This window comes from Artibeus jamaicensis, unplaced genomic scaffold (assembly GCF_021234435.1).
Source record: "Artibeus jamaicensis isolate MK-2021 breed Jamaican fruit bat unplaced genomic scaffold, CSHL_Jam_final contig_519, whole genome shotgun sequence".
Classification (NCBI taxonomy): Eukaryota; Metazoa; Chordata; class Mammalia; order Chiroptera; family Phyllostomidae; genus Artibeus; species Artibeus jamaicensis.
In genome coordinates this window covers 29,558,891-29,703,069 of record NW_026521871.1, presented here as the reverse complement: position 1 = coordinate 29,703,069, position 144,179 = coordinate 29,558,891, and the positions used below count along the sequence as shown (strand labels likewise).

The 144,179-nt window shown below is 39.2% G+C and overlaps 1 protein-coding gene across 1 annotated transcript; it reads left to right on the top strand.

Moving 5' to 3' along the window:
- Positions 1–31,227: 31,227 nt before the first annotated feature.
- On the top strand, positions 31,228–140,077 carry DNAJC13 (DnaJ heat shock protein family (Hsp40) member C13). The gene is made up of 56 exons (XM_037143890.2): positions 31,228–31,462; positions 47,242–47,322; positions 58,411–58,486; positions 59,282–59,431; positions 59,838–59,879; positions 62,606–62,806; positions 65,019–65,225; positions 65,314–65,409; positions 65,791–65,882; positions 67,456–67,622; positions 67,732–67,811; positions 67,894–68,060; positions 68,502–68,601; positions 70,184–70,291; positions 70,953–71,108; positions 72,139–72,195; positions 74,465–74,586; positions 77,030–77,105; positions 77,364–77,459; positions 78,257–78,400; positions 81,975–82,057; positions 82,809–82,962; positions 85,083–85,186; positions 85,597–85,756; positions 86,968–87,030; positions 88,105–88,206; positions 89,633–89,737; positions 91,323–91,525; positions 92,601–92,685; positions 95,233–95,387; positions 97,301–97,346; positions 99,998–100,152; positions 101,453–101,654; positions 103,075–103,190; positions 103,755–103,833; positions 105,462–105,597; positions 107,863–108,047; positions 108,475–108,549; positions 109,589–109,708; positions 110,612–110,791; positions 111,474–111,641; positions 113,668–113,781; positions 115,279–115,395; positions 116,465–116,642; positions 118,868–118,959; positions 120,588–120,687; positions 121,856–121,930; positions 122,142–122,254; positions 126,106–126,275; positions 126,407–126,449; positions 126,854–127,027; positions 128,572–128,751; positions 129,051–129,191; positions 130,701–130,844; positions 133,106–133,205; positions 139,043–140,077. The coding sequence occupies exons 2-56, from the start codon at positions 47,255–47,257 to the stop codon at positions 139,147–139,149; spliced, it is 6,729 nt and encodes a 2,242-aa protein (XP_036999785.2). The 5' UTR covers positions 31,228–31,462; positions 47,242–47,254; the 3' UTR covers positions 139,150–140,077.
- Positions 140,078–144,179: the final 4,102 nt, after the last annotated feature.

Sequence of the window (144,179 nt, the reverse complement as noted above, 5' to 3'; positions counted from 1 at the left end):
GAGATTTGGCTACATTCTCAGCTTGGGAAAGGGAAAAACATCTATAGCAGCGAGAACAAAGGACAAATTTCTGTCTCCATAAAGTAGCTAGCCGTATCAGTAAGGAAGCCACAATAGCTCATGCTAACGAGTGATGAGACCTTAAAACAGAAGTCTGAACAGAAATGTAAGACCTGGGTTTTCTCACTCAATCAATAAACATCTATGAAAGACCTACTATTTGCTCATCATTGGCCTAGATGCAAAATTGTCCAACCCTAATATGATGATTAAGGTATTTGGTGCCAACAAATATACAGAGTTGATAGAATGTAAAAGCAAAAGCTTTCACTATCTTTTCCTCATATTTTTAAGTGACAAATGGTCTACAGGGATAAAGCCGAGAGCACAAATGTAGTGTGACATTCTCAGGAAGTAAGGTAATCATCCAACTGCAATAGGAAAGTATTTCTGCTGATAAAAGTGACTTTTTCACAAGGGTTAGGAAAGACAGGTCCGTTTGATACAAAGATAAATACTGTTTGCAAGAAAAGGCCCTAGGATGGCCTTTTCCAGGGAGTGGTTCAGTGCCCCCGCATTTGAACCACTGTAGAGTGAACCCAATTACAATATTGCAATAATTACTACATCAGTGCAGGGACATGCCCTACCATAAAAAATATCAGCCAGGTATATGGAGGGAAGTTCTAAGGAAGAGTTGTAGGCGGACTATTCCTAGCTAGAATGGCATTGCATAAAGAAAATATTAAGAGAACATGATTACAAAAAGAATAATGAGTACATGCAGTAGAGGAAAATGTTTTGCTGGAGATCATTCAACCAACAGAACTCTTTTATGTAAGAACTGGCATTTCTTCTAATCGCACTCCCCATTCTCCCAACTTCCTGTTTTCTGTCTTGTTCTAATGTTGACATTGATTCTTTCTTCCTAGCCAGGGGCGTTTCTTGGTAAGGGAAAGTCAAAGTGCTAGTTTCTCTTTTGAAACTCTCTTCATAGAAACTCCAAATGAACAATAAGGGGATACATATATAATAAGGGGTATCCAGGTGCTTCAGACCAGGACTGATAAAAATATACTGTAAGCCACATGTGAGAGCCACATATGGGATTTCAAAATTTCTAACAGCTACATTTCAAAAAGTAAAAATAAAGAATAAAATTAATTCTAATAATAGCATTTATTTAACCAGTATACCTCAAATATCACTTCAACATAGAGTCAATATTTTTAAATTATTAATGAGATATTTTACAGGTTTTTATACCAAGCATTTGAAATCTGATGTGGACTTCACCCTCATAGCACATCTCAGTTTGGAACAGGCACATGCCAAGTCTCAACAGCCATGTACTGGCTACCATATTGGACATCGCCACCAGGAACCATTCTGGAGCAATGAGAATGTATGCTTTGTTATAATTTGTAAAATCCACTTTCAGATTATTGTGAAAACATAAAAGTCATATTTTTGTATCTATAGCTTACTATTTTTGCATGTGTGCTGAATCAATAAAGGATTTTTCTGAACTCTTTTATTTTTAAACTTGCCTTAAATAGGAACCTATACTTTTTCTTTAACTACCCTAAACTAAATGAACAAGTTCCTCTTCTTATTAAATGTTTTAAGAAAAAAATTGAACTTCTGGTCAAGATGGAGGTGTAGGTAGATATGCTTTGCTTCCTTGAACAGCCAAAAGAAGGATAACAACCCATTTAAAAGCAAAAAAACAACCAGAACTGCCAGAAAATCAAACTGTATGGAAGTCCAACAACCAAGGAGTTAAAGAGGAAACATTTGTCCAGACTGGTAGGAAGGGTGGAGACAGACAGCTGGGGCAGGAAGGACACATGGCAAGGTGGCAGCTGGGAAGACCAGATGGTCCCACATTCATGTGCAGATAAACCAGGTGGAATAACTGGGGAGTGAGACAAGACTGAGCAACCCAGGGTTCCTGTGCAGGGAAATGAAGTCTCAAAATCTCTGGCTGTCAAAACCTGTGAAGATTGTGGCAATGGAAGAAACTCCCAGTCTCATGGGAGAGTCTGTTGGAGGGACCCACAGGGTCCTAGAATTTACACAAACCCACCCACCTGGGAATCGGCACCAGAAGAGCCAAATTGGCTTGTGGGTATTGGGGGAAGTGACTGAAAGTGGGGCCAGAACTGAGCAAGCAACATTGTTCCCTCTTGGACCCCTCCCCCACAGACAGCACCACAGCTCCAAGAAGTGGGTTGCCCTGACCTGGCAAATACCTGAGGCTCCACCTCTAACAATGTAACAAGGACACCAAGACAAAGAAATATGGCCCAAATTAAAGAACAGATCAAAATGCCAGAAAAAGAACTAAGCGACGAGGAGATAGTCAACTTATCAGATGTAGAGTTGTGGTAATCAGGATGCTCACAGAAATGAATGAGTTCAGACATAAAATAAAGGAAGAGGTGAAGGCTAATTAAGAAATCTTTATCACTAATAAGGAAGGTGAAATAAAGAAAAATATACAGGGAACCAACAGTGAAAGGAAAGAAACTGGGACTCAAATCAATGATTTGGAACAAAAGAAAGAAATAAACATTCAACCAGAACCGAATGAAGAAACAAGAATTAAAAAAAAAAATGAGTTGAGGCATAGGAGACTCTTAGACAACTTTAAACTTTCCAACATCTGAATGCTAGAGGTGCCAGAAGGAGAAGAGGAAGAGCAAGAAATTGAAAACTTATTTGAACAAATAATGTAGGAGAACTTCCTCAACCTGGCAAAGGAAGTAGACTTCTAGGAAGTCCAGGAGGCTCAGAGAGTCCCGAAGAAGTTGGACCCAAGGAAGCACACACGAAGACACATCATAATTACATTACCCAAGATTAAAGATAAGGAGAGAATCTGAAAAGCAGCAAGAGAAAAGGAGACAGTTACCTACAAAGGAGTTCCCATCAGACTGTCAGCTAATTTCTCAGGAGGCAAGAAGGGGCTGGAAAGAAGTATTCAAAGTCATGAATGGCAAGGACCTACATCCAAGATTACTCTATCCAGCAAAGCTCTCATTTAGAATGGAAGGACAAATAAAGTGCTTCTCAGATAAGGTCAAGTTAAAGGAGTTCATCATCAACAAACCATTATTATATGAAATGTTAAAGGGACTTATCTAAGAAAAAGAAATTCAAAACTATGAACAGTAAAATGACAAAAACTCACAACTATCAACAACTGAATCTAAAACAAAAACAAACTAAGCAGAAAACTAGAATAGGAACAGAATCACAGAAATGGAGGTCACATGGAGGGTTATAAGCAGGGAGGGGGAGAATTGAAGGAAAGGTACAGAGAATAAAAAGCATCATTGGAAGGCATAAAACACACAGGGGGTGGTTAAGAACAATATAGGACATGGAGAAGCCAAAGAACTTATATGTACGATCCATGCACATGAACTAAGGTGGGGAATGCTGAAGGGAGGGTGTTCAGGGTGGAAATGGATAAAGAGGAGAAAAAAATGGGACAACCATAGTAGCATAATCAATAAAATATACTTTAAAAGAGAAATAATTTTCTGCCAAGATGGAGGCATACACGGAGAAGCCGTGCTTTCTCTCACAACCAAGTTTAGAGACAACTAAATATTAGCAACAGAAAACATAGTCAGAACACAGGAAATTGAACTTTTCGGAAGTCTGATAACAACAAATTCTTCAGCCTGACCGGTAAGAGGGGCGAAACCAGCAGCTGTCGGAGCAGGGTTGCACAGGAAAACTCAGTCAGACGGACTTGGGCGCGCAGAACCCAGGTGCAGGGTTGGACCTAGTAAGTGACTCAGCGGGCGACCTCGAGGGAAACAGCGAGGGAGCAGGGCTGCGGGTTGACTGTGGTCGCGCATTCCTGTGTGGATAGACAAGCGAGGGAATGGGCGGTGAGAGTACGGGACTGAGCAGGCCCCACAGCGGACGGCAGCAGAGGGCGCTGCCATTTCCCCGCTCTGACCCCGCCTCCACATGCAGCGTCATAACCCAGCAACTTGAGTAGCCCCGCCCTGGTGAACCATCTAAGGCTCTGCTCCTCACTCAGCCGCACCAAACAGCAGAGGGGGTCGCCATTTCCCCGCTCTGACCACGCCCCCACATGTAGCGTCACAACCCAGCGACCTGAGAAACCAAGGCTCTGCTACTCATACTTAATGGGCGAGAACAGACCAAAAATGGCTCAAGAAGATCTCAAAGCCCCAGAGCCTATAAATCTAAGTGATGAAGAAATAGCAAAACTCTCAGACGCACAGTTTAAAACACTGGTGATCAGGATCCTCACAGAACTGGTTGATTATAGCCACAAATTAGACAAACTTATGAAGGTGAAACTAATTGAAATGAATGGAATTGCACAGGAAACCAATAGTAATGGAAAGGAAACTGGGACTCAAATCAATGGAGTGGACCAGAAGAAAGCAAATAATGGCCAAACAGAAAAGAGTGAAGAAGCAAGAATTCAAAAAAATGAGGAGAGTCTTAGGATCCTCCAGGACATCTTTAAATGCTCCAACATCCGAATTATAGGGGTACCAGAAGGGGGAAAGGAACAGCCACCAGTGGAAAACTTATTTGAACAAATAATAAAGGAGAATTTCCCCAATCTGGCAAAGGAAATAGACTTCCAGGAAATCCAGGAAGCTCAGAGAGTCCCAAAGAAGTTGGACCCAAGAAGAAACACACCAAAGCACATCGTAATTACATTAGCCAAGATTCAAATGAAGGAGAGAATCCTAGAAGCAGCAAGAGATAAGGGGACAGTCACCTACAAAGGAGTTCCCATCAGACTGTTAGCAGATTTCTCAAAAGAGACCTTACAGGCAAGAAGAGGCTGGAAAGAGGTATTCCAAGTCATGAAATCCAAAGACCTACATCCAAGATTGCTCTATCCAGCAAAACTTTCATTTAGAATGGAAGGGCAGATAAAGTACTTCTCAGACTAGATCAAATTCAAGGAGTTTGTCATCGCCAAGCCCTTATTATATGAAATGTTAAAGGGACTTACCTAAGAAAAAGAAGTTAAAAAAACATGAACAGTGAAAGGACAGCAAACTCACAGTTATTAACAACCACACCTAAAATAAAAGCAAACTAAAAGGACAGCTAGATCAGGAGTAGAAACATAGAAATAAAGATCTCAAGGAGGGTTAGCAACAGGGAAGTGGGAGGAGGAGATGGGGGGAGAAGGTACAGAAAATAAGTAGCATAGACAGTAGATAGAAAATAGATGGGGGGGGCAAGAATAGTATGGGAAATATAGAATCTAAAGAACTTGAGACACATGGTCATAAACTAAAGGGGGATAATGGTGGGGACGGGGGGTAGGGTGGAGGGGAATGAAGGGGGGAATAGAACAACTGTAATGGCATAATCAATAAAAAATAAATAAGATAAAAAAGAAATAATTGACAACATGCTTAAAAATGAAGTACTGCTAGATTTGGGGGGTGTCTTTTAAAAAGCATATTAATTTTTTATTATAAGTGATTCTATTCAAAATAAAAATAAATGCAGATAATACAGAAGAGTATAAATACAAAGTAAAAAATCTTCCCAGCCACTTCTAGTCACGAGAGGCAATGATTTGTGCCCCTAGTGACCAGAGTGAATTTTATGAACTATACTTATACTTTTATTTTCTGAAATTTCATGTCTTTACAGCTCTTATAACCCATGCTGTCCTCTACCTTTTAAAAATTTTATTGAAGTAATTCTTAAAGGATACATGAGCATTAAGCTTTCTGATTCTCTCATGTCCAAATATGTCTATATTTGGCCCTCTTATCTGTCAACTGTCTAGACATAAAAGTTTTCAGGTTGAAAGTCATTTTCCTCCAGAACTGGAATGCAGTATTCTGCTGTCTTCTAGCATCCAGGACTGCAATGAAAATCTGGTATCAGTCTGATTCTCATTTCAGCGTAAGTGGTCTGGTGGGGTTTGTTTTAATTTATGATGCATACACATGTTACTGAATCTTTTAAGACACTCTTTTTATCCTGGTAGTTCTAAAATGTTACTAGAATATACTTAGGCACGGGTATGTGTTTTCTGTCGAATTGTGGTTCACATATGTTTTCAGCTGAAGAAAACCATTCTGGAACTTGAATTTCCTACTTCTAACCTCCAAGCCTCAGCAGGGTGGGAGGGGGTTCCCCCTATTTTCCATCTTTTTACCTTATTTCTCTATATTCCAAGAAATATCATTTTCTAGAACACCATCTTGGTCTTCAGCAAATTCATTACTTTTTTTTATTTACAGGAATTCTTTCCTGTTTATTGATTGTTCCTTTTCCACAGTAGCCTCTTGTTGTTTTATGAATTCTATCTATCCTTGAATATCTTTGAAGACACTACTTAGAATTTTTTCAAGTTCTCCCATGCTCCCTAAATTATCTCTGTTTTCCCTGGACTCAGTTGTTTGAATTAATTAATCTTGAGCCTTTTCTTTCATGGCCTGGTCTTTTTTTTTTTCAAATTCTTATGAATTATTGACCACAAATGAAAAAATCTCGTGGATTAGCAGGAATGGCCAATGTTGCCCCCCCACCCCCGTCAGCCCTGTGTGTCTGCTTCCCCAAGAAACGTCTTCGTGAATAACTGCCTTAAAATTCTCTTTTGCTAATTGCAACATCTTGGTCATCTTAGGACTGTGTCTTTTCTTCTAAGTAGGGGTTATGTTTTCCTGTTTCCTTGTATATAGAGAAATTTTGGATCGTGTCTTAGACATTGTAAATGAGATATGGTAGAGACTCTGGGTGCTATTTTGTTTCTAGAAATGTTTGGGTTTCGTAAGCAGTTAAATTGACTGAACTCAAACTGCAAACTGTCTCCCCTGCAAAAAACAGCACCTCAGTTCTTTTAGCCTAAATTAGGCTGCTTGGAGCCTTCCCTGCGTGTGGTTAGTTCAAGTTGCAGGGGTCAGCTGCAGAGTTTGTATATAGTTTTCCTCTCTGGCTTTCAATTTTGAGGGATTTTCTTCCCACCTTTAGAGGCCGTGGATGCCTTCAAACTCTGCCCTGATATTTCAAACCGCTAGGATGATGGATTTGGGCCCCCTGCCTTTAGCTGTTCTATTCCCCACCGTCTGCCCCTGCATGGCGCAAACTTGAACCATGAAAAAACAGGCTAAGAGCTATAAAAAAAAAATTATCCCTCCAGTGTCTGCCTGCTTTTGATTGCTTCCAAGTATCTTCACATTGTATTTTGCCAGAGTTTACAGCTGTTACCTGTGGAAGCTAGTCTAACAGGAGGGACAAAACCATTACTGGAAGTAGGTGCTGTCACTGGAATGGGCAGGGCTGATGAGGGTGGGGTTGTGGCATCAGGAACGCAGGAGTGTTTCTGTGCAGGCGGTGGTACGTCAGCTAGGGACATAGCAACAAGGGAAGGGACTTGCCTCTTGGCTGGAGTGTTTCTGGGTATATATTTCCTGAGCGGAATGACCTTAACTTTAAAATATTTCCCCTTCATGTCTGTGCGGTAAATCCCGAATTGCCTCACCATCTGCGCTGCTTCTGCAGGGCACAGCAGCAGCCCTGCCCCCAGAAGAGCATCCTCTTTCCACGGAGAGCACGCCTCCAGATTGTGCCTTGGAACCAGCCGCTCTGTCCACCTGCGGGAAGAAGTGGGATGAGCAGCTGACAGGGAATGTGTTCGTCACTGACCCTGACGAGTGCTCCCTGGTTCGATGCTCTGTGGGACGAGCCAGGCTCCAGCCTTCCCTGTGGCTCCCCCGGGAAGAACCGTGTTCATCTCTCGTGGGTGTGCCTGCAATTTCCCCATTTTGACTCCTTCATTGGTTTCCTCACATCGGCTCATCCGTGAAGAATTTCTCAAAATGTCTGACCTACTGATGTCACTCTCTCTAGCACTGTTATGATTTCATTTTTATTTTTAACATCTTTTCTATTATTTCAATAAAACATGAGGAGGAAGGGAAGTTCGGTGCAATGGGTCTCCCCCTCTCCCCAACCAAACAGGAAACACTGAGTTTGTCTAGCAAAGGGGCCTGTAATTGTCAGCCAAAGTTAAGATAGTCAAGCCATTGAACTGAAGAAAAAACAAATGTAACACTGTGTACACAATGTAACTTAATCTCACGAACATTTGCTAAGTGCCTGCTCTTAGCCTGAAGTCGGGTACTTAGTTTCCATCACATTTTTCAAAGGGAATCTTAGCTGAAGGAAACGTTAAGCCTAGTGGTGCTATTAGCATGGGGAGCTCCGGTACTGAATTAGTTATCAGCCCCACCTCCAAAGGGCTCACAGCTAAATACTTGCTTTAACTGGGCTTTTCGTTTTTCACTAGCTTATGTTTTTCCCTCAAAGTACCTCAAGGGTTTGGCCCTTCCTCTTTAGAGTCACCACAAATCTTGCCCTTCAACACCTCATTTCTGGTTTTAAACCTGCGGTTCCCTCTCTTTCCAGTTAAGTTCACACAATATTCTTATGACTCATTTCCAGCCCTTGTTCAAGAATATACACTGGGCTAAATCAAATCAGGTCCTCTATAAATACCCGTTGGTTGACCCAACCAGTATTTCTAACCGTACTAGCTTTTACTCAGTGTCGAGTTGGAAGGGATTCGTAAAGCCCCACCTCAGATCCCACTGGTTATAGAGACTCTGCCAGAAGCATAACTAAGTCAGCACTTCTCTAACTTCCCTGTGCCTACAAATCTCCTAGAATGTTTGGTAAGGACTCCGATTCCCAGCCCGCACCCCCAGAAACCCTGCACTGGTGAACCTAGGAATCCTCCACTTTAGCAGCTGCAGCGTGTGGTTCTGCAGCGGTGGTTTCTGACCTTGTTTTCGGAGCCCTGCTCTAAACTGTGCTCCGCCAGGGGCGTCCAGCCTTGTGGCGTCTCTGGGCCACAGTGGAAGCGGAAGGGTTGTCTTGGGGCACAGATTGAATACATTGCAACATGTAACCACAAAAAAAAAATCTCATACTGTTTTAAGTACATTTACGATGATGCGTTGGGCCGCACTCACAGCTGTCCTGGGCTGCGGGTCGGACACCCCTGCAGGCCTTAGGGTTTGCAGAATGCTCACCTACTGCTTCAGGTTTCTCTGCTTTGCCGAGATCCTGTGAAGTAACTCAAAGGTCTAAAAATGCCTTAATTAAGTAGGCATTGAAGATTTTTTTTGCCTTGGGGTATATATACTACATTCCCTTATTATTCATAGGTAGACTTTACATTGTTCCTATTATACAAAGCAAAATGTTAATTATAGCCTCTCTACATGCTTCTCATAACATGGTTGATGTCTTCAACTGGTGAATGCTTAGGAAATATAAATTCCTTTTAAACTTAAACCTACATAAAACAATTAAATGAGGTAAATATGGCATCAAGTTATGTTGGGTAAGTAAAGATGACTTTATTATTTTTTTTGAAGAACTGTATTTTATTTTTTAAAAAGTCCTTTGAAGCCCTGGCTGGTGTAGCTCAGTGGATTGAGCACGGGCCTGGGAACCAAGCAACCACGGTTCGATTCCCATGCAGGGCACATGCCTGGTTGCAGGCCAGTTCCCAGCAGGGGACACACAAGAGGCAACCATACATTGATATTTCTCTCCCTCTCTCCTTCCTTTCCCCTCTAAAGATAAATAAATAAAATCTTTAAAAAATAAAAAAATTAAAAAAAAAAAAGTCCTTTGAGCCCTGGCTGGTGTAGCTCAGTGGATCGAGTGCTGGCTTGCAAACTGAGGAGTCACCGGTTCAGTTCTTGGTCAGAGATCTCGCCTGGGTTGTGGGCCAGGTCCCCAGTTGGGGGCATGAGAGAGGCTACCAGTCGATGTATCTCTCACACATCAGTGTTTCTCGCCTTCTCTTTCTCCCTTCCTGTCTCTGTAATAATATTTTTTTTTAAATCTTGAAAAAAAAGAAAACAAACAAAAATTACCATATTTTTGGACTGTAAGATGCACCCCCCCAAATTTGAAAAAAATAATGGTTGTTAAGTTTTTAATGCTGCTGTTGAGTTCTGTTTACAGTTACATTGGTGAAATACTATGTTATTTATGTCATTAAATATTTACCACATTTTTGTTTCAATTTTTTCCCTATTTTCCTCTAAAATCTAGGTGCATCTTATGGTCTGAAAAATACAGTAAAATGAACTTAAAAAAAGTCATTTGACAGAATAATGACTTAAGCCCTGAATACTGATATATGTATATAACCAGATTAAAATTTTATTTTATTTTTGTGGGTATATAAGCACTTTTTAAAAACATTATTATTTTGCATTTATTTCAGGCATATGACACAGTGGTCAGACAGTCACATGCTTTGCAGAGCCTTCCCCCTGACTTCTGCAGTGCCCACCTGGCACCATGCACAGTAGTTACAGTGCTACTGACGATACTTCCCAGGCTGCACCTGCCCCTCCATGACTCGTTTTGGGATTACCAGTCCACTTCTCAATCCCTTCCCCTTTTTCACCTAGTCCCCAGCCTCCCTCCCCTCTAAAGGTATATTCCCCCCCGCAAAAAAAAATCACAGAAGTTGGAATTGAGCTCACATTTTGGAATGTAGTTTTAATGAGTCTCACCTCAAGAATAGAGGAAATTAAAGATTTAGGACCTGTTAAAAATGTTGTTGTAAGAACGAAGTGTGGTGGCTCCTCAGAAAGGTTGTATTTTCCACACTTAAACATGGAACAATCAACTTACAATGTAATAAGATATTTGAAACAGTAACTTCCCCGAAAAAATCTGGGACAAATAGTAGCTTTTAGCGTGGCACAGAGTGTAACATGTAACTCTTCGTTGTTCCATCTCCCAGAACTGCTCATCACCACCGCTGCTTCCTATCTTCCACCCCCTCACAAATGTAGCACAAAGTAAGTCATACTTGACATGAATAAAATGGACGAAGAAAATAAAGTTTGCACGTCCTCCCTGCAGTCTTTAACGCTGTGGTTTTGTTAGTGCTTTCTCACATCTATGTCTGACCTACCTATGACTAGATTATTTTAAAATTTTATAGAAGAGAGGCCAAGTGTTTTAAATCTTTTTTTTTTTTTGCCAAATACTTTTGCGTTAGAAGTTACTATTCTTAGTGAAGTGACTCAAGGGGAATTATCTTCAATACCATTATTCCTATATTTGGGTCATTAATCATGATAAAATATGGGGGGGGGGGAACCAGAGAATAGGGTAGTGGAGCCAGACCGTTCGGGTTCAAATCCCAGCTCTGCCACTTACTACTATATGATCTGGGACAAGTGATTTAAGTTCTCTACACCTCAGTTTCCTTCTCTGTGAAATGTGAATAATGATATTACCAACCTCGGATAACTCTGACAGGAATAACTGGGTTCACAGTTGAAAATTGTCGGGAAAAGTGCCTAGCATATAGTAGTCAATAGACAAGTGTTTATTAAATATTGAAAGAAAAAGGCAGGAATTTATCATTCCCATTATTATTTTAAGTTTGATGAAGTTAAAAGAAACAACCATAAGGTTTCATTTTTCATTAGCTCTCTGTATACTCTTGAAAATCTTTTTTTTAAATCTTCTTAAACCACATCTTGAAATAATCACTATGATTAAAGTGATTGAAGTTCAATTTGGTGGAACAACAAGAAAACTTGAGATCTTATTAAAACCGTTACTTTGATGGAGGATGTCTTCTGAGAGAACACAGTATTCTTAATATCCGCAGAAAATCAGAACGACTAGGCTTTAGCGCCGGGTGCAGCTCCACTCGAGCTACCAGAACTCGGAGAAAACCAGTCACCGGACACGTGAAGACAGGCCAACGAGCGGCCAGCTGCCGCCACAGATACGAAGGTAAACACCGCAGAGAGAATCAAGCCAGGCAAAGGCGTTGACTTTCTGAAGATTTGGTATCTTGTTAATGACAACGTAGAACAATTTAGAGTGGAATAACACTGAATGGAGGTGGTAGGTATCTTTCCAACTTTCTTTAGCATTTTGCTATATCTCAGCCTCTTTCTTAGAATTATAGAAGCAAACCGCCTCCCCAGGTTTTATTGACCTCAATGAATTATGTAGTCATGGGAAATATAGAGTCAATTCCTAAGAAGTTACTCTTCATTAAAATGTGAAAAAGTAGCCATATGGATGGGAAGTTGTAAGCTTGGAATATCCTAATCTCATTAAAGCAATCGACAATAATCACATTCCTGTGATCAACAAAAACATGTTTTATATTTCATGTATGTAATGAACAGCCATGAGGCACTTACTGAGTGATAGTCCTGTGAGGCAGGTGCTAATAGGAGCAGCATGCCCATTTTACAGGTGAGGGGATCGAGGCCAAGCAACCTGCCTCCAGCCACAGACCTGGAAGGAGGCGAGGACGGGTCTGAACCCAAGCTGACTTCTTCCAGGCACTGCACTCTTCAACTGCTAACCCACACTGCTTTCCTTTGGGGAAAAGGACTTTGGTGAGATTTTCAGAAAATCACACCCCATTTTTATCTTATTTGGTTGTTGTTTATTCTATCCAAAATGTTCTCATTAATGGGACATTTATGTCCCTGAAGAAAAATGGCTGCTAAGATGATATGTGAGTACCATCCAAACCAAATATCATTTTATTTTGATCATTTCAAACTTGATGCCTTTTTTTTTTAACAAGCCAGGGGCTGCTTCTTTTTCTTTTTTTTAACAAGCCAAAAGCAGCTTCTTCTTCTCCTCCTTCTTCTTCTTCTTCTTCTTCTTCTTCTCCTTCTTCTTCTTCTTCTTCTTCTTCTTCTTCTTCAACAAGCCAGGGGCTTCTCAGTGGACGTAGCAGGAAGGAAGCATGAAAAATGCACACCCTGGTTGGGCACATCAAAGAGACCTGGAGCCGATTAAAAGAGCTCCCAACAGCCAAAGCTGGGAAACTCGAGCAACAAAATATGTAAGAGTTTGGGTTAGAATCCAATATATCAAATAAATATCCATGAACCCATACTAGTATAAGTAAATAAATAGATAGATAAGAATGCGTCAGTCTCTTACAGAGAAGAATTTCCCACGATTTAAATAAATACCCTGCATTCAGGGGAAGGTGGCGTAAGTTACCCTACTCCCTAAATGTGGCTGCATCTAGTGACTTTGATGCCTCTCAGTGAAAGTATAAAAGTGAGGGTTTTTTTACACTTTACTCAGGAAAATGACATTCTTATTCTGCCACTTCAAAATCACTGAAAGATTTGGGAAGTAGCTTTATACTCACAAGATGTCTAACCCTGGTGGTGAACTCTGCCCTGCCACAGTGACACAGAAACGACCTCAGACTGGTGGCTTCTATGGACATGTAATAGGAGGTGAAGACGAGAGGTGATGCTCTCTCTCATCTGGAGGCCAGTGCATCCAGGGTAGCAACCCAGCAGGTTGATAAAGCTGTCGGATGCTTGTTAACCACTCGAGCCTTCCCCTGAGCCTTGCCCAGCAAAAAAAAACTTAGTGCTAAAGCCTCCAACAGAATTTCTGGGCACAAGATTTATGGCAATGACCACTTATTAAGTCTGTTATGGCAAACCACCAGAGTGTACCCTTGGAGCTAATATAGGAATGTATGTCAACTGCAACTGAAAATTAAAATACGGTTAAAAATACAGTTTTAAAGAAGGTAGGTAAACGTCCTACCTTTCACTAGGGAAATGTCAAGGCCATGTTGTGAAGGGGCTCGTGGGGTGGGAGGTGCTGCCCCCATCTTTGGAACATGCAGTCTGCTTTCACTCTGAGTCTGCGGTTCATGGGAAAGACTCCGTGGATAAAGTTCAGGAGGTCTGTGAACTTGGATAAAAAAAATTGTATCTTTATTTTCCCTAATTTCTTTTTAAAATTTTGTTTGTGTGTTTATTTATTGTTGTTCAAGTACAATTTTCTGCCTTTCTGCCCCAGCCCTCCCCACCACCCCAACCCTCCCCCAGTTTTCCTAATTTCTAACTAAACTTTAGAATCTCTGTCCATTTTGAATGAATGCACAAACTACCATAGTGCTAGCAACACTTGTGATTTTGTTACCAATAGAAATCGCAGAGTTTTTTTTCAGCACATTCAGTTGTTATAAATATCTCAAAATATCATTTATATTCTTAACCACTTTGAAATTATAGTGGCTATAAAATCCTCTACTAGATGTTCATATTTAAAATAGTAATGAAGAAGCAATATATTATTACTCTATTACAATTTTGTTTTTTAGCCTTTCAGTAACTATATTTCAATTAAACCAGTTTCCTTTATAATCTTATACATTTTAAACATTTAAAAACATTATTCTAGAAAAGGGTTTAGAGGCTGCACCAGATTTATAATTAGGTGTTTGTTTTCTTATTGTTGAGTTTTGAGAGTTCTTTTTCTAATCTGGTTAAAAGTTTTCTGTCAATATGTAATTTGCTCATATTTTCTCCCAGTCTGTAGTTCATATTTTCATTCTCCTAACAGCGTCCTTTGTGAAGCAAAAGGTTTTCATTGTGATAAAGCTCTATTTTTCAATTTTATTTTTTTAGGAATCACATTTTTTGATGTCGCATGTAAGAATTCATCATTAAATCCCAAATCGCCTGCTGTTCCCTAAAAATTTAAAAGTTCAATTTACGGTTAGGTCTATGATCTGAACGTTTCTTTTTCTTCCATATCTATGGATGTCCCACTGTCCCAACACCATTTGTTGAAAACACTGTGTGTAATACCTCGAGTCGGTGGTGCAACTTTGTGAAAATTATACGTTGGCCTCACACCAGTGAGTGTATCTCTGGGCTCCCAGCTCCGTGGCCCTGATCGCTGCGTCTCTCCCTCCGACGATGCCGCACGGCCTTGATTTCAGCGGCTCCATAATGAGTCTCTCAATTAGGCCGTGTGGTACGTTACAACATAACTTTCAGAAAAACGTAAAAGTACAACTCCCATACAGATGTAAAAATAAAAGTATGACTCTCATACAAATAGAACTATTTTATTTCACTGGCTAACTAAGCAGACGTTGTAAATCATTCAAAGGAAAGGTGAAAAGAACACACAATTACATGGAGTGAAAGAAGATTGAAATGAATCGCAAATGAAAACAAAGCTAGTTTTTCCACTGAGTGAAGAAAGACATTTGAACTTCTATCAAATGAAACAGAATGCCGGTTTTTGGGGGTTTTTTTAGGGTTGCAAAACAGCTCCCTTAGAATCAAAACCTGATGAAGTATAAAGGTATGTTACAGACAATGTATAGTTTTCTGTTGAAATACAACATTTTTTTCTATAGATTGATCCAAATTTATTCTTCCCTTTTAAAACTTGTTTTAGCTTTTCTATTTTCTTTGCTCTTCTATATTAATATCAGCACTAGCTTGTCTTTGGGTTGGTATTATATTAAATCTACAGTTCAATTTGGGAAGAATTGATATCTTTGCTTTGTTGAATCTCCCGCTTCAAGCATGGTATTAAGTCTTCTTTCTTTTATTAGCATTTTATAGTTTTTAACATAGAAATTCTGTACATGTTTTGTCAGATCTAAAACAAACTTTATTTTTCAGTTATTGTAAACTGTATTTCAAAAATATTTTGCCTTCCGGTTCTACATTATTACTGTATACAAATGTGACCTAATTGGTTGCAACCCTGCTAAACATGGTTGTTAGTTCAAGGAGCTCGCGTGTAGATTGCTTGCAATTTTCTATGTAATAATCATGTTACCTGGGGACAGGCACAGTTGTGTTTCTTCCTTTCAATCCGAATGTCTGTTTTCTCCTTGCCTCGTTGCACCAGCTAAAATTTTCAATAGTGTTAAATACGAGTGGCAAGAGGCCATCCTTGACTTATTTCGGAGTTTAGCAAGAAAGCACTTCACCGTTAGCATAATATTAGCTGTAGATTTCCTTTTGCAGACACTCTGTAGCAAACTGAGAAAACGCCCTTCTACTCCTCGTTTGCTGGATGTCTTTATACAGGATGATTGTTGGATTTAGACAAATGCTTCTCTGTATCAGTTGATATGTTCATGTTTTCTTTCTTTAGATTGTTAATATGGTGGATTACATTGATTGATTTCTGAACAATGAACTAGTTTGATCCTGGGATAAACTCCACTTAGTGTGATATATTACTCTTTTGATATATTGCTCAATTCAATCTGGTAAAATTTTATTGAACTATTATTTTTTTTAAATCCATGTTAGTGAGAAAGGTTGACGTATAGTTTTTTGTTGTTGTTTTAAATAATGCCTTTGTCTGCTTTTGGCATCAGAGCGATGTGGACCTCTTGAAGTGACCTGAGACTCCCAGGAAGGGCTGCTGAAAAGACATGTTCCCACAGACTCAGAACTTCCTCACAGGTCAGGAATGCGTGGGTGAGCATCCACAATGTTGGGGGCTCCTCCAAGACCAAACCAAACAGCATCTACGTGCTAACGGATGGCTGATGCCACAAAAGTACACCATTGATAAAAGTGCATTTTTAAAGGTTTTACTGCCTTTTCCTACTACGCTGCTCCGAGTATCCTTTCTATTTTATTTCACTCTAGGGAGTGCTGAGGACTTCAAAGACCCTCACCCTACCCATCTTCTTTCAAAATTCTTCATTGAGGAAAAGTGTCAGTGTCTGTAAGAACCACATGTGGTAGTGGTGATCCTACAGGACAAAAGCTGGGATGTTTTAATCACTAAAATATTATTTCTAGGGGTCCAGAGCCTCTTCTCTGTCTACCTACGGGGAGGAGGTCATTTCAGTGGTATTGGAATACAGAAACTTCCAGTGTCCGGCATTTGCATGCATCCTTGACCTGTACCCTTCGAATGATTTGTTTAGTCCTTGTGATGCAAGATGCTGGGGCCCATCTCCTTTGTGGGAAGTTTGTGAGGTTGTGGGAGGGACTCAACCACTAGTTTGTAGGTATAGTCTGACACCTACTGTCCACAAATGGTCTTTGCATGCATGCTTTCATAGTTTAAAAACACGATTCGAAAATATAGTCCAAAACCTAAATTATATTTTAGCGTTTCTTATGAATGAGAGCACAAATCTAGATTCTTTTAACCACAATCCAACAACCTATCTCTTTCATTTTAAACATCGCATCTAGCTGAAATTCACCATCACTATTTCCTTAATGTGGGGCCAGGACTTGAGCTTTCATTGATCTGCAGAAAAATATTACTGAGGAAGTGGGTTATATAAATCAAACTTCGAGGCAGTTTACTGCCTATGCACAGTTTGAGATTCAATTAAGATATCCAGCTGCTGCAGAAAAAACGACAACTTTTCTTCATCCAGATTAAAATGCTGTGGTCAGAAATGCAGAAGAGAATATACAAAAAGAAAGGTAGACCAAGCCGTTGCCATTTCATTTCTTTTCCTGGAAATTTCTGTCCATCTGCCACCCCACACCAACCCCAATATCTTCCCCAGTTTCCCTAGTTATCAACATTCAGATCTCAGCTCAAATGTCACCTCCTAGATAGAGCCTTTCCTGACTACCTGGGTAGAGTAGTCACTCTACCCTCCCTACCCTCCTGCTCATTACCTTGTTTTTATTTCTTCATAGCATGTAGCACTACCTGAAACTATTTAGTTCATTTATGTTTCAATGTGTCTAATGTCCTTCTCCACCACGACCCCTTCACCCTACCAGAAGTTAAGGGCCATTTTCATGTTTACTGTTACATTCTCAATACTGATACATATTATTAGTTTAAAAAAATTAACAAATACATTACTGTGATGTCAGCCATCTGCTGAGAAATGCTGTTTGGTTTTGTTGTAGAAAAGTCTGCGTCTCTAAACCAGAGGGCCTGTCCAAGCCCACAGCAGTGAGCTTTACCAGCTGCCTCCATGGGAGGCCTTGAAAATATGAGCACTGATGTTTGTAATTGCTGGAGGAAAACACTTCTATAAATATGTTGGACTAATAGCACATTTGATATTTTCAGATCTGATGGGGACATTAATGTGACCATCAGAAACTTGGAATCTGATTCCAGATTCAGAGAAACTCTGGAAATCATTATTCCCTAAGTTCCAGTTATAAGTAAGATGGGGTAAAAACATTTCACACCTTCTCTCCTACTGAATATCATTACCAAACATGGACAGAATGCATTCAGAGAGTATTTGAATAGTCTGAAAAGTAACAGGGAAGCAACAGGGAAGAACACTGGAATTTGGAATATCACCAATCTAAATCCAAATGTGTCAATACTAACATTAATGTATATTATCCAAATATACTCACTTAAAAACAAGAATTGTCCAAATGGGCTTTAAAAAACATAACCCAACTCTACCATCTACAAGAAACTCAGTTCAAATAGGATGTACATTGATTAAAAGGAAAATGATAGGAATAATAGGGACATTGCTAATAGGAGTACCCCACATCAAACAACACATCGCTCATTTGCACATTCATTCCTCAAATATTTGTTGAAAGTATAACAGGCTTAAGATATTATGCTGCCTACTTCTACATACTAACTCATAATCTTAAGAGTCATATGTGAGAGTGAATTACGTTAGTCAGGAGAACAGGTGATCGTACCTGGATCAGAGTGAGATGGGTAGAAATGGAAAGGCAACAACCACCTACAATCTGATACTTGAGACAGCCCTCAATCCATAAAGGCAAAGTTTCCATCCATTCACCAAGATTTCCAGGCAGAGTAGTTAAGTGGGAATAAAGTGGGAAAAGCAAAGTCAGTTGAATAAGGGATATCATATCCTTCCATATCCAGGCCATCTACCTTCCTTTTAAATAAGCATGATTAAGCAAACCAAAGTAGAATATACACTGATCAGCCCAGTACGGTCACCTAGAAAGTGATATGAGAATTAGGAATGAAGTTAAGACAAGGGGAACAATTCTAATTGATGGGGGATTTCATATGTATTTTCTATTTTATTTTAGGTTGACCAAAATCTTTCCTTTAATGTTGGATTAAAAAAATCATTTCTGTCCCTTCCAAGTTGATCCAGGGAGCCCCATCTTGCTTGCTGACTCATAGAATGCACTTTTAAATGTCTTGCAAGATTATGAGTTAGTACTTTAAAATGTGCAAAAGTACTATAAGGCATAGTACTTTAAGGCATAAAGCCATGCCTTAAACTTAGATTTTCAATAATATTTGATGAATGAATACATAAATGAATATGGCTCTTGTTTGATGTGAGGCACATGTTTCCCACCCTGTTGGGATTGGCGGATTCAAGCAACGTTAAATACAACAGTGCTACAATCCTAGAAGAAGAATAACAGGAAACACTTTCAGAGCACTTACCATATACTGCTCTGAGTGCTTCACAAATATTAACTGGTTTATAATTCCAGTAAACATGAAATGTATTATTTTTAGCCCTGTCTTTCAGATGAGGAAACTGAGGCATAGAGATGGTTAATCATTTGCTATCTTTTAAAAAGACTTAATAAGTGATTAAAAATGGCATTTGCATCTACGTAGTCTGTCTCCAAAGCACGTGCTCTGCAGTGTTACCATGTTGTGGTCCAGTCCAGTGGACCAGACACCAGAACTGCCTGGGAGGCTTGTTACAGCAGATTGTGGGGCCTCGCCGTCAGGGACTTGAAATTCAGTAGGCCCAGGGCAAGACCTTGAATTTGCCTCTCTGACAAGTTTCCAGGTGATGCTGATCTGGTCTGAGGGTCACCCTCTGAAAAACACTGCAAAGTGTGTTACAGAAGGGAATGAATGGCCTATGCAGACACTTCTTTTCTCTAATGCACTGTTTGAAGAGGTTCCTGACCCCGACCAGACATTACTCAAGCTTCTGATGCAAACTATGAGAGCCTGGGAGATTTGGGGATTCCTTCTTCCTGTTATTCGATCCTAAATATTTTCTCCTTCATGGTGATAACAAGGTCAATCCTAGATTCTAGCACTTCCCCCAAATTAAATGATAACAGTGGTTGATGACCATGGGGACTTCCTATTGATTTCTCCCTTATTACCCACCTCCTCCAGTTTTACCTGAGGTATGCAGCAACTAGAAAATGACAATATTCTGCAAAAAGAAAATCTCTTCCTGTTTTACTTTGTCTACACTTGGAAAATCTCTCTAATCTCACTTTCCTCATCTGTAAAATGGGGATGACAGTGTTATCTATTTCACAGACTTCGTCAGAGTTGATGCACACAAAGCACCTAAGTACCTGGTACCTGGGAAATACTCAACAAATAGTGGCTAATATCTATATATTATTAACGATAAGAATTACATAATGTAACTCCTAACTTGTTCTCAATGTCTGAAAGCAATGTGAAAGGTCATCATCGCGTGATGGGCTCAGGGACATGTGACTTTAGGACATTCAAGTCACAGATGCACTGGCTACTGCAGTGGAGAAGGGTCAGTGTTGTAATGAGTTGTGCGAAGTGAGTTCAATGTGCGTGAAGACGTGTGCTTTGTCAAGGACATGATCGTGACATGCAGAATCACAGGTCACTCCCTTCTCTAGAATACTGTTTCTAACGCTGCTTCAATGCCTTACAAAGTCCCAGAATAACAGAGAAGCTACAAAGAGGAAATATATAATAATTTTTAGGTTGTGTATGTATGTCTATGATATGTAAATAATATGTAAACATTGTGTGCAAATAAAAAGTTGATTTAAAAAATAATCTTTGCGCCCTGACCAGGGTGGCTCAGTTGTTGAATGTCATCCTGCAAAATGAAAAGTGACCAGTCACATCCTGGGTCAGGGCACATGCCTGGGTTGCAGCCCAGTTCCTAGTTGAGGTGCATGCGAGAGGCAACCAATCGATGTTTCTCTCAAACATTGGTGTTTTTCTCTCTCTCTTCCCCCTTCCTACCTCTGTCTCCAAAAATAAATAAATTTAAAAAAAATAATCTTCGACACTTTACAATGCAACTGAGGGATTCCATATCTAAGCATGGACCCAAAAGAAATGGAACACGTGCCCAACCACAAGCGTGTACATCAATGATCGTAGCAGATTATTCATGCCCAGCAAATGCAGGAAACAGCCCCAATTCCCACCAACTAGCAGGAGGAGAAACAAAGTGTAGTACGTGTACACCAAGGCACACCGCTGCAGGCAAAGCGAGGACGTGCTGGAACGCGCTGCAGCAAGAGCAAGCCTTTAAAACAGAACGCTACGTGAAAAGAAGCCGACACGAAAGACCGCATGTTACGTGATTATATTTGCACGAAGTTCCAAGCAAATCGGAGGTTGCCCGAGGTTGGAGCAGGAACAGTATTATCAGAGCAGTGCCCAGAAAAACTCGGTACTCAATAAGCGTCAGCTGCTGATATCATTTAGGACCATTGCTGGATGGGTGTGAAACTGATCTAAGCCATTCCCTTCGTGGACGTGATGTCCTCCGTGGAACGTGCTGCTTCTCCGCCCACATCGCGCTCTTTTTTAAGGCAACTGAATACAATCTTTTCTCCTAGGTGTGTTTAAATTTGTGTTTTCAACAGGAATTATTTATATTGAACATCTCAGGATTCTTTTCCTGCTGTTGGAAATCCTTTGGCCTTCAAAATGTTTTGAAGTACTTTCTTGATTTTGGTGGGAGTTAAGGCCATATCTTCTTTTCTTCAGATAAAAACTACAAAACAGAGGGTCTGAGAAACAATCAAGGGACCAATTCCAAGATGGCCTGAAGATCTAGGATCAAACATGACTGGAGTCTATTGCCATTAAAAGGATAAGAAACGGAGGTCACCAGATTGAAACGTAAAAGAGTCAATACCAGAACGAGAGTTAGCCATTCACAGGAAACTGTTAGGGACACTACCCCTGTGTTCATGTACTTTATTTCTGTTACGTGTTTAGCACATATAATGTTATACATATTAAACATCTTACATTTACATATTACAAAATAAAATAACTGTAGAAACTCCAAACAATAAGGAAGGCTACAATTTACTTCAGAATAAGAAAGAACTATAGCAAAACTGAGTAATAAAAGTCAAGAGATATTCTTGCACATTACTTGAAATGACCTGTATCTGAGGACGCTCTTTCTCCACCCGTGTCTGTGTAGAAGCAAAGATTGGAAAGAAGGTAACTGTCTGCTGATAGGAGAACATTGAGCCCTGATTGAAGTTGAGCCCTGACTGGGGTGGCTCAGTTGGTTGGCTGTCATTCCCGCTCAGGGCACGTGCCTGGGCTGCAGTCTGGTCAGGGCACATGTGAGAGGCAACCAGTCCATGTTTCTCTCTCACATCGATGTTTCTCTCCTTTTCTTTCTGCCTCCCTTCCCCCTCTCAAAAAGAAATAAAATCTTTTTTGAAAATAGGAGAAGAGTTGAAGTACGTTTCATCTATATGTCTTCATATGTAGATGAGATTGTTTTCAGCCTTTACAAGGAATGAAGCAAATTATATAAACCAATTTCAAAGCTATATTGTTAATAGAAAGTGTAAGATACTGAACTGTATGGTTTACTACCATTTGTGTAAAAATCATCTATAGATAAACATGTACATATGGGTATATAGATATATATGTATATATGTATATGTGTACATGTGTATACCCACACACACATGCACACATACATGTACCTATTACTGCAGCAGAAATTCGTAAGAGAGGGGACAAGAGAGACAAAGAGGAGTGACTAAAGAAACAGAAAAATGGCAAAGAAAACAGTAATAGCTTTGACTGATAAGCAATAAAAAAAAAATCTATCCAAGCCAAACTGTTTCATAGCCCTCTACTTTTCATAAGGACAGAGCTGGCTCAGAACAGGCATCATTCTGAAAATTTTAAAATGTAATAATGCCAGGATGTCTTCTATGGGAGATGATCAAAACATTTTTCCCAAAGAGAACGAAGGGACAATCTCCTTACTCTCAGGAGTGAAACTCTTGCCTAGAGTACCGAGGGGTTTGCCAGAGTTGGTAGAAAAGATTTCTCTGCCCTTTGATTTTGGGTTCAAACCCCCTCTCCTATAAAACCGGGGCTTGTGAAATATGCAGCATTGATACTTTAGCAAAACATAAGCAAGAAAATGGTAGGCTCCACTGTGAGGGGCATTGGGACTCGCTCACCAAAGGCCTTGCTCGGCCTTGTCAGCTGGGAACTGGGAGCCAGGACAGTGCTTATGGCAGCAGGAAGGTGGCGGAGCAGTAAACATCTCCCCCTCTCAGTGGTCTGGCTCACAGAGAGAACTGTATTGAGCAGATACCAACGTGGGACGCAGCAGGAACAGAAGAGCGTCTGGAGCAGAACGAAGTCAGAAGCGAAGAACTGGGAGAAAGACATTTATTGTTATTTATTGATTTTCATGGATTGTGCCATAAAGCCTTTAAACTCAGAGAGCTGGACTGTGTTCCTTGGCCTGACTCCTTAAAACTTCCTGATGCCAGAGGAGAGTAGAAAAGGGACAAAACACCTTCCTCTACAGAAATAGAAATGTTCGGCAAGGTTTGTTTTCTTTGTTCTTTTGATCGGCAAAGCCGGTGTGCTGCTCTTGTTTGCTGGCCTAACAAAAATGAAATCCAGGCTGGCACCGGACAGCCTTCCACTCTCCTGCCAAATGCTGAATCAACAGTCCCGTTTCTGCAACAGTTGCTTTAATGAGCCCAGACAGTTTCTGTGCGTGTCCCAGCCTGGGTCACAAAGAGGAAAGAGGGATAACAGAAGTCAGAGTGGTACAGAAGGGAAATTAGTGCTCTGAAGGCTATTCGGATCGGTATCAGATCAGTTCCTCAGGGAGGCAGAACTGGAATTATTCGCTTCCTGCTCCATGTTTTGCAGTTATTTCACTTGTTATTATAAAAATTAATGTTATGTAAAATCTTCGCCCTTCTCATTCAAAAGACTGCATTCAACTATTCTCAATAAATCCTTTGGCCATCTTCGTAACCTCTTTGGAAATGTTGATTTATTAATTCTTAAGATTGTGGTGACTCTACGCCACAAGTATAGTCAGGTTTTGATGCAAAATCAGATCAGCAGCCGCCAGTGCAGAGGCTTATTGGGGGTACGGGGGGCGCTACGTGGTTCACTCCAGCCCCTCTAAGAGCAGAGCTGAAGTTCAGCTCTCATAATCTAAGCCACTAGGGGCTTGAATGAGCTCCCAGGGCTATGAGTTAACAGTGATGCTTTGTAGTAAAGATTATGGCATTCTGAGCCCAAGGGGGTCAGACTTCCTTTTGGGACATTCAAGTCACCACCCTCTCCTGTCTGATTTGTGGATTTGGATTCACCATCTTCCTGGGAATCTGCAGTGGAAGAGATGTTTGCTACCATACTCACAAAGGGACTATAGCGAGGAATCGTTGGGTACCTTTTTCAACAAAAACCACTCTACCATTCTGAAACTGGATAATCAACATGCCACTCAAGTCAACTCGGATTCTTGCAAACAACATTAATCAGGGTGATTTTGTGATGAATGTTGGCTGAGTAACGGATGGACTGACTATGTACTGTTGATGGGTGACTGCCTTTTGGTCCTTTTCTAATGTGAAACTCTCCTTGAGTGAAGGTGAGAGAGTGATAAAAAGTGCAAAAAGAAAGAAATTAAAGCTGGACAAGAAGAGAGAGAGAGAGAAAAAAAATTGCACATGTTTGGAGAGAAAACCAGTTATCCTTGCTCATCCTTTGTTTGGATCATCTCCACCGTTAACTGTCCATATTGCAGTATGTCCATCTGCTTGCTTAAGTGTTGGGAGATTGTTCCAAATGTTGAGCTAACTTTCCCCCTTTTTCCAAGGCATCTTTTACCCAATGGAAGAACAGGTGAAGGAGTTACAGAGTGAGACTAAAGGAAACAAAAGGAAGAGTCAATAGCTTCCAGGACCTGATTTTTAAATCTCCTGATACCGTGTGGACTTGGACTCTGGGTACCAGTCAACTGATAATGTAATAAATACAAAGATGCAGCCATTTTACTTTAAAAAAAAAGACAACTTTGAAAATGTCCTCTTTACCAACTTCGACCTTACGCAGTTTAATTTGTTGATTTTGTATTATTTTGCAGTTTCACTTCCCCCTTGTCATTTATTTGATTTCACTAGAAACAGACTATTTACGTTCCATTTCTGTTACTCCTACTTTAGGCCACAAATGGGGCTGGAACTGAGGGAGACTGGAGATGGGGGTAAGTCATATTTTCTGTTATTTGAAATTATAAACACAACATTTCCGAGGAGTTAATTTATCTATATATTATATTTTAATAAAAATGTAATGGAGTATTATAAAATTGATGTTGATAAGAATAAAACACAAGTTGAAGTCCTTCCATGTTATTTTGTGAAAAGGCACTAAAAACAAAGTATGATTTGCACTATTTGTTTTTCCCTCCTTTAAAAATCTGTAATAAAAGCTTTTAGTAGCATTATGACCAGAGGTGACTCCTGAGTGACCAAGGACAGAGGAAATCATGGCTACTAGAGTTTGTGGGTTATAAATGAAGTGTAAGTAGTTTAGACCAGGGACTCTGAAACCCAAAAGACCTGGTTTGGGCGCTTCTGTGGCTTTCTAGTGATAAGACATCGGGAAAGCTAAATACCTTCTCTAAGGCCTTGGGTTTCTCACCTCTGAAACAGGGATGATAACGATGTGATAGGGATGTGATAAAGATTCGATGAGGCAACACATTCGAGTCCATACACAGAGTAACAGCACAAAGTGCTCAGTAAATGACAGACATGAGCCAGGATGATCTATGACATGATATTTCTTTGAAAACTGGTAAAAAATTATTCAGAATTTTAGGTTAACTAGACCATCTTCTCCTTGTCTATTTGGGATAGTATACAAAACCTGAATAACAAATTAATAACTTTTTTTTGTAAAGTGTTAAATAATGATTTACGTTTTGCTTGTTTCAAAACTAAGGCATTTTTGCCCTGGCTGGTGTGGCTCGGTGGATTGAGCCCAGGCCTGTGGATTAAAAGGTTGATAGTTCGATTGTCTGTCAGGGCACAGGCCTGGGTTTCAGGCCAGGTTCCCAGCTGGAGGTGTGAGAGAGGCAACAGATCAATGCTTCTCTCCCTCACTTTCTCTCTCCTTTCCCCTCTCTCTAGAAATAAATAAATAAAGTCTATTTCAAAACTACCCCCAAATATAGGCATTATTATGGTTCACATAAAAAAAAGCAACTAAGGCATGATGTAGCCATAATCTATTTGAATTTCTTACTGCATTATTCACTAGAGACATTTTGCAAAACCTGGCCTTATTCATGTTATAGAACAATTTGCTGACAGACATTTAAATTCAGGAGTGGAAAAACTACCTCATTTTAATATTTGTAGATAAACTGTCTGCTCAGCATATATAAACATAGAAATAAAAATAATGACACATTTTGGGCATGAACTATATTACAATTTTTCATAAGAATATTCAGATATGGTTGTTGAGAATGAACACTTGACCTTCCTCCCTTATGGTAGTAACAGATAGTCTAAAACTCTGTTTACTTTGCCAGGGTTAGTCCAAGGAAACTCAATCACAGGATTACACAAACCAGCTGGAGATCCTGAGAACAACCACAGTGAAAACACAGGTCACTGAGTGCTTAGCAGGCAGGCGCCCCACCTAAATTATTTTCACTTCTCACTACTCTCTCTCTCTCTCTCTCCAGGTAAGTACTCATAGCTTTAGTTTACAGATAAGGGAACAACGGTGCAAAGAGGTTAAGGGAATTGACTCTGATCCTTTTACCACCTTCTATTTCCCTCAAGTGCTGATGATTACGAATGTCTGAATGTAATCATTTCATAGCAGCTTGAAAATCTTCAAAATCCTCTATGGAAAAAAATATGTACAACTCTAAATTTCTCTAAAAGGGTTTGGGTTAACTAGCAAGAATATTTGAACTGGAAAGTCTTCCCCAACGTACCTCCTGCTGACAGAGGAGTATGGGGGCTGATTTCAGTAAGAGCAGAGGACACCGAGGCATTAGCCTTAATCTGTTAATATTTCAGTAATGGTTTTAAATTGTTACATCACAGGGCAGGTATTTCATTTTCCCTCTTGACCTAACTCCGAAAATATGGTGAAACTAGATAATTTCCTGTAATTAAATGAAAGCATTAAAAAAATCTCACCAGATAGGTTAATTGATTTTAGAGAGAGAGAGAGAGCCATCAACTGGCTACCTCTGGTACTCGCCTTGACTGGAGATTGAACTCACAACCCAGGTATGTGCCCTGACTGGGAATCGAACCCACAATCTTTCTGCTGTACAGGACAAAGTTCCAATGAACTGAGCCTCCCTGACAGGGCTCAATGCTTGTTTTTGTTAAGATAAAATATTATAAGTCCAAAGTCCTTTATTTATAAATAGCATTACATTTTTTAAAAAGCCATTTTCATTATTAATAATAATGAAGTCTATTAATGATAAAATTAGAGTTTCTGGGACAGGATTAAGTGGGCAGGGGAAACCAGGCTATTATTTGTTTTTAAAAATGTGGAAACTACAATACATATGAGTAGAAACATATGTATCTGTGTCAAGGGATCCTCATGTCATTTTTTGCTAGATGTTGCCAGTAATTTTAAGTCTATACAATGTATTAGTTGCGTGTAGAGAAACACACACACACAAAAAAAACTCAATATTTGTGGTGAGATAAACATGGAGAAAAACTACTGGAGACAAAAAAATAGACACATAAAAAATTAAAATGAAGTCGAATAGAGGATCCTGCGGGATCTGCAAGCTTCCCAACTCAACTGAAGAACATTTCCTGACCCTGTTGCTGCACGAAACTTGCTGCAGCTGCACCATCAGATAGAGACAGAGGGACCCGCATACAAGGCTCCACGTTTTCTAGTGACTCAGTTTCAAAAAGAAGCAGGTGAAGTGAATTTTAATAATGTGTTTTATTTAACCAAATATATATCCACATGGTATTTCGACATGTAATCTATATTTTAAAAGTTTAAGGCCCCATTTTACACTTTTTTCTACATTAAATCTAGTGTGCATTTTAACTTTATTTCAAGTGTTCAGTCGCCACATAGGATAGTGGCTAATGCATTGGAAACAGTTCAAATCTTGCTGAATTACGTAGCGTTCTTAGGGATTTATCCAGGAGCTGGGCATTGATGTAATTAGGTGAGCAAGGTCACAGCAACAGGGAGTTCGGTAGGCAGATGTTTATCTTGTGGGTTCCCTGAAATCTTAAGCCTTTCCTGTTTGTACAATAACTTATGCCACTGGTAATAGCTACTGCTATCTAAGACGCTGTGAAATATTATATCACATAATTTAGAAGGACATCTTCTGTGTTGTTCTCCTTAAGACTGTAAATTTGATATCTGTGCACTCTGGAAGTATCAGAAAAGCTAAGGCAAACTTGGATTTTGAATAGAAAGATATAACCAGAAAGAGAATTTTGTGGGTCCTGCCTTGTATTTGTTACTCTTTAAATAATGGGGTGGGGGGGGTGCATGGGACTGATTTAACAGAAGACCAGGGAAAGAGGAGACAAGCCCTCATATTCTGCCTGACTCTCGTGTTGAATTTTAGTAGTTTAAGAAGGATACTACAAACCTGGGCAACGTGGGCACTTGTCAGAAGCCTTGAAACCACATCCTGTAAGCAACATTTGAAAGCACCAGGAACGTGACTTTGGAAGATGAGTAGCTGTGGTTGGGGCGGTTAGAAGGACAAGCATAGGAGAGGGAATGAGATATTGTCTGTATTGGCAAACACTTAAAGGGATGTACAAGGGGGAAATAAAAAGAAAAAGACAAAACCAAAAAACGATTCATGAAAGAGAGGGCAAAGTGAATATAAAGAAAATTGTTCCTAAATTTGCAAAATGGAAAAAAAAAAAGGAAAGCAGTGAATCTTTCACTACAGGGAATGGATGGGGAAGGGCAGTTCATGATGCCTCAGGCTTCTTCCAACTCCCATAATCAATTTTCTCCGTCCCAGACACTGAGCAGAGAGGCAGTGTGTAGGTTTAATAGTTCACTGGCCTTGATGTTACAGGTCCTGTGAACTAAATCTCCACTCAACCATTAAAAGCTCCGTCACCTTGGGCAAGTCCCTTGGACTCTCTGGGTCTGCTTCATCTATGAAATAGAAATAATACACCCCACACCTACTTCTGGGATTATTGGAAGGCTTTGTAACCTGGAAGGAAAACACAGGTTTCTGTTTCCATGAGATAAGCCAAGAAAGCCCCTTAACTCAGCCCTCCTGTTTCTTTTTTCTTTTCTTTCTACTCTAGGGTTTTGTCTTCCCGCACCCAGCTATTCCTGGTACCACCCCTCCGTTGCACCTTATCTTTTGGCTGCAGGACAGGAAAGTCTACTGTAAATGCAGCCTTTTTCTACCCCAAGGGAGGGCAAAGGGTCAATAAAGTCCACAAAGCAAAGTCTGTAAGAACTGTTGTCTACACTTTTCATTCTGCAATCACTCTCAAAAAAACCACAAACCACCACGAGCCAACCACTGGAAAGGATTCCAAAGAAATCACAATTTCATGGCTGCTCTGCAGAACATCACACCCCTTATCAGAGACCTTTAATCCTCATAAAATAATGTAGCCATGCAAGCTATCCTATACTGTCATACTCTGAAGTTTGCAGCAGGCTTGAGAAGGGATAGTAAGAAGCTAGGGAAATTCCTTGGCAAGTGGCATAGGGAAACTGAGGCAGCTGAACACAATGTCTGAGTAATTCACAGCTGGGTGCAGATGGTCAACAAGACAAAAGTCCCAAGTGGGCAAAACTAGGGGAAAAAAAAAAGATCTAGCCCCCAGGGTCACCTTTCCTCCCTGGAGTTAACATGTAGGCCTCAATTGTATTTCAGCTCCAGGCCCCAAAAAGGCAGCAAAACTTGGTGCAGGAGGCCAGAACCAACTGCAATTATCAAGGACCCCTGCCCTGGCACTGACCAATCAGCAAAGACCACAACCCTAAAAGGACACACCTGAAAACCCTCCCCTGAGACCTCCCCTAAGATTCCTGCCTGCAAGAAAACTATAAAAGACTCAAGACAAATGACCCAGTGGTGCTCTTCCTCTGGGGAGCAACTCCTGCCATTTTCTTTCCCTTCTCTAAGGCAATGGGCAGCTGACAGCTGGTCCCAGGCTGATCCCCTGTGGCCAAGGCTCCCTTTGCTCTGACCTCCCAGTGCACTAAGGCAGCCCAGTCTAGGCTTGCCTGTTGCTTCCTCTACATGGATAAGCCCTTCCTTGTTTCCCTGTGTCCAGCTTTAATAAATGCTCCTCATAGAAATGTTTCCTACACAAAGTCAAGGAGCCACACACTGCAGCTGGCCCTAGGCAGACTCAGGGCCAGGCCCCTGTCCAGTAACATAATTACTTACTTTTGAGCTATTGTGTTTGGAGTGTAGGTCTGGGAGTGGACACTGAACTTCTTTAATTAAACCTTTACCCACAGGTAATATATAAGGTCCCCTCTTTTCTCTAACCAACTTCCCTCTCCCAGCTCCTAGATGTTCAGGGAGATGGTATCAAGGGCACAAATATGAAGTCAGATTGCTGGGGTTCAAACACCAAACCCACTACTATAGGGAGGAAGGTCATTTTACCTGCAAAACAAAAATGATTACGACTTCACAGATGAAAATTATGCTCTTGACACATGACCAGCAGACAATGAGTGGAGCTGTCATTGTACCTTTCTGGCACTGCCACCAGCAAAAGGCCACAGGCACCTCCCAAGCTTTGGTGTTTGCGACTGCTCGGACCAACCAATATTTAAACCCTTTTTAACTGTTGTTTTGGGAACCTTAAAAGCACGTGAATTTGTCATGAGCCTGCTGGGGGTCAATATGGCCAGACAGAATAGCAGGCTGAAGCTTCAGGCTCGCAGATGCTCTGTGGCACTTTAAATCAAGGGCTAGGCCGGAAAAATGCTCTAATACAGGACGTCAAAGGACTAAAAGTGCAAACGCTGAGCTGCCTCACCAACAGCGCTCGGGAGTCAGAGGCACCTGCCAAGGGGCGTAGCCCTCCGTCTCAGGCCCAGGGGCGTGTCCCTCTTGGCGTGCGCTGAGGGGCGTGTCTTCACAGGCCGTGCGTGGACTCCGGAAACCACGGTGGGCCTCGCCGTTCTGCGCATGTGTAACTGCTGATGGGGCTGGGTGGGCGGAACGGCGCAGCACGAAATTTCTGGGAAAAGGCGAATGGGACAGGGAGGGTGGGGAAATGCACGAGAGGGGGCGGGGCAAAAGGAGGAAGAGTTGAGATCAGCTGACCGGGTCTCGTGACAGCCTAGGCGGGGGCGACGCAGGCGTAGTGGAGCGCGGTCGCTCAAAGCCTGAACGAAGATGGCGGCCTCCAGAGTGAGCCTCTAAGAGGCAGTGGGAGGAGGCGGAGGGGGCGGGGAGGCAGCGTCGCCGCGGCACAAGGAACCCGCGGCAGCGGAGCTTCAGAGCCCCGGCGGGGAAAAGGGGAAGTGAGGGGGAGGAGGCCGGAGATCGCCTCATCCCACTCTGGCTGCAGAGCCGGTGGCGGGAGGAGCTCGGGCTGGAGCCTCTCCAGCCTCCTGCAAGGTAAACCACTCTGAGCACCAGACTCTTGCTTTACCTCCTTCCCATGCCGCGGGGACTCGGGGGGCTAAGGGCAGGGAAAACGAGGAATGGTGTCTTGGCGGCCGCAGTCTCCGGCTGCTAAGGAAAGCAGTTACCCTCCCCCCAAGCTACAGATCTAGTTCCTCCTGTAGGACCCCCTCAACCTCTCCCGGGTCCTACGGATATTGGCCCTGGGCGCTCCCTTGTTCAGACCTATCTCGCTTTTTGTTTTCTACCCACCACGGCTCCTCTCCGCTGCACATCCTTACCCCACACACCCCGTATTCCCCCTGGGCTCCGCCCTCGGGACTCCCAGCCTCCTACCTAGTCTTAGCGCTCTTTCTGATGGATACTGGCAACTCTTGTTTTCTTGGGTCAGCGGCCCTTCTTCTCTCCCCACGTCCCGCATATACTTTGACTTTGTTTAGTTTTGTTAGGAAATGGGGAGCACCCATGTTGTTTCCTCTCCAGTCTCCTCCTTTTCCAAAGTCAAGTTTTCCCCCAAGGCTTTCCCGTTCTGCACAGTAGTCTACGCGCCGTGGCCTTTTCTCTGCCTCTGTGATTTTGTTTCTGAATACGGCCTTTGGGGTGGGTAGGTAACGTAGGATTTAGACGCTGTTAAACGCAGGTTTGGATTTGGTACACTTACGGAGAATGCCTTCCCTTGAGTTGTCTCGTTATTCTGGGGTGTTTGGTTAACCACTCTTGTCTTGAGATTGTTTCCTTTATCCGTTGCCTAGCCGGGGGGTGAGGGAAGATAAATTTTAAAATGACCCCCTGATGTGGACACAGTCTCCTAAAGTAATGATTTGCCTCCTCTGCTTTCCCTTTGACCCCGCCCTGATTCCCCTCAAAAAAGGACCTCCATCTAATACTGTCACCTGTGTTATTTTGAGCCTCCTGGAGTGTAGTGTCTTCGGAAAAAAGTAAAGTTTTATTGTTTCTCCAGGATCTGCCCCAGTGATTTCGTCTTCCTTGCTGTATTTCTTACTTTATGGCTCTGATTTCTAGATTGAAAGTACTGTTTGTAGAGTTTGAGGAAATGATTCACAGCGGTCTTGCTTTGTAGGGTACTACCAGTATTCTGTGAGTTTGTGGGAATGTGAAACAGGACTTGCCTTAAAAAAGAAAGGAAATTTAGAAAACAACTTGTCAAAAATTTGATATTCTAAAAAGACTTGGTTTCACTATTCCTTGGTTTGGGAGTTCTTTATTCTTTGACTTAATTTAACATATAACAGAAAACCTTGTTAGCATTTTAAAGGTACTGTGAAACTGCTTAAGTGGCTAGATCTCAAACTTATATTTTGCTATTAATATCAAAATGGAACATAAAACCTTGCTTAGATATTACAGTATACTCCTAGTTTGGAAAAAGGAAGTGGAACATACCAAGAGAGGAAAAGAGGAGTCAGAACTTATTAAGAGAAATGTGAAGAACCTTTATAGTCCAGTTCTTGGAAAGCACCACCATTTGTGTTCTACTGGAAAGCAATGGATATCCTCTTTTTCTAAAGTGGCGGTAATAAGTAAATGGTCCCCAAAATATGAATGTTATCAGTGAAAAAGGTATGGAATCATGAAAAGTATGAGATTTGTAAGAATTTAACATCCACAAATAAATAGAAGTTGGTTTTCTAGGTAACTAAACAATTTGTAAAAAGGTTGGTAGTTCAGTCTGGTTCTCAATAGATACTAAATTATGGTCGAAACAAAAAGGATCTGTTCTGCCCTGGCGGGGGTGGCTCAGTGGATTGAGTCCCCGCCTGCAAACCAAAGGGGTTGCTGGTTTGATTCCCAGTCAGTGCATATGCCTGGGTTGTGGGCCAGGTCCCCAGTAGGAGGCAGGTGAGACTTGACCACACAGTGATGTTTCTCTCCCTCTTTTCTTCCCTCTAAAAATAAATAAAGTCTTAAAAATAAATAAAGAGGATTTGTTCTAAGTAATTTGGCTCCATTCCTCAACCATCTCTATTTACACAAGTGAATTTAAGGTTCCCATTGCACATAACTTTTCATGTGCATCCCTAATTGAAGTGCTTAAAATTAGTAATATACAGGCATACCTCTTTTTACTACACTTCGCTTAATTGTGCTTTGCAGATGTGGTGTTTTTTTTACAGATAGAAGGCAAGATCCTCCACCAGCAAAAAGATTACTACTCACACACGTTATTGTGATACTTGATTGATTGATTTGGTCTGGAACCAAACCTGCAGTATGCCCAAGTTATGCCTGTAGAAGCAAGGCTATGCATATAAACTGTAGCAAAAATTTGGTTGCTACTAATAGTTTTAGGCCTAAATGTTGACTGTGATGTTTAGAAGTTATTAAAGGCGAGTTGTTTTGAAAGAGATTTCTTTAAGTCAGTGCTTCTCTATTTTATCAGACCCAGTCAAAGCCTCATTTTTATTCCAAGTAATTTGTAACACCTCTTCTACTACCCTGAAAGAGTTTAGAAATAATATAACCACTGGTTTTGGCCCTGGGACAAAAAGAAGCTTTGCTGCCACTGTTAAAACAAAAAGAATTGGACTGAGTTCAAATTCATAACCTTTTTTTCTTTGAAAATTTTTAATGAGTTGAGACCACAGAACAAACCACTGGCCCAAAATTTAAGGAGAGAAAGAGGACATGAATTCACATTCACCTTCATTAGACACAGCTGGACACTGGTAAGATGTCATCTAGAATAGATGACAAAGTGGTGAAGGATCAGTGTACCTCCTTCCAAATCTCTTTATCCACAAACCTCACTGGATATTGGAAAGGGTCACGGGGAGTATCTGTTCTGGTGCTGACATAGAGGAGAGGAATAGCAGCAAAGCTTTCAGGAGGGACAAAAACTCTTTGATACTTCTCTGTCTCTTCTGTGGAACAAAAATCTTAACCTGTTGAGAGAAGGGCTTCTCTGCTGGCCCTTTGGTGAGCTTTCATTGCACTGGGGGGAGTCGAAAGAAGAGGGAAAAATCTTCTGGCCCCAAACTGCAGCCAGGGGAATCAGCTCTGAGATCCAGGTACATAGAGTGAGCCTAAGACTGAATGTTATTTATAGAACAACAGAGACTGTACCCCCAGTTCTCTGCCACCAGGAAGGGTTGAATAACAAGTAACTGCAGAATACTACTAGGAGCAGAACAAGATTGTGCACAGAGGCACAGCACAAAGAATCAAACAGACATTGCTTTAGTAATCCAACCCCCACAGGAGCCACAGCTATTGTCCAGGTATTTGAAGCCTGTGGTACACTGCGGATAACCATAGCAACAGCAAATCATAAACCAGCACTACTAAATAGATTGCACTAAAGACCTAGCAGAGAAAAGGTGTGCCAATTTCCAGTCACAAAAATTGTTTACCTTAGTCTCTCCTGTCCTATGCAACATTTCAACTTTCAACCAAAAGTTACAAGGCATGCAAGAGGCAAAAAAAATTCAGAAAAGAGCAGTTATCAGAACTACCACTTGATTAACATAGATGGTATTTATCTGATAGGGAATATTAAAATGACTATAATTAATATGTTAAGTGGGGGTGTCCAACCTTCTGGTGTCTCTGGGCCACACCTTAAATACATAAACACTAATGAAAACTGATAAGCAAAAAAATGGTTTTAGGTAAATTTACAGTTTTGTGTTGGGTTGCACTCATATCCATCCTGGGCCATGGGTTGGATACTCCTGTAAGGTATGAACAGAAAAGTGGAAAATGTTCAAAATTAGATGGGTGATTTCATCTGAGAGATGGAAGCTAACAACCAGCCAAAAGGAAATGTTAGAAACTTCATTACACTGTAGAGAGGCAGAAAACCTTTGTCTCAGTAGATTTGAACATCCAAGGAAAGAATCAGTGAACACTAGATGTCAGTAGAAAGTACCCAGCTAAAACAAACAAAAACGTTTTAAAGAACAAAATCCAAGAGCTTGGGGGTATTATCAAATATTTATATATATATATATATATATATATATATATATATATATATATATATATATATATATATATGAAATTCCATAGGAATATAGAGAAGAAATATTGAAATATGTGAGGCAGTAATACAGAATTTTCTAAAATTAATGTCAGGCATCAAATCACAGGTCCAAAAAACTTCAAAAACACTAAGCAGGATAAATACTCAGCCCCCCAGAACGCAAACGAAACACACCTGGGTATATTCAAACTGATGTAAACACAGGACAAAGAATATCTTGAAGATAGCCAAAGAAAAGAGAAACGTTAAATACAGAGGAGCAAAGATAAAAGTTACAGCAAAGAAACCATGCAAGCAAGGAGATAATTAAAAGGTAACTTTAAATACTGAAAGGAAAACAGCAAAAATACCTTTTAAAACTGAGGACAAAATATAGACACTTAAATAAAAGCCAAGAGAACTCAGAGTATAATCTCTAATTTACACGATTGGTGCATTCCTGGGAGAGTATGTGCATGAACTGGAAAAAATACTTTGTGGTTTACATTTTATATAGCATTAAATTTGGGGATTACTTAATTATAAATAGGTTTTTATCTATGTGAGTGACCACTTAGATGTTTGAAAGTTGAGAACAATTGTTCAATTCATATTGTCTTTTACATTGAGGGATATCCAGCGCCATTCACTAAATACTAGTAGTGTTTCTAGTAATAGTGTCACACATTTTTTAGCACATTTTTCTGCATCAGTGATGTTCACCTACTCAGCCCCTGCCAATCATATTTCTTAATCATGATTTTTAATCAGAGGAATTCCTTTGAGAGTCAGAATTAAGGGATGTCTTTGTCCCAAGTAACTTAAGCCGATACAGTTGTGATCATTTTTGGTAACTTAAGACAGTTACCTGTGCAAAGGTACATTTAAGTGGGGCTTCATTCAGTAAAGATAAGTATTTAATTTGCTGGTAGTTCTTTTAAGATGCTTTTAACTTTATTCAATAGGCTGCTTATTTCAGTTTTGCTTGTACTTTTATGGGCTGTCTGTGAAGAGAATGATCTCTGAAACAACAGTCTAAATCAGTGGGACTTTGTAGTCTCAGCACTGGAAGTTGCCCTCAGAAGTGGACCACACTGGGTGAGCGCCGGTCACACATTTAGCACGTGCCCATCGGCAGTATCTCTTTGCAACTCGTCAGTAAGAATTTGGTCTTATGATGAACAGACTGAAAACAGAATCCCTAAAGCAATCCGAAATAATTGTTTTGATGTTCTGATTTTGCCAGGCAGAGTTAGACACAATTGATAAGGTTATAAATGTAGGAGACTTTTTCTAATATTCAGTAAATTGTATACTAATTATATTAAAATGGAAGTTTTTACACATGGATTTCAGACGTGTATTCTTTAGTCACTTAGTGCTACGAGGTGTCCCTCTTCCTCAGATTTCTAGTCAAGATACGGAGTGTATTTTGGGTGTTTATCGAATTGTAAAATATATAAGTCATTCTCCCCCAGCCCCTCTGCAAGCCTTTGTCCCGCCTGTGGCCTATGGGCTGCATGCAGTAAGGATGGATGTGGATGTGGCCCAACACAAAATCGTAAGTTTATGTAAAACATGATGGGATTACTTTGGTGATTACGTGTTGCAATCAATGTATTTAATGTGTAGCCCAAGACAGCTCTTCTTCCAGTGTGGTACAGAGACACCAAAAAGTTGGACACCTGGGTTTAATTGTTAAAATGGGATTCTCCTTTTTTTTTTTTTTTAAGTTAACTGATAGATAGGACTGTTCTGTAAACTGTGAAGCACTATGGCAGAGTTAAGAATAATAGGGCTATTTTGGAGCCAAACAAGAAACCTGCATGTTGCTAGTTTGTATTGGGTGAAAGGGAAATTTTAACAGTTTGAACTCCTGTCTTTTACTTAAGTATAAAGTGAACAATGGTTGGATATCAGGATGCTTAGTGTAAAACTTTATGATGTATTTGTCATATGCTTAAGAAATTTTGTCCCCCACTGTGTGTTTACTATAGCGATAGAAGAAGAGCTACACATTTAAATGTAGTAATTGAAAATCTCTTACCCGATAGGGTCTATTGACCATAATGGAGCAAGGTTATGAAGTGGTTGTTTGTGAGCTGATGAGTTTGTTGAACTAGCACAGTTCGTTCTTGCCTAAGTCAAGTTAGCTTCAAAAATGAAATGAAATGGAAATTAGGGTTAAAATGTTTCAAGAATGAGTACAAACAAAAATATGTAAATTATTAGTAGCATTGATTTTAGATTTGCTTAAGTGGAAACACTTCTTAGGTTTATTTCAGGTGAATATTTCAAGGCATTTTTAAGTTCTGGGAAGGAAAGAGTTATAATCATGCTTCTTGGAAACATGTTAATTTTGCTTTACAAATAGGAATTACTCCCTCAAATGAAATCAGCATCCATATGATTAAAATATGAAGAAACAGTATCTTGTAAAATATTTGATTTATATTGAATAGATAAGGTGGACAAAATTAATTGCTATGGTATATATGCTCATCCCTCTTCCCATTAAGATACTGTCAAGAGTGTTCAGCCCTGGCAGGTGTGGCTCAGTGGACTAAGTGCCTGCCTGCAAACTGAGGGGGTGGCAGTTGGATTCCCAGGCAGGGCACAAGCTTGGGTTGCGGGCCAGGTCCTCAGTTGGGGGCATGTGAGAGGTATTTGACTGATGTTTCTCTCTCCCTCTCCCTTCCTTCCTCTAAATGAAAGTGTTCAGATTTAGCTTTTGAATTTCCGTTGCCTTTTAATTTTATGAATATGTTTTCAGTTTCTAACTGGAAAAGAATAGATTTTAAAAAAGGAATGGAGGGGGGAATCTTGGTGATTTTGTCCTACCCCATGGTGTTAGAAGTATTTTTAAAAGTATTTTGATATGATAGTGCAAACATCTCAGTATTATAACTTCTAAGTGATTATTTAGAGATACGATTGTCGGCTTAAATTTGATGTCCCACTGGCTTTCTCGCTAACAGCACTGTGTTTGGAGGTACAGGGTTCTTCCAAAGAGCTGAGATCGGATGGACTGAAACCTTACCGTGTGATCCCCTTTATAGGTCTTTAATGTAGGTTATCATACACATGGCACATACTGCGTTGTTTATTTAGAAGGAAGTGCTCTTGCCTATACTTGAGTTATATATTAAACATGAAGCTGAAAAATTTAAAAAGAAGGTTAAAGTTTATAATACTTTTCCTGCACACACAGCACATTCTATCTAAGTTGGTGTAGATGTAGCTTTTTAATCTGGGTAAAAATTAATGTTCTGTTAACCATTTTTATTTTTTTACCTTTTATTTGAAACTGAACTAACCTGGTGATATGATTCACTCAGATTTTGAATCCAGTCACAAATAAAAAAAGTAAGTCTTTAAGGAGCCAGTAATAAAGAGTCCTCTCCTTAGTTATTACTCAAAATTAATCACACAAAGGATTAGCTTTTGTCGTAGCGATGATTGGCCCCCACCCCTGCAGTAGGATATTCCTATATGAGGAAGGAGTAAGTTCATAGGCATAAATTAGTTCCTATCATATGAATACTTACTGTATTTTCAGATGTAGTTTTATAATGTAGCAGAAAAAGTGTTTCTATTGTAGGAGAGTTAGGTCAGAAAATAAAGGCAAAGGTGGTTTTCCCAAAAATTAAGTGTTTTCACCTAGAGCCAGGCTAAAAGAACTTCACGTTAGACACCCACCCATATACTTGCCTCCAAAAGTTTCACATTAACATTTTACTATACTGGCTTTAATGCAGATTTGTCTATCTTTCTGTCCATCTTAGTTTTTGATGCATTTCCAGACAAACTTGTATTTTTAATTCATTACTTGAGAGCAGAGTTAATGATGAGTTTATTCTTTCATCTGTGGATTCTGAGTGGAAGAATTAGTATCATATCTGCTCTTAGGAAGTTTTCTCAATTTGTGTGAAAATCGGTTTCAGTTGGTCATGCAGAAGACTTGGTTTAAAGCATATATCCTTCATTAATGCCATTTTTCTTCATTCATTCACTAATGTATTATTAATACACTCATTCATTCTTAGCTAAGCGAGTATTCTGTTCAAGTTTTTACTAACATAAGCCATGCACATACACTTAATTTTGCTCTGTGTGCAAATTCTTTTGCTTATAGCCCAGCTGTAACCTGTTTGGGTGCTGGTGGCATTGAGTCTCTTCATGTTGCATTTTGTTCAATTTGACGGAGGTGTCTGCTCAGTGGACTCTCAAATCCTGCAATTTTGTGTCAAAATCACAGCTTCTACAAGATCGTTCTCATTTTAACCATAAATCATCTTAAATGGATTGTCAGTTTTGCTGTCAGGCATAAATTAGGTAATGTGAGAACATAAGTGTTTCAAATCTTGAAGCAAAGGAATTCATTGAAAAAGGTGAATCTAGCCAAAATGCCGATATTGCCCTCAATTTGACTTTTTAACCCTTAGTATAGATCTCTCAAAAGGACAAACTGAGAAGTTACAAAAAGTTCTCTTGGTGTTGTGATGAAAACTGAAGCCGACTTGCAAAAAATTGGAGATATTTTCAATGTGATTTAGTTAAAATTGACATGTAAACTTGAGCTTTTCTCATCAAAAAGATGGGTGGGTCTTTGAGAATTCCAAGTGGGATACTTGTAGAAGTGAGGGCGATCAGTTCTAACTGTCATCTTGAATGATACATAGTCAGTACGAATATTCCTGTCCTACTATTCTGCATTTTTCTGATATTTGTGCATTGCCATTATCCAGTGAGTTAACTATGTCTGTAAGTGTCCTCATGGTGTGAAGAAGTTAATACAACTTCCAGACCAATTACCTTCATTAGATGAAATGACTATCACTAAGTGGTTGAGGTTTTATTGAGAATTTAAAATAGATAACATTTAGTAATTTAGAGAAGTTACTATCGTACCATTGGGAAGTAGGTCCCAGCCTCAGATTTCATTAATCTATTACTTTAAAAGTTCAGTGCTAATTAAAATAGTGTCTTTCTGTTGTTGAACTTTAAAGATTATTCTGAAATCACATATTAGTAGCAAATTTTCTGCCATCATGTATGTTTTGAACACTTTGTTTAAAATTTTTTTAAGTTTATCTATAGATGGAATTTTTTTGTTTGTTTTTATTTATTGATTTAGAGAGGAAAGGGGCAGGGAGAGAGGAACATTTAAACATTGACTTGTTGTTCCACTCATTTGTGCATTCATTGGTTGATTGTTGTATGTGTACTCACCTGGTATTGAACCTGCAACCTTGGTGTATCAGATGACACCCCAACTAGCTGAGCTACCTGGCCAGGGCAACAGATTGAAATATTTTAAAGTTTACTCTTAGATGGTTAAGTTTTTCAGCATTGGTGGCTTCACTTTTATTTTTATTTTTTGGCCTGTGTTGAGTACGGTAGTTTGTTTCACTGCTCGAAATTGTGGATTTCAGAGTTGTTTCCAACAAGTGCTTAATCGTATTTCCAGGGGAAGATAAATAATTGGAATTAGTTCTTAATTAAATCCAGGAATGTGCTGTGAAATAAGTCTCTAATTACATGGTCAGAATGCATTTATTTTGATTTCCTAAATTTGAGGGAAGGGGCTACAGTTTAGATGAAGTATATAGAATGTAGAGTTAACCAGGTTGAGTGCAAAGTCTGGTCTACCCACTTACCAGCTGTGCTGCCTTAGAGAAGTGAGTTAATTTCTCTGAGTCAGTTTTCTTGTCCGTCAACTGGGGTTAATCATACATGTGTCTTGTGTTGTTACGGAAATAAAATGAGGTAGATAAAAGTGTGGTAAATGCCTAACATAATCGTTAACATGTGATTAGTATTCAATACAAATTGCCAACCGGTTGCATAATTTCAGGAATGTCAGATTTTTTGGTTAGGGTCTCCTGGCCTTTCCAGTTTTAGGATAATCTTTACTGAGGGTTCAAAGTGAAAAAGGATTTGAACCTATTGCAGACACACATAATAGCATTGAACTACCCCATTATTTCTAAGGTTGAGTGGCTACTTAAGCAAGTATCTCCCTCTTCTCTACCTCTCAAAAATATATCCCCATTTAAATGTAACATGGCTGAAAGCAAACTTTTCAGTTTGAGGAGTAATTTTTCTACCAGGAATGGCACTTCCATTTACTAGCTTTTTTGAGTGGTTGTTACTCGATGAATAGCAAGCAACATCACTTGTTCCCTAAAACAATGCAGACAATTAACAGGGGTGCCTGATTTTGCCCATAGGAACTTCTATTTACTCTAGAAAATTGAAGTACTTTTAAAATTCTTTTTAAAAAGATTTTACATACTTTTTTAGAGAGGGGAAAGGGAGGGAGAGAAACATCAGTGTGTGATAGAACCATCAATCAGTTGCCTCTCACAAGCCCCCCAACCAAGTATCTGGCCTGCAGTGAGGGCATGTACCCTGACCAGGAATCAATCCGCTGAGCCACACCAGCCAGGGCTGAAGTACTTTTTAAATTCTACATTGTGTTTTTTCTGTCAGCATAGTGATCTGTGTTAGGAATACAGCATTTCATTTAACAGGCCAGGCAGTCAGTAGTTTTTACTTTGTGTGTGTGTGTGTGTGGTTAAGAACACTTAACATGAGATCTATCCTCTTAACAGATTTCCAAAGTGTACAGTATGGTATTGTTAGCTGCAGGCATAATGCTGTATAGCAGATCTCTTGAATGTATTCATCTTGCATATTCCCCATTTCTCCTTCACCCCAGGCCTTGGCAGCCGCCATTCTGCTCTCTGCTTCTGTAAGTTTAACAACTTTAGGTAATTCACATAGGTAGAATCACACACTAATTGTCCTTCCGTGAGTGGCTTATTTCCCTTAGCATAATGTCTGCAGGGTTCACCGATGATGTCACATATTGCAGGATTTCCTTCTTTTTCTAAGGATAAATGGTATTCCTTTGTGTGTGTGCGTATTCTTCATATATATATATATATATATATATATATATATATATGCATATACACATATATATTTTTTCCCATTATTCGTTCCCTGACGGACATTTAGGTTGTTTCCCCATCTTGGCTGTTAACGCACAACGCTGCCATGCATGTGGGGGTGCTGCCTCTTTGAGCTCTAATTTCAGTTCTGTTGGATAAATATCCAGGAGTTTGACTGCTAGCTCACAACTTTAATGCTGTTTTCCCTAGCACCTATACCACTTTGCATTCCCACCAACAGTATGCAAGGGTTCCTATTTCTCTACATCTTAACAGGTGAGAGGTGCTGTCTTGTGGTTCTGAGTTGCATTTCCCAGATGGTGACACTGAACATCTTTTTATGTACACTGTGGCCGATTTGTATGTCTTCTAGTAGTTAAATTTTATTTTAATGTGTTACGTCTTCTCTCCCTCTCTCTTATCTTTTGTAACCTAAGAACTCTCTGGAATTTGGTGCTTTCATCATGCCCAAGATAATAACTCTCTAAAAAGTTGTATACAAGCCTTCTTGATGTAAACTTGTACTAATTCTCCTCCTATAGGATCTGTTTGAGTTACATATTCCCCTAAATCAGTGATACATGTGAGGTCATTCTTTAGGGTTTTTTTTTTTTTTAAATTCTTAAACTTGCTTTGTTGTTGTGAGATTATTTTGCTTCTCTCCCCACCCCCCCCACCCTGCCCCCACCCCCCACTCAGCCATCCTCACCATCCATCCCTCGGGGTTTATTAGGCATCTCTTCCTTCTGGGTCATGCTCTTAAGTTCTTTGTGGCTATCATTTAAAGATCTTTATTATTTTCCTCTCACTTTCATTTTAATTTTGAAGTTTCTTACAACATTAGCCTTTCATTCTTCACTCAAACACATTTTCTTCCTTGTCCGTTTTCTCAGGTTAGGCCCTTAGTACAGAGTCAGTCTGATATCCTGAGTTACGGACTAGGATCCAGACTCCATCGTTTGATATGAGTCGTTCACCTTTTCTGTTTCCCTTTTTCTTCCATTGTTCCAGTCTTCTTTTTTAAAAGATTTTATTTGCTTTTAGAGAGCGGGGAAGGGAGGGAGAAAGAGTGGGAGAGAAACATCAATGCGTGAGAGATACAGTAATCGGTTGCCTCTCACACACCCCCAACTTGGGACCTGACTGCGAACCAAACCGGTGACCCTGTGGTTCTCAGGCCAGCACTCAGTCCACTGAGCCACACCAGCCAGGGCCCAGTCTTTAGTTATAGCATATAAGGGGAAAATATCTGTAGACCTATATTTTTCATTTTGTGGGCATATTCTCAGAGATCTGTATTTCATTTCAGCAATATCGTTTGCTTCAAATGATTGAAAAGGCAGGGATAATATTTTGCTGGTTAAATAAGTTTTGGTTGGCTTCCTGTGTCATCTTAGATACACAATCCAGAAAAAGAAGAGAGAGGGAGAGGAGACAAAACAACACACCAGTTGGCAGGACTATATTTAGCGGTCTCCATACATGCTTGGAGGAAGATGTCAGTTGGCTGTGAAAAGAAATTTCTTTTCTGATAACAATAAAGGTTGCTCCAAACTTGCTGTTACTGTGGTTCTCTTATTATTCCTCACTCTGTGAATTGATGCTTTTCCAGAAAGCGTGACAAAACCTTATTTGAGAGAACCTCTTAGAACATGAGGTTTGAAGTGGACATCAGAATTTCCCGTGGGACTGCTGCAGGTCATTGTCACTTGGATCCTGACCGAGCACCTGTTTTGTGCCAGGCGCTCTTGTGGGCTCTGGAGGGGTGTGTCCACGCTTAACAGACAAAAATCCTCCTTCTGGTTATTCTAGTAGGGTTAGATGAATAAAAAATACAGTAAATTGCACATTAAACTATGAATGAAAGGTGCCATGGAGGAAAAATTAGCGGGAGTCAGGGAGTAGAGAGGAAAGAATGAGGAGGGTAGTTACCATTTGAAACAAGGTAATTAGGGTAGGCCTCATTGTGAAGGTGACACTGAACACAGGTTTGAGGTGAAGATGTGAGCCACGTAGGTATCCAGGAGAAGAGCATTCTACGTAGAGTACAGAAGTCTTCGCTAATTTGCTAATGCAAAAATAAGTAAGAGGAATGAAGAAAGTGTTTCAAAGCAGAGGTGTCTTTAGCCCTGGCTGGTGTGGCTCAGTGGATTGAGCGCCAACCTGAAAACGGAAGGGTCTCTGGTTCGATTCCTAGTCAGGACACATGCCAGGGTTTTGGGTCAGGTACCCAGTTGGGGTCATTTGAGAGGCAACTGATTGATGTATCCTCCCTCCCTCCCTCCCTCCCCCTCTCTCTGAAAATAAATGACATCTTTTAAAAAATACTAAACAGAAAAAAAACAGGTGTCTTTTAAAGTGTTTTTACCACTCAGGTTTATACCCAGAGAAAGGAAAACATGTTCACACAAACCAAATGTTGAGAGCAGTGTGATTGATAATAGCCAAACAGTAGAAGCAACACTAATTTTCATCAACTGATGAATGTATAAACAAGAGGCGGTATTAAATATATAATGGAAGGGAGTTAATCCATGCTGCAACAGCCTTGAAAATGTTATGCTAAGTGACAGATGCCAGTCCCAAAGACCACATACTGTACGATTCCATTTCTATGCCATGTCCATAATAGCAAAGTGGTAGTGACAGAAAGTGCATTAGGTTGCCAGGTGCTGGGAGTAAAGGGGATGGGGAGTGACTGCTTAGCAGAGTTTCTTTTTGGGGTGATGCAGATGTTCTAAAACTAGTGGTGTTCATTGTAGAACTCAGAACATACTAAAAACCCCTGAATTTTATACTTTAAGAGGGTGCATTTTATGGTGTGTGAATTGTTTGAAAAAGCTGTTACAAAAATGTTTTTGAAAGAAAATGATTGTATTCTATTTATGAAAGAATACTTGATGATTTAAAAAATTTGCATCAGTCTATGAAGGCATTTAAAAAAGCTTAATTGATTGTACCAGGAAAACAGTATGGAATTTTCTCAGAAAAATAAAAATCGACCTTCCTTTTGACCCAGCAATTCCACTGCTAGGATTATCCCCCAAGAATCCTAAAACATCAATTTCAAAGAACCTATGCACCACAATGTTCATAGCAGCAAAATTTACAATAGCCAAGAGTTGGAAGCAACCTAGGTGTCCATCAGTAAACGAATGGATCAAAAAATTGTGGTACATATACACAATGGAATTCTATGCAGCAGAGAGAAAGAAGGAGCTACTACCCTTTGCAACAACATGGATGGAACTGGAAAGCATTATGCTGAGTGAAATAGGCCAGGTGCTGAAAAACAAATACCATATGATCTCACCTTTGACAGGAAGCTAAACAACAAAACAAACAAGCAAGCAAAATAAAAACAAAGACACTGAAATAGAGAACAAGGGGGCAGCGACCAGAGGGGAGAGAGAAGGGAATTTAAGGGGAAAAATGGGGAGGGATTTTGAGGAACAAGTATGAAAGACACAGAGATGAGGACTGGGGGGGGGGAATGGGAGAGAGGGGGGGAGACCGGGTTGGGGGGGGGACTGGGATGGGAGAAATAGACAAAAATGTACTTGAAAAATAACTAAATAAAAATTAAAAAAAAAAGCTTAATTGAATCACAGTTCCAGCCATTCATTTTGCATTATTGATACTTTAGTATGAATCTTAAAATATTTTAGGGTGCATTTCTAATTATTGAGGGTAGGAAAAAATAGCCAAGTGACAAAAGAAATAAAAGGCCATATTCATTTAAACTTTTATTCATTATGAAGCAGATGATGTATTTTCAGAATTTATCATCAGTCTGTATTAGTAGCCAGTTCAAGCACTTTAATCTGTAAAATCTAAACTTATTTTTTTTATGAAATGAATGGGTTCTGGATTTTGTATTCTTCAGGGTTATGGCCAACAAACTCATCAGGTGATTGTAAGATATTGCACATAAACAGTCCTGTGCCTGAGGCTGGTGAGAAGCTCTCACCGTGGGCGACTCGGTACCCAGGTTTGCCCATCCTGACCTGTTCCACATACTGGTTAACCCGAGAAGCTCACTGACCAGACTGCTGTAAAAGTTCCTAAACGCACATTCTCCATTTCTCCATTTCTGTATGATCTCCATACAGTGGGATCATTGTGTAACCTTAGAAATCATTTTTAAATACTAAAGAATATTTAATTCCATGGGGAAAAGGTTAATACTCTGTGAAAATGGGGTAAGCAGTACAAATGACAATCTCAATTTTGTTTAAAAAAAAAACCACCTATTTTCCCTAAATAGAAGGAAGGCTAGAATAATCATGTTCGAATGCTAGGATGAAAGACTTATTTATGAACACTTGAAATTGTTTTGCTGTGGACATGCATTATTTTACTGTTATATGTAAGTTAAATCGTATTTGCCATAGGTTCCCTTTGAAGGGACAGCAGAACGGCTGGCACTCAGTAGGGCAGCAGAAACCTGTCAGATTGCTTTGACACTTGGCAGACATCTGCAGGTGCCCATTGTGTGTGAAGGCATCGTTTGGCAGTGGGAAGTTTAAGCATTCATTTACTTAGACGTTTTTTATTAGATTCTTTACACTGGGAATGTTGATAGAGGACAGTTCTTGTCCTCAGGACTCCCGGTGCGGTGGAGGTTAGCATCCCCAGTGTGGTGTGCTTACGTCTGTGGTAGAGGGGTGAAGAGACCGTTCCCCGCCATTTAAAACCTGTGGCACAGTAGGAAAAGTTGTGCCTTAAAATCAGTGCCGCACGGCAGGCTCTGAAAATGTGATGTGGGAGAATCAGGAAAAACTCTGAGGGTAGCACTGCACTGTAAATTCACCCATATTTTTATTTTCCAGGTTCTAGCACAAAATGAACGTAATCAGGGAAAATAAGGATTTGGCATGTTTCTACACAACCAAACATTCATGGAGGGGAAAGTAAGTATTTCTCTTGGTTATATTTTCCCGTGTTTGTATGAAGTATTACTGTAAATAATACTCTTTCAGGACCGTGAGTTGTACCACACAACTCAGTAATGCCATGCAGCCCTCTCTGAAAAGCATCTGTGCGTGTTTGGGATGAAATGCTACATTCAGAATAATTATTGGCCTTTTTTCTTTTGGCATTTCTGGTTTTCTGTGTCTGTCTTGGCAAGGAGTTTGGTAAAAACTAAAAATAACAATTAAAAGGAAAATAGAGGTTATACAGGGGTGACAGTGCCAACTTCACAACTTCGTTGTGCAGAGACTAGGCTGTGTGTGGGCAGCACACTTTCAAGTCCGTTTCACTGTCAGGGTCAATGTGCCGGCAGTGCCTTTTGTAGTCTTTTTTAGGGATGTGACGAAATGTAAAAGTTGGGTTTGATCCTTTCTTTTCCTTGCGAGGGGGCAGTGACATTTTTTGCCGGGTCCGACCAAGGTGTAGATGCTTTGTTTCTTTTTTGTAAAGTGGGTGGTGATTCCTTCTCCTCAGACCGCTGTAGGATTAAATGACATGGTAGGAACTGTGTGAAGGTTTTAAAATTATGCCTTAAATACATCGAGTATGCAGTGAATAGCTCTTGTTGACCAATTGAAGAAACAAGTTTGGTCTCTGGTTCTTTAGAGTAATAGTAAGTAAAGTAAGTGTGCCACATTTCAACAAATAGGTGACTACGTTATTCCAGATTAGGCAGGCCTTAGATAGATAGACTGTGACATGTGCACAAAGCCAGCGAATAACTTTAGTTTTTGTTCGTAACTTTTCATTCTTAGGTAATAGTGTAATAACTTCTTAGAATGGTGCAACATCTGAATTCTGTCGAGTTTCTGGTTTTCGTTGGCAGAGGGACTATGATTTTGAAAGATTGGAGGGTTTAATTTTGTTTCCTTTTAGTAGCTCAACTGTATGAGTTCCTAAAATTGAGGGCATAATTCTTATCCTTGTAGAATACTTGTCTTGAAATTTTTTCTTCAGTTAATTTGATTGAGTAAAGTTAGAGAGAAAATTGGCATATCTAGGGTAATATGGGTCTCTTGAGGTCTTTAAGCAGCCTTAAAAAAACTTGTATATTTAAATGTTTTTGTTTTTTCCTGAAGTGGTAGATTGCTGTGATCATCACAATGTAATTTCTGTTTCTAATACAGTTATAGCATACTGATGCATTAATTCTAAAGAACAAACTTACTGTAATACTGTTTGATTTGTGAACTTGTCAGTAATTGTCATCATCAGAAAATTTTTTTCTTTTATTGAATTTATTGGGGTAACATTGGTTAATAAAATTGTATTGGTTTCAGATGTGGAACATTTTTTTTTATATTCTTAGTAGTGACTAGGACCTAAGACAGTCCTCCTTTTTGTGTAATAATTTGGAGCAGAACTGTTTCTGTTCTTGCAGCACAGTTCCTTACCTCTATTGTTTATACCTTGAACCTTTTTTGTTTTTGTGACTTTTATTAAGATATAATTTTATATAACAAAATTCATCCTTTTTAATGTGTAACTTAGTGGGTTTTTTAGTTGTGAGCCACCTCCACTAACCGTTATCAGAACGCCTTAACAACTGTCTAAAAATACCTCCTCTAAAAATATAGTATATTGCTTTCCATCTCCCCCCTTCCTGGCATCTGGCAGTTACTAATATACTTTGTCTCTGGATTTCCTTATTTAGGACATCTCATGTAAATGGAATCATACAGTATGTGGTCTCTTGTGACTGGCTTCTTTCTCTTAGCATGATGTTTTCAAGGTTCATCCGTGTGGTAGCGTGTGTCAGTACTACATTCCTTTTATTGCCAGGTAATACTCTGTCCTATGGATATGCCATTTTTACTTTATCCATTCATCAGTTAATGGATATTTGTAGTTTTCCACTTTTTTTTAAAACTGTGAATGGTGCTGCTGTAAACGTGCATGTACATTTTATGGGTGAATCTATACTTCCAGTTCTCCTGGGTTGATACCCAGGACTGAAGTTGATGTTACATGGTGTTATGTAGAGTTCTATGGTATCTCTGTGTTTAACTTTTTGAGGAAGAGCCAGACTTTTCCAAAGTGGCTACAGCATTCTATGATCAATGTGTTATGAGGATTTTGATTTCTCCATATCCTTACCAATACTTGTTATTATCTTTAAAATTTTTTATTTTAGCCATTCTAGTGGCTGTGAGGTAGTATCTCATTGTAGTTTGGATTTGCATTTCCTTTATGACTGTTAAATGTCTTTTCATGTGCTTCTTGGCCATTTGTGTATCTTTCATGAAATATCTATTCTAATCATTTACCATTTTTAATTGGGTTATTTGTTTTTTAATGTTGAATTGTGAAGAGTTCTTTATATATTCCAAATATAAATCTCTTATTAGATACATGATTTGCAGATGTTTTCTATATTCTGAGAGTTGTCTTTTTACTTTCTTGATGGTATCTTGTGAAGCACAGTGTTTTTCATTTTTTAAAAAGATTTATTTATTTTTAGAGCGAGGGGAAGGGAGGGAGAAAGGGTGAGAATCATCGATGTGCCAGAGAAACATCGATCAGTTGCTTCTCACATGCCCCTAACCAGGAACCTGGCCTGCAACCCAGGCATATGCCCTGATTGGGAATCAAACAGGTGACCTTTGGGTTCTCAGGCTGGTGCTCAGTCCACTGAACCACACCAGCCAGGGTGAGTTGTTTTTTATTTTGATGATTTTCAATCTATCTGTTTTTTTTTTCCCCTTTGCCATTTGTGCCTTAGGTGTCCTATCTAAGAAGACATTGCTTAATCTAAGATCTCAAAGATTGACTTCTGTGTTTTCTCCTAAGAGTTTCACAGCTTTGATTTTGGGTTAATTTTTAAATATAACATGAAGTAGGGATCTGGCTTCATTCTTTCACATGTGGATATCCAGTTGTCCCAGCGCCATTTATTGAAAAGATTACTCTTTCCCCATTCAATTGTTTTGACATCCTTGTCAAAAATCAGTTGACCATAAATAGAAATGTAAAGGTTTATTCCTGAACTCTTAATTCTATTCCCATTGATCTATATGGCTATCCTTATGCCAGTACCATCTTTTCTTGATTACTATAGCTTTGTACCAAGTTTGAAACTGTGAAATTTCGGTTCCAACTTTGTTCATTTTTAAGATTATTTTGGCTATTCTAGATTTCTTGCATTTTATGTGAGTTTTAGAGTCAGCTAGTCAGTTTTGCAAAAAAGGCAGCTGGGATTTTGGTAGGGATCGCATTGAATCTGTGAGTCCATTAGGGGAGTGTTGCCACCCTAATATTCATTCTGAGCTGTGAATAAGGATGTCTTTTCATTTATTTAGATCTTCAAAATGTTCTTCAATAGTGTTTTGTTGCTTTTAGAGCTAAAAAGCACTTTTTTCCCCCTCCATAAAAAAGCAGAGTTTCCTGTTTGCTCTAAGCAAGCGATTTCTGATAGGAACAAGCAGTTTCACTATGGAAAACTTCAAAGTAATGTTCATGATGTAAGTTCAAAATTCTTTTGGATGGAAATTACAAGTCTACTAAAATCTACCCATGGATCACTTTCATATTTGCATACATTTATTATAACAAATGCTCTAAATTTCAGAGTAGCATTTTACTATCTGAACAGGATTTTATTTTCAGTACATTGGGACATGTGGTGATCAATCCATGACATTCAATGGCAGGTGCTCACTACATTCATCGTCTGCTTCATAGAAAGTCTGTGTAATGCCTAAATAGAGAAAATTGAAAGAAGAGTTGAGGGAAAGTGGAAATGGTGAATTTCTGATACCTTTCTTACAAGTAGGAAAAAATCCTATGAGAGGAGAGAGATTCTTTTCTTTAGCTGCCTGGCACTTGCACACCCATCAACTCTGACAGCCCTCGGAAGCCTGCGGTTTTTTCGCCCTGCGTTTTGTTGCTCTTAGCTCTTGAAGCTGCCACCCTCGAATACTCAGCCAGGAGAGTGGATCCTGACTTCTCTGTGTAACTCTTTGGGATTATTATCGGGCAATTTAGAATTTGAACATCTTTCATCCAAAAGTGCGAACAGGATCACATCTGCTTTATAGGAATTTATATTTTACATAAAATGTTGTATTAAACGGTAGCTCCAGGAGCAAAGGTAGTGTTTCCAAAGTGTCAGTCTGAAACACTTAAGGCGTCACACGCAAAAACATGAATCTAGGCTCAAACTTCAATTTTCACAGATTAACTAAAAATGGATCAGAGACCTGAATGTGAAATGCAAAATTATAAAACTCCTAGAAGATGATAACATGGGAGAAGAATCTGGATTAGTTTGGGGTTGGTGATAACTTTTTACATACAACATCAAAGACATGATCCATGAAAAAATTAAATTGGTAAGCTGGACTTCATTAAATTTGAAAACTACTTCTTTGTGAAATAGGCTACCAAAAAATGTAAAGACAAGTTGGGAGGAAATATTTGCAAAAGACATATATGATAAAGGACTATTACTGAAATTGAAGAATCCTTAAAACTCAACAATAAGAAAACAACCAGAATGAAAAACAGGTCAGAGACCTTATAGATTCCTCACCAAAGAGCATACAGCCCTGGCCAGTGTGGCTCGGTTGGTTGGAGCATTGTCCTGCAAAGCAAAAGGTCACTGGTTTGATTCCCGGTCAGGGCACATAGGAGAAGCAGCCGATCCATGTTTCTCTTTCACATTCATGTTTCTCTCCCTTGCTGTTTCCTCCCTTCCCCTCTCCCTAAAAATAAATAAATAACATGTAAGGATGGCAAATAAGTATATGAAAGGATGTTCCACATCATATATCATCATGGAAATGCAAATGTAGAGATACCACTACACATCTTTTGGAGTGACCAAAATCCAGAACATTGACAACACCAAATGCTGGCCAGGATATGGAGCAACAGGATGTCATTTTTTGCTGATGGGGAGACACAATGGTACAGCCACTTTGGAAGACAGTTGGGTGGTTTCTTACAAAACTCCAACATCCTCCTACCGTATGACCCAGCGATTGCACTCCTCAGTATTTACCCTGAGGAGTGGAAAACTCATGTTCACGCAAAAACCTATGCACAGATATTTATAGCAGCTTTATTCATAATTACAAAAACTTGGAAGCAATTATTTTGATCCTTCAATAGCTGAATGGATAAATAAACTGTGATACATGTAGACAATAAATATTATTCAGTGCCTAGAAGAAATGAATCATTAAGCCAGGAAACTTAAATGCATATTACATCGTGGAAGAATCCAATCTGAAAAGGCTACATAGTGTATGATTTCAACTATATGACATTGTGGAAAAGGCAAAACTTTGGAGATAATAAGAAGATCAGTGGTGGCAAGGTTTAGGGGAGAGGGAAGGATGAATGAGCAGAGCCCAGATGATTTTTAGGGCCATGAAACTACTCTGTATGACACTGTAATAGTGGGTACGTGGCCTTACGCGGTTGTCCAAACCCATAGAATGTACAGCACCAAGAGCGAATCCTGATGTAAACTGTAGACTTCGGTTGATGATGGTGTATCAGTGCAGGTTCACCAGTTATAACATGTACCACTCTGGTGGGGGCATGTAGATAATGGGGGAGGCTGTGCATGGATGATGACAGGGAGGGGGTATATGGGAGAGCCCTGTGCCTTTCCTTAATACTGTGGGATTGAAAGTACTCTGAGAGAAGTGGGACATTCTCTTAACTGACTTATTGGGACAGATACTTGCACAGGGAGTATGTCCTATATACCTTCTTTCTCTTTTCGGAGGAGTACAACTTCTGATGTGAGTGAGCCCTTTTCCGTGGAACTGATTTTTCAAGTGGAGTTTGACCAGAGCCAGAGCATCCCGGTAATATAGCCATTTGAATGATCTTGTGTTTTAAGTATGAATGTAGCAGTCCCAACTACTGGAAACATAACGATACTCGTTACAGTTATGTGACTGCAGTTCCGTGACTTGGAGTTTTGAGCCACTTCCTCCACGATCAATCAGAATAATGGCAATAAGAATAACTAACACTTATCAATTGTAAACATTAAGTGACAGGCACTTTGCATGAACTATTTTTTAACTTTCATGTTGTGAGAATATCTATATCTATATCTATATCTATGTCAGCATCTTTGTATGGAGAAACTGAAGCTTAGAGAGATTTATCAAGTTATCAGAGGGGACATAGAAAGTGAATCATCCAGAGAGTATTTGAATCCAGGCAGTGTGTTTCTGGAGCTGGTGGGCTTAACTATTAGCTTTAGCAATGCTTACTGTTGATGACCCAACTCTTTGAAAAACCTTGTGTTTCAGTTATCCTTAACTTCACTTGGTGGACTAAAATTCTAGTCCAAGTAACTGGATTATCAAGCTTTTGATAATAAGAGGGAAAAACCTGGGTGTTTCTGAGAATCCTAAAGCCTTCTAGAAATTTTTGGCCAAAACTTACTTTAAAATGGTTGAAGGAACTAGGGTGTTAAACCTAGGAAAGAAAATTCAAATTGAAAATTTGATTGGCAGGAAAATTAGGTATGGTTTGTGTGAAGCTGACAGACAGAACTTGGGCCACAGGGTGAAATTTCTGGGGAAGTATATATTGGCTTAGTTCTAAAGAACAAAGCTCAATATCTGGAGTACTGGGAAAGGAATAGAAGTACTGTTTGGAAAAGCTAGTTAGTTCCCTTGTACCACTAGTGAGCCATTAAAACTAGCCAACTTTGCCCACAGAACTATAAAGGTTCAAGCTACGTATTGTGGGAACTATATAGACTGGCAACATAAAAGCTTCTTTCAACTCTTAGAGTTGAAATCTGTTTGGCTCACTTGAGGCCAATCGCATAGACGAGCCACTGAAGGAACTGAGGATCTTACTTTTAGAAGTAATACACAAAGGTTTTATGACCTCAAGAAATTTGACAGCTATTATTTTATAGGAAACATAAGCTTTTTCTGAACTTTAAGGAAGCAAGGTTGAGTTTTCTCTAGCTGGAGAGAACCGAATGCTATGAATTGCTTTGCAGAAGAGTATGACCTTGTGAGGTTGGCCAATATATTTATAGTATCTCTTTCTGTTGATGCTGTTGTACATGATTAATTGATACAAACTAGTTCAGAGTATTCGAGTCTAAAATTAATGTTTAGACAATGACTGACAAGTGTCTTAGCTCTTACTACTTTGAAGTTTATTTCAGATGTCTGAATAGTTACCTAACTAAATAAAATGTTGGGGGGAAACTAAGTCTTCAGGGGACCAATTCTCTTATTTATTGCCACGTCATACAGAGTTATGTGCCCATTTATAGTACTGGGTCAGTCCATGGTGATACTAAAAACAGAATCTGAGCCAACACATTAGTTTTATTTTTTAAAGTTGCCATATGAAAAAAAATCATGTTATAAAAAGTTGTTTCAAAGACAAAAGCAATATTCACACGGATTAGAAAGTTGAAGAATAAGGTAACATTTTTATTTGCAGGAGTTAAAGTAACATAAGAGTGTGTTTTCATGTAAGTTAATATGTTTATTCTGTCTATTAAAAAATAGGAACATCACCTGTCAAATCCAAAACTTGATTATTTCCTCAGCTTTTGCTTCAGTGGGCTTTCTTTGCTTTCAGATGATCTTTCTTATCTTCATTAGCTCTATTACTAACACCACGTTTTTTATTTGTTTTTACTGTTTATCACCAGTTGGTATGGGAGCAAAAAAGCCCCATAGATATAGCAGTTGCCTCAAAGTTTTTTTTATTTATTTGAATAGCATTAGTTTCATGATTCTAAGTAACATAGTTAATGGATAATATAAACCATATTTCTTAATAAGCTGTTGCTTTAGAATAAATAAATCTGTAGCTAAAAACTTAAAGAGTGGATGAAATGACTACTTTTTCTATAGGCATTTATTGATGTGTGTAACTTTAGTTCCTGAATGAAAAAAAAAAAAACAAGTGCAATAAGTAAAGTCAGTAGTGAATATTAATTTCTTAGTTGAACAAAAAGTTGTTTGCTCTCGCATTTTTTTGTTTTATGTATGTATGTGGCATCTTCTGTCATAAATTTCTCATCTTTTGTTTATATTAGTTCTTATTCCTTTTGGAACAATTTTTCATATCTGTGCTTTTGTAATAAGAACTTTTAGTATGATAATTTTTAAGAATCAACAAATTCATCTTAAGCCCAGAAAACAGCAAATTACTATAATTTATAAGGGCATTTTCTCTTCATAGATAGTGAGTAAAATGTATTTTCTTTTCTAAAAATATGAATTTATCCTTTTCCTGGTGTTATGGTGGTTACGAATAAAAAATTGGTGTGAAATTAGTTGCTGTCTAACTTATGCTTTAAGAGCAAGAGTACAGCAATGGGTCATAGATTTGAATGCGTGTTGATTTATTGTTGGGTGGATTGGTCTGTTTAGCTATTTAACAAACACTGATTTTGAACGTCTCTGTTCAGTGCTGGGTACTCTGCTAGAAGTTAGAGTTTTAAAAGTAATAAAAACATGCACTTCTGTGAATTTATGGGATCTTTGTGTATTCTTTATGACTTAGAACAACAATTTTCAACCGATTTGCTCCAAGAATTTTTAAGACACATGGTATCTGACTGTTTAGTCAGCAGCACTGACCTCTTTTTCCTTAGATTGTCAAGTTAAAAAATGACAGCGGCCAACACAATAGTTGTCTGGTGTGAATGCCCTGCCTTGAACCATAAGTATACAACTCATGGATACCTCACTGGACTATAGATGTAGGACGCGCCCATCATCTCTGAAAGTTCTTTTGCACAGTATTAATCTAGATGACAGAGTTCCATTAGAAATATGTTTACAAGGGCCTCAGTTGTATGGAAGTTAATCAAGAATTGCAAAGGGTATTTTCTCCCCCCCCCCAAATTATTTATTTTTAGAGGGAGGGGAAAGGAGAGAAAGAGAGAGAGAAACATCAGTGTGTGGTTGCCCCCTACTGGCGACCCAGCCTGCAAACCAGGCATGTGCCCTGACCGGAATTGAACTGGCGACCCTTTGGTTCACAGCCCGTGCTCAGTCCACTGAGCCACACTGGCCAGGGCGCAAAGGGTTTTTTCTTAATTGAACTCCTCTGAGACTTTGAATATGACAGCATCAGTTGATATTTGGAACATTTCAGGTATTTAATTTTTATACTTTTGCTTCCAGAGTAAAATCTACATTCTGTAGTTTTCATTTCAGGATTATAAAAATTAGCATGTTTGACTCCGAAGATGATTTTGAAAGTTAGAATTTGTGATTTCACATTTCTATCTTACATTTAATTTCATTGTGCTTTCTTTTAAGGCAAATGCTTATTTAACAAGATCTTATCTTTTTATTTTTCTTTGTTTCCATCCATTGGTTAAGGCCCTGAAGTTTTGAGACTTTCTGGCAGTTTAGGTAATTCCTCATCTACTTCGTCAGTCCCTTGTCCTCACCCTGCGTAGCAGCAAGTGAATGTTTTCATGGGAGAAGGGAGTTCTCTCCTTAGTTTCCCACTCGACTTTAGATATGTGAAGTTAAGGGGTAAAATACTGGTAATATAGCCGTACTTTTCATGTGAATGTGTAGTACAAATTAATGAAAATCTACCATTTTCCCCCAAATGGAAATAACTTTTGTCACTTTGATTATGTAATATACTGATTAGAAAAACTGGACATTAGCAAAATTAAAATGTGGGAAGTTCCTCTTGATCTTAATGGTAATACTCCCATTGTGTTACCCTTGAGTCTGATAGTGGCTGTTGGTTTAAGGTAATGTGTGTCTTTTTTACTATATTAGCAGTTTAATGCAGAGAAGCACCATCTCCGTAGATACCAAAAGGCATTTGATTTTGTTTAATATCCATTTAAAAATCTCTTACTAAAATACAAATATTCCACTGAATATGATCAATTTTATTAATAGATTTTTCTAATATTGAGTTCTTCTTCCTAAAATGAACCTTTTTTGTCATGTTGTATTACTATTTTAATGGGCTACTTGATACTTATTGCCAATATTAATTTAAAAAATAGATTGGTGGGGTTTTTTCTTCTTTTTTGTGTTGTTACCAGATTTCAGTATTACCAACAATTGAGAATCTGTGTCTGAGTCTGTTTTCTAGAACAGTTTAAGAAGCGTGGGGTTTAACCTGGTCCTTTAAGGTTTTATCTTTCTGTTTGAGCTTTTAGGATATAATTCTTTTGCAGCTTTCCTAAATTCTTCTACATTGGGGTCGATACATATTCTTAGTTTTCAAATTATTAGCAAAGAGTTTATAACATTTATTTTTGGTGTCTGTGGTTTTAAATTACTTTCTTCTTAATTTTGTTTTTTATTTCATTAGACTAATTAAGGTTTTACCTATTTTATTATTTCCAAGGAACAAATTCTTCAGTTTTAAATAGGTTTTCTAATTCAGATCCACTTTTATCATTATGCATGCCTCTTCTAAAGGATTACTGATGCCCAAATGGTGTTCCTTTATATGTCTCTTACTTTAAGTGAAGGAAGTGAAGTGAGGAGTGAAAACTGCTTGTCTGCGGTGTCTGCTTCCTACTTCTGTAACATCGCAGCATTTACATGTTATAGGTGGTCGCTTCAAAAGAAATGCTTAAGGTTCCAGAATATGGCTGTGACTGGCCAGTTGCAGGTCATAGCTTTTCCTTCCTTCCTGTCATGGTTTTGTTAAAAGAACTTTTTGAAAAAATTTCATAGTGCGCAGTGTCTTTTTTATTTTAATAAATCTCTCCAATTAGAATCTTGTGGCATTTGCTCTGCTAACTTCATGTATACGCACAACACAAGGCTGCTTGCTGGGTCATACCTTTCTGCTTAACGACCTGAGCACTTCACAGTAAAATGAGTGGTAGGTGGGTTTTAATACCAACAACATTTTAGAAGGTTAGAAAATGTGATAATATAAAACTAAGGTGTATTTAGTCACAATTAATCAACTAACACTTTTGTTTGTTTATTGAAATTTTCCTTTTGTGTTGATATCACATATATTTTGTTACAAAGTGTTTCTGCTACTTGAGACTAAATTTAAGTACTTGTTTTTCTTTGTAGGTATAAGCGTGTCTTTTCAGTCGGAACCCATGCGATTACTACATACAATCCCAATACTTTAGAAGTAACAAATCAGGTAATCATGTTAGAAGCTGTTAGGTGTTTGAACTCCATTTGAATTTTAAAAGCCAGGATATGACCCAAAACTCCCTGGCATGAAAATCAGGTTAAAACTTTAGGTTAGGAATGTCAAATGGGAAAAATATTGATATATAATGCTCAATGCTCAGGACCAAAAATAAACAAACAAAAGGACAGGAAGAGAATATGCTTATTTCTAGGCTGTAAGTGGCATAACTTTTTGATACGTTACTGTAGATTATAGCCATCTTGCTCATATAAAATTGTTAAGTTAATTTCTTTATAATTTTAAAGGCTATATTATTAGTGTAATACATAAATCACAAGTTCAGTGATTGGAAAATATTTGTCATGGAACTAGGGTTGCTGATTATAAAGATAAGACTAACCAGAAAATGATAAGTAGACATATTTACATATATTCTAGCTCATTGTAATTCTAAGGTAGGCATGTTTTACAGATTCCTTCTGTCACTGATTTAAACAGATTTGCAGGTAATGATACAATTTTATTCCCCAATTTGTTGTACTTCTGTGTATTTATTTTAGTTGCTTTGGATTAATGTCATTAATCATTCAAGTTGGAATACAGACAGGATTCTTTATTGTCTCTGATTACTGAAAATCTTTAAAATTTTTTTGTGTTACAGAATTACTTCTAGACCTCAATACAATTATTTTGTACAGTTTTTATCATTTAATCAGTGATTGTGAAGTTAAAGTAATAAAAATAATTGTTGCATTTCACTGTATTGTAGCATCAGTTAAAATGACTCCTTTCTTTTGTTAGTGGCCTTATGGAGACATTTGTAGCATCAGCCCTGTTGGGAAAGGTCAAGGAACAGAGTTCAACCTCACATTTCGGAAAGGCAGTGGCAGAAAGTCAGAAACTTTAAAATTTTCTACAGAGCACAGAACAGAACTTCTTACAGAAGCATTGGTAAGAGCAGTTCCATGTTAGTAAATGAAATTTCTCCTCCTTTAAAAGTGAAAGTTACATTAAAGTGAGATACTAATGTTCCGAGTCTCCGTTCCCGCTGTGCTTATTTTCTCCTACTGACCTGTAACACAACACTGAACCTTTAACTTTTCTCTACATAAAAAACTGGAGAGTCCTGTATAGTTATAGTTTTAGTCTTTTATGTATATGTACAGAACCAAGTAGTTACATGTTTGATTACTGCATCTATTTGCCAGTACAGTTCTACACACTTTCTATTGAACACCCTTTTCTAACAGCATGGCTGCCAAGTTAGGGTTTTACTTGTCCTGGGTAGAAAGGACTGATCCGTGATTCTTTCCTACTAGTCTGTTGTTTTTAATTGTTGTTATATTTTCTCTTTCAGAGATTTAGGACTGAATTTTCAGAAGGAAAAATCACAGGAAGGGTAAGTAGTTAACATTTACTATTATGTATTTTTAGTTGTTCAAATGTTGCCCTTTATTATAAAAATCATTCCATAATCTGTGTGTTCTTTTTCTGGCAAAGCTAAAGGGAAAAAAGGAAACACAATTTTAATGTCTCCTGTTACTACATGATAGAAAGTGGTGAATGTAGTTTAACAGGAAACTACAATATGAGGAATTAGATTTGTGACTGTTAATAATACTGGAGGTGGGGGAAAGTCTTTAGGCAGAGAACTATGGAGCATGAAAGACAACGCTGTCCTCATTCAGTATTCTGAAGAGCAGCGGTAACACCACGCTGCAGATTATGACTGTTAGAACATGCAGTAGTTTTTTGATGTAGAAGTTTCCAGCTTCAGAACTATGAAAGTTGTAAGGCTTGGGTATATCAGAAGTGTCTTGTCATGCATTCTTGTTCTGGATCTGGCCGGGAATGTGGCTTTGGCTGGTGCACCGACAGCTTTAGGGAAGTCATGGTTATTATCCGAATCTTCTTAACTTTTTCCCAGGCCTTCTCTAGTCATGCTATAGCAGCATTTAAACTAAATCAGAGACTTCTGGGGTGGGGTAATGGGAGTTTATACTCTTTTTCACTCCCTTGAAATATTGCATTGTTTCCATGAGAAGGTGTGCTTTTTTAGTTGGGGGGTAGGAGAGGGCAGAATAAGGCCTAAACTCATAGCCGTATTCAGGACTCTGGCTTCTGGCAAAAGATAGGGACTGAATTCTGATATGCTGGCAGGGCCATTCCTCTCTCTCTCTCTCTCTCTTTGAAGCCCTCATTATCTGCTTTAGCATCCCAGAAGCCTCACTGATTTTAACTCCAGCAATTGGCTGGTTGCCCAGGAACCATTTAACATAGTTTAATGGCAGTTGGCAAACTGCTTGTTTCTTGTTGCTGTGAAATACCAATTTCTATAAATCATAATTCCATATTCTTAATTTAATTATTTTATGTTAGCAGGTGAGCTCTCTGTATATCTCATCTGTAAGATGGAAGCATACTTACAGATGTTTTTGTAAGCTTCCCTTTATATCATTTAACTTCAGCAACTTAATACTTTTTAAAAACTTTGTGGTGAAAACGAATTCTCTAGAAGGTGGCCTGGAGGACAGCCCATCTGGTAGCACATCAGGACCCAGTGGCACCTGCTCCCCACAGACGCTGTGCTGGCTAAACAGCACTGTTGCAAAAATGGAGTTTGGTCTTGAGGCCTTCAAAATTGCCCCTAGGGTCTTTAAGTCCCTTTTTGGCCTTCGCAGTCCTGAGGGATAATGATGTGTTTCCATGCGGCGTATCTCATTATGACAGTTACCTGCTGGAAGGATGGAGAATATCCTGCAGAGTGGGTTTGGAGCTGGCAAATAAGCATAGGTTGGAAGAGTGCCACCTTTTTGGTGATCCCCTTCCACCTCACTCCTGGAGCGGTATGGCTCTGCTGTGTCCTTTAGCTCAGAATTGAGGCTCTAAATATAATGTTGGGTTAATGCAGGCTCTTTTGTCTTTCTACAGAATTCTACTTATGGAATTGTAATGTGTATACACCAGTGAATACTGCTGAGGGGACTTAGTGTGCTATGATCCTATGAACCTCGTCTCTGGGTTTAGTGTTGGGATGTTAGGGAGGTGTTTATTATTTAATGCCTTACTCTCTTTTCTGAATACCTACAAGAGAATTTCTCTGACTTCATCATTAGAAATAGTTATGCTCTTGAGCCATGCAGCTGAGCATATTGATGGAGAGGAAACTGTGGCCTCTTTGGGTGGGCAAGAGAATAGTCATTTTACATCTGACATTTTATTATTCTTGTATTATCTTTGCCTCATTTTGCCTGCATGTAAATTTTTTTTTCTCTATCATAATTTTGGTTAGCAGCCTCAACTAAACCTTTTCTTTCTTCTAAGAATTTAAACTGGGTAGTAAATGGATGTTCATCATTCGAATGATTTTTGATACTAGGTACTTCAGTTTACAAAAGAGTAAATGGTCTAAATGGAATTTTACTTGGTAACAAGATCAAACTTCTAAAGATAGCTTCGGTGTGATTAGAAAAACTTAAGGTCAGACTGAGGCTTTGGCTTTTTTGTGTGTGTGTAGAAAGAAAATCTATATGAATGAACTGAAGTAGCTCGGGTGCTTTGAATACTATCCGTGGGTAGATAGCTCAGTTGATAAGAGCTTCATCCCAGCAGTCCAAGGTTGCAGGTTACATCCCTGGTCAGGGCACATTTAAGAATCAGCCAGTAAATGCATAACTAAGTGGAGTAAATTAAATACTATCACTGCTGCAAAGTGCGATTTAGCTCTTTTTCATATCTAACTTAATGAAAAGAATCCATCAATAGAAGTTGAAATCTTTTTCCCAAAAAAACTTTTCAAGAATGATATTTCTATTTAAATTTTCGTTTATTTTCTTTTTATAGATTTTCATAAGAGTGACTTAAAATTATTTTATAAAATATTATCACCCAAAACTTAATTTAAAAAGGACATGTTGTGTTCAGCTAGGGGAACATTCTTAATTAAGTAAACAAAAACCTCCAAATAGCTAAAATTAGTGTTTTTAACAATTGGGATAATAGTTCTAAATATTTGTAATACTGCTTAGGCTCTTGGTTGTTTCAGTAATGACTAGTACATTAAATGTAACTTTATTTTATGGTAAGAATATATATGAACCTAAAATTAGTATTATTTTTCTCTAGAGATATAACTGTTATAAACACCACTGGAGTGATACAAGAAAACCTGTCATTTTGGAAGTAACTCCTGGAGGCTTTGACCAAATTAATCCTGCGACTAACAGAGTCCTCTGTTCCTATGACTATAGAAATATTGAAGGATTTGTCGATCTCTCTGATTATCAAGGAGGGTTTTGTATACTTTATGGAGGATTTAGTAGATTGGTAAGTTGCGTTTTTAAACAATCATGTAAAACGAGGTATGTGCATTTGAAGGAAACTGGTTTCTCCACTTTATTTTGGAATGTCATGTGAGTCCTTTGGAGGAAGTATGGTATTAAGAGTTTAGAGTTTGGTATCAAAAACCTTAAATCTCAATTTGCAGCTCTAAAATGATAATAATATATGTCATAGGTTTTTTTTTTGAGGATGAGGTGAGATAATTTATGTAAGATACTAGTAGTGCGTGGTTTTGTATTCAATAAATGGAAGGTTAGAATTGTTATTAGTATTAATGTCTACCATCCAGTTTTTAAGCTTTCTTTGAAAAGTAGTTTAAAATCTCTTGTCTTTATAGTCCTTTTTCCTTTGACCAGCTGTTTGTAATCTGGAATCTAAATATGCATTGAAACTTCAGATTTGGCATTTTTGCATATTTAATCTTAAAATTTTGAACTACATGTAAATTGTGGAGTACACCAGAATCCATTTAATGTGCTTAGCCCCTGTTAGTTTATCAGTACTAGAAGCTGAGCTATAGATGGTGACCATCTTTTTTTTTCTTTAATAAGAAATATCCTGGCTTCCTTAATGAAACCCCACATCTCAAAGATGAGCAGTAGAGAGAGAGCTACCTTGGAGATTTAGTGTTGCATACATTATGCTTCCCAGGCTAGTGGAGTCTGGGCCTGCCCTGGACCTTCAGATACATAAGAGGCTAGACTCCCAGGGGTGTCCAGCCTTTTGGCATCTCTGGGCCACACTGGAAGAAGAAGAGTTGTCTTGAGCCACACGTTAAATACACAAACATTAATGAAAGCTGATGAGCAAAAAAAAGAGGTTTTAAGTAAATATACAATTTTGTGTTGGGCAGCATTCATAGCTGTCCTGGGCTGTGGGTTGGACACCCCTGGTGAGTGGGTAGAAGGTAGCAAAGGGTGGTAAAAAGAATGAAGGGGAGGGGCAAACAATCTGATTTATAAACTGTTAGCTTTTCAGAGCTGCAGATCTTTTTCCATCCTAGGTAACCCTCTTTATTCAGGTGATGATACCATCCTAGTGTCCCTCATCTAGGAACATACATGTAGGCATTTTGTTACCTCTGAATCTACACACAAAAGATGACCTTAGTTCTTTCTTCCACCCTGCAACAGCCTCACATCTGCTGTGGTGATGTGGTCTAAAGGGCTGTCTCTTCCCTGGGCGGTGGAAGTTTGTAATGATTGACTTCAAACACTTTGGTGGAAAATGTACCTAATTACAGGAATATGGCCTTGCAGACCTTAACTGGGCGACTGTATTGCAGTAATTTAACCAGGCTGTACAATGCATGGGGTAAACATTAAGGGTGAGAATTGTGATAGTCCTTAATTACCTACATTTTTTATTGCCTAGTGGCATCAAGCAGTTTTAATTTTAATCATGCACTTTTTAAGCATACTCTGCCTTTTAAAATATAATAGCTAAAAGGAGCCAATTCACTACAGTTATAATAGCATGACAGATTCATTTCAGCAAATCTTTATCTGGTAAATTCTGCATCCATAGTGACTGAGATAAACTGTTGGGATTAAAATCAGTTTTTAAAACATAATCTGATCTGGCATTTTTCTGCAAGGGAGATACTGACATTCTGGGCTTTTGTGTTCTTGTGTCGGACTTTACCCCTTTTACAGGACTTTTTGCATTTCTGCCCTTCAGGCACCAAATACAACTAGCAGTACCTTATTCTTGACCTTTGTAAATACACTCCTGGAGGTTGGTTTGTAATATCTATTGGCCAATGACTTCTAAACATTTAAACATTCTTCAAGGTAATCTTTGAAGAAAGCCCACTCACTATCTGAAAACATTAAATCAGAGCTACCTTAGTTGAAACTGAAATCCTGCCCGCATAGTTACCCTTACCCACCAGCTCCACTTGACTTTGCTGAGGTGTCCCCAGGAATCCTTTATGAAAGCTCCAGAGCATTGTTTTCCACATGGTGATGAAAACCACAATTTCCATTCAGTGAGTTATTTTCAAGACTCTACCAGACTTCGTGATTTTAATTTCGTAATAATGTTTCATCTGCAATACACTATTTACCTCCAATAAGGTCTACTACCTTTTCGTCTTCTCAGATTGTTACTTCATTCTTTTTCCTGTGAGTTGATTCAGTATAATAACATTTTAGTTGCTTCAACCCTGACTTTTTAAATTTCAAAATTTGTGCAGCATTTATTTGCATCAGAGCAAAGAGAAGAAATTATCAAGAGTGCAATAGATCATGCTGGCAACTTCATTGGTATTTCATTGCGGATCAGAAAAGAACCTTTAGAATTTGAGCAATATTTGAACCTCCGCTTTGGAAAATACAGCACTGATGAATCCATCACATCTTTGGCAGAGTTTGTAGTCCAAAAAATATCACCTAGACATTCGGTAAGACCTATGTGTTAAAAATAAAAATTTGTTTATCCGGTTTTAACATTTTTAAAATAACTTTTTTGTGTGTCCATTTTGCTTGAAGGAACCTGTAAAAAGAGTGCTAGCGCTTACAGAAACATGTTTAGTAGAACGTGATCCAGCCACCTATAATATTGCAACATTGAAGCCTTTAGGAGAAGTAAGTTTCATCAATGTTCACTTAAAAGAGATTTCTTCCCAATGATTAATTAAAATAAGTTTCTATTTTAACGCTTTTTCATGCTTAAAGAATAGGAAACAGGATGGATCTGTATTTACTTCTTCATATTATTATGTACATTGATCTTTAGAACAAGGAATATTTCAAAATTTATTTTTGAAGTATACAGTGAATGGAACTTTTTATTCAATAATTGTATGAAAATTTGAATGAGACTTAAGCAGGCATCTCTTGAATTCTGATATTGTAAGCGAGTTATATTTTTAAATACTCATTTTTGTAAAAATGATGTATAGCTTTTCTAACAGAATACCATAAAATTAAACACCTTTTGTTGAATTTGTTTTTTGCTTTTATTAGGTATTTGCCTTGGTTTGTGACTCAGAAAATCCACAACTTTTTACCATTGAATTTATTAAAGGGCAAATACGGAAATATTCTTCAACAGAGAGGTATATTTTTATTTTAATTCATCAAGTTTTTGAAATTCTAGTATGTACATGGCAAAGTGCTTCATCAAAGAGGAAAACCAAAGATTTGTAATCCAGAACTTTATGTAATTTAGGAAAAGACAACATTATTTTGTTGTATATTTAAAATGACTTTAAGTTATTTAATTTTCAAATTCCTAAAGAGAAAAAAATGATGACTTGATTTTAAATGAAATGAAAGTAAGGCGCGTTTCTGAAACTTAAGCTTTTAGAGGATATGCATATTGTTTGTATCACAGCAGCAAGTTACTTTAATGTGAATACTTGAAGTTGGCTCTTTCTAGGTTAGTACTGCTGGGCTAGTTACTAATTCTCCAGTAGAATAGGCTCACACGTTTTTACGTGACTGCGACTTGTTGTTGATGTGGAAACCTGCGAGTTTTCCTGGTGGTGCTGTGGCTCCTGAACTCCTCCTGTGAGGCGCACACCTGTCAAGCTGGTCTGCTGTGAATGACCAGCTCTCCTTTCCATGGAGCCATTGCCACTGTCGCGGGATTGGCGGTGTTTGCGTTCCAGGCAGTCCTTTCATGCTGTCGAAACAGTTCTGATACACTTGGCCGCTGTGTGTGGTACAGCCTTATTGAAGTATTCTCACTTCCTGTAGTGTGACCAGTTTCTTACTTTAGAAAGCTTTTACTGTCAACAAAAATGGCATGTTAAGCAAAAGGTTTCGTTTTTTCCTCTCCTAAATTCAAGGAAGAGAACTTCTGAAAAAAGTAGCACAGACGTTTTAATCAGAGTAAGGATCTCAAAACTTACAGATTGTTATGTACATCATGTAGCTTTATGTGCATTATGTTGTTTAATTTTGACAGTAGCCCTCAGAAGAAGGAGCCATTATTCACACTATAGCTTACATGCAGGAACTAAAGCACCTTGTTCTGTGACTTTTGTCACACTATGCTTTGTGACTTTGGGTTAGGAAAAGATATCTTAGATATAATACCAAAAGCACAATTCATAAAAGAAAAAAGTTGATTAATTAGACTTTGTCAGAATTTAAAACTATCTATTAAGAAAATGAAAAGACAAGCCACAGATAGGAAGAAAATATTTTAAAAATACAAAGCTGATAAAGGGCTTTATATAAAGAACTCTTAATGACTCAGTATTCAATAAACAAAAAGCCCAATAATAAATTGGCAAAAGATTCAAGTGGGCACCTTACTGGACAAGATATGTGAATGATAAATCAACACATGAAAAGATTGTGTTTATTCAGGGCCCTGGCTGGGGGGTTCAGTTGGTTAGAGGGAGCAACCAGTGAATGCATAAAGAAGCGGGACAACAAGTCGATGTGTCTGTCGGTCTGTCTCTCTTTTGCCATCCTCCTTCCTTCCTTTCCTCCCTCTCAAAATCAATAAATAAAAATTTAAAAATAAAGACCGACCAGTATTGGAACACGAGACCCTCTCCTAACTCCCGTGTTTCCCCTTGCACCCGGGTCCCCTGAGCAGTTCTCATAGGCTGCCTTCTAATCAAAATTCCCCTTAATTCTCCATTATAAAACCTTTTTATTTCTAACCTTGTTTAGAGATTCCTTATTAGCAAGTTTGCTGGATGGAGTAAGAGCCTCCGGTAACAGAGATGTTTGTGTGAAAATGACGCCGACCCACAAAGGTCAGCGGTGGGGCTTACTCAGCATGCCTGTGGACGAGGAGGTGGAGAGCCTGCATCTCAGATTCCTGGCTGCACCTCCAAGTGAGTGTCGGTTTATGTAGGGTTGTGTCTCCATCCATTCGCTTACTAATCCTTAAGAATTAGGAATGCAAAACTCTAAATTCTTTTGAATCTTTTCATCTCCTTGCAGATGGCAACTTTGCAGATGCTGTATTCAGGTTCAATGCTAATATCTCATATAGTGGAGTTCTGCATGCAGTAACACAGGATGTAAGATAAATTGTATCGTAACTTATTCATTGTTGTTAACTTTTAGTCTGGAAACTTTGTTGAAGTAATCTTCTTCACCCAGGGTCTCTTCTCAGAAAACAAAGAAAAACTGATCAATAATGCCATAACGGCGCTGTTGTCCCAGGAGGGAGATGTCGCGTCGAACGCAGAACTGGAGAGCCAGTTCCAGGCTGTGAGGAGGCTTGTGGCTTCCAAAGCTGGTTTTCTGGCCTTTACTCAGCTTCCAAAGTAAGTTGTCTTCTGAAACGTAGCTTTTAGAGAATTTTAACAAATAATCAACAGTTTACCTTTTTATAGCTGATTAAACCTGATGCCTCTTATGTGGTGATACAACAGTTTTTATTTATGAGAAGTAAAAAAGGAAGGTGAATGAAACTTAAGGGAGACATTGGTATCATACTCATCAGTAATAATACCGACTCTTATTGCAGTGAATTTGAGTGAGAAATTAGGTGCTTTTTCATTTTAATTAACCTCAAAAAAACTCTTCCCCCTCAAAGAAAAAAATTATTCTGAAAACTGTTGTGTTCCAAAGATGGGATTCCAAAGTATGCCATGGCTACAGTAATGCAGTGGGAACTTAATGGCTTACTATTTTGTGTTTTAATAGTAGGATAATAGAGTAATGCTCTGATATCATCATTGTGCGCTCGTTTGTTGTTGAACAAGGTTTCGGGAGCGGCTGGGCGTGAAGGTGGTGAAGGCCCTCAAGAGGAGCCACAACGGCGTGACCCACGCTGCTGTTGACATGCTCTGCGCCCTCATGTGTGTAAGTGGCGTCGCTCTCATGTTGACTGGCAGTGTAAATTTCCACAGACCAGGGTTATAATTTCACCAGTGGAATTCAGTGTTCCCGTATGTCCTAAATTGCTCTCACAGCCACTTATTTACGCGAATAAACATTTGTTTAGCACATCCTATAGAGTTGGCGCTGTGTTGTGTACTAGAACTACGAAGACATTGAGATAGTGTTCCTTCCTTGAAATTGCTAGCAGTCTAGTAAGGAAGGCATATGCGTACGTACAAAGTAGGTAGGGGCCATGGAATCCCTAAGTTTTGGTTTTGTGGTGAGGGGAAGGTAAATGATTCTTGGAGAGTCTTTTAGGGAGACGTTGAACTTGACATGCTGAAGGATAGGCAAGTATTTTCCAGCTGTGAGAGGCTTCCTGGGAGAGGATTGGCATTACAAAGGCGTGTTGGGAAGCACCAAATAACTAAGTAGGGCTGAATCATAAAGTATGTACTGGGGGTACGTGGAATTAAGAGCTGCATGTGGAGATGGTCATAAAAAGCTTTGGTTTGTATCTGACAGGGTAGATAGATTTGTGTCCTGTAGTAAGGAACAAAGGAAAGGTTTTCAACTCAGGAGCAGTGGTCTGTCAGGTTTGAATTTCAGAGCATTCTTGGGTCGTATGTGGAGAATCGATTACAGGTCAAGTCAGAGGCGGGCAGACCAGACAATCGTGCTGAGGCAGGATGGGGGCTCGAGGACAGAGATTTAACTTGGTGACAGCTTGTGTGGGGGAGAAGCAGTTGTTTGGTATCTTTGAAATTTTTGACTCACTTCAGTTTTATATATAATATATAGTACTTTTCTCTTATATGAAGTGTTTTAGGCAAGTTTCATGGTATAGAGTAAAAGGAAGCAATCATGTGTACATGACTTTGTATTTGTTCCCAAGAGTGAATTTTATTATCTTTACTGCAAATAATGTGATTAAAAGAATTAGTGTGATCCTAGAAAGTAAAATACAGTAGTCTAAAACAAACACATTTGAGCCCTCATTGCATATTAGGTTTTGGCTGTTGTGTTGTTTTCTCATTTAAGCTTCAAAATAGTCCCCACTAAGCAAGTACTACTACTATTCCCACTTTATAGCTGATGAAAAGGAGACTGAGAGTTAAAGTAACTTAACCTGCCTCAGCTCAGCTGAAGGCAGTAGCAGAAGGAGGATTTTACCTGTACTACTCACTAGCTTTCTGGAATTGTTTTATACTCTGTTATCTCACAGCCAAAAGAAAATCACCTTGAGACAAAGTATTTGCTGTGAATTTTAGTGTTTGCTTTGAATGCTAAGTTTTATTTCAGATTTAAATTGTAAACCTGGGGGAGTGGGAATGGATTACTTGCCAGGTAAGGAGATGGGTGGCTTCCAAGGGGGTGCCTCGCACAGCACTATCTTTAGTGACTTGATGGGCGGGCACACTGTAAAGTGTTGCTGGATCTGAGGGCAGTCATCACCGATGCCCCCTGGTGTTATCAGTGTTTTCTGTGTTTAATGAGCGGTCTTTCATGTGATGCCAGCAACATGGGTGTGCTTATGAATTACCCCTGTTTTTTTAATCAATAGCCCATGCATGATGACTACGACTTAAGACAAGAACAGCTAAACAAAGCTTCACTTCTCTCTTCAAAGAAGTTTCTGGAAAACTTACTGGAGAAATTTAATTCTCATGTGGTGAGTTATAATTAAGTTTGTCTTCATGAGAGCTACCACATGTTATTGAAAAGCATTCTGGAACTGCGACATGAGCAGTTTGTTTGTTTTCATTGTGGCCCCTGACTTTGATCGGTGTTTAGTCGCAGTTCAGCTCGGCCACTAGTAATACCAATTATTACTATTGTTCTAGGACTGTATACACTCATTTGGGGGGGGGGGGCTTGCAAAACCTTTAGATATAATGATATTCCAGATTTTTTGTTTTTCTTTAAATTGTCGTTGTAAAATAAACTGTCCTGAAAAAAATTAAGCTAAATCTTTGCTATCCAGCCATTGGTTAGCAGTTTTGGAAATGGGCAGGCTATAACCTCTTAGAAGGAACATTAACAAATTGCCAGAGTTTTTCAAGTGTTGTCAAGTACTGGTTTTAATACAAACATACGTTAATGTTACTTATACATGTTTGAGGAGTCTTCCTTATTCCCTGGAAATTTGACAAGTTTATTTCCGTTTGAGATATGGTAAGCAGTGGATTTGTTACATTAGTGAAATGAGGAGTACTTCAAACTTTGAACATCTTGTAGAATAATTAGATGTTTACTTCTAGTATATAACATAATAGAAACAAAGAAATGAAATTCTCTGTCCTGAGTCAAGGCAATATGTTACTTTGTTTCAGGATCATGGGACTGGTGCCCTAGTTATCAGCTCACTCTTGGACTTCCTCACTTTCGCCCTCTGTGCTCCATACAGTGAGACAACGGAAGGGCAGCAGTTCGATATGCTCTTAGAAATGGTAGCATCCAATGGAAGAACCCTCTTTAAACTCTTTCAGGTGAGAGCTTATATTTTTCTAATCAGATGCAATTAATCCCAGAGAACCTATTTTGGGGATCAGTTTGTTTTTAAAATAATACATTTGTGCTTTTGTGGTAATGTTGATAAATATAACCTACTACATTATCACGTTAGGACATTTAATTCCACAGAATTCTTTGTCTTTTATGCAGACCTCTGTTGATGGCTTTTGATCATTGTTTTGACTTCATTGCTCATCCTTTACATCTTAAAAGTGTTGAAAAATTGATTTTTCTTCTGTGGTAGGCCCAAAGGTCTCTTATTTTTACAGATTCTCAAATAATAATATGAGCTTTAGCAGGGCTGCTCATAAATCATTGAAAACATCTGTTACTTCACAGGATAGTATAGTATATATACATGTGTGTATGTGCTATTTTATTTTATATTAATTTATATTATAAATACCAATTTCTGTTTTAATACTATTTGATATCATTCAAAGAAGTATAATTATCATTCAAATAAGTATAATATATATTGTTAAGTAACTAAGCGTCAGCTATTTCCTATGAATGTAAGTTCTTTTTGGTTTAGTATCTGTGAGGCTCTAGATTGTAAGAATACCTTCACTAATTTTATGTATCCTTTAGTAATTTTATGGCTTATACCTTTATAAAATTATATATCTTCCTTAAGAGCAAAAAGTAAATACAGGGATGGGTAAAAGTAGGTTTACAATTGCATGTATGTGAAACAGTTCTTTTTCTTTTGGACTTTTTATTTATGGATTTGAGAGAGAGCGGTTTGTTGTCCATTCATTATGCACTCATGGTTGCTTCTCACATGCGCCCTGACCGGGCACTGATTCTGCAGCCTTGTTGTCATCCGGATGACGCTCTAACCGACCCAGCTACCCGGCCAGGGCCACAGTTTACTCTCGTATTATTTGTTAATTACTGTGTCATGTATTTGTAGTATAACTGTAAACCTATTTTTGCTCACCCCTGTATGTTGGAATAAAATTATTTCATTCTGTGATACATTTTTTCCCCCATATTATAAAGCATCCTTCCATGGCAATTATCAAGGGAGCTGGATTGGTTATGAAGGCAATAATAGAGGTAAGAGAACAGTTTTGAAATTTTAAACTTACTTGAATATTGATTGGCTATTCTAATTGAAAATGACAAAATTGTGTTTAAATCTTTTATTGGAAACATGCAATTTTTTTTTGTGTAAGGAAAATCAGTTTAAATCTTCATTCAGAAATTAGTTTAAAATAGTTGCAGGAGCAATTCCCAATAATAAACTCATAGTTTCTAGTTCTTAACTGGGTTTACAACAAATAAAGGTTGTGTTTTTTTTAAAGATCTTTTTGTTCCTACATTATTTGTTTGTTTTATTTTAAAAGAATTAAAAGGTAGAATTCTTTCTTGCTCCTTTTTTTGGAGAATTGGTGGTGATGGTTTTGAAATCTTTAGGTACTGAGATTACATAGAAATCTGTTAATGAAGTTAGTTTACAGCAAAGTGGCATCAAATAAGAATGGTACCTGAAATTAGTTCCTCATGCTAAAGGGCATTTGTAATTGACCTCTACGAGATCAGGACATGGTCTTGTCAGCACAGGATATTATTTCTCCAGTGTAGTCACTTTAACCTCTGTGTTTGCTTGAAGTTGAGATTGTGATTATGAATGTCACCTTGTGTACTAGGAGTTTACAATAGCATCAGTCTAAGTGACTTTTGAATTCATGTATTCTTTCGTTGTTGTATAGTAATTTGGATTAAATGTAAGGGTGTTTTCCCCTTTTGACAAAAAACTCAGTGGTTGTTTCTCATAAGTATTACTTGTAGCTAAGTAATGAGCTTAGAAATAGCACACTTAAGTAACTGTTAAGAAATTATGTATAGGTATTACACTGGTGAAACATTGAAGTTTATTTTCATTTTTATTGCGTGTATACAGCTAAAGGCTAATTTTCCCTCTCTAGCTAATGGGTTCTATGCTCATTTTAGCTTCCAAAGTAAGTATCACATCTCGTTTACAGACCTTGCAATAGCCCAGGACAGTTAGGATCACGAGACCAAACACAAGCGTATTCTTGACCCTGCTCCACCACTGTGTTGCCATTCGTGCAGAAATATTTACTGAGTGCCAGGTATAATCCAAAATGCTGACTTTTGGCTTCAGCACAAGTACACGTTACAGATTTATAACCAGTAACAAAAGCTGGTGTTTGTTTAAGGAAGACTACATTGAAATCCTGGCAAGTATTTTAAAGTATTTTGTTCTAATTGTAAAGGCCGTGCATGATTTTTGAAGGAATATTAGGATGTTCAGAAAAAATACAGGAAACAAATAAAAATAAATCACCTGTATTTTTAACATCCTGAGATAACTGCTGTTAGCATTTTGATGTATTTCCTCTCCGACTATATGCTGTTCTAAGTGATACATGTACATATACATGTTATGTATATATTTGCATATATGCTGCACTTTTATTTGTCCAAATGATCATACATACAATATTCGTACTGTATGTATACTTGTACACATTCTACATATTGAGTTGTACTATTACATACACTTTTTTCAATAACACTGTATTTTTACTTTTTGACAGGTTGTCTTAAATATCCCACTGCTTGCTTAACTTACAGTTCTGTGATTACCTTAGATTAGTAGTCCTGTGTGTCCTGTCTCCAAAGTGAGTCCATCAAAGTCAAATCAAGTCAGAATGAAAAGAGCTGCCCCTATGTCACATCGTTCTTTAAAAAATAAAGCATTGTGTTTACCAGGAAATTGAATATATTGTTAATAACAAAAGCAAGCCAGGTTTGCAGATGCCTTTGGTAGAGAAACCAGAAATTGCTGATTTCTCTGTTACCTCTTCTCTTTGTTGGCTGTTATGTGTTCAGGGAATGAACTTAATATTAACTTAAGCAAAGCATAATTCATACGATAAGTTTGCCTGGAAACATTTAAGCCTCATTCCTAAGGCAAATAATACATTTGTTAAATTTTCATTTATTGATTTGAAAGAGAGAGAGAGAGAGAGACATGAAAGGAGAGGGCAAAACATCTATTTTTTCCACTTAATTTTGCATTTATTGATTGATTATTGTATGTGCCCTGACCAGATCAAACTCCAAACCATGGTATATTGGGATGGCACTCTAACCAACAGAACTACCTGGCTGGGGCCCTTAAAAATTACTTGTAGTGCTACTCACCTGTGTTATTTTTGGGTAATTGAAGTTGCAGTTTTTACTTGGATTGAATGCTGAATAATCGTTTTATCTAGAGCTGTCAGATTAATTTTGAAAAATTAGGATAGCTTTCTTCAGATTGCTGCTTTAGGATCATTTTACCCTTTTTCCAAAGGAAGGTGACAAAGAAATTGCTACAAAAATGCAGGAGCTTGCCCTAAGTGAAGGTGCCTTACCTCGACACTTGCACACTGCGATGTTTACAGTAAGCTCAGATCAAAGGATGCTTACAAATAGGTAGGTTAAATTTAATTTGGTATAAATTAACTTGCTGTTTAGAGAATGGATTCAGACATAGTTCATAAAACAAATGGAATAAGTGTCTGGATTACATAGTGTTTCCTTTTGTTTCACTTCATTCTCCCTTTCCTTTTCCTGTAGAAGGGTTGTGCCCAAATGATCATTGTTTCTGCCCCTGGGTAACTGGGGAGGAATAAAGAAACGTGTTTGCTTTTTTCCCACTATTATGATAGGGTGGTCATGGGGCTAGGACCTGGAAAAGAGTGCCTAGAAGCTTGTGGAACGGGAATCACTTGCCCAGGCCTTTTCTCCTCGTACTTCCTTTGGGGCCCCCTGTATGCAGGTTGACCCATTGAAAACCTCATGTCAGTTTTTAAATGCCTTTGGTCAGTTAGGTACTCTAAGGATAAAGAAAACCTTAGTATCTAACCAGCCTAATGTAGGCCTACTCTAAATCTCTTGTAAAATTTTTCCTTTTGACAAATCATCTTTTTAAAAATAATTATTTGAATATAAGGAAACACATAAATCTGTTTGTTTTCCTCATAAACCTATATGAATTCCAGCCCTTCAAAACTTTCCAATTGCCAAGCCCTGGCTGGTGTAGCTCAGTGGATTGAGCACGGGCCTGTGAACCAAAAGATCACGGGTTCAATTCCCAGTCAGGGCACATGCCTGGGTTGCAGGCCAGTTCCCAGCAGGGACCAGTTCCCAGCAGGGCACACATGAGAAGCAACCATACATTGCTATTTCTCTCCCTCTCTCCTTCCCTTCTAAAGGTAAATTAAAAAAAAAAAAAGAAACAACATACTAAATTTGACTAAACTGACTTAAAAAATAACAAGAAAAAAAAACTTTCCAGTTCCCAACAATTCCCAACCCTTTCAGGTGTACTCAGCACACCATATTATGACTCATAGAATAAAAAAAAGTATGAATAGTTTAACTATGTGCTCTTTTTGACTTTTCACATAATAAACTGCTGACGTATGTTCACTTTACGATGCTATAAATTTCCTTTATCTCACTCGGTTACTGAATGCCTTCGTGTGCTGCCTCACCAGTAGTTTACTGCTGTTTATACTGTTAGGAGAAGCGGTCTGCATCTTGTCTACGTTAGTCACGAGAGCACTCTTCTGTGTTGCCCGAGAGGACAGAAAGATACAAAAGGAAGGGGCTCCCTTGGGGTATCGCCCCGTTAGCAGTGCTGGACGCCGCCCTTCGCCCTTCGTTACCGTGCAGCTCCCCTGCTGGGTGTTCGCTCGTTGTGTCCTCGTTACTGTAGCTGCTCGGCTACATTTCCTACTGTGATCAGTCACAATATTGAAAAGCTGTCAAGTTGTAATTAAAGTACCACTTTTCATTTCGCATTGCTTTATTTTTTACAAATTGCTACTAGAAAATGTTATCTCTTTTATCCCCAATGAAAGCCTTTTTAGGAATCATTAATATGATCCCTACCACATACCAGTGAAAGAAATTACAAAGGTAATTGTAATTATTTCATTGTATTAGCTTTCAAATAGACACAGGAATGAACAGTTTTAGTAATTTTTTTTTTTTTTGGTGACAGAAGAAAGTGTAATTTGGGTTTTCCTATCGAACATTTTTCTTCTGGGAATGTAACATGTTTAAATACATATGACTATAATTGATTATTTGGTTATTGCCCTTGCAAGTTTTATGCCCATTCTTGTAGCAAATGGCATGTGAATCCCTACCAAAACACGGAGGGTCAACAATGACCAAAATATGTTCCCAGCTCACGAGAAGCTTCCCGCTTAGGAGACAAAAGTCATCCTGAGGATTAAGACAAATAAGTCATAGATTTAACGTGGATCTAGATTTTCATTTCCAACCAAAATACGATTTTAGCTCAAAAGTGGGAGGAGTAGAATAATTTGCTCTAAGAGCCTTAAGTCTCTATCTGAACTCCAAAAGTGAAATTTCCTGTCTCTCACCTTGCCAGAAATGTTATTTAAGGACATGGTTGTAGAGCTTTGTTTATGTTCAGGATTACAGAGAGTTACAGAACACTGGGATCGTTATGTCGGGACTGGTATGCAAACTAACTGTATCATCAAATCTAATACTGCTTTTTGATTACTGACTGTATCAAGCCTTGTACAAACCAATGGTATCAAATCTGTGTTTTTTCCAATCTTTAAATAGGGTAAGAGCCTTCTAATTTATGTTCAGGTCCTTTGAAAATTAACGAGTTTATCCGGGAAGCACTTTAATTTGGAGAGAATTCTAAACTGTTAGCAATATGTGCATTCCTATTTCATATACCTCCAAACTAAAATACTAATTATACTTAACATCAGAATGATTTTTTAATTGTAGTCGTGTATCTTATGTGATATTTTGTTTTTAAAAATTCCTTTCTGTTCTAGCTGAGATAAAGCAGCAAACCTTTCTCAACGTCTGCTTTTTTCAGACAGCTAAGTAGGCATTTAGTGGGACTCTGGACGGCTGATAGTGCCACTGCAGCAAACTTGTTGAAGCGCATTTTGGTAAGTCAGTTGAATAGCTTGCAAGATTTGTACGAGTCTTGCCCGGTAAAATTTTATCGATGAGTTATTTATACTGTTAAAAGGGTTTTTTAAAGTCTGTTTTTAATTTAAAAGATGCTTATCATAGGAGTTGTCTTGTAATAAATGCTACCCTCTATATCTAAATCATTGTATTTATTTGGGTTTTGAAAACTAAATTTTCTTTTGTGCAGTCGTTTTAGAAATGGATTATGTCCTGTTTTTTTTCGTTGTCTGTAGCCGCCAGGTTTGCTGGCGTACTTGGACAGCTCAGATTCAGTTCCTGAGAAGGATGCTGATCGGATGCATGTTAGAGATAACGTGAAAATAGCAATGGTAAATATGATTATCTTAAGTATCTTTTCATATTGAAGGAGTGCTTAGTCTGATACAAACTAAAAATTTTAGGGAAAAAATAGCAACAATTCACAGCATTGAATAGTCGTATTTCATAAAAATGTTAACAGCTTTATTAAGATAAAACTTACATCCCTGAAACTCACCTGTCTTAAGTGTACAATTTAATAACTCTCATTATAGTTGTAGGGTTGCACACCTGTCACCACAATCTAACACAATCTAATTTTGAATAGTGATAATTTTGTATTTTTTTCTTCTGACTCAGTTTATTGTTACATTCAGGATTGGATTTTTAGAAAGCATTTAAAGTGTGTAATGTGATGCTTTGTGCATAATATGTGATTGATAAATGTCATTGGTGACATAAGTGAAAGAAGCCAGCCCTGAAAATGTCAGTTAAAGTCAGGTTTTTTCTTACAAAGCTATTTTCATTATTAAGGTTGCTGTAGCTTTGAGAAAATTACTCAACATTTTATAATATATTTTATTATTTACTGTTTTGTATGTGTTTTCTGTCCTTACCACATTTGTCTGCACCCACCTCCCAATTGAATCTTGCCAACTTTCTAAAAGGAATCATGTTGAAAACAAAATAGAAGGTTGAGATTTCTTCAACAAAAAGTATAATTTATTGTAGCAATTGTCACCTTGTTTTTCCACTGAGCCAAAACATTGTGTTTTTTAAATTATGTAAATAGTGTACATCAGCTATACTTAAATTTTATAATAAGTTTGCAAACAGGACTGTAATGGATTTCAACATTATTTTACAGGATCAGTATGGAAAATTTAATAAAGTTCCAGAGTGGCAAAGACTAGCTGGAAAAGCTGCTAAAGAAGTTGAAAAGTTTGCCAAAGAAAAAGTGGATCTTGTGTTGATGCACTGGAGAGATAGAATGGGTATTGCACAAAAAGAGGTAAAAATAAAGTCTGCTTCCACAGTTCCAGCCCTTCTATAGCTCCTAGGTTTCCTTTAGCCGTTGCTATTCACTGAGATAGTCTCAGATTTTTCTGAGTGGGCACTTGAAGAAATGTTGCCTAATTCTGATTGACATTTTCCTATCAATTTTTCTTAATTCATAGTTTTCTGAATCAGTGATTAGGGTCATGATTAGATGTTTAATATGACATTTACTATAAAATTCTGTTAATTTTTTCCAAAACTTTCAGTTTCCATACTTTTTCATTTATATGTATTTCCTTCTCTGAACTTTGTATTGTAGCTATAAAAATAAAGGTACCCTTCTTGTTTAGCTTTTTAATTTGGTGCTAGCCAGATAAGTGTCTTAAAAATGGGATGCACATTTTTAAATTAAATTTATTGTGTGCACTTAAAAGTTTCAATATTAGCTTCTTAAGCCAAGGTCAGATCTGTAACAGTTTTAGTCTCATTTTTCAGTGTATAGTCTGTGCTGCGGAACCTAATTCAGAATGTCCTTTCTTCTGTGTAGGATGAATGTGTGGTGGTTAAGAATCATTTAAGGTGTCTTGTAAATGCCTAGATCTTACAGTTTTTGTTGACCACGCTTGTGTTCTTTCCCTTTAACTGTCTCTTTAGTTATGGTAGCTGTTTCCTTATTCAAGGCAAGTAATATAAGTATCTTTCTAAAATGAACAAGTTTCTTACAGATTTTCAGAATATCTGAACATAATGCATCAGGTGCAACAGAACACATATTAGAGTCTTGTGTGTGTGTCTGAAATTGAGACCAGAATAAATTCTTCAGAATGTGAGCATGGTTAATGTTAGTTTGTGTGAGTGATGTATGCAGTGTAAAGAGTCATTAGATGGGCTTCCAAATGGCTAGGAATACCAAACTTTGAATTGATTAATCTACATCCGAGCCTGGTTTTGTCATTTATTAACCTGTACAGCAAAGAGTAAACTCATAATAGGAGAATAAACTCTGTGTTTTGCATATTCACAACTGTAAACCTGCCTTTGCCCCACCCTGTTGACAAGTCTGCCCATGGTAATATTTCTGTAGCATTTGAACAATGAAAATCTACAGATGCGGTATGAATGATTTTGCCGCTCTTAAAAATTACAAATTTCTGGCTTCAGGTGGTTAAACCCATTTCTGTAATAACAGTTGTTTAAGCTTTTGGATGTAATTATACTGAAGATAAGTTTTTGGCATCAGATGTCATACATCATATACAGCCTGAGCTTGAATCCAAAGCTATTTTATTTAGCTCTTTTTCAGACTGTAAGGGGAAGGTTATTTAGAAAGCCACAGGAGAAGTGAGTAGGAGATGAGTGGGTTCAGGAGACAAGTTACAGAGGCAAGAGAAGGGAGCTTAGGGGAGGGAGAGGTGAAGGTCACCTGCCTGGGGAGGAGAGGAGGGGCCCGGGAGCGTCCTCTGAGAGGCAGAGTGCTCTGAGGCTGTTTTGACTGGAAATGTGGGTAACGTGTTATTTAAAGACAACAATTCAGAGGGAAAGGAATGTATTAGAGTATTGATAATGTTTTATTGGTCTGTTGGTTTCATTTACAGTGGGGTGTTATCTAAAGTTTTGAGCAGTTAATGATACCAAATAGATAAATGCTGGTCAATTAGGTTTTGTAGCAAATTAACTGTTTCAGCTGGGTACTATTTTAACATTAATTTGTTAATGAAAGAGTGAATAACCTTTGTGATTATTTTATTCATAAATATTAACACTAAATTTTGAAATGATCTTATTTTAGCTAAAGTCTTAAAAATTCTCCATTGACAAGATTAACTGGCTAGTCTTTGAAATTAACTGCATTTCATATATAATCAGAATGTTTATGAAGTCAGTTCCACATATAGCTAGTGTTTTGTGCTGGATTAGTAATAACCTTTGGCTAATGCATAAAATTACTTTTTATTTATTTATGTTTATTGTCAATTTAGGGATTTATTTATCTGGGCTTTTGGCTTAAGTCTCTAAATCAGCTCAGATTTTAGAGAGCTGTTTGTCTTTTTTTTTAATTTAATTTCATTGATTACTTAGCTAATTAATTTTGATTTTAGAGGGGAAGGGAAGAGGAAAGAGAGGGAGAGGAACGTCAGTTGGCTGTCTTCTGTCCACACCCCTACTGGGGACCAAACTTGAAACCAGTCCGGTGCCCCAACCCAATGGGACTCCAACTGGGGACTTGCCGGTTTGCCCTGTGACACCCAGCCAAATGAGTCACACTGGCCAGGGCAATGTTTGTCTTTTTTCTGTATATCACATACATTTTCATTACTCTAGACTACCAGCTTTTTGTCCTTGAGGGCAGGGGAAATTGAAGAAACTACTTGTTAGTTTAGATTTTAAGGAAATACTTATCACTAATACTACATTTTAAAATTATTTATACATTTCATTCCAGTCTCACATTAGTTTTTATGATACTGCATAGAAATAAAACTTGTAGAAAACATTTTCCAATATAGTCAATAAGTTTTACATTTCTTAAAATGTACTACCTTTAATCTCTCTGTATCATCTGGTATCTTTTCTTGCTTTGTTTTTATATGATTCACTACTTATTTAATAAAGTTAGAGATTTTCATGTTTTAATCTGTTATTGCTATCTACTTTCTCTTTTGAAATCTCTACAAGTTTTACTTGGAGCAGATTTTTAACCTGCAGTCCATGTATATATAGACTTCAAGAAATCTTTAAAGTCTTCCCCTCCAGTTGCAACTCCTTATGTGTCTTTCTCTGGAATAGGGGTCATAGCTTTTTTTGAATTCTTAAATGGGTTTATAACTGCCTAAAATTTGAGTCTATGAGAAACAGGTGGGCCTTTTTCTTTCTGTCTTAAAGTGAAGGTGATTTATATTGGTTACATCCTTGTAAAATTTGTATGATAGACATAGCTTAGAAAATATAGACTCACTGTCTTGTTTTTCTTTAAATTTTTTTTCCTTTTTACAATTAAATTCAGGACAGAAACAATATGGTGAGTTTAAGTCCTGCTACATGTATGAAATTCATTAAACTGCTTGGCATGTGGAGTTGTCTTTGATATTCTTTGTCTAATAAATTCAAGCCTCACTTCACATGTGTCTGAATGTAGATTTCTTGTTCATTAGCTTTCAATTTATACTTGCTCTTCTTGGCTTTGGTAGAGTTTAATAATCTATAATCTTTTGCATTTATTATTTCTCATGGCTTCTGTATTAACTGCATGTAAATGTTTAAAATAAGTCACTGTTTTTCACTGTTAACAAATTTTATTAGTCATCACTATAAACTTTAATGCAATTTGGTATTGAAATAATAAGTTTAGGCTACATGAAAATATTTCAGCAACACTATAGAACTATATACCGATGATATCAAGTATATCATTACACTTGATACAGGCTGATACTCTGTGCTCATATTTCATAGATTTTATTTCAGTAGTTTTTGTTTCTGCCAAAATTTGATCAAGGAGATGTTTCTCATCACTTACAAAGTGATATTCTGACTGAGCCCACTTGGTAGCTCCAGGTTGAGCACTATGAAGTTCCTTTCTTTTCCAGAATATAAATCAAAAGCCAGTAGTTCTTCGAAAGAGAAGACAAAGAATAAAAATAGAAGCAAATTGGGATCTCTTCTATTACAGGTAAGCTTTAGGCCTTTTTTCCATCATAGATTAAATTTGACATTTGCATCAGAGAGGAATCATAACCAGTCTGGCATACGCCTTGACTTTCTTCTCGGGAACCCCCAGTTGTGTCATGTCCCCTGGAGTTCGCCTGGAACTCTGGCGTCAGACGTTCCAGGGGGGATTACAGATTGGAAGTGAATGGATACGAAGCCTGTTCATGTCCGGGGCAGTCTGATGTCCCACTCTACTAAAATGGCTAAATTATTTCAGGAATAAAAAGATACTTTGAAATTGTCAGTCAAAGCCTGGCAATTTGGCAGCGTTCTTCCTTAGGCAATGTGTAAGGTTCTGATACAGAATGTTGCTCATCCCACACATTCTGTACCCAGTAATCCAGAAGTTCTTATCTTCCTCAACTTGAAATTTGATACGTGACTATAACTGTTTGCTGGCTGAAATTTATATTCACAATAAATGTGGAAATATCGGTTCTTTATGTTTGATTTCCTTTTCCCCCCAACATTCTATTATGAAAATTTTCAAACATGCAGAAAAGGTGAAAGAATATAGTGAATACTGTATATCCAGCACTAAAATTCCACCATTAACAAACATTCCACTATACAGATGTTTTATTTTCTTTATTTATACTTGCTAAAGTTCATTAATTCTACTGTTTTTAAAAAAAATTATCGTAGGATATAGTAAGTGATTTTTAAAAAATATTTATTGCTTCCTACTATTTTCCAACTATGGGTATGTCTAGGTTTAGTCAGGACCACGCCAAATCAAACCTAATCTGGAATTTCAAAACACGAGAAGAACTGAGAGATAGTCTTGAATCTGAAATGAGAGCATTTAATATTGACAGAGAGCTTGGTAGTGCTAATGTGATCTCCTGGAACCACCATGAATTTGAGGTAAAGTATAATATTTATAGTATATTAGTTTTTTAAAATAAGCATGCAGTATTTTTGGAATGTTTTTTAAAATTTATAATTACACTCACACACACACAGAGCTATCTTTTGGACTATAAGACGCACCACCCCCAAATTTGGGAGGAGGGGGGTGTGTCTTATAGTCTGAATGTAGCTTTCCTGGCTCGCGGTGGGGCGGGGGGCAGTGGAGTAGTGGGGGTCACAGGTTATTAAATATTTTACCACATTTTTTGCTTCAAAATTTTTTTTTCTATTTTCTTCCTCTAAAAGCTAGGTGTGTCTTATGGTCCCGTGCATCTTATGGTCCTAAAAAAACACAGTAGTTCGTGGACCTATTTTCATTTATAATCATTGCCTTGGTGGTCTGGTCCATTCTCTTGGTTGGGAATGCTTCTGTGTCTACTGGTGGCTTCCTTCTTTTTGTCTCCCACTTAGATGTTCTTTCCTAGGCTTCCTATTTTTATCCTATAATTGGATATCTAATAAGCGTTTAGAACTTAGCTCTTCTTTTTTCCCAGACCTTCTTCTGCAGTCTTTTTGATCTTGAGTAATGGCTTCTCTGGTCATACCCTTTGAAATTTCTTTTTATACTGCAAATCCCATTTGTCAGAAAGTCCTGTTCAGTGCACCTTCAGAATTAATCCAGAACCCAGCCCACTTTTCTCTGTGGGATTGTAGCAATCTTTGTTTCCACCTTTTCCTCCTTATCATTATCAACAGAGTAGCAGGGTGATCTCACTGAAATGTAAATAAATTGTGTCACTTCTCTGCTGAGGGTCCTCTGGTACTCCTGTGGCTTCCCATCTCACTTAGTAAACACCTCGGTCCTTAAAATGACTTACAAGACCGGATCTGTGTACCCCTAACCCTAGCATTGTTTCTCTGATCTCCTCCTACTCATCCTCTCTGTCTCTCATTTCAGCTACAACGGCTTCCCTGAAAACACCGAATTCATGTTCACACAGAATCTTTCTACTTGCTGTTCTCTCTGCTTAGAACGTGTCCCCCTGGCCCCCCCACCCCCATAATCTTACAGCTTGTTTTTTCGTCTCCTTTGGGTCTTCTCCTGAGTACTGTGGTTCGAGCGGGCCTTCTCTGTCCACCCTGTTTAAAACTACACCCACATGTGCACATACAGACACACAAACACACATTCTGTCTTCCCCTTTTCCTGCTTTATCTCCGTCCGTCGCACTTACTATCACCCGACTGTAAAATATTTTTCTTATCTGCTACTCCTGTAAGGACAGAAATTCGTACACTTGTTGTGCCCCTGATGACTAGAACACTGCGTGGCACAAACAATACATGCTTAATAAATAGACGTTGAATGACTTGAATGCTCAGAATGTGTAGGGAGAAAGTGAAAGATCTACATTAAATATTTGACTAAGTATAGTTTGTATTTTTAGAAATCAACATATTAGGCTTTGGAAAAAGAATTTTGATAATCTGGTCAAGGCATTTCTTTTTACAGTTGCTTGCAAGTCTTCATTTTTGACGAGCAGCCTGAGTGTAATACAGCAGTCACGGTGCCGCCTCAGCTCCTGGTGGTGGGCTCCTTCTCCTGCATCACCTTCTGTTTGCAGTGTAGTGTTCATGGCCTGTGTCCACTCATGCAGAGAATCGATGCTCTCTAAAAATACTTTGTAAAATGTAGTCGATGTGTTGGGAGATGAAGGGCGACCTGCAGTAGTAGCTTGTGTGAGCTGGGTAAACTGAGTGCGGTGCAGGACCGTTAACTCCGTGCTTGGTCGTGGCATGGTAGGAAGGGGGTGCAGCAGGTTATCCTTTAAAAGTGCTTTGATTCTTCCTTCTCTTAAGCTTTCACGGACACCATTTAGTCCTGTGAATTTCGATCAGCGAGTTTTACATTGATAACATTGGCGTGTAATTCTGTTAACATTTAACCGAAAGGGTCACATTAGTAAGTAATGAATTATCAGATATTTTAAGAAATGATAGACTTTTTTCCCTGAATTTAAAGGCTGCCTTATTAAGAAAAGGAAGAAGTTCTGACAGTTTAAGAAGTGGTTATGTGGAAATTGTCAAAAATCTATTGTAAACTAAAGTAATGTAATTTGCTTTTATTGATAAAGGTGAGATATGAGTGCCTAGCAGAAGAAATCAAAATAGGAGACTATTACCTGAGATTGCTGTTGGAGGAAGATGAGAATGAAGAAAGTGGATCGATCAAGAAATCGTAAGCTGCTCTTCAGACCTGTGGCAGTCACCCCTGGAAAATTTTGTGCTGTGAATCGTTCCTTTGTCCTTTCTATCCACATTGTATTTGCTATCCGCCCATTAGTAGCCAAATCAGTTATCAGATACTTTGAAAAAGAGGCCATATTCAAATAACTTTAAGTATATTATTCTATTATATTAGTAGTGATCATTGTTCACTACTGTGCCTACTTTACAAATTAAACTTTATCCTACGTATGTGTGTACAGGCAACAACATAGTATATTGAGGGTTGTCACAGTCTGTGGTTTCAGACATCTGCTGGTGGTCTTGGAGCATATCCCCAAGGGCAACGGGGGACTGCTACATATTTCTTTTCACTGTTAGTTTCATGGCTCATTTTATTGTAAACTTTTCTTTTCAATCTAGGTATGAATTTTTCAATGAGCTCTATCATCGTTTCCTGCTCACCCCAAAAGTAAACATGAAGTGTTTATGTTTACAAGCCCTTGCTATTGTTTATGGCAGATGTCATGAAGAAATAGGACCTTTTACAGATACCCGCTATATCATTGGAATGTTGGAGAGGGTAAGGACATCATTTAAGGAAACTGCTGTTTGGTAGTGTCATTGGGGTACATGTTAAATTTTCAAAACTGCATTTAAATTCTATTACCAAGACTTTCTGCATGAGTTTTTTCTGTAATTTACATGATGCTTATTTATATATAAGTTAGTTGAATAGGAAAATAACTGATGAGTTAGTACTTGTCCATGTCAGTGCATTTTTTTCAGTTACTGCTTTTGAACTACTTGAGCGACCTGTTTGTCAGTCTTTGGTATAGATGAGCTGGACAAGCGTGCAAGGAGCAGTGGCTTTTTAGAGTTGTGTGCATGTTGTGTGTACTGTTGGTTTTCCATTTGGGAAAAATCTTAAATGATGCTAGCATACTGAATTTCAAAGTGTGGAGATAGTAAAACTTTTCAGTACTATAACCGTAACCAATAAAATGGAAGTGAGTTAGCACCTTTTCTTTCCATTTTAGAAAGTTTGTCATTTGACACTGAGCATGGTAGATGGAAAGAACAAATTGATCAGTTCATCCATCGTGCAGCTCAGATTTGAGTGTTAGCTACATGTTGCAGGGTATACACTTCATCCTTTCATTTGTGTTTACATTCTTCCCATACTTAATTTAAGTTTTAGAAAACTATTTTAGAACCATTTTACCAATTTTGCAAATGGCCATCAATGCTTATTATAATTGCTTCAGCTGTAGATTAGAAAACTGATTCTGAATAAGATCACAAAACATTCCTAGTCAATAACATCACCAGATGAAAATTCTTCTTGTTTGCTGTTACAGAAAATTCTAATTTGCTGTTAGTCTAGAGAACCCGGGTTCTTGTGGCATAACATTTGTGTTTTAGGCACATATACGTTCCCTCTTTTTTGTGTTTATCCTGATGTAATTTATGCGAAACGTCATTAATCAATTCTTCAGAATTTTTACTTAACTCAAGAGTATCATTTGAGCTGATTCACTCATTTTAAATTTTACATATATTCTTAAAGCTGTAGGTTAATTTGTTTATGACATTTAAAGTATTGTTTTTCTAGGGAGATTAGAGAAGTTACATAAAGTTGCAGAGAACATAAAACACTGAGGAATTGTAATAATTGACAGTTTTCTCTGGTTTTCTTCATGTTGAAAAGATGACATTATGTCTCATTGGCTGTTGGTTGATTTTGTCCAGTGATGGCAGTGCATTAATCTGTGTTTTTATTTATTTCGATAGTGCACAGATAAACTTGAACGAGATCGATTGATCCTCTTCCTTAATAAGTTGATCCTTAATAAGGTATCGTATTTTGCATACAGGTTATTATTTCTGAAGTCTCATGAGTGTGCTACAAAAAGATAAATCGTTACAGTTTGATTTAATTATCCAGATATGGTTCTTTTCTTAAACTTTTGAGATCAAAAAGCTTAGTGTGTTTTCAGCTCCTAGGAAAAGAAGTTCTTGCCATATATTCTGTGTACATTCTACCCTAACAATACAGATGTTGATTAAAGTAATGGTAATAAAATTAGTGAAGAATAATGAAGGCTGAAATTATTAGCTGATTTTTCTTTAGGGAATCTTAGGATTAGTCTCCAAGTAAGGTAAATGGTCAACGTAAATGGAAAGCTTTTAATTTATCAATATACATTTTAATGATGTATATTTGCCAATATATATTTTCAGGGGTAATTTTAAGACAAAACAAAGAGTTACTTTAGCTCTTCACATTTAACATGAATTTACAGTAGCATGATGTTGAAATGAAGTTTGAGCAGGTTTTTTTAAATTAAATTTTTGATAGTCACACTAACTTGCTTAGTTTTATTCTTAGTTATTTTTTGTTAATTTAAAGAGACATTGATTTGTTCTACTTATTTACGTATTCATAAGCCTTAAGAAAATTTAAATTATAATCTTCTCACTTCTGAGAAATTACCAGTTTTATCTTAAGTTTACAAAAATATACTGGAACATTAAAAGATTTTTTTTCATATACCAGATTTTATTTCTGATTATAGAAGAATGTATTAACAATAAGGCCTGGGAGAATACAGGATAATTGTACAGCCAGAGTGTGTGTGGGTGTTATTCTTGCCAGGCTGTAATTCGTTTGCTATTTTTATTTTTGTTTTCTTTTGCTCAGAATATATTCAAATAAAAAATTTTTTTATGTGATCTGTTTGTGATGTAGCTTTGGCCTTTTTGTCTAAATCCATGTTCCTTGAGTACAAAATCCTGAAAACACCAAATAATTCCCTTATGTTAAATTTTCAAAGAGATTCCATGTATTCTCTTCTTTGAGAGCCTTTAGGTATTACTGCATTTTGGAGAGGATGATTTTAGATTATGTAAACATGTTTTTTCTTCTAGAAAAACGTCAAGGATCTCATGGATTCAAATGGAATTAGAATCCTCGTGGACTTGCTCACCCTCGCTCACCTCCACGTAAGCCGAGCTACAGTACCACTGCAAGTACGTATGGGACTCTAGATTTTACCAGTTCGACATTCCGGGAGTATAATTTTAGGATCCGAAGAATCATAAAGATCTTACAATGTGTCAGTATATGTGGCCATGAATGTATTTCTCCAGTAATTATAGTACTAATACCTGGGAGATTAAGTCATACAAAAAAGTTAAAATAACTGTAAGGATGATCCAAAATGGGCAGTTTCGCTTTTATTTTTCCATGTCCCTTGTCTTTTTAAAGTAATTGCATCTCCAATGTGTCTTCTTTTGAGGCACTGTAACCTCTAGGGTTTAAGCTGTATTCATCTTTCATTCATTTAGCTAGAACTCTTAGCATTGACAGCCACTGAGAATGTACGTGGAATCTGCGGGCATTCTTGAAACCAGCCAGTAAAAGGACAGAGTTTTAGTCTCTCCTGAAAAGCCTCTTTTGATATCTGACTTATAGAAAGAATTTATACTTACCTCACTGGAGATTTTTTTATTTTGTGTGTTATGCCTTGTTTTTCTTTAATATGTTAGTGTGAGGAGATGTATCCTTTTAGATTCTGGCTGAAGTGTAAACAGAATGCTATTTGAGTATTTGGAGTATGGCATTTCCTACGACGAGATATGAATAACAGTAATCGTAATGCTTGCTTGGCATGACAGTGTACTGGAAACTGTTCTGGTACACATCCTATATGAACTTTTTAAATCCCCAAGAGCACTCCCATTTTACAGATGAAGACACTAAGAAACAGAGAAGCTAAGTACTATTTATTGCCCAAGGTCAACAAATAAGGGACAGAGTCTGAGTTAGAACCATGAAGTCTCTGCTGTTAACCCTTCTCTGTAGAGTATTTAAAAATGGTGTTTTCATAAAATACACTATTTATATAAAAATTCTGTTTTAGATTTTGATAAATACAAGTATATGAAATTATAAGAATTATCTGTAATGAGGTTAGTAGATTGAAACTAAGTGTTTAAAACTACTAAAACTTTTTTTTAGCATTTTAACTCTGATCTCATATGCTTATTGAAACTTTCAGTTGTAGTGAGTTTTTCCCTCAAAAGAAGAACTTCAGTGTTTTTGAGCATTGTGGTTTAAAGTTAATGGTATATGTTTATTTTTATAGCAGTTTTCAGTTTTTTTGCTACTAAAATTTTAGTGCCCTGAGAATTTATAAATGACCCTCAGGAATATAGATGTCTTTGAATTTGGCTAGATTGCCAATGGAACGTAGGAACCATTTATTTCAAATGCATGTAAACAATGAAGTTACTCTTTTGTACTAACCCTTACCTCTTAAAATAAGGCCTCTTAAAATTTTAGGTGAATCTCTAAAGGAATGAAACCTAAGAAATTAGTACTGTATAACTTTTTATGACCTCTGTTCCCTTAACTTCCTGCCTTGAAAAATAACTAAATCTTTTAAAAACTTAGAGCAATGTAATTGAAGCTGCTCCAGACATGAAAAGAGAGAGTGAAAAGGAGTGGTACTTCGGCAACGCAGACAAAGAGAGGAGCGGCCCGTACGGATTTCATGAGGTGTGTGTGTGTCTCAGGGAAGTTTTCTTTGGAAGCCTTAGCTTTCTCAGTCCCCTGTGCTTGGCATTCATAGAGATGTTGGAGTTTTTTGAAACTGTCATTTGAATTGTTGTCAGCTTTAAGGGCTCTGGATTCCATTTCCACATGCAGGGTTAGATGGCTTGCGTTTCTAGAAAAACACACACACACACACACACACACACACAAAATCATGTCTTCAAACCTTAGTGTTTAAATGCAGTTGTTATGGAAGTAGCACTCAGGCTTTTAATGAATTTTATGTAACAATTGCTAGCTTTATAATTATGTTAGATTATGATGCTTCTTTATGGTATGAACAGGAAATTTTAATATATGGACTGAAAATTTATTCAAAATTGCTGGTACAGCCCAAAGGCAATTTCCTTTTTTTAAATTTTATTTTATTATTTATTTATTTATTTATTTATTAAGATTTTATTTATTTATCTTTAGAGGGGAAGGGGGGGAAGGAGAGCTGGAGAGAAACATCAATGTATGGTTGCCTCTCATGCGTGCTCTGCTGGGAACTGGTCTGCAACCCAGGCATGTGCCCTGACTGGGAATTGAACCGTGATGCTCTGGTTCGCAGGCCCGCGCTCATTCCACTGAGCTACACTAGCCAGGGGTTAAATAAAATCTTAAAAAAAATAATACCAAAATATTATCTTTTTTTTTTTTTTAAAGATTTTATTTGTTTATCTTTAGAGGGGAGGGAAGGAGAGAGAGAACATCAGTGTATGGTTGCCTTTCGTGCGTCCCCTGCAGGGAACCGGCCTGCAACCCAGGCATGTGCCCTGACTGGGAATCGAACCGTGATCGACTGGTTTGCAGGCCCGTGCTCAATCCACTGAGCTACACCAGCCAGGGCTCCATTATATATATATATATATATATATATATATATATATATATATATATATATATATATATTTATATATATTTATATATTTATCTTCACCCAAGGACATGCTTGTTGATTTTAGAGAGAGGAGAAGGGAGGGGGAAAAGGAGAGAAGCACTGATGTGAGAGAGAAACATCAGTGGGTTGCCTCTTGTATGCGACCACACCAGGGACCAAACCTGCAGCCCAGGCATGTGCCCTGACTGGGAATCAAGCCTGCAGCCTTTCAGTTGATGGGACCACCTGCCAACCAACTGAACTACACCTGCCAGGGCAGCAGTTTCCCTCTTAACGTCTGCTGTTTGATCCTGCCCTCCCAGCCTCAGCCTCCCAGTCTCACTTGGAATTTAGCCAGTTATTTTGTAAAAGACCAAGCCTTCTGTTTGTATGATTTGGTCATTTTACACCCTGCCTACTGTTTTTATTTCTCCCAGTGTTATACTCCGCAGGTCAATCAGCTGAACGGTCATTTTCTTATATTAATGGCCAAATTTGGTTTCCTGAAAGCTTGTCAACAAAAGTTTGTTGTTCTTTAGTAGGGAACTTGCTTGCATGTTTACTTATAGCGTCATCTGTATTTACTAGAAAATAGAAAACACGAGTAAACCCTTTTATTTTGCTTTACTTGTTTGATTGTAATAATAATGCTTTGCTTTCGTTTAGATGCAAGAATTGTGGACCAAAGGAACGTTAAACGCAAAGACCAGATGCTGGGCTCAAGGCATGGATGGATGGCGACCACTACAGGCAATACCTCAGCTTAAATGGTGTCTGTTAGCCAGTGGACAGGCTGTGCTAAATGAAACTGACCTTGCTACCCTTATATTGAACATGTTGATCACAATGTGTGGATATTTTCCAAGCAGGTAAAATGTAATTGAACACTTCCATGGGTAACAAGGACCCTTAAACATCTCTCCCATTCGTAAGGGTGCTTCCTCTGTGATGGCGTGGGATTACTCTGGTGACTCAGAGCTGAGGTGTTCCATTTGTGGCTGGGGGAATGCTGCTTTGAATTTTGGAGCTTTTTGAAAAAGCTATAAAGAAATAATGTGTAAATTATGTTGACAGAATAGCTAAAAGGATCTTTCTCTGGGGAACTTCAAATAATGATATTAAATGGAGGCTGGCTAGCTGCATTCTAGCAATAGTAACCGTTGCTCCTCGTGTGAATTAGGTGTAAACTTCTGAGATAAGTGTACTGCAGTCTGTAGGCAGCGGCGAGTACCAGGCCCCAGCCTGTTGGGTTAGTCACTCCAGGTCTAAAAGCGGGAGTCTGGACTCGTAGCTCGCCCCATTTCACACGTGAGGGTGAGAATTTGTCATCCGGTGACAATGGTAATTAAGACGTAATTAAGAGTGAAACTTTGCGGTCTTTGTAAAACATTCACATATGTATCATTTTGTTTTATTACTATACTAAAGATACTTCATGATGGAAATTACTGAGAAACTGTCGATTTTATAATACTTGAGGCTTTCATGGTTCTAGTTCTCTTTAAAATTCAGATCAGACTTAAAGCCACATAAATAGTATTCAGAAGTAATGTAGCATTAAATTAAGGCTGTACTTGGAAAATACTGAGAATAGGTAAATTAAGGTTTCAATTTATGTGACAAAGTTTGTTATGCCCTTTGGGGGGAAATACCCGCTGACAGTGTTGGACAACACCGAGTTTAATCAATTAAATAATAAATAAGAGTCTCTGGCTCTTCTAGGGTACTGTTTATCAAGGAAATCTTATGGAAGGAAATGAAGTCATATTAAACAGCCAAATAGATTTAAGCCAAATACCTAACCATGTTCCCAGCTGTATGAGAGCTTAGTCCTTCATTAACAAAAAGTAAGGTAACTGCTTCATGCCTAGTAGAATGTCATATGCTCTGTCATATGCATTTTAATAAATATATTAAAAGTTGACCTTAGAAACTATTTTCTAGGGATCAAGACAATGCCATCATTCGGCCTTTACCCAGAGTGAAAAGGCTGCTGTCGGACAGTGCTTGCCTTCCTCACATTATCCAGGTGAGTTATGTCACAAATTACGGATCATTTGAGAATCACTTTCTTTGTTTAATTTTACTGTAAGCCCCAGTCTGTGTTTCACTTCCATGTAGTCTGTTCCATTTTCAAAAAGCCTGAGCCCCGGATTATATTTATTTCATTTACACCTAATTGAATTGATCCTCTGAATAGACCGGAAGAGTGTGTATTCAAGAACCTAGTCACAGAAAGCCGCCATACTCCAGAATTATTCTCAAAAGGTTTTACTTATTCTCCATGGTTAAATCCACACCATTGTAATAATACCTGAAAGGTGATGTGCTGTGGTGTGTGGTACAGGTTGATGCCGTTAGGGATACTGGAGAGCACACCGCAGGCCACAGGTGTGGATGTGGGGGTCGTATGTTATGAAGCACGTGCTGTCCCGTCAGCTCGCCTGGGAGTGTGACTCTTCCCACTCTGTTTCCTTGGATAGCAACTGATCTGAAGCATTGAGTTGGGATTATGTTGGATATATCCTAAAGCGTCTCTTTTTTTCCCTTCTCTCTCTTTGGGAATTAAACTACCCCAACTCTAAATGAGCATTAAATTCACATAAGTCAGGTCCAAAAAGTTTCAGGTCAGTGTTTTCCTCCTGTCTGTTGGTAGTAACAGTGCCCTATCACCTTTTTTGTTGTTGTTGTTGTTGCCAGGTTCTGTTATATGAGCATACCTGCACTTCAAAATATGTATGCTTTTCTGTTGTGTACATTTCTGTTCAGATGCCTGAATGAGAGTGCAGTGCAGTTATTGCTTCCTAATATTCCACTACTCACCTCCCCCTCCCCCCGCCTAGAGGACTGTGCTGCTGCATGTGGGAGGCGGTACATTGAGAGGCGTTTGGTTTGTCTTCTGGGCCCTCGGTATGTAGGTGAAGGATTGTACCTGGAAAGTGTAATTCTCCCAAGCATTTTCCAAGACTCATGAACAGAAAGGAAAGAAGTGAACACAAATGCTGCTGAATTTCAGACCCTGAAAGGATGACTGAAAAGCAAATATAGGAGATGTCAACATAACAGAAAGCTTGTGTGTGTGTGGGGGGGTGACTTATTTTAATTAACCAAAGTTTTTTGTAATATTTAAACTATTACAATGATTCAAAAGAAGAATTTAAATGATAAAAGTGGCTACCTTTAACTGCTGAGTTCAGAAAATATTTTCGAGAAGCTGTTTTAAAAATTTTTTTTCTGTATTCTCAGAGACCTTAATCATGCTAAGCATGGTTAGGGAGTAGTAATTTTCAGGGACATTATCTATATTTGGTCAGTACAGATTTTTGTTCTTATTTGACTTTAAAAGCATTTGGTATACCTTAAGAATTTTTAAAGTGCTCTGAGGTATCACTAAGATACCAGTGAATGTCCTGCATCTTTTGGTTTTGTCACAGGTTCAGATATTTTTGGGGTTTTGTTTGCTAATTTGTGTTAAAGTGGTGTTGCCCTTAATTACAACCACTGTTAACACTAGGGAAATCCTGTGTTATTGTATCTTATTTTTTCCTTGAAAATATGTCATAGTACTAAATGCTTAAAATACCTTGTCAAATAGGTTAAGACACCAGAACACAGAGAAATTTAAACTATTTACTTAAAGACATAGCTATTGCCCTGGTTGCTCAGTTTGTTAAAGCATTGTTCTGATACACTGAACTTGTGGGTTTGATCCCTAGTCAGGACATGTACAAGAGTCAACCAATGAATAAGTAAACAAGTGCATCAACAAATGGGTGCTTCTCTCTCTTTTTTACTCTTTCTGACCCCTTCTCTCGCTCTAAAATTAATTTGAAAAAGACATGTAGCTATTTAGTCTTATACATGAATCTAGAACTTGATCTAGTCTGAGCTAGTACCTAACTCTTGTAATATTTTTTTACTAGTAACATTTGACACCAAATTGGAGATTGTTTGGAAGTAATTATTTATAAAAAAACTGAAATGCCACTTAATTATTAAGATACAACTTACTGAATTTTTTATCAAGTATTTATTCTAGCAATGTTATATGATTTTTATTAGCCCACATTCATTAGTGTGGTCTCAGATTTTCCTTTTAGTATTGCCAGTTCAAATTTCTAGATACCACACCCTTGGTCCTTTCTGGTAGCAAAATACTACTGGTATTTGGTTACCTTCTTGCCTTCTTCTCTGCCCTGCTCCTTGGATTCCCAAATATTCTTCAGGGATGGGTTACTTCCACTCAGCTGAACTGAAATAACCCAAAGTATAGCTGCTTTTCTTTTTTCTTTTGTCATAAGATTCCTACACAAGAAACCATTTTTACCTATAATCATGACAGACAGTTGCAGGCATGTTTGGACTTGTTTTGAATAACTTTTGATCGATTTTAATATTTTATATTTTTGTATTAAATGTAAAATGAATCACTTTCAAATCTTTTTGGAGTGTGAGAGACAAGCTTACTACTTACAAGAAACTATGACCTCAGCACAAAAAATACATAAACCTGAAACGAATGATGATATTGCAAAGTTTTTACAACTCAATAACTAAACATTTACTTCGTTTTTAGCTCCTGCTGACCTTTGACCCGATCCTTGTTGAGAAGGTGGCTATTTTGTTACACCACATCATGCAGGATAACCCGCAGCTACCTCGTCTTTATCTTAGTGGAGTGTTTTTCTTCATCATGATGTACACAGGCTCCAATGTGCTTCCTGTGGCTCGGTGAGAACTCTTTTTTAATTTTTTATTTTTAGTGCATTTCTCGATTATGCTATTACAGTTGTCCCAATTTATTTCTCCCCTTTTTCCACCATCTGCCCTGCTCTCGCCTACCCTCCAGCATCTACCCCCACCTTAGTTCATGTCAGTGGGTCGTACATATAAGTTCTTTGGCTTCTCTATTTCCTATACAGTTTGTAACCTCCCCCTGTCTATTCTATGCCTACCAATGATGCTTTTCATTCCCTCTACCTTCCCCCAGTGCCCATTCTCCTTCTCCCCACTGATAACCTTCGCTGTGGTCTCCATTTCTGTGATTCTGTTCCTGTTGGAGTTGGTTGCTTAGTGTTTGAGGTTCAGATGTTGATAGTTGTGAGTTTCTTGTCATTTTGCTGTTCATAGTTTTTGATCTTCTTCTATTTCTTAGATAAGTCCCTTTAACATTGCATGTAAAATGGCTTGGTGATGATGAACTCCTTTACCTTATTAACCTTATCTGGAAAGCACTTTATCTGCCCTTCCATTCTAAATGATAGGTTTGCTGGATAGAATAATCTCGGATGTAGGACCTTGCCTTTCATGACTTTGAATACTTTCCAGGCCCTCCTTGCCTGTAAGGTTTCTTTTGAGAAATCAGCTGACAGACAGTCTTACGAGAAGTCTAATGGGAACTCCTTTGTGGGAAACTATCTCCTTTCCTTTTGCTGCCTTTAAGATTCCCTTTTACTCTTTAATCTTGGGTAACTTGATGATGTGCCTTGCTGTGTTCCTCTTTGGGTCCAGTTTCTTTGGGATTCCCTGAACTTCTTGGACTTCCTGGCAGTCTATTTCCTTCATCAGATTGGGGAAGTTTTCCTTCACTATTTGTTCAAATAAGCTTTCAGTTTCTTGTTCTTGTTCTTCTCCTTCTGGCAACCCTATGATTTGGATGTTGGAACATTTAAAGTTGTCCCAGAGGTTCCGAAGCCTCTCCTCATTTTTTTGAATTCTTGTTTCTTCATTTTGTTCCGATTGGATGTTTTTATCTTCCTGTTGTTTCAAATCGTTGATTTGAGTCCCGGTTTTCTTCCCTTCACTGTTGGTTCCCTGTATATTTTCCTTTTTTTCACTTTGTGTAGCTTTCATTTCTTCCGTCATTTTGCAACCAAGCTCAATCATTTCTGTGAGCATTCTGATCACCAGTGTTTTGAACTCTGCATCAGATAGGTTATCTTTCTCTTCGTCGCTTAGCTCTTTTTCTGGAATTTTGGTCTGTTCTTTCATTGGGCCATATTTCTTTGTCTTGGCGCACCTACTGGATGAGTGTTGAACTCCCCTGGTTGTTGGAGTTCTGTGCAGCTTGATTTTCTGGTAGTTTGATTGTTTATTGTTTTTAAATTGGTTGTTATGCTTCTTTTGGTTGTGTGAGGGAGTGAAGCATATCTACCTACACCTCCACCTTGGCCAGACAGAACTCCAGTGAAATGTTGTTTAAATTGTATGTGGAGAGATGAATTGATTTTGTGTGTATGTGTGAGTATATCATTGATTTTATTAAATTTTTTCATTATAAAAGTTGTTAATATGTCTGAAAATTTAGAAATTAGAAGAATAGAAGGAAGTTACCACTTTACCAAGTAGTATAAGAGTTGTATCGTGTAGTATGTTAATATACATATTAAATGTAAACATACTTATATCGTGCATGTAGTTTTTCATTTTTTTCCCTAAAATTGGATAATATGACCATGATTTTAAAACCTTTCTAAATCATTTAAGTTCTTGGCTTAATTAGTTATTAAACATCTTGGCAATGTGGATTTATAAGTTCCCTTTTATGGCTCTAATTTATATATAAAGACCTCATCTTTAGAAAATTAAGGTTACTAAATCTAGACCAATTCCAGTGTCTGACAAGCAATTTTTTTTCCCCCTAGATTTTTGAAGTACACACATACCAAACAGGCTTTCAAGTCAGAGGAGGTAAGCCAGATGAATCCTTTGAATATAAAATCTCATGCTGGGTAAACTGTCTCAGCAACGAAGTTTCCTGAGCTGTGTCCGTTCACTAGGGTACGAGCACTTGAGGGCAGCGGTTGCTTTAGTCATGTATGTTTCCTTGTGGTACCTTACATATGGAAAGTCTAAGCTAATGGTTTTTAAACGAAAGTAAATGTTGCCATTAGACTTAATACTGAAATTGAAGCTGTCATTTGTAACCTGACACCACTTTGAATGTAACTTGTTCCCTTTGCCTGCGATTTGGATTAATTTTCATAAATAATTCATTCAACGCCTGGTCTCAGATAATCAGCTAACATTCATTACGACTTCAGCTTTCTTTTTGTTCAGATTCCAAGATGGCAGAGGTGTTAAGTTTCTTTTTTGAAGCGACTTAATTTTTTAGCTGCTTTCAAGTGTTCCTGCCATTTTACTGAGAAGGAAAAGGAGGAAGTGAGAAAAGATGAGACTCTGGTAGCTTTGACAACCTGGAACTGAATATGTGCGTTACTGTCAACATACGACTGAAGGGTGTTTCAAATTCCATTAGGCTCTTTTCAGGGAGCATTGATTTTCAGATTTTGCTCCGAGCAGAATAATAAACCCAAACCAGACCGTTGTTTAGGAGACGGAGCAGGGAATGTTACACCACCTGACACTAGATTAAACTGCATGTTTTGTAGGACAGACACTGAAGCACTAGAAAACAGCCTCTGTCTAATAATATTAAAGAGAAGGCTGTGATAGTCTAATTTTCACAGCTTTATACAAAGAAAATGAGAATATAAAAGAGTCTTTAAAAATTGCCTTTAATGCTATCACTTTAACATAGTATTAATCATTTTGGGCATTTTGTTTTCCTTTTTGTGTGTGCAGTTGTGTACATGTAATCTTTTTCTCAGATTTTATATGAGATATTATATACTGAGCTGGTCAAAAAGGCTGTGTAGTTTTTTTCCATAGAAGGAAGAATTTTCATTTTCACCAGTAACTTTATTGATTTGAATATTTTAAGTATGTCAGTTATTTCCCTCATAGTACAGCATTGATTATTCTCAATTATTGTCCCAGTTTGATTGCTGTCAATATTTCAGCTGCTCTACTGGACCATAGAGCACACGATCCAGCCAGAAATCTCCAGTGTGTAACTTCACAGACTATTTTTGATGCATTCAGTCAGTCACAACACTTTCTCCATCCATTGCACAACTTTTGTTTTGCATTTCAATTGTGTTTTTATCTTTCTTAAAATAATAAAGCGTGATATGCTGAAACTGTTACATATTTTCTTCTGTCTTTAATATTAAAATGGGTACACAAAAATTCACCAATTCTGATAACTTTTAAAAAAACGCTCACTGATATGACAGTTGTCGCAATACAATAACAGAGTCTTTCAAATGAAGTTAAAGACAACTAAGCGTGACTACAGAAAAAAAACAAATTTTTTGGCCAATCCAATATGTCATTTCACCTAACAATAACTACAATGAAACAGTGTTTTGTTTTGTTTTTTTTTAAGATTTTATTTATTTATTTTTAGACAGAGGGGAAGAGAGGGAGAGAAACATCATTGTGTGGTTCCCTCTTGCACGACCCCCATCAAGGACCTGGCCTGTAACCCGGGCATGTGCCCTGACTGGGAATTGAACCAGCAACCCTTTGGTTTGCAGGCCGGCACTCAATCCACTGAGCTATACCAGCCAGGGCAAAGCAGTGTTTGATTATAGCAGAACTCTGGTTGTAGGAGTTACTAAATAATAGTATTATAAAGAACAGAACAAGCAATTCCTTACCCCAAAGTTTAACGTGTAGTAAATTTATGGCTTTTATTATTACCAAAGAGCCTGAAAAAGATTCATAATCTATTTTTCCTTTGCACTAAGTTGTAAAACCATGTTTGGATCTCCCTACCTCTGCCCTGTCTCTTTTCAATTGTGTTTTTACCTTTCTTGAATGATAAAGCATAATATGCTGAAAATGTTCTCATAGGATCTCATGATCCTAGAGAAATAAAACATTCTCTGTTTGCCTAGGAGGAAGTAAGAGAAGTACTTAGTGTCTTTAGGGTTTTATTTGCATCGGGTAAAGAAACGCGTTTATTTAGTATGATTAAGTGCGATCATTACCCTGACTCCATCTGGCGAGCCAGAGAATACGGGGTTTTGGTGCAGTTAATTATACTAACTTGAATAGAAATTCTCCATCTAGATCCTAGCCGCCCTTCTCGAGGACAGACTCTTTTAAGATCTTGATTTTTTGGACTGATTTGATTTCAGAAACAGAAACAGGTACAGGTAGGAACCGCAGCCAACAATGTGACACAGAATAATTGATAGAAATCTTTTCTACGTCATCCTTGGTTTGTCTGTTACTGTTTTGCACCGTCAAAGGCTAGTTGGAAGCCCTGACCCCTGAGGACTTAGGCTGCCATGGGGCCGGAGGGAGTTAGTTCTACCTCGGAGCGATTGCCAAGCCGGTTTATACCAGAAACCTTTCATTTCGCATTTTACCATATTTCTAAATTTCCAAAGTACAAAAGCAGTTTGCTCCAGTTGTCTTTTCTTAAATTCTCACTGGAAAATGGAAAGATAGCTTTAGTGTTTCTGACTACATTTTGTTTTGTTTTAAAGACAAAAGGACAAGATATTTTTCAAAGAAGTATACTTGGGCACATTTTACCAGAAGCAATGGTTTGTTACTTGGAAAATTATGAGTCTGAAAAGTTTTCTGAGATTTTTCTTGGAGAATTTGACACTCCAGAAGCAATCTGGAGCAGTGAAATGAGGTAAGTAGCCAGTTGACTGTATTTTATATGCAGAATGTTTGCCTCTTGTTGCTTTTATTGGTTGAATAATCTAAAGCCATAATAGTTATTGGTGCCAAATAAGTGAAAAAGCAGTAAGTTCTTTTCAGTTCTGACGTGATTTGACAAAATTTCTGTGACCTTAGTAGAGCTTTATATAAAGTAGACCCTGCTGTCACTGCTGCTTCTTAAGTCCATTTGTAGACCTGGTTGAATTTTAGGGAAAGAACTAACATATATTTGTGGACTATATGGAGATAAAATCAAGACATACTTCTTGGTATTTGGAAATAGAACTGTACTCCACCAATTAAAAACTATGCCCATATAAAATGGACCTGCCCACAGATACCCCAAATCATTTTAGAATGAGGGCTCCATAGCCAGAACATTTTGACCTTAGTGTAGAAGTTAACACTCCCAACAAATGTCCTTATTAGGAGGAGAATGCTGTAGGCAAAACCTGTGGAAACCAGGAGAAAGGAGAGGCCCAGAAGCAGATGTCAGTGTTCAGGCAGCCTCTGTGCAGGACAGGTTGGGCACTGGAGAGTTGCCACGTCAGGGCCGCCTCTGGAGAACACCTCTGTCCTCTCAGCTGGGTGACGGAAGTCGGTCTTCTCAGTCAGTCAGTCCTTCTCCTCTGGCTGACTTCACCGCTGGTTTTCATTTGGATTCTCTGAGAGGTTGACCGATAGGCTTGGTATGTGCTGGCTGCCAGTTTGAATATATTCTGTATGATAGTCATATTTTTCATTGGTGAAAGTGTATAGGTGTATGAAGACGTTTACAACACAGTTTTTCTGTGTAATATTTTTCTCCTGAGATTGCTTAGATTGATTAGGTTGATTAATATGCTTCCCCCATCTAAAAGATACAGTTCTTTGCATACTGATTACATCAGATTTCTGCTTAAATGAGGGCTAGATCCCAGCTTGTGGTAAATTACCTAAAATAAACACCGTGCAGGGAACTTCCTTGGGGTGACAGCTAGTTTGAGTCCCCTGGCTGTGCCCATGTGCAGGTTTCACATCATTTGACCATCTCATGACCGGTTTTTTTCTATAGCAAGGACTGGTAATACCAGCCTTTTTCTCTGTGGTCTCCATTGAGAGTTTTTACATAGTAAGTTTAGAATACCCTGGGTAACATTCTGAGGACATTCTAAATAGCTGAGTTACCTTAAAGAAGATCTGTGTAATTATCTTGCATGATTACCTGTCTTAGCCTTTTCTTTAAAATCAAATAATTCCTTCATAATGCTTGGAGACTTTTATAATTGCAGGCGCCTCATGATAGAGAAGATTGCTGCCCACCTTGCTGATTTCACTCCTCGTCTTCAGAGTAACACGAGAGCACTTTATCAGTATTGTCCCATCCCAGTTATCAACTATCCACAACTAGAAAATGAACTATTTTGTAATATTTATTACCTCAAACAACTTTGTGATACACTCCGATTTCCAGATTGGCCAATTAAAGACCCGGTAAGTTAGCAGAATGATCTCTGCCTTCTTAAAAATATAAAAACAGCCTCCAGTCACTTCTGGGTATTTCCTTCTTCTGTGATAAGAACGACGATAGTTTCCTTAAGTATTCCCTCTAAGCACTGTATAGCTCCAAGTATAGTTCTATATATTTGGGTACATACCAAACTGAATGATAATTTTTGAGGGAGTATTAGGAATTTTACAATCTTGATCTTCTGTGAGAAAAATGAAACAAACTTAATTTCATATATGTAGTACAATTATATACTATTATAATATCTTGGTGGAAACTTGTCTTTATAGCAGATTGCTTAAGCTCACCAATGTTGGAGTTAGGCAGTGTGGGATCGAGTCTCATTTTCACCGTTATGTAACATTCAGTATATTGCCTAATTTCTCTAAACCTCTGTTGTGGTAATGGTACTAGTACTACTTACAATAGCAGCTATCTCATGGGGTAGTTAGGGAGATTAACTAAGAATTCACATAAAAGAACACAACACAGTTCCTGGCACACATACGAGGCAGTAAGTGTGACCTGCTTATTGGTATGGTAGTGTCTGCCGCCTGCCCGCCCGCCCACAGTGCCCTTGGGACCTTTCCACCTTTGCCCTTTGGATCTGCTGGAAGGCCGGAGTAAAGTAGACCTGGGAGCCCACTGTTGGACTGTTACTGTAGCGGGCAGAGGGTGGACCGTGACCCTTACCACCAGAATGTTTCAGAACAGTTGCCGTTTGTACCATTAATCACTGCCTCCTCACAGTGCTCTGACCAAGTGGAGGCAGGTAGAGTCTGTGACATTTTTTGGATTCTACATGAGATAGTTGAAAAAGTGTGGGCTTTTCAGTCAGATCCAGATTCAAATCCAGCTCGGTCACTTATTCACTGGGAATCATGTATCTGTCTCTCAAAATCTCAGTGTTTTGATGTACTGTCAAGATTTTGTATAAGAATGAAATCTGCGTCTGCATGTAGGCGTGCACTGAATGTTAGCTCTCTGTTCACCTGCTGCGTACACTCCCTGCGCTCACTCTTGCTTACACTTGTCCGAGTGCCGCACACCAGCAGCGATGTGGGGGCACCGTGAGACGCCTGACACCGAGCGGCGCTTGCTTTCCCACCACACACAGTGTGGTATCTGCTGACTTCAGACTTTTCTGTACTTTCCAAACGTTTGTTCAACGGGTATCACTTTAAAAATAGAAGAATATAGTCTTGCGGCAAATACTTTGCTACCTAACTACTCAGCAGTGCAAGGAGGGTGGTTTTTGGTTATTTGTATTTCAGAAAATTGTTAATTGGATGGCCTAGAAATGTCAATTTAAATAAATATAGCACAGGAATTCTATAGCTTACAAATTATATTCTGAAGTAGTTGTATTTTAATAGGTATAAATTTTAATTCTCTGTCTTTAAGGTTAAGCTTCTGAAAGATACCCTTGAGGCCTGGAAGAAGGAAGTAGAAAAGAAGCCACCCACCATGTCAATAGATGATGCTTATGAAGTGCTTCATCTCCCTCAAGGACAGGGACCGTGAGTTACGTTCAGTATTACATGCCCTTCCTCTTGCAGTTTGTGTTACGTGTGAGGAAGAGATTTCGTAGAAATGCGCCCGGCGTGCTGAGTGACAGGGGCTTAGGGGAGATTGCAGATGCACTTCACCAGTGACGTTTTATAGTAGGATCGATGTTTTAGAGAAAATACATTGATCCTACTATAATAGGTTTAAAATAGGTTTTTCTTAAAAAAGAGTCATTTTCTTAAGTATAGACTGAATTTCTGTACTTAAAATAACTTATAGTGCTCAGAATGGTATTTTGGAAAAATTACTTTGTAAATAATTTCTCAGTTCTTCAAATGCAAAATATTATTTTGTATTGAAAGTGAATGATAACCTTGCATAGGAAAAATTTAGGTTTTATTTTTAATATGTGAAGATAACATAAAAGATAAACTTACATTTAACTGAGTTTAATTTGATACCTAATATATGATCGTAGAAAATAACGTAAGATTCTTACAATATCATTTTAGACAATTGTGTGAATATTTTTTTGTATCTTACTGTATTCATAAAATAATTTTCCTACTTGACAGGCATGACGAGAGCAAGATTAGAAAAGCTTACTTCAGACTTGCACAAAAGTACCATCCTGATAAGAATCCAGAAGGCAGGGTAGGTACTACCTTCGGAATCAGGGCTCTGGGGCCACCCCCTTCACTCTGTGACTTTTGCAGACAGAGAGCAGCCAAGTTGTCCTCTGTGCGAACGTCCGCCTCTCGACGTGCACCCGGTGTGTGTTCATCCTCCACCTGGGTTCCCTGCATGAGTGGCCCCCCTCGGTTTACCAGAAAAACTGTCCTTGAGATGAGTAACTTAGAGATTTTGTTCTTTCCCCTTCAAGAATCAACTCCAATTGGCATTCACTGACTAATTGAAGGTTAGGTTTGTGGTTGAATTTAATTCATTTGTAGATGATGCCATTGCCATCCAGATTGCTTTGTGTAATTTTTTTTCTAATGACATCCAGTTTCATACCTCACTGAAAAAGTAGATGTTTTTGTTCGAACTTAAAGTTGTCTGCATTCCCTAATAGACAGCATTCCCTAATACTGCTTCTTCCAGCTTCCTATTAAAATACCAATTCGTGAAAGATGAAATCAGATGAGAACCATTAAAACTAGGGTCGATAGTCTTATTTTTAATAACTTGTAGTGACTTCCAGTGTTGTTTTTAGAGACAGACAGTGTCCCTGAACGGGAAGACAACATTGAAAAGATGCCACTTCTACATACGGAGGGCATTTCAGATCAAAACCTTAAGACAGTTTTGAGAAAATTTTAGCAATTCAGATTCATCTGGGAGAGAGAACAATCAAGATAGGAAGAAATTTGGAGTCAGCATTAAATTGCTAGACTTGCCCTGCCAGAGGCTGTAATCCGTACTCCGTATGTAGCTGCTCCGTAGAACTGCTCCTTGAAGCTGCAGCAGCAGCACATGTGGCACCGGCACAGGGTGAGCACGCGGGTCCAGGAACGCGATGTGGTGCAGCAGTGCACCAGCGCGGCTTTCGGGTCTGGGTCTGGGCATCTTCACTCTGTCGCCAACTGACTGTGACCGTAGGACAAGTACTTGAACATCTCCTGAAAAGTGAGGATAATAATCCGTACTTCACGTGGCTGTTTGGAGGACTAGCAGAGGGAATGTTTGTAAAGCACTTAGCACAGGCCCTGCCATAGTACTCAGTGAAACTCTTACAGTTGTTTTAATAATAACTAAAACTATCTCTAGTGTGTCGCAGTTTAATGTAATACTTACAGTATAAACCAGTGTGGAAGTCATTTTCAGTATGTGGTATTGAGGTCATTGAATAGATATTGAGGGGGGAAGGTTTCACCTTAAAAGGATACCAGCTAAATTACAGTTGAAATGAATTTCTTTTTAAAAACTATTTATTTATTTTTGTCCTTACCTGAGGACACGCTTAACTGATTTTAGAAAGAGGGGCACAGAGGGAGAGAGAGGAGAGGAACATCCATCAGTTGCCTCTTATAAGTGCCCAAACAGGGACTGAACTGGCGTCCTAGGCGTGTGCCCTGACCAGAAATCAGGCCCACGAGCTCTTCGTGTATGGGACGATGCCCCAACCAACTGAGCCACGTCGGCCAGGGCTGGAATGAATTTCTTAATATAAAATATATATATAAAGAAGTTATTGGTAAACTACAAACCAGCTATGTTCTCTTTTAGTTGTGATTTGAGATGTTTCATGTTAAAAGTAAATTATCTTCGGTTACATGCAGGATATGTTTGAAAAAGTAAATAAAGCATATGAGTTTTTATGTACCAAATCAGTAAAAATAGTGGATGGACCAGATCCAGAGAACATAATTTTAATTCTGAAAACGCAGAGCATTCTCTTCAACCGTCACAAAGAAGGTAAGGCATGTGTTGTTCTAGAATTTCAATTTACCTTCCAGCTAATTCCATTATGTTACTTGTTTCTACAGCATATTTTAATATATTTATAATGATTATTGCAAAATGCTCTTAGAATTGTATTTTAGGTACAGCAAAAGAGTAGTTTTTTTATAGGAAGACCCAAAATGTTATTTGCTGCCTTCCACTTACAGTATTTTGCATTTCCAGCAAGGTTTCATTATTTCTTCCTGAAGGACATTTCCATTCTGTGGAGGTACTTGGTTATTTTTGTGTTCAGATATTTAGCAGCAGACATACTAAATGACATCTAAAATGTATCGGGCAGTGTTTGGCTCAGGGGTCATTCGGTATTAGATCACATGTGAAATCCTGTGCCTACCATGACTCCCAGTGCCTCCAAAGGCCGGAAACGCCAAGAGTGTTCTGGTCTTTTCAAATAATCATGTATTCCTTATCACACCACTTGCTTCCTGTGGTAGCTGTCACACCCCTCAGTTTGAGAAATACTGCTGTAGATTAAATAGTTGTGATGGCGGGGTGCAGGGCTATTGGGGATTTCCAGCATGCTGGTAGGGCCATTCACAGTAACCCTGCCGGTGGCAGGTGAAGAGCTGGGGCTGTGTTGAAAACTTGTAAGATTTGCGGTGCGGGTTAGGTTCCGTGTGGCAGGTGTCCATCAGCTTGCATACGACACTGGGCTCACCGCACCCAGTAAGCGATCCATTTGCTCTGCAGGGGGAAGCAGGGAGAAAAGGAAGATGGGGCAGGGCATCCGACACAAGCAGGGGGAGTGTTGGGTAACTGCAGACAGTGACGCTGCGGTCCGTGTGTACGTGCTGGAGGGAAGGGGGGGGCACCAGTGGGGGCATTAGAGAGCAGTGACTGTGTCACTTTTGTGTCTGGCGAACAGAACACGTTTGTGAGCCTTTAGTTATATGACATTTATTACTAGTCAGATCAAGTTCAAAGGCATCTTTTTCAAACCGTTATTTTTTAATGGCTAGTAACTCCAGTAGCCACAAGGTGCACTTGTGGCTTATCACTGATTTGTCATCAAGGTCAAGAATGTTTTTTTCAGGATATGTTTCACACTTTTGCCAGGGGGGTTTATACCCAGTGGGTTTTGAGGTAGGGGACCTAATCTGATAGGCTTAAAATTTATTCACTAGTCTTTCTTACCACATATAGGCATGTATGTGTTAGGATTACTGAGACTGGTTGCAGCAGGCTTTTTTAAAAAAAATCACTTGAAAAATGAGGTAATTTAAGGTAGATTATTGGTCAAAAGTAAAAGTTTCCAGTTGCTTTCCAGAGGGATTATATAGGCACTGATAAAGTCAGTCAGTGCCAGTATATTTGCATATTCCTGCCTTATAGCTTAGTGAAAAGAACAGAGCAGTTGGGTACCTGTACATTTCAGCTTTCACCGTTAAATTTATCAATGCACGGAACTAACAATGCAGTTAATAGGTTGTTTCTATCTTGTATTTCTAGAACAGATTCAGTATTGTTGAATGTTCATTTTACAATAACTGGTGAAAAGAAAGAAAAGTACACTTATTATTCAGAAAGTAGAATATAAAATAATCACTCTTGCCCTGGCTAGTGTAGCTCAGTGGATTGAGCGCTGGCCTGCAAACCAAAGAATCACCACTTCCATTCCTAGTCAGAGCACATGCCTGGGTTACAGGCCAGGTCCCCAAGGGGCACATGAAAGGCAACTGCACACTGATGTTTCTCTCCTTCTCTTTCTCCCTCCCTTCCCTGCTCTAAAATAAATAAATAAAATATTTTAAAAAATATTCGCTCTCATTTAAATCAGATGTCTCTCACTATCTCTTTACGAAGTATGAACATCACAGTTGTTGGTACAGTCTTTGGTGTGCTGGCTGTGTCTTCCTGTCTGTGATCAGGGGAAAAGTTACAAGGATCACAAGGACAGTGTAGAAAGTAATATTCTGTAGAGGCTCAAAACTACTATACACTAAAGTCGGTTAATATGCCAGAAAGTATTCTTTTACTAGTGGAAACATTTTAGAGAATCAACCAAACCAAGTTTTCTAGAAAAGATCCAAGGGATCTATACTGGTTTTAATTTCTTTTTATAAACTAGAATTAGGAAACATTTAAGGTGTTGAATATTTTATCATTTCTTTTTTAAGGCACCATAACTGACTAGTGTCAAAATTAACTTAAAGTCATGGTAAGGTCAGTTTTTGTTTTGTTTGTTGTTCTCCCAACACTAACCTTTGGTTGTTTCAGATTTGCAGCCTTATAAATATGCAGGATACCCCATGCTAATCAGGACTATAACAATGGAAACTTCAGATGACCTCCTTTTCTCAAAAGAGTCACCTCTGTTGCCTGCTGCTGTAGAGCTAGCTTTCCACACTGTCAACTGCTCAGCCCTCAATGCGGAAGAGCTCAGAAGGGAAAATGGGATCGAGGTAACACGGAGTGACCTTTGGGTTGACCTTCACGCTAGTTCAGGCACATTGTATGACTCTTGGCAATAGAGAATTTGCCAAGTACAAACAGTTGATACAGTTTGTTTCATTTATGCCAACAGATAACAATGTTATATTTCCTATATTCTAGTAAAAATTAAAGGTAGAGAATGGAGCTCTGTTTCATAATGTATACTGGAGAGTATTGGATTCAAAATTGAGGAGCTGAATATTGTTTATAAAGTATCGTATTCAGACCATTTAAAAATAAACTTTGTTGTTTATTTACAAGATGTTGATTGAGCAAACATTCACTTACCCAGTGTCTAATACTAAAAGGTTATTCATATTTATTTCTCCCTGAAAAGGCTTTTCAGTCTTCAGGTAGAATGGGAGCTTAATGGCTGGCTTCTTTCTTTCTCTGCAGGTGTTGCAAGAGGCATTTAGTCGCTGTGTGGCTGTCTTGAATCGTTCTAGTAAACCAAGTGACATGTCAGTGCAGGTGAGGCTGAAACATTTGGTTCCAAGAAAATTGCACTGTGCCTTTCCTTGAGACTTCAATGTCTATGAAAACCACTCAGAGGGCTCATTAAACCATAGTTTCTGAGCACCGCCTACCCTGCCCACAGTGTTTCTGATTCAGTGCATCTTGGGCGGGGCCCTGAGAACATACTTGGTTACGCAGATTTGCAGGTGATAGTGATGGTCTGTGCATCACACTTTAAGAACCATTGCACTCACTAAGTCACTTGTGATCTGTTGGCTTTTTTATTTTCTTAAAGCACAGAATAGTATAATGAACCCTTATGCCCCCATTACCCAGTTTCAAATATTTGCCATTCTTATTTCACTTATCTTTCAACTCCTTCTCTGATTTCCTTTTCTGCCTCCCTCCCCTATCCCTAGTATTTTAATTGGTTTACTTTTTGTTATGGTTATAATAGTTGAATTCTTTGATAGGACACCCATCAAGAATTCATTAAGATCATTATAGAATGTACCTTTTGTGTGGCCCTTTATTTATGCCAGCAAAATTTAGAATACACCTATAAAACAATTGAGTGCAGGCTTTTTGAGTTTCATCTTCTACTTTGAAATGTAGTAGATAAATAGAATTATGGTTCTACAATGTTAATAAGCTGGAAAAAATTTTAATCCAGAGGTCAGCATACATTTTAATAAAGGTCTAGAGAATAAACATTTGAGGCTTTTAGGCCATATACCATCTCTGTTGAATGTTTTTGTGGTGGTGTTTTTTTAATAACTCCTTTAAAATGGAAAAACCATTCTTAGCTCCCTGGTCACACGATGAGAGGCGATGGTCGATTCGGCCCGTGTTCCATAGTGGCTGTGATGGGCCAGCCTTCATCCATAGGGAATCCGAACCAGAAGTAGAAGTGATTTAATGGAAACAGCCTGTTTATTGTTGGAGCGTTATATATATACTGTTAAGCATGATTTATAAACGTCTGCTGATTTGACTCCCACCGTCTAAGGAATACACATGTAACCCCCCCGCCCCCCGCTGGTGCTGTCCGCAGGTGTGTGGGCACATAAGCAAATGCTACAGCGTGGCCGCGCAGTTTGAAGAATGCCGAGAGAAGATCACGGAAATGCCCGGCATCATCAAGGATCTCTGCCGGGTGCTCTATTTTGGCAAGGTAGGGTCCGTCTTTCGTGCTTTCCGGATGGGCAGCAATGAGTTTTCTTTTCAGGTAGCCAGTCTCCAATTTATAAACAAGTCGTTTGTTTCCCAAATTATTTGTAAGTTAACTGTTTGGATCTCAAACAGCATTTTTCACAGAAGCCTTGCTGTAAATGAAGGCTTTCGTTCCTAAGCTGGCCCACAAAGAATGAGACTAAAGAGAAACGGGTCTCATCCGACATTAGAAGAAAGGCAGGGAAGACTAGACTGAGTGCGTCTAGGAAAGGAAAGGACCACACACATAAAACCTGAAGCCTAGGCAAGTCACTGCCGCCGGGGAGCGTCTTCACGGACCTGAGAGCTCGCTGTTCTCCTCCTCGGTCCTGCTGAGGGAAGCAGAGAGGGAGAGTGACTGGACGGAGGGAGAGTTGTGTTGGAAGGGAGGAGGCCTGGGGTGCTGGTGTGGACGAAGCTATCCAGGAGTAAGGGATCTGGTGAAAATGTGTCCTCAACTGTGTTTACCTGATGTCCTTAGAAGTGTTTAGTAAGAATAAACTCTCATCTAAAGAAGTACGTTTGTACACCTGCACTAAAGATACTGATACACTTAAGTACACTGGCATGTGGGTTGCTGTAAATGCCTTGTTAGCATTTTAAAGAATTGAAAATTCAAGAAGTGAAATGAAGAAAACTATTGCCAAGTCTTTGAACACTCGCCTCAAAGGTAGTAATTCTGTTTTGTCACAGGGTCACTTTTAGTTTTAGGCTTCGAAGGATATAGGATTCAGATTTAAGTTGAAAATGGAAATCTAAGAGGAGGTGAATATTTTGCATTACAAGATAACTAGCCTGACATGCATCCATCTCTCCTAGGAGCTGCTTTTAACTCTGTAACGATTCGTTGTTCTTACTCTCACAGAGTATTCCCCGGGTAGCCGCACTTGGGGTCGAGTGTGTCAGTTCTTTCGCTGTGGATTTCTGGCTGCAGACACACCTGTTTCAGGCTGGAATTCTGTGGCATATGCTCGGTTATCTGTTTAATTACGACTACACGCTGGAAGAGAGTGGCATTCAGAAAAGCGAAGAAACCAACCAGCAGGTAACTTGAATACTGAATGTGAACCCAAACCATAGGTTCGTGTGAGGCAGAGCTTCAACTATCCAGAATCCCCATAAACTAAGTTTTTTGCTCTTTAAGCCCCCAAACTTTTTTTAATCCTAACCACTTTTACTGGAGGATTCAAGACAAGAGAATTTGTATTAGCAAATACTGGGAATAACTTAATCTTTTCTTGATTACTCAACATCACCTTTATGATTGCAAAATTAATGGTTTTGTAATACAGGGACATACAACAATACCTTTGGGACTAGCTCCCTCAAACATTTGAGTGCTGACCTGAGTTTTACACGCATTTTTTCTTTCTCTCCTGTTTGCTCTCAGTCATTATTCATATTATTGTCAGTATGTGCCTTGAGCAGTTAAATATTCCTGCCTGTTCTCTGTTCCCCAGCCAATCCCAAAATGCGTTTCCTCCAGTGATGTATGAGATAATGTTTCGGTATAAATGAGTTCATAGATGCTGATGGTCCTTTGTATAAATAAAAGAGTAAGGTCTTACTCATAAACTCTTTTAACATCAGTATTGGGGACTCTTGTATCTTTCTTGGTTGTTTGCTGTCTGCTTTTTAAATATGTTCCATACAGTTTGACTTCATAAAGTCATTGGGTTGTATGTGTAAGATAACAGCTACTGTAATGTCTTAATCTTTTTAAACAGGAAGTTGCAAACAGCCTTGCCAAAATGAGTGTCCGTGCTCTGAGTCGCCTTGGAGGGTATCTGCCGGAAGAGCAAGCAACCCCAGAAAACCCAACCATACGGAAAAGTTTGTCTGGCATGCTCACACCTTATATTGCTAGAAAACTTGCTGTGGCCAGTCCCACGGAGGTATGTGCTTCAGAGGTAGCCTGGGTTTTGATGAGTTTGGATGAATATTGCTGTAGGAAACCTAAAATTTGGAAATGTTTACGTGCTTATTCCCTCAACCAAGAAACTTATTTTGTTGTGGATCGATGCAATGGTATCCTCTCTGTAAGCCCAGTCTTTCTGTTAAGTATAAACGAACCTCACAGCCCCTCAGTTGTGGCGCCACCCTAATTCTCTTAACCGATCTTGAGTCACAAAGGGATAGGCAGGCAAGCAGACGTGGGAGGGTTTTACGTTGTGCAGAGGGCTGGGGGTTGGGAGACCAGAGTCTGTTTTTAGCTGCTTTTCATAAGGTATAACTTATTTAGATGCAAGGTTGAAATCCTGAAAGTACTGTATTTTTCGGACCATAAGACTCACCTAGGTTTTAGAGGAGGAAAATAGGGAAATTTTTGAAGCAAAAAATATGGGAAAATATTTAATAACACAAATAACAATATTTCACCAATGTAAATGTACCGCTACATTCGGACTATAAGATGTACCCCCCCCCCCCATTTTCCATCAAAATTTGGGGGAAAGTGCATCTTACAGTCTGAAAAGTACGGTAAATACATATGCACACACACATGCATTAAGGACAGAAATAAGTCTAACATTGGCCTCTTGTGGGGTCGCCGAGAGCAGCCTGCCAGAGCAGCACTGGAGAGTTAACCGACAGGAGTCGTTGAATAGACAGCTACGGAGCCTTAGGTTCTGTTTTTAGAGTTCACAAGCGGCTTATCTGTTTCTGAATTCATCTGATTGGGTTTGTTTCAGTGCTGGGCACTGCTTTCTTGTGCCCCTGGGCAGCAGAGGGGGCGTTAGAGGGCACTCCGGGTCTTCGTTCTTTCTCTGGACTTTGTGTTTTCTAATGTCAAATGTTTTGCTGACTGGAAATGTTCTTTCCAGAAATATTAGCAAGTTGTTGATTCACTACTGCAGGAGAAAAAAAACAAATGAAAAAACAGAGGGATTTCAAAATCTTAGCCTGAACACCATCTGGATTTATTAAATGCTTATTTTAAACTGCTAGTTCTCAAGGTTTTACACTTTTTCTAATGATATATTTTTTCAGACATTTCACATTTTAAAAACAAGATTTGGATGTTTTTGTATAAGATGGAGGTAATAACACTGCTTTCCTCCTCGCATAGAGCTCTGTAAATGAAAACGTTTTTTACCGAAACGTGTGAAGGAGCGTTAAAAAAGTCCATGTGTATGTTGACTGTCTGGCAGAGCTGGCCAGTGGGGGAGCGCACTGGGCAGGGGCAGTCGTGCGCTGTGTCTGCAGAACTGCTTACTGCACCTTTGAATCAGGGCTTGGCCAACGAGACTGGAACCGACACTGCCGTACATTTTCTTTCTTTTCCTAGGAGTATGTTTCGTAAAGACTGAGATTTTGTTTTCAAGTATGTGTATGTAAAGGCAATAGGGTTCCTTTGAAGTTTATGTTTACTGTTTACTAAATGCTTTAACACAAAATATCTTGTGTAAATTTTACCAAAGCAGAGCCAGTGTTAAGGATGAGAAGTTAGGCCCTGGCCAGGAGGCTCAGTTGGTTAGAGCATCAGCCTGATGCACAGAGGTTGTGGGTTCGATTCCTGGTCAGGGCACATACAAGAATCAACCAATGAATGCATAAATGAGCGGAACAACAAATCAGTGTCTGTCTGTCTCTCTGTCTCCCTCCCCCTTCTCCCTCCCTTCCTCTGCCTCTCTAAAATCAAATGAAAAAAATTAAAAACAATGTGAAGTGAAACATTCAAATTTGAATCCCATTTTCACCACTTAAAGATTGTGAGACCTGGGGCAAATAATTTGCCCTTTTTCAGCCTTGATTTGTCTCAGCTGCAAATGGATGTTATCAAACTTGTTAGAATTATTGAGGTCCTTATTGTTGAGCTCTATTATACCTAAGGCGCCTATTACCAAATGTAATAGACAGTTTTAATAAACGATAACTTCAGTGTTTGTTCTAAATGTTACAAAACATACTGTTTCCTAGATTTTGAAGATGCTTAACAGCAACACAGAGAACCCCTATTTGATATGGAACAATTCTACAAGGGCAGAACTACTTGAATTTCTTGAATCTCAACAAGAAAACATGATTAAAAAAGTATGTTATTGTACTACAGGTTTCTTGGGTGATTTACTCTGATGGAATCTCTGGAAATGTAACTCAGTATTGACAAAACAGAAGTCTGTTGTTTCTTCATTTGGTGTTAATCGAGGTTATAGCTTTTTGCCACCTAATATTTGGTCCATATAAGAACACTTCTTATTGCACTTAATACATTAGGAATTTTTTGTTGTTTTTGTAACCACTTACATATAGCTATCTTCTATTTTAACTAAGCCCTTTAGTTCTCTTCAACCTCTTTTCCTCAGTAAATCACAGTTGCTTCTTGGTATCAGAATTGAATAATTTCTCCTAACCTGACAGCTTCCAATGGAGAAGCTGTTAAACTACTAAAAAACAACAAACAGTAGGTTGGGAAATCAGGAGAAAGCCTGGGTAATACATACAATAGATGGTTGAGTCTTGGTGGTTTAAAAGATAATTATGCCTGTTAATTTGGTTTTTGTTAAAGAGTAACTGTTCCTGTTATGTCCTCAATTATTCAAAATTTGTTTTTCGAATTCATTTTATGATAGTCTTTAAGAACTCTTCATAGATGGAAGTTTTGAGAATTGCAAAGCTGGGGAAAATAGGTCTTGCATTTCTATGTATCATCCATTGTTTTACCAGAAAAGACATACAACATCTTTTCTCCCTGACCCGTGTGGCTCAGTTGATTGGGTGTCATTCTGCAAAGTGAAAGGTTGCCGGTTCGATTCCCAGTCAGGACACAGGCCTGGGTTGCGGGTTAGGTCTTCAGTCGGCCTGCGTGTGAGAGGCAGCAGATCAGTGTTTCTCTCTCACACTGATGTTTCTCTCCCTCTCTTTTCCCCTCGCTCTCTAAAAATAAATACAATCCCTAAAAAATATCTCTTTCTTTCTTTAGCATTTTATAGTTTATTGTATACTTTTACATATTATTTTAGTCCAACCTAAACTGTTTATTCATTGGGACTTTTTTTTCTTCCTGTTTCTCTTTTCTCTCCCTTTTCAGTAAATGGAAACTCTTCTTGAATTGTCAGCCTATTTATTCAGAGATGCTGTTTTCCAGCACTTTGTTTAATATAGTGCTTTTTAAAACCAATCCAAACATGTTCATTTCTTAGCTCTGTGACAGAGCTAAGTCAGATTCGGCCCACATCCGACTGGGCCGAGTGTCTGCCGAGTGGAGCGAGAGGAGCCAAGTGTCGTACTTGCTCTACGAACACTAGCGCCGAGACACCTCCTTGGCTGACCTCTGTGATCTTCTGAAACTTGAACATGAGTTATAATAGTCATGTTTGGACTAGAAATAACAGTTTCACGCCTGCCCCAGTTGTAGCGAGTGCCGTATGTTTGTTTATTCCACCACATTTTTCTCTCTCTCTGAAAAAGGAATGGGTCTTCTAAGTTATTTATCTGTAAAGTTGTTAAGCTGAATATGAGTAGATTTTTATGAACCAGACACTAATGATTCTAATTATGATCTAACAGTTTATTTTCTTTTTTAAAAAGGGTGATTGTGACAAAACTTACGGATCAGAATTTGTCTATAGTGATCATGCCAAAGAGCTTATAGTAGGTGAGATTTTTGTTCGGGTGTATAATGAAGTCCCTACTTTCCAGCTTGAGGTAAGCTGGCTGCTTGTAGTTTTGTCTCATACTTTTGCTCGTTTGTTATTGAAAGCTACTAGTTTATCACACTGTGTACACTGAAGTAATTCCTGTTCTTTGCCAGATGCTTTATATACCACCCTGGTGTGTGATGGGCTGACCATTGATAACTATGAGCCTCTTTGTTTTGAACATTGAAGAATTTAAGTTTGTTGATTCATTCATAAGAAGTTATTCCTTGCCCGGCTATTTTTTATGTTATGTACTTGTCATGTATATGTGTCTCAATTTATGGAAGTGCCAGGCCATTTACACACTGAACTCTGTTTAGAATGTCACATAACCATCTAGAAGTCCTGCTCTGGCCATTTATTAAAAGAAAATAAGACAATACGTGTGGAAAACAAAAGATTTTTTTTTAGAAGATGGGTGAGGGCACACCAGCTCATCTCTTGTGATGACCCTTGGTCACTTCCCGGAGCAAATGAGGAGCTTTGTTTTCTTCTCAGATCGTGTAGGAATATTTGGTTGCATGGTTTTGTGTTCATTTGTTTTTTGTGGGGACGGCAAGGAGGATTTGGTGATTGATCTATAAGCAGGGAAAAAGTGAAACTTTGTTTTGGACTTTACTCTTTGCAAAAAAGGAATTTACTAAACAATAATGTATATTATTTAGCTGTTAAGCAGAATGAATTCAGTGATTTGTAAAGTTTCTTTGAAAACTTGTCCTTTGAGTTTACATTCTAAGTATATATAGTTTTTAAATATAACCAAATTGTAGGAGTTACATTTGGCGAAGAGAAGAGACACTCTAATCTCAGAATTGTCACACCAAAGTACTGATGGGAGTGAGCGTATCTGCTCTCCAATGTATTGGGACAGAAAATGTCAAGAAACACCTCATAATGCAGCTGGGTTTTGTGCCCCCTGCCGATTTTTACTCCCTAAGTATATTTATGTGTATATATAATTTAATCACCTCCGTAGTTTGAGTTTTTGTTGTTTTGCTGTTTGTCTTTTTGCTCTGGAGTCTTTGTTGTAAGTTATTTCCGAGGGCACACATGTCTTTAACTGTTTCTCTGCATAGGTTCCCAAAGCGTTTGCGGCCAGTCTCTTGGATTACATAGGCTCCCAGGCCCAGTACCTTCACACCTTCATGGCCATCACACACGCCGCGAAGCTGGAGTCAGAGCAGCATGGGGACCGCTTGCCGAGAGTGGAAATGGCTTTGGAGGCTCTGAGAAATGTCATAAAATACAACCCAGGTGTGTGGCTGTACCCTTGATCTGTAAGGTTCTTACAATTAGAGGGCCCCGAAAATTCCAATTCTCAGTATTATCAGGGAAAATTGCTATGTTATAATGCTGTATTTGGTATAACATTAAGAGGAATTGACCCTATAACATTTTACCTGTAAAAGTGGGCTGGACAGAGAGGTCAGTGTACCATGTTAATAAGAATCTCAGTGGGTTGAAAGGCAGAATAACTAACTCAACGGTATAAAACTTCAAATTGATGACATAGTCGATATAGCAAATATAAGTGCTTAAATTAGATTGATTAGATGATCTTAATGCCATGTGCATATGGGCACTTTTTTTTTTTTTTTTTTAAGTATTTTCTTCTGCCCTGGCTGGTGTGTAGCTCAGTGGATTGAGCACGGGCCTGTGAACCAGAGGATCGCGGTTTGATTCCCAGTCTGGGCACATGCCTGGGTTGCAGGCCAGTTCCCAGCAGGGGATGCTCAAGAGGCAACCATATATTGATATTTCTCTCCCTCTCTCTTTCCTTTCCCCTCTAAAGATAAATAAATTTTAAAAATAAAAGTATTTTCTTTAGTCTTTTTAAAAAAATATGTTATTTATTTACTTTTAGAGCAAGGGGAAGGGAGGGAAGAGGAGAGGGAGAGAAACACCAGTGTGAGAGAGAAACATCGACCGGCCTCTCACGGGCACCTGGACCAGGGACCAGACCCGAGGCCCAGGCGTGTGTCTTGACTGGAAATCAAACCTGTGACCTTTTGCTTTGCAGGACGATGCCCAGTCAGCTGAGCCACGCCAGTCAGGACTGGGCACTCACATTTTTCAAAAGCTGCCTAAAGTTTTTTTGGTATATAAAGTTTGAAATAATGACAGTGTGAGAATTTTTATTTTTAATATCTTTAAGAGGACATTTCCAAAAACATTACTACTCTGTCTGACTCCAGGGGAGACAAATGAGTGAACATCTAAATGCTTCTTCCAATTCTAACTTTGATAAGAAATAGAGAATATAAAACCTAAAACAGTATGAATTGAATTTCAGTGACTTTTAACAATTATCTTCCAGGTACTTTTTTGCTCTTTTCAGTATAACAGTGCTGTTAAAATTCTGACTTTTTGTTTATTGCCAACAAATTATTGAAATAAAACAACAGTAATTAAATGTTGTTAGGAAAATTAGTCATTTTCAAGGTGCATTGGGATGTTATTAAAGGCAGTGTTATAAAGTCTGAAGAAAACCATTATTGTTTGGAGTTGGCAGCGTAGAGCGTTGCTGGTGGTGTAGTAGGTACAAAGTAATCAGCAGAGCAAGTCACTGTTTGGAACTTCCTAACATCGCGGAAGGACTTGCACAGAGATTGTGTTTTGATAACAGGTGTAAGTTTTGTGTATCAGGATCACAAGTTCACTTTAGTTTAGAAGCATGGTTTATGTGACATCAGTGTGTTTACGGTAATTGTTACCTGTTAAGAAGTGGTTTAAAAATGAACTTCAAAGCAGTCTTATTTATAGAATATTTTCAGGTCCTTTAGGTTGAGGCCTTGTAGTGAATTATGAGGCCTCAAAAGATTACAAATTATACTGTGTGTTTTACTACCATATGGTGAAAGGAAGTATACATTGAACAAAATCTTAGTGTTCTGTTTTTGAATGTAAATCTTTGTTTTATTGAAAACAAAGTGGTGGTGAATATGCGGGATTGGGGTCTAAGGGGGGTAGGCACGGAAACGTCATTCAGTTTTCCATGTTTTCACGAGTAACCTCTAAACATGCATGTGGGTTGTTGGTTTGTAATGTAGTTCTCAGCCGACAGAGTTCTAGCCCAGTCTTGCTAAAATCCAAGTGACTTCACATTTTCCCGAAACATAGGTGGGCCAGGGTGCCGTGAGGGTGGGTAGCTGCTCTAAGGTCTAGGGATAAAGTATAATTACCACCTTATACCTTTTCATTTTGAGTTCACAGTTGATAAATTTCTTGTTTTTAGCCTGAGGCTAAGGGCGGAGTTGGAGGTGAAAACAAAACATAAGAAACTCTGATAGCTTACTCTTTGCCTAAGGTTGACTGCTTTTTAGAAATACTTTATTCGCCTCATGTCACACATACTGAGGAAAGGTTATCACAGACTTGTAATTGACAGCAAACAACTGTGAGTGTTGGTTTTCTGAAGGTCTGCAATTTAGAACGTTTCTAGGAAATAAAAAAATAAACATTTTATTCTTATTCCCTAGGCTCTGAAAGTGAATGCATTGGGCACTTTAAATTAATATTTTCTCTTCTTCGAGTCCACGGAGCTGGTCAAGTGCAGCAGTTGGCTTTGGAGGTAAAAGAATGTTGTACTAAAGCATGTTGCCTTTGTACCACTTAATGATACATGGTTTGAGCCTTGGTTAATCACCATCTGAAACTGAGTGGAAGTTCACATGTATTTTTTTTATTATTGTTTGTTTTCATTTTGCCTATTAAGCCAAGTGAATAGGTTTTTAAAATTTGGATTAACTTACTCATTTTGAAGACCAAATGTTATGTAGTTCAGTTCAAGGTCATTCTTTTTGTGGCCATTGTCTGTTATGCATTAGAACTTGAGATGCATTATGTATTGTCATGTGGTGTGGGTTAAGAAATGGACTTTACTCAGGTGCTTGGAAACCACGGATCAACAAGAAAGGGTTTCTCTGATTTCCCCACATTCCCACAGAGGGACGTTTGAGACCAGGGAGCTCTACTGGTTACATACTGGGCTTGAGTTCCAGAGGAAATGCCCTCTGCCCTTGCCCCAGTTGCTCTCTCTTCTTACAGGTCAAGTTCAAAAGCAACCTTCTCAGTGAGGATACAGGTGGACAGCTGGGGTATTCTACTGTTAGCAGGAGCTGTCCAGGAAAGCCAGATTCCCAAAGCCTGTAGGTCTGGGGGTCCAGGAGAAGTTAGAGGTCCTGCCTACGGGAGAAGGGGACCACTGGTTTCCTGGGAAGCTCTTGGGGCGGAGCCTTTTCCTCTGGCAGAAGCAGGAAGTTGCTGGTCCCTGAGGGCTTGTTCACTGTCCAGGCAGCCCAGAGTGAGCCCCCAGGATAAGTTTTCAGAATTGAGCTCATTGTAACACAATTTATTATTTTTAAAAAGCACCAGATTCAGCCTTGGAGTAATGGGTTAATAAATGGTTTAGGAATGATATGTGTGACGTGTTCTTAGGTTGCACTTTGGTTTCAAATAGATTTTTAGTAACAAAAGTGAAATGGGTTAAGAAACTTAAACATGTTCTTTTAATTGAAATACATGCTTTTCTACTCAGTTCCTTCAAGTACTTTGTAACGTTTTAAATAAACACTATTAAATCTAGGATATGTTGCTTTGAGGTGCTGACCACTTGGTTCAAGTTAAGTGACATTGATCTTTAGATATGTATTGTAAAAGTTAGACTCGAGAGGTCATCCTTTTTGGGGGAAAAACGCCTGTTTCTTTAGCATGGAAAGATAGACACAATCTGTTGTTCTGGGCCCTGAAGACATTAACTTTCTCCCTTTAAAAGCAGTCCAAGTAGTGAGGATCATTGTCTTCCTAACACCCCACCCCAAAACTGTAATCGGAACATACAACCGTACACACCACAGTTGTGGAGCATGTAGGACTGAAAGCTTTTGTAAGCCACAAGCTTGTGAATTGTTGCTATTTGTTAGATCATTATACCTAAATCTTACCTCAGAATTAACAGGAAGCTAATGTACATAATATAGATATGAATGTTAACATTTTTTATTACTCTTCAAAAGATCAAATAATAAAGCCAATCTTTTAAAATTACTTTTTTTCTAAAAATTAAATATTTTGTCCTTCAAATATTTTCCTCACTTTCTTAAAGTCTTAAATTTACTTCAAGTCTGGCTAATTTGATTTCACTTGATTTAGGTCAGAAATTACATCAAAACTCTTGCCATCCTGTTGATTAATTTACAGGTTGTGAATATAGTGACGTCTAACCAAGACTGTGTCAACAATATTGCTGAATCGGTGGTGCTGTCCAATTTATTGGCGCTCCTGCATTCGCTGCCATCGAGTACGTATGTTCTCACGAGTGGACTTTCAGTAACCAGCGTGGCCGACCCGCAGGGGGAGCCGTTGGTGGACGATGCCAAGCCTCCGACGTGGTGTTGTCCATGTTTAGTTTTGGAATCTTTTAAGGGCTACTCTTTACATTGGATTTGTCTTCCTCATTATGTTGTATTGTTAAGTTAATATAATTATTTTGCATTTCCCATATCAAAAGTTGGAGGTGAGGTCCAAAAGCAAAGTTAAGTAACTGAGGATTTTCAGTTCGTTGAGTATGAACTACACATGAGTAATTGAGGATTGACTAATATTCTGTGATTTGTTAAAAAGCATAATTGGTCTTGGATGGTAGAAAAAAGTGCTTAAGATAAAAATTACCCTTTGTTCAGCCTAGAGTTGAATTCTTCAGTATTTGTTCTTTATTGATTTAGTGATGAGATTACTGCCACCAAGCTGGGATCAATTTTTTAAAAATATACCAACCTCATTTGTTAATACAGCATGTACCAATTAGAATTGTTCTCCTGTTCTTCTAACTTAGCCCAGTCCGGGTAACTAGCCTTTGTTGTTTTAGTCTTTGTCTAACACTTGGCAGCCTCCACCCTCTATGCCAACTCTTCACTTCTTTGGTCAACTGTCTGTCATTGCCATTTGGCTCTGGAAGAGTCAAGTCCAGTAGCTCAGTGTACTTTGATGACAAGGAGTGGGAGGTGCACAAACCATGTCCAAAATGATGCTGTTCAGTCTTAGATTGGAATAGTGTGTTGCAGCCGCTTCTTCCTGCTCCTTTCTGGAAGATAATAGCACCAGATAAAAACCTTAGTTGCCTGATTAGAGTGTCCTCAGGTGTCAGGATGTGAGAAGATTTTGTTTGTGCTGTGAGCAGTGAGGTAGGGAGACTGCATAGCATATTGGTTATGAACGTGGGCTTTGAAGTCAGACCTTGATACAAAGCTGAGGCAAGCCCTATGCTGTATTCGAACCCTTGGACTGGTTAAACTGGACCTCAGCTTTTTAATTCATCACAGGCCATAATGTCTGTCTCGCTGGTTCTCGTGAAGATCTAAGTATGAGACCCTGTTTAGAGCACCTAGTTCAGTGCCTAGCACAGAAGTGATACCCAGTAAATGTAAGCTTACTGCTGATGCATTCCTTGAACGTCTCTTCCTCTGTAGGTCGTCAGCTTGTTCTGGAAACTCTCTATGCTTTGACATCAAGTACAAAAATAATCAAAGAAGCAATGGCAAAAGGTAATGAACAGAGTGCTTCATTGTCCAGTTATGCTCAATAATGATGGAGCTGCTTCGTATGGTATACAAACTAGAAGAGTGCTTTGGAAGGCTTAGAGTTAAAAACAAAACAATTGCACTGAGTTAAAATAAGGTTGAAAATAATTCTGCTGATTAAAAAAGTTATATTCTTATGTATAGTATAAATACTAATTATGTTTTTCCTTCATAGGAGCTCTGATTTATTTACTAGATATGTTCTGCAATTCAACACATCCACAGGTTCGAGCCCAAACAGCGGAACTTTTTGCTAAAATGACAGCAGATAAACTGATAGGTCCAAAGGTGAGCACAAAATAGGTTTCTAGAAATAAATTAATTATTAGAGATCTGTTACTCTGATACTGATTTCATGAGGTTTATTAAAGTTCAAGAAGGTGAGGATAAGGAATGATGATGGGAGAGGCGAGAGGTGGAGCGCACCTGACGGCTCCCGTGCATCACTGGTTTGGGAGAAATGGTGGCCGGGCAGCTGCACTGGTGTTAAGAAGTTTAAAGAGAGTGTTTGGATTATGGTGATGACTACTTGTCTCCCTTGAAGAAAGAACAAAAGTATAGGCAAGTGGCAACAGAGGATACTTCTGCAGAGAAGGCCTCCCAGACACAGCTGTAGTCAAAGTGTCCTGAAGTGCCAGCCTGCCGAGCAGCCGGGACGGGTGGGAGGGAGCACCATGAGATTAGGCTCCCGAGCCCCTGCTTCCAGAGCCTGATTTGACTGACATCAGGAAAACAAGTGGGACTCAGTTATTCTTGCCTGATCTTACAATCCAGGTATTGAGAATCTGTCCCAAGACCTGAAACAGTTGTACTCTGGGAATAAAGTCAATAGTCTGTCGTTAATAAAGTTAATGAAGTTGATGAGATGGGGGAGATTACATTTGGATGCCTATAGAAAGAGTCCATGAAAGTATGAATACTGATACTTGACACTGAGTTAGTTGTCTTAAAGCTAGAGTTGGGTAGCACATAATTGTGATATTTATTTTTCTTTCTTTTTAAAAAGATTTTATTTCTCTTTAGAGGGGAAGGGAATGAGAGAGGGAGAGAAATATCAATGTATGGTTGCCTCTCGTGCGTCCCCTGCTGGGAACTGGCCTGCAACCCAGGCATGTGCCCTGATCGGGAATCAAACTGTGGTCCTTTGGTTTGCAGGCCCGCACTCAATCCACTGAGCTACACCAGCCAGGCCTAATTGTGATATTTATTACATATTTTAAATAATGTTTTAGATATTTAAATAAATATACACTGCCGTTGTATAAAATTACTGAAGAAATTTTTGACTTTAGAAATACACGAGGAACAAATTTTTTCAAGGCAAATATATTTATATTTAAATTTTATGTATAGGAAAATACAAGTGTCAGCTCCTTAGTTGAAAAACTGATTTGCATCGAGGGATTCTAGAACTGGGGTTAGTCAATTTTTCCCCCCTTATTGGTGACAGATTTATTGAGATGTAATTGATATACCACACAGTTCTCACATATAAAGTGTATAATTCAGTGATTTTATTATATTTATAGATTGGGCAGCCACAATCAATTTCAGACCATTTTCATCCACCCAGGGTGGAAAAAATATTCTCTTTAGCAATCACTTCCCTTTTCCCCTCTTTCAAGAACTTGGTAACTACTAACCTACTTTCTGTCTCCATAGATTTGCCTATTTCCATAAATGCTTATGGAAATTTATATTTCCATAAGCACTTTATGCAAATGGAATCATACAGTATGTGGTCTTTTGTGATTGGTTTCTGCCACTTAGGATGTTTTCAGGATTCATCCATGTTGTAGCAAGTATCTATACTTCATTCCCTTTTGTTGCCAAGTAATATTCCATTATATAGCTACACCACATTTTGTTATTTCCATTTATCAGTTGTTGAGCATGTGGATTGTTTCGACCTTTTAGCTACCCTGAATAATGCTTCTGCAAACATATGTTGACAAGTTTTTATGTGAATGTGTATTTTTATTCTCAGTGAAATTTCTGAATCATGTGGTAATACTAGTTTAACTTTTCAGGAATTGTCAGACTGTTTTTCAAAGTGGCTGTACCATTTTACATTCCCACCAGCATTGTGAGAGTTCTACTTTCTCCACATCTTCTCTGATACTTGTTGTTATGTATCTTTTTTGATTATAGCCATTCTAGTGAGTGTGAGGTGGTAACTCCTGGTTTTGATTGACATTTCCTTGGTGGCCAGTGATGTTGAGTATCTGCTTATCTGCCTGTTGTCCATATGTACATCTTTTTAGACAAGTATCTGTTTATATTTTTTTTGCTCATTTTTCAATTGGGATATTTGTCTTTTGCTATATATTGAGTTGTAATTGTTTTTTATATAGTCTGGACACCAGTCCCTTTCCAGATAAAGTGATTTGCAAATATTTTTTCCTGTTCCATTCGATGTCTTTCCAATGGAATGTCTTCCCATTTTCTTGATGGTGTCTTTTAAAGTCCAGACTGTCTTTTTTGTTGTTCTTATAACTTGTGCTTTTGATGTCATATCTAAGAAACCATTTCCTAATCCATGTTTATAAAAATCCATTGCCTGTGTTTTCTGCTAAGAGTTTTATAGTTTTGGCTCTTGTATTTCTGTCTTAGACCCATTTGAGGGAATCCTTGCACATGATGTCAGGTAGTGGTGAGGCTGGTGAACTTCTTCCGTAAAGGGACATACAGTAAGTCGTACAGAACGAAGTTTATCCTTTGTGGGCCGTGTGATCTTTGCAGATAGTGCTGCCATCGTACCAGGAAAGCAGCCATGGACTGTAACTGTACAGATGGGCGCGGCGGTGTTCTAATAAAACTTTTTTTAAACAAGCACTTTGCTTTTTTAATTTTTTTATACTTACCCAAGGACATTTTTTTCACTTTTGTTTTTAGAGAGAGGAAGGGAGAGAAGCATTGATTGGTTGCTTCTAGTTACATGCCTGAACCAGGGATCAAACCCAGGAGCTTTTGGTTACGGGACGACGGTCCAACCAACTGAGCCACACCAGCTAGCACTCCAATAAAAGTTTATAAACAAAATCTGGGGGAGGCCACCTTTGGTCATGGTTTGCCAACCCCGATTTTAGAATAGCTGAGTAACCTGGACATAGCTCTGAAGGCTTATGATCAAAGGATTTGTCTTACAATTTTTTTGTTTTTTTTTACTTAAACAGCTAATAGTAAGCAAACCATTGAGTTGACCAAGAAAAGTGACATACTCCTTATTTTATGGATGTTCTCTGTCATGTAACTGACATTGTTTCTTTTAGTTCATTGGCTGTGAGGAAGTGCAAAGCTAAATTTGTAGTCTCACCAGCAATTTTACAGAGCTTTTAATGTTTACTTTGTATCCTGATTTCATATTAGTCCCATTCATTCAAGTAAGTTTTGAGTATTTGCTACATGCCAGGGGTTCTGGAAACAGGCAGTGAGCAGGACACCTGAACTGGGGGCGTTTCCCAGAAGCCGAGGTCTGAGCGGCCGTGAAAGACACGAAGGAGAGAGAACTGTGCGAAGACTGGAGGGGAAAAAACTTACCTTTCTGTCCTTCATTTTTGCCTTTGTACTTAGTGCCTCTCGCTGATTTTCATTTAGTGTGTATATGTGTGTTGGGTGTATTTTTTTTAAAGCTGCCCTTTAAATCCTTTTTGGAAAAGTTACAATATAGTACAAAACATGGTACAGCAAAATAAATGCACTAAAAATACTCGTAGGGTGCAAAGCAGGAGAAAAATTGGTTTTGGGGGGTGGGGGGCATGGGGTGGAGTTGGAAGGACAGGCCAGCTGAGTGTGTTGTGGGAAGAGGGAACAGCAAGGGCAAGACAGGGTCCGAAGAGTGCGATCCAGGAACTTGACAGGCCAGTGATGCTGAACTTCTCAAAATTTCTTAAATTTGTGGCAGAGAATGGAAATGAAACTAGGCAGGTAAGTAGGAGCAGATCATAGTGAGGCTTGTTCAGGTTACTTTTGCATAAACCAAGGTTTATCTCTGGTCCCACTCCAGGACTTTTGTGTAACAGTGGCTGCTGTCAGCTCTAACACAAACAACAGCAATATTGTATGTTAAAGAAATGTAAGACAAACCAAATATTGAGTGTTTCCAATAGTTTTTTTTTTTCTCACACCTCCTTAAATAGGTCCGACTTACATTAATGAAATTTCTGCCGAGTGTTTTCATGGATGCCATGAGAGACAACCCTGAAGCTGCTGTCCATATTTTCGAAGGAACCCATGAAAACCCTGAGTTAATTTGGAATGATAGTTCCAGAGATAAAGTGTCCACAACAGTGAGAGAAATGATGCTAGAGTAAGTAAAGACGCACGTGGAGACGTAGGGCCTTCCGGGAAAACCTTCGGGAAGGGCGAACGCTTCCCACTTGGTCAGCTCTCTAAGACTTACTCCGAAGGCTAATGATGTCCCTCCTTCTTTCCCCCAAGGCACTTTAAAAATCAGCAAGAAAACCCCGATGTGAGCTGGAAGGTAAATATACTTTTATTCAGAGAAAAGAACTTATCATTCTACTCTGTATTTTTAAAAATTCCTGCGGAGTCAGTTTAATGCCAACCTCTTAGATACTTTGTCCTTAAGACATTACGATCTCCCTCTGGAAAATAAGCTTTTAGATGAGATAGGTCAGGTTCAGGGCTGTGTGGCTATAGACAGATAAGCTTTTAAACATAAAACTAGGAATACTCACTTTTAAATTAAATGATTAAAACAACTTTTATGAATTTTATTGAGACAATAAAACTTGTGATAACTATATGAATGATGAAGGGCTACTTAATTTCATAATCACCTCTTTAATAGAGTTTGCATTTATTGTGTAAGGTACAAGGAATGATGACTGAGTGACTTGACTGTGGTTCTTTCTCCATTTAAAGCTGCCCGAAGATTTTACTGTGGTGTTTGGAGAAGCAGAGGGTGAACTTGCTGTTGGAGGCGTCTTCTTGAGAATTTTTATTGCACAGCCAGCCTGGGTTCTAAGAAAGCCTAGAGAATTTCTTATTGCACTGTTGGAGAGGTTAACTGAGCTCCTGGAGAAGAACAGTCCTCATGTAAGCTTCAGCCACCAGATAGCCTGCTACCCACACCGCCGTCCTCGCTGACTGTGCATGAAGAATTGGCTGCCTCTGTCAACGCAGCAGCCACGTGTAGATTCAGCTGTGCCCATCTATTCTGGAATGTTCAAAAGTGAAACTCCTTAGTAAAATGCTTTTTTCTGAACCACAGTTGTAGGTGTCTGTACTCAGACGGTGCTATCTCTGACAACTGCAGGGGTTCACAAAGAAGGTTTCTGCCACCCCATTTCCATAACTGTGTAATTTTAAGGAGAAACCTCATGTTCAGTGTAAAAATCTAAATGAAAGTGTGTTCTGCTGGGCCATGTCCTTCCCTCAGCTTCCCATACATGGCAGGGCTGACCCAGGTTATAGAAACTGGCGGGAGAGCAGGGGCGGCAGGGGTGGACTCTGTGCCCTTGCTCGAAGCCAAAGCTACTTGGAAAGCAGGAGTGAGGGGGAAGGTAGACTTGGTCTTGGTTTGGTGAGTTAGAAGCCCTGATAGTATATAAGGTTCTGTTATTTGAACTTTAGATTGAAAATAATTGAGTATGTCCATGACTATTGTTGTATTAAACAAGCTGGCTGTAGAGAGAGGTTCTTAAGAGCCTAGACCATCTTGTTCGGTGATCCTGAACCGCAGTTCACGCTCTGGCACTGACTGAGCTCTGTGACCTTGGGTGATATCTCATGACTTGGCCTCACTTGCCTCATGTTTGAGTGATCACAGCATCTTCCCCTAAGGCCAAGGTTTGAATGGGTTTTGACGTATGGGTTTGGATCAGTGTGTGGAGTGCTTTGCATAATGTCTGGCATGTGTCAAGTACTTAGAAATTATTACTTACTGTTATTAGTGTAGCAGAGCTTTAAAAATATATTAGTATAGAAATATTTACGTATCTCTTTCTCCAAAGTCACATTTTCTCTACTGGGATTTTACTACATATGGCTTGTTTAAATAATGAAATCTTTAAAGTAGGAACCAGGAAAGGGAAAACACAGTATATTTCCCCCGTGTCTCTTTTCTTTTGGGGCACATCCCAGTTGCCATGTTCATTTGCAGTGCATTTTGTTACGCGTATGTCTGCATGTAGTGGGATGTTACAGGTTTGTGTTACTCATCTTGCACAGTAGAAAGGGCATTTTGGCAGCCAGACACGTAAACTAGTAGGATTTTTCATAGAGCTAGGGAAAACACTGGTTCTGTATTCTCGTGAATTATTGGAGTTCTCTGACACTGACATTTCCATAAAATCATCTAGAAATTTCTAGTACTGTCTTGTAGGAGGGCGTCTCTTAAACCTGCAATAGAAATGAACCGTGGCCTTGCCCAGTGAAAGGAGATTTAGATCTTAAACTCCTTTCAACTTATTATGTCTTGTGTCAGGATGGGGAAGTTTGTTCTCAAAGGACTTGTGAGTCAGTTTTCAAGTAGTTTGTGGGATTTGTGGATCCCTAGTTTTAAACACCAAATAATTGTCAAGGACGTTTAGAGCTATGTCAGTATTTTATAGTTTGTCTGTTTGTTTTATACCCTTCAGGGAGAAACCCTGGAGACTTTGACGATGGCTACAGTCTGTCTCTTCAATGCTCAGCCTCAGCTGGCAGATCAAGTCCCACCATTGGGCCATCTTCCCAAAGTCATCCAGGCGATGAATCATAGGAACAATGCCATTCCTAAGAGTGCCATTCGGGTTATCCACGCCCTGTCCGAAAACGAGGTATTGACGAGTCCATTTAGTAGGTTATAGTTCTAGGGTTTATCTGTGCTCCCTCTTCCTGGCTAATGGACCTTGTAGTGGGAACCCCTTTCCTTCTGTGCGCTGTTCCGCGTGTGAACTACACAGCACTGTAGCAGTTCTTAATCCAGTGTAATGACATCTTTGAGAGAGGACTGAGTTAGATTCAGTTTGTTATTAAACTTCATCTGAATGTAGGTTTTCCATGTTTTTTTATTATGATATTTACTGTGCATATAAAATACTGTCACTCTGCAACTAACCATTTTTTGGGCCTTTAGCTCTGCGTTCGAGCCATGGCATCTTTGGAGACCATTGGCCCACTGATGAATGGAATGAAAAAGCGACCAGATGTTGTTGGTCTAGCCTGTGAAGCAATCAATCGGATGTTTCAGAAGGAACAAGGTGAATTAGTAGCACAAGTAAGTGACTTCCAGATTCAACGCTCTTTTAGGGAAGCAAACGTACCAGAAAAATCGGTTTTTACTGACTTAGCACTGCTTGGTTTCCCTCGCTGAGGCTGAGGAAAGAGGTAGCTCAGTAGTTGTACATGTGTGATTTCAGAGTGTGTGCACACACAGGCACAAGTGTGTGTGTGCCCACAGAGGAAGATGGCCCGGCTGCCAGACATCTTGCCCATGTTTAAATGTAAAATTTTGGTTGTCTCTGAGCATTTGCCCTTAGCTTGCCTTGTAAAATTTGCTGCACCCTTTTTGGAAAGATGCGTTCTGTTAATTCATTCCTTTGTTTCTTAAGTTACATTTAAGAAACATGCCAAGATTTTGTTTGTCCTTTTCAAAGAGACTACCCACCTAATAAAAGTAAGACTTGGTGGATACCAATGTAAACAGACACTGAAAAAAAAACATACAATAAATTAAAAACCATTGTGACTGATCTTTCTAAAATATAATTCTTAAATATAACTAGGTCACTCTTTACCTTAAAACCCCTTTAAAGGTTTCTCATCACCTGCCACATGACCAAGTGACGTCTGGCATCCTTAGCCTGGATGCCAGGCCCCGGGTCCTTTTTATCTGGCCCTCCTCTTCCCCCAGCCCCCTTTCCTCTCAGATCTTCCACTCCCCACCCCACGCCTGGCGTAGGCTGGTCAGAAGCACTGCTTACATCTCCCGGAGCTAACTGGATGCTCTGAAGCTCACGGTTAGAGTTGGCTTGGGGGTTGTTGTATTGGAAACAACAAGAGCCAGTTCCACCAGCGGATGGCTCTGTGACTTCAGGCATGACAACCCTGCAATGCTGGGCCTCCGCGTGTGCAAAGTAGGAGTTAGGACCACTTCACAGCGCCGTTAGGAGCATAATACTGGTAACAAGGTACACTCACTAAATGTTACTTCCACCTCTTCCCTTCGAGTTTGAGTTTGAGTGGGCATTGACAATTCTGTGAGTCTAGAGTATTATCTAGCTTTTATTAGGCCGAGAAGAAATGGTCAGTGCAAAAGTTGATGTTTTAAGAAAATGTGAAAAAGAAACAGAGATACTTCAGATATTGTTGTCCATTCGTGCAGTGTCGTCACAGTAGGCAGCCCAGTGTAGTGGCTGAAAGCTGGGGCTCTGCCCTTTGTGGGTCTGGGCCTGATGGTCGCCTCGCCCTGCGACTGCCAGTGCGTGTCGCCCTCTGTGCAGTGGTTTCGTCCATGACTGACAGTAGTGGTGCCTGTGTCACTAGGTGTCGGGAAGATTAAATAAGATAGCCATTGTGCAGCATTTAGAATAGTTGACGGCATGGATTAAATCTTACTAATAAGGATGCCAGTATCGTCAGACACTAAAAAATCTTCATCTGACATTACAGTAAAGCAGGTTGTCCTCCTTTAGGTATGGTGCTGGGGGTGAAATTATTTCTTCGGTGATGGTTTGCAGTTTGTTTTTTTTTTCAGCACCTATGTGTATGTAATACTGTCTTCCAGGCCCTGAAAGCAGATTTGGTCCCGTACCTCTTAAAGTTACTTGAAGGCATTGGCCTTGAAAATCTGGACAGTCCGGCAGCGACGAAGGCTCAGATTGTTAAAGCTCTCAAGGCGATGACTCGAAGCCTGCAGCACGGAGAACAGGTGAGCCACACAGAGCTGCCTTCGACCTGCCGGTACAGTGGGGCACTCTCAGAGCCAAGGTCTTGGCCAAGGGTGGTACGTGTGCCTCTACCCAGGATCCACTTATAGGTGTGGTTCTGTGGGCTGTAACTGGAGCCGATCAAAAGACCAAGGATGCACTAGCATAGCTGCCTCATAGCCAGTGAAAAGATGCAAACCATATACCCAGGAAGGTTCTTCTGTATAGTGATAGCATGTTAATGCATTTCAGGAAGAAAATGCTGGAATTCTTCAGCATTGAAAATATTGAGTGTTTAGTGCTGATTCAGTTTGCCTTTCTGTTCTAGGAGTTACTGCTGTCGGGTGGTGAGCAGCATAGCCATGAAACATCCCGTCACACCGTGAAGTAGATACAGAGTGTCTGAGTTCTTCTCCTTTCTTTACAGCACTTACAAAGTGTTGGTTTCCTTTTTTGTCCATAGATACATATTCATGTGTTTCAGCTGCAGCATGTGCTGATTTCAAGCCAGTTCAGTTAACTTAATTTTCCTTTTTGGTTTTATCCATTACATTGCTTCTGAGGAATTTCTCACTCGGTGCTACTAAATAGCCCTGTCCACCCATACTCTCTCTCTCTTTTCTTTAATTGAGGGGAAATTTAAGTAACATAAAAACGATCATTTTAAAGTGGACAGTTAATTGGCATGCAGTACGTTAGCAGTGAGCAGTGCTGCGTAGCTACCACCATATCTAGTTCTCAGAAGGCAACTCTGTGCCCATTAAGCGGTGACTTCCCACCACTTCCTCCCCTCAGCCTCCTGAAGCCACCACTCTGTTTTCTATGAATTCTCTTCCAGATATTTCATGCAGACGGAATTTGTATGACCTTTTGTGCCTGGCCCCTGTCATGCTCTCGGGACCCATCTGTGTCTCAGTACGCATTGGTGCCTGCCTTATTTAAGGCTGAGTGATGGCCCACTGCGCGCATGCGCCGCAGTTTTGTTTCTCCGTGCCTCTGCTGATGGGCATTTGGGTTATTTCTCCCTGCCAGTGTTCTTTTGCAGGTTTAAATCGGCTTAAAGCTTTTTTTCAGTGAATCTACCCACTGTGTGTGTTCCAGCTAAACAAACGTATCTGCGTCGTTGTCCATTAGGTCTGTGTTATCATTTGAACAGTTTAAGGTGACCTTCAAGAGGAGAGACACCATGTGTTGCCACGGTCATGAACTTGGTTTGTGTAACGTGTTTGGGAGGCCTCACCTGTGGGTGTCCCGAATGGCAGGCAGAGCCACTCCGTGTGCCACGTGTGGGCGGTTGTCCCCTTGACCTGCTGCAGGACTGCTGTTGGCGGAGCTGGCACAGGAGCCCTGACACCCACCTTCCACTCCCTTCACAGCCAGTCACCCGAACTGTTGCTTCTTTCCACGGTCGGGACAAGGCATCTCTCGGACGCACATGGCCCCCATGTACAACTCTGCTGTAACGCTTACCATTAAATTATGTGGCACTGTCTCCCCTGCTAGACTGCATGCATTTCAGAGACAGACTGTCTTTCTCATCCTGTGTCCGGTGTGTGTGGCACATGCAAAGTGCACGAAGCACATTGGATTTGAACATCGATATGCAAAGGATAATTTCTAAGTTGGAATTTCCTGCACATTTAAAAATCTGTGTACACAGAAAGAAATACGTTTTTCATTTTAGTTCAGGAGACACACAATGTTATTTATAATTGTGTGTGTATTAATAATTACCGAGCACTATTTTATATGTGATACTCTGATGCATTCTATACTAACCTGTTTCATTTTCTGAAGTGCGTCGATCACACCTGTCTTATTTGATCTCATAACTTCTAACAGCTGTACTTTAATTACATAATCTGTAATCTGAAAGATAGCTCTACGTTTTAGCTGGAGTTCGTGGCATCTTCTCCCCACACCCCATCCTCAGGAATTGCAGGGCCCTGTAGCACACTGTCAGCCAGTTGTTACCGTGATGAGAAGACTTCCTGCCCATATCACACACGAGTCCGTAAATGGTAGGTTCAAAATAATAGAGTCCAAGTGTGGAGGGCAGACTGATGTAGGGGCTTCTTCAGGCTTAGTTCAGAGAGCTGTACCTGGTATGGAGGGTTTGGTGAGTGCAAGGCTTTAGTCCATCTTCGGACCTTCCTCAGCCGGCCCTCTTCCTTTGGTCTTGGAAGTTTGCTTTTTTGTTTAGTTCTGCCTTTCAATATCCAGTTCTTAATTTATGTTTCAAGAGTTTGCTTTATTTTTCTAGGTGAATGAAATCCTGTCTCGTTCTTCAGTCTGGAGTGCCTTCAAAGATCAGAAACATGATTTGTTTATTTCTGACTCACAGACAGCAGGATACCTCACAGGTAAATCACACCTAATCGGTTACCCTAAGACATGGCAGAAGCCACCTGCACCTTCCTTTTGCCCTGACCAGACTGAAATGGCGCTTAGAGGGCTTCCCCCGTATCGAACGTGTGCTGAGACGTGAACTCCGCTCAGGTTTCATCACATCAGTTGGTGGTGTCATAGCTTACGTTTGGAGCGTGGCTTTATTCAGTTGTTTATCTTGATATGTGAAAATTGTGGAGAAGTACCTGATCAGAAATAACAGTCTCAGCAACATGGTAGCATCATTCCATTTCTGTCACAGTAACAGATTGTTTCCAGATATGTGTACTCATATGTGAGATATTTTTCTTCTAAGTTTCCAGTGATTGATCTGTACTTTCACTAAGTATTTCTGAATAATCCTCTCACAGGAGGAAATATGTGGGTATCGTAAAGGAAAGGATGTTTTTACATCTTAGGGGTCAGGAAGTAATATAGTTTTAAAGCTCAGGACATTTGTTCATTTGACATACTAATTGCAAAATAATTTTAAAATACTCATTTTCATATTGGCTTCTGTTTAAAAAGAGAAGTCTCAGTGTTCTGTTGCCATATGCTGGAAATGAATAGAGTCTTTGGTATAAATGAAGTATAATGGTTTTCAGTTGAAATTAACCCTAAGACCAGGAGGTGGTTCTTGCTGTCTGCCTGAAATTGTAGTAGTCGCCTCATGAACAGTGTGGTTTTGTACTGCGCAGGTCTGCTTACACGTTTAAACCCGTGTTGTTTAAGGGTCAACTTCAAGGTTGGGAATCCGTGTATGAAGAGGGCTAAGTGTAGTTCTACTTGGACTTTCAACTGTGTGAGAGGTGGATGCTCCTAACCCCTCGTTGCTCAAGGCTCAACACTATATAAAAAAATGTCAGCCCTGAAATCCTCCTCTAACCAGAGATGATGTAGATAAATTGAGAGAAAATAATTATTACCTAGTGTCTTTCACACCAGTGCAAGTATTTTAATTATCCTGATTGCTAGTACAAATGTTTATACGCCATGAAGATTAAACAGTTGTCCCTGCTCTTTCTCCTCCGCCCACCCCCGACCCTTCCTCAGTCAGTCCCTGAGTAAATCCTGAATATTCAAAAATAAGGACTTTGGGGAAAGTTTTGCTGGGTTTTTTTTTTCAGATTAGGTTGTGGTACAGCTTTAGACCCCAGTGTGACCACTTTAATATTAATCCACTAGAGTTTATAAGCAGAGCCCTAACCTTTGTAAACGTGGTCCTTTGGCCGCTGGTCGTGTGTGCACGTTAAGAGTGGAAAGCTACAGGTTCCCCTCTAACTTTCCCACCCGTCCCGTGATTTCTGTGTCAAGAAGGACCTGGAATGTGGTCTTAGTCTATTCCATGTTTCTTTCAAATTTGGTGTAGAGCTGGAGCTTCTAATCAGGAAAATGTTCTTGGCAGGCTCACTAGAAACCACCTCTTTAGACTCTTTTCCCAAATGTTGTCACAATACCTCATTCTTACGGCATTACACTCATTACTTTGTATTAAGATTTAGAGGGTGGCTGTATTAAATTGTTTATCTTGAAGATATAAAAATTGTGGAGAAATGTCTAAACAGAAATAACAGGATTAGAAAATCTGTCTTGTTCTGGCGAAGCCTAACTTGTTTCAAATTTGGCCCTAAAAACGGGTAGAGCATAGAGTATAAGCTTTCCTACAGGAAGGCCTCTTCTAATTCGCTTTGTTCCCGCTATAGCTAACTAACATCCATTGACCTGACTTGGCAGAATAAAAGACTGCGAGGAGGGGCTCCGATGTGCCCACAGGCTGTGATACAGGGGCCTGCAGAGACCTAGGCTTCCCTTAGAGATTAGTTTGGTCCTCACCCTTGTCCAAATTCCCTGATAGTTACTCTAGAAAAAGAAGAGCCAGGGTTCCTGTCTGTGCCTTTCACTGGGGTCCGGAGCACGGGGCCGGGTGGGGGTGGTGTCTGACAGGCAGCAGGAACAGCAGCGGCAGTGAGTTGTGGGGTGGAAGAGGGTCGGGAAAAAGAACGGCTGCTGTTCACAGGTTTCTTCAAGCCCTTGGGCTGGCTCAAGGCGCACGTTTCACTCCGAGCCAGTCACAGTGGTGTAAACCTCCACCTGGGAGGGGTCTCGCGTGATCACGACTGTGCTGAAGCCTGCGGGCGTGTCAGCGGGGGACAGTCTGGATTAGCTGCAACAGCATTGGCCCCTGTACTGTGCAGTTTTTAGTGCGTCGTCATTCGGGGATGTTCTTTCCTTGAGATGTTAGTTGAGATGATTTTTCCATGAGTTCTGGTCTGTCCTGTTTAGAAGGACTAATTCTGAAAAGTTCAAGTCCTACCGACTGAACTGATGTGTGCTTATTACTGCTTCGGTTGCCCGTGTTGTGTCTGTGTGGGTGGGTTTGCATTGATGTGTTGTGTGACATGAGTTTGATAAAAGGGGCAAACACTAACGATGGTGAAATCCCATTATGCGGTTGGATCCCCGTGGAATGTATACCATGTTTATGCTGAATTGGAATTTTAAATGTGTCCCCCTCCGCATCAATCTTAAGAAGATTCAGATTGTACCCAGCCCTTCTCTAATTGATTTGCAAATGAAATAAGGTTCTGTGAGAACACACATCACCAGCCCTTCCTTCTGGTGCCTTGGGGTGAGTTAGACAGGTAAGGGCATTTGCTTCGGAGATGGGGAAAAATAAAGGAAAGTTCATCATTATTTTGAAATAAGATGAGAATGAACAAAAATACGTTTAATGGTTTTCCTCTCCCTGGCTGCTGAGCAAATGTCATTCAGTCACATGTTGAGGATTTGGAGTAAAAATGTAAAAACGCCCTCAGCAGGTTACTCCGTGTTGGTGAATTGGGGTGAGACTCCTCAGGTGAGGCTGGCCCTCTGGCCTGGAGCACAGTTTTGCTTTCTGGTCAGTGCCCACCTGGAAGGGCCTCAGCAGTATTTCACCTGTGCTGCAGAGAGGCTGTGGTTGCTCATTATCCAGGGCCTTGGGTTACTTAGCCGTTTATCAGCTTCTAGAAGAGCTTGGTACTGACAAGTTCAAGGCCCTATAACAGTTTCAGCTGTGAGTAACAATTGTCAAATTACATCACCTAGAAAATCAGTAAATGAAAGAACAACATGGAGAGGAAGGGGAGAGGGCGAAGTGAAGATGCCTTTAGGAGCTAGAATTGCAGGTGAAAAAACTTCCCTTCCACACACTTTAGAGGCACATGGGATAGTTGAGTTGGCTTCCCAAGGTCATTAAAGGGAGAATGGGTACGATTCTTGGACCTCTCTTCCAACCCCTCCTTTAGTTCTTTGCAGAGTTGGTTTTTATTACCTTCTGCTTTTCTTTTTACTCCTGTCCACGACAGGATGTTAATTCTGTTAGGAAACGTGAGCTGTTAGGAAAGATTCCCTGAGGTCAGTGTCAGTTCACTGTAGGACATTGGCTGCTGAGGCAGAAATTCCTTTTTCTCTTTTCCATGCTGAGAATCCCGTGTTCATTTTCACTGAAGTTCATGTTCCCTCCACGACTCCATCGTGGCAGCCAGTTCCGTTTTGTGGTGTTTGTTAATTTTTCATCTTTTCTCACTAAATCTGACAGCCTTGCATACTGTCGCCACATGCTTCATTTTTGGCAACACTTACTCTTTCCTCCTACCTCTCTCTGGAGGACACAGCTGCTGTGTTCCATCCCAGTGACCAGACTGTAACTTCTGGCCCCTAGAAATCACGTCCTGTAGGAGGCGAGGGGGTCAAGGAGAGAGTGCCTCCAACTCCATTTACAGAAATGTCCAGGAATTGGTTTGTCTTCCCTAAAGAAGCAAGTGACAGGGCCAGAATATTCTAGATAATCCTCCGAGACCCATCATTTCACAATGTAGATTTTAGCTCAGAAGTTCCCAAGCGTTCTTATTTCAGTTCCCTTACTATCTTAGTGATTTTTCATCTGTCCTAGACAAAAAGGAAACTTAATAAGTTTTATTAAGTAGTTACGTCCAACTCTACCTTGACAGTTGTTGTTTCTATGGTGTCCAACAGGTGTCTCTGTGTATCTCAAATTGAAAGTGCCCGGCAGCGCCCTGCGAGTTTGCCTGGGGTGCCTCAGCGCAGTTTCGGAACTGCAGCCTAGATCTGTTTTCTGCACGTACACTCGTGATTTACTCTCATAACCTGCTTGTTTGATGTGAACCACGTTGAGCCCGTCATCAGACGTGCTCAGGAACTGTGCTGGTCTGGAGTGTTCCAGGCCCTGTCCCCGCAGGTTCCATCTTTGGTGAGACCTGTCCGCTGCTTTCCCACTGGCCTTGCCGCCCGAGAGCGGCAGGTTGGCGGGAAGCGATGCAGTGGCCCAGCAGTGTGGTGCCGTCGCTCCAGCCACCGGCCTGGCCACCAGCGTGTGGACCTGGTGGTTTTTTCCTGAGCGTTCTGTGGAAGACCTGGTGGCCAGATTGGTGCAAAGCAGGGGATGATAGATGCAGGGGCACGGGGCCTTAAAGAGGGAAAATTCTTCTAAGTTTTACGAGTTCAAGGTTTCAAGCGCCTGGGTGCTTGCGTGGCATGTTCCAGCTCACGCAGGCTGACTTGTCCCCAGCCGAGTCACCACACGCTGGGTGCACAGTGTTCTCTCAGCGCTACAAGCTCTGTCACACCTCGATGCAGATGCTTCTGAGGTGCAAAGGTGACGGCCAAGTTGTGCCCCTTTTGTCCTACATCAGTCCCTGTTACGCCTCAGCCCTCATCAAACCGCTCTGCTGTGTGCCCCTCCTCACAACTTCCTGTGCTGCTTATCTTTCTTTTTTCCCCCTCAGGTGTCTCTCCTTCCCTTCTAACTGGCAGCAGCCCCCTTCACCTGAGGAGCGGACTTTAGATCCGCTCTGCCAGGCAGCTTGCTAACTTCTGTGTAGCTCTCTGAAGCAGGTAGAGAACCATGTTGCTAAATGCATGCCGCTTCCACTGCTTTTCTAGTCCCAGCCCTTCAATGTCCCCTAGCCGTGTGCCTTGTCTCCTACAATTTCAGCTGTAAAAGTATTGCTTAGCATGCGTGTTATGCCGCAGTGTCTCTTGCAAGTACTCTGTGCAGTTTGTGCAGCGATTCTGAGATGTAATTAAATGTCTGCAATGTTTACAGTAAACTAGAGGACCTAAAGCCATTACATGCTCATAGGACACATCTTGATAAATGCTGGCATTAATAGCATTTTTATGCAATAGAGATTGTTAGGAAGAAATACAAAACCGTGAAGGAAGAAATATAAAACTAAAATCATGATACCTTTTCCTGTAGTATTCTTGTTTTGACCTATGTGCCAAGCCTTCCTTTTCTTTCTGAGACCTTGGTGGAGCAAACCTTGTTCATTTGGTGTTACTTGTTAAAATGGAATTTCGTTGCACCAAGTGAAAATAGGTTAACTTGATGGACAGTTTTCGTTGGGAATTTCATCAAGTATGACTTTTGGATGGGCTGACCGAGTTTCTTTCCTCTGTTCCTTTTTTTTTTTTAATTTGACATAGCTATCTTTTAATGTCCAGGAATTTTTGAAAAATTGAAGTTCCCAGATGTAAGAAGGGAATTTTCCTGTATTTTTCACAGCAATGTTACTGTCCAGCAGAAATTTTGAAATCATTTTTAACTTTGTCACACAGAAAAGCAAACCATGGAAATAGTACTGAGTATACTGTTTGTTAGTGTTTAGTTGTACATCTAGGTAATTCCAAGAGATGGTCAGTTGCTCATGATGGGGTACTTGATGGGGACCTGACGTTTTTAAAAGGTCAGTGTTTTCACACAGCCCTGCTTTCTAGAAGGCACTGTGTTCTCCTTTCTCTCTTGCAGGACCTGGGGTTGCTGGCTACCTCACTGCAGGGACATCCTCGTCAGTCATGTCTAATCTGCCGCCTCCTGTAGACCACGAGGCAGGCGACCTTGGCTTTCAGACTTGAAACGCCCGTGAAAGACAGTGAACGCTGAAAGGCCAGTCGGTGCCCAGTCCACATTCCTCCAGCTGAAACATTGAAGCAAACTCTTACTGCCTTTCTCCTGATTTCATGACAGTGTTATTCCTTTTTCTATGAATATATTTTTATTTAGGAAAAAAGTCAGTAATTCTAATTGTATCACATTATAAGAAAGCACTCTGTGGATCAACCTAAGTGGGTACACAAGAATTTTTTTTCTTGATGGATGTAAGCACATTTTGTTCCTTTGTATCTGTTTACAAGACTGTGAATCAAACAGACAAAACTTCCTTCCTAGTTTTTATAATGTTTTTTTTTTTAAATTAGCCTGGCTGTGGGGTTGAACTGCAGTCAGCAGAAATTGGGCTAAGTCACTTGTCCCTGGAGAAGGGTCTTTTCCTCTCCTGAACCGGGTCTGCGTGGCTGTCGTCCTCCGCCGGCCGAACACGGTGGGCTCAGTCCTGTGCCCGGTCACTGGTGCCCTCCCCCTTAGTCGTTACCCTTGCGAAAGTTCACACTGCACATTGGTATGTATGACTGGCTTTACCAAATTGAAGGAAAAAAGGAGCTTGTGCAAAAAAAATTTAAAGCAGATGTCAAGATGTTATGTAAGAGATTAGTGTAATTGTGAAATGTTCTACACATTATCACATATATAAAGCTTTCTATATTGAATGTACATTATACAGATCATTCATATGTGTATATAAAATTTTAAAAATAAAGGGAATTGACTGCTTTGTTAATGAGATACATTTGTTTTAGTTTGATTTTTCCCTTTGATTAGCTCACAAATCGTTATTTCTAAGGTTCAGTGCTGGTAGGAAACAGACTTCGCCTCACGTTCCCAGCTCATATGAAGAGCCACACTGACATATCTGAGCATTTCCACCTCCCTTCGTTAATGTTTTAGCCATGTCTAGGTTTCCAGAAGGAGCATCTCATTTATTTTCCAGACAATATTCAGGGATGGGTCAGGCTGTTAATAAATATTTTAATATGTGTGACAGAGACATTAATTCCGATGTTTTTAGGAGACAAAGAATTTAAAGATCAAAAGGACATTTCAGGTAACAAAGGTCTCAGCACACAGGCCTTCTAGTGCGACCGCAGCCTGCGGGCAGACGTTGGCACCCGGTGCCCGTGCAGCTGCTTCTGAAAGGAGGAGGCGTGCTCCGGACTCGCGGGTCCCTCGGATGCAAGAACCACGTTTGTTCCGCAGTTGATGTGTAAGGAGAAGAGGCATGAGGACTTATTCCTGCGACTGATTGCTAGTTCAAAATTTTCCATCAGATTTATTGTCTCTCAAAGTAAAGATTGTGAAGTAATACAGCCATGTACATATTTTATTTATTTATTTATTTTATTGATTATGCCAGTATAGTTGTTCTATTCCCCCCCTTCATTCCTCTCCACCCTGCACCCCCCATCCCCCCCATTACCCCCCCTTTAGTTTGACCATGTGTCGCAAGTTCTTTAGATTCTATATTTCCCATACTATTCTTTACCCCCAATCTATTTTCTATCTACTGTCTATGCTACTTATTTTCTGTACCTTCTCCCCCCTTCTCCTCCTCCCAATCCCCTGTTGCTAACCCTCCTTGAGATCTTCATTTCTATGTTTCCACTCCTGATCTAGCTGTCCTCTTAGTTTGCTTTTGTTTTAGGTGTGGTTCTTAGTAACTGTGAGTTTGCTGTCCTTTCACTGTTCATCTTTTTTATCTTCTTTTTCTTAGGTAAGTCCCTTTAACATTTCATATAATAAGGGCTTGGTGGTGATGAATTCCTTTAACTTGACCTTATCTGAGAATCACTTTATCTGTCCTTCCATTCTAAATGAAAGTTTTGCTGGATAGAGCAATCTTGGTTGTAGGTCTTTGGATTTCATGACTTGGAATACCTCTTTCCAGCCCCTTCTTGCCTGTAAGGTCTCTTTTGAGAAATCTGCTGACAGTCTGATGGGAACTGCTTTGTAGGTGACTGTCCCCTTGTCTCTTGCTGCTTCTAGGATTCTCTCCTTCATTTGAATCTTGGCTAATGTAATTATGATGTGCCTTGGTGTGTTTCTTCTTGGGTCCAACTTCTTTGGGACTCTGAGCTTCCTGAATTTCCTGGAAGTCTATTTCCTTTGCCAGATTGGGGAAATTCTCCTTTATTATTTGTTCAAATAAGTTTTCCACTGGTGGCTGTTCCTTTCCTCCTTCTGGTACCCCTATAATTCGGATGTTGGAGCATTTTAAGATGTCCTGGAGGTTCCTAAGACTCTCCTCATTTTTTTAAATTCTTGCTTCTTGACTCTTTTCTGTTTGGCCATTATTTGCTTTCTTCTGGTCCATTCCATTGATTTGAGTCCCAGTTTCCTTTCCATTACTGTTGGTTTCCTGTGCAATTTTATTCATTTCAATTAGTTTCGCCTTCATATGTTTGTCTAATTTGTGGCTATAATCAACCAGTTCTGTGAGGATCCTGATCACCAGTGTTTTAAACTATGTGTCTGAGAGTTTTGCTGTTTCTTCATCGCTTAGATTTATAGGCTCTGGGGCTTTGAGATATTCTTGAGCCATTTTTGGTCTGTTTGCGCCCCTTAAGTATGAGGAGCGGAGCCTTGGACTCCCAGGTCACTGGGTTGTGACGCTATATGTGGGGGTGTGGTCAGAGCGGGGAAATGGTGGCCCCCTCTGCTGTTTGGTGTGGCTGGGTGAGGAGCAGAGCCTTAGGTGGTTCACCAGGGCAGGGCTACTCAAGTTGCTGGGTTATGATGCTGTATGTGGAGGCGGGGTCAGAGCGGAAATGGTGGCGCCCTCTGCTGCCGCTTGCCAGAGGGGACCCACTGGGTGCTGTCCAATCGCCCACTCCCTTGCTTGTCTATCCGCGCACCAATGCACGACCACAGTCAACCCGCAGCCTTGCTTTCTCGCTGTTTCCCCGTGGTTGCTTGCTTGGTCGCTCGCTCGCTGGGTCGCTCACTAGGTCCAACCCTGCGCCTGGGTTCCGCGCACCTGAGTCCGTCTGACTGAGTTTTTCTGTGCAACCCTACTCCGACAGCTGCTGGTTTCGTCCCTTTTACCGGTCAGGCTGAAGAATTTGTTGTTAACAGACTTCCGAAAAGTTCAATTTTCTGTGTTTTGGCTGTGTTTTCTGTTGCTACTATTTAGTTGTCTCTAAACTTGGTTGTGTGAGAAAGGACGACGTCTCCACCTATGCCTCCATTTTGGCGGAAGTCCCCATGTACATATTTTAATAAGTAGGGTTTTAGTTCCTGGGCAATATTTTGTCATAAAAATATGTTCACGGAAAGAGTATAACAACAGCTAACTTGGGAGTTGGTGTTTCAGGAAAGTATAAATCCACACAGAAATTATTTTCCTGAAATACTACGAGACGGTAAATATTGCAAATATTTAATGATATGTAAAGGCCTATTAAATTATCACCACCAATATCTGAGTACCAGTAACTAGTCCTTGTTGACGTTTACTTATGGTCCATTCATTGTATAGTGTCATGGGTGCATCCCTTCACTGAACCGTCAGAGCAAACCCATGGGCTTGGTAATGACACCGTTTCCATCTTCCAGGTGAAGGACATCAGGCTCGGAGAGGCAGAGCAACTCACCGAAAGTCACACAGCTACTAAGTAATAGAGTAAGGAATCAAAACTGCGTTTAGCTGACCCCAGTGTCTTTGGTCTGCGCCACTATCCTAAGACAGCAGCAATCTCAAGCCAGTGGATGTGACTGGGAAAACTGAGTTTTTTGTTTTTAAATATTTTTTTCTTTTTCACTTTACATTTAATAATATGTTACTGTTTACACATTTTTAATATACATTTTTTTCTTTTAATTTCAAAACATACTTCTTATTGAAATCGAGGAATTCTTGTTTTTATTTACTTTTTATTTTTATTTTTTTATTTTTTTACTTTATTTTTATTGTTGACACTATTAGAGATGTCCCCAACATTTTTTTGATTGTAAACTAAAAGACAAATAGAAAATCCCACTAAACGAATTACTTTAATGGGTCATTGCAAAACAAATCACTCCTGAAACTTTCCAAGTGGTGAACTTTGCAAAGCCTCATCGAAATCAGCCTCTCGCTCTAAAAGTGACCACCCGTTGTGAGAATTCCCTGTGTCGCTCCATAGTGTATCACCTCAACACTAGTGTTTTTCTTTTCTTTCATAATACAGTTTTTAAATTTTAGTTTTAGAGAGAGGGGAAGGGAGGGAGAGAGGGAAAGAAATATCAAATGTGTGGTTGCCTATGGTGACCTCCCACTGGAGACCTGGCCTTCAACCCAGGCATGTGCCCTGGCTGGGAATCAAACTGGCGACTCTCTGGTTTGCAGGTGAGCGCTCAATCCACTGAGCTACACCAGCCAAGGCTCTTTTTAAACATGGTTTTGAATCTTTTAATCTTCTAGCTTTCCGTCTATCCCTTTCCTTTCCCAACAACTTGTCTATTGAAGGCCCCAGGCAACTTTTGATCTGATGATTTGTCCACAGTCTGGAAGTTGCCCATCACACCCTTCTGGTGCCGTTCAGTTTCTTCCTGTGTCCTCCTCTGGGTCCAGAGGCTTGGTCACACTCAGGCTTCATCGCTTGGCAAGACTGGCAGGGGTGCTGGGTTCTTCTTTCGAGAGGCACAGCACATCTGTTATCTTGTGAGTTTTAACAGCAGGAGAGCCGCAAAGTGCTGCTGCCCTGGTCCTCTGTGGCTGGAATACTCCTACGAAGAAACACCAGCCTGTGGTGGCCGTTGTTACCCAGCGGCACGTTTCCCATGGGAGGGCGGTGTAAAGGCCCGATTCCCTCCTGCGTCAGCCAGCACGGTGGTGGATTGGCTCCCTGCCATGCTCTGAAGGTGACCAGTTTGCTCTGTTGTGTCACCAGCACCGTTATTGTAGTGTTTTTTCAGTCTCATAGATTTAAATGTATTCGATGTTTCCGTTGTGAACACTTAACAGTTGATTCTTGAATAGCACGAGTTTGAACTCTATGGGACCACTTACATG

What these genes read in the sequence shown, in the direction of transcription:
- DNAJC13 (XM_037143890.2), top strand. Translation starts at nt 47,255, where the DNA reads ATGAACGTAATCAGGGAAAATAAGGATTTGGCATGTTTCTACACAACC. An exon ending in CCCTCTTTAAACTCTTTCAG is followed by an intron (nt 71,109 to 72,138) that starts GTGAGAGCTTAT and finishes CATATTATAAAG; the next exon opens with CATCCTTCCATGGCAATTAT. An exon ending in ATTGGCCAATTAAAGACCCG is followed by an intron (nt 101,655 to 103,074) that starts GTAAGTTAGCAG and finishes TCTGTCTTTAAG; the next exon opens with GTTAAGCTTCTGAAAGATAC.